Source organism: Salmo salar, chromosome 14 (genome assembly GCF_965601325.2).
Source record: "Salmo salar chromosome 14, fSalSal1, whole genome shotgun sequence".
NCBI classification, from domain to species: domain Eukaryota; kingdom Metazoa; phylum Chordata; class Actinopteri; order Salmoniformes; family Salmonidae; genus Salmo; species Salmo salar.
The window spans coordinates 17,710,472-17,850,103 of NC_138304.1; the positions used below are offsets into that span (position 1 = coordinate 17,710,472).

Sequence of the window (139,632 nt, forward strand, 5' to 3'; positions counted from 1 at the left end):
GAAATGGCCTGATCATTCTGAAATGGCCTGATCATTCTGAAATGGCCTGATCATTCTGAAATGACTAGTTGACCACTACTGCTGCAGATTACATTTGTAAACACACTGAGAGATAAATACAGTGACTGTTATTTAGTGGCTGTTAGGAGAATTTAGCCACTGACCACAGCCCTGTTTAGGATGTCAGTGGGTGACAGGAGATGGGTTCGTGGGTAATTCTGTAGTGGAATTGGTGTATCTGTGTTTTGATTCAAACATGGTGTGTTTAATCAGGACCATCAACGATACAGAGTTTGTTTTTGAAAATGTTTTTTTTTTTTTAACTCTACTTCACATTCAAACATAAATCTATCATTCCGAAGAACCTAAAAAAGTCAGAACCATTAGATTCTTAACACATTAAGTATTATTCATATTCTATGTACTTTTCTCAATTTTAGCAATTTTAGCTTGGTAAATTGTATGTTTCTCAGACAGACTGGGTAGGAATCAATGGGGTTTGATACGGTTGTGTGTCCGAGGTTGCTGAATCCTGGACGGGCAGTCATGCAGGGTATAATTGACCTAAAAAGCTTTCTTTCCAGTCCAGAGTCCAGAATCCAACCCCTACTCTGTAAGGCCTTTAGCACCGAAATGGTGTATTAGTTTGACATCCTCAGTTTGACAACATGTTGAGTCGACAAAGTGTCATTTTGGGCATAACAGCTACGGGCAATGGATCTGTGCAATAAATATATTAATAGGAGACTATATAATTAATTGGAGATTAATCATCTACAAGCAAGCTAGTTATTTTTCTATTGCTTATTTAGTAAGTAAAAAAAACATGTAGGCAACAATATTTTGACATTATGTTCTTTAAATTATTTTGTTCATTGAAGGTCATGATGACTGTACGATGACACACTGATGGACAAACACAACATTGGGAGCAATGTTTAGAGCACAGAGATGTTGGTTTTGCACACAGAATCAGATATCATTAGGGGGTTCGCTGCTGTACTCTTATCTGTTATACCTGATACCTATTAGATGTAAGCTATTACTAGTACTGTACTGTTTCACCAGAAGGGGGCAGCACACACACACACAAGGAAAAACAAGTTTGTAACATGACAATCCAACCCAGAGTTGCCGGTTGTGGTTGCTTTTAGGCATTGATGTAGGGTCAGCTTACCTTCCCCAAATTTGAACCTTAATCGTTAGGGAAGGAAAAGCGATACTGACTTCACATCAGCAGCTACAGGGAATGTCATCGAGTTGGCCCTGAAACAGGTTGTCCATTACAGTGAATGAATGTGCTAATCCAGGTTTTGATACTGCCATTGGTACAATTCCCAAATATCCGTTTTAGAATAACATTTTGACACATTTTACATATTGAAAGAATTTTGCAAATAATATGTTTCATTTTGCAAAGTAGTCTAACAAAGTTGAAAGATGTTTTGATAAAGAGATCTAACAACAAAGTTAAAGAATTATAGAAATAGGCTACTATACATAAAATGCCGTGTTATTTTACTACAGACTAGTCCTTCAGACAATCAGAATCTAATTCGATTTTATAAAAAGGAACCTTTATGCAGTGGTGTGTATTCATGGGTGCCAAGGGAAGCCAGGCTTCCCCAAATATTTGAACAATAAAAAAAATATATATAAATCATTTATCTTTCGTCTCTGTGTTTTATCATTTTCGGTCAATTCGAAAGTGGCTGAATCTCAACGGACAAATCATCAGAGCGTGGGAAACAGCGCCCCTCTGTCTCAGTATGTGTTGCCCATATATCTGATTCAGTCAGGAACAAAAGGGTATGACATGTTACCGTCGTAGCATTTGATTGATTGATGCCAACCAGAATTTGTCCTCCATTGATAACACTTTTATTAAAGAATTAACCAATCAGCGCTAAGCTGAGCTCAACCGTGTATTGTCCTGGCGAATCACATCCTAAGCAAAACGTCATCATTATCAGAAAATGTTGTCTGTTTCTAGTCTGCTTGTGTTGATGTCTTTCAGTAGTTAGCTTGCTAAATCGGCCCTTTCCTAAACCATGGTTGTAGATGGGAATTTGGACTTGTGGTTTTGACTTAATTCTCTGTACAGACCAATGATCATAACGGCAATTCCGATCTAACCATAAATGCATATATTGTGCCACTGGCCTGAGAAGATTGAAGTTTAATGTGTAGCCTAGATGTAGCCTAGTAGGCTCATGTTAACTATGCTGAACAAAAATCTAAACGCAACATGCAACAATTTGACATTTTTTACTGAGTTACAGTTCAAATAAGGAAATCCGTCAATTTAAATAAATTAATGAGGCACTAATCACATGATTGGGCAAGGGTGCATCCATGGGTGGGCCTGAGAGCATCCCTACGGTGACACATGGTGGTGGCAGCATAATGCTGTGGGAATGTTTTTCAGCAGCAGGGACTGGGAGAAGCACTTGGTAGCCAGGCGGCTTATGGTTGGAGGCAGCTTATGCTAGAGAAATAACATTACATTCTCTGGCAACAGCTCTGGTGGACATTCCTGCAGTCAGCATGCCAATTGCACGCTCCCTCAAAACTTGAAACATCTGTGGTATTGTGTTGTGTGGCAAAACTGCACAATTTAGAGTGGCCTTTTATTGTTCCCAGTACAAGGTGCACCTGTGTAATGATCATGCTGTTTAATCAGCTTCTTGATATGACACCTGTCTGGTGGATGGATTATCTGGGCAAAGGAGAAATGCTCACTAACAGGGATGTGATCAAATGTGTGCCCAAAATCCATACGTACAAAAAATAAGCTTTTTGTGCGTATGGATTATTTAAAAAATATATAATAATTTCAGTTCATGAAACATGGGACCAACACTTTACATGTTGCGTTTATATTTTTATTCAGTATAGCTAGTTAACATAGCTGGTTCATTGTTGCCCATGAGACGAAGTTAGTCTAGCAAGCATTTTAGCTAGGTAGCCTATAAAAACAAAAACTAAAAGCGTGCTGTATGACAGAGCCATAGACCGCTTTGCAACATGAAAGAGAGGTGGATGGCATTGGCATTTAACTAGTCTACAATTAGGGTGAGTATTATTTAATTTTTTTACTTGCACATGCAAGCACACATGCCCACAAAGACAGAAATCAGCACCATGGACAGCCACATGATATTTAGCAACATTGGACTAAATTGGACTAAATTGTTGTGTCATAAGCGTCGTAATGATCGGACAAAACTGCAGCGGGAATGTGAATCATCTTCTTGAATTTATTAAAGACATGAACACTGACCAAAAGAACAACGAAAAACAGTCCTGTAAGGTACTAATGACTATACATGGAACAACCACCCACAAAACACAAGACAAAAACCCCTACTTAAATATGGCCTCTAATCAGAGGCAACGAGAAACAGCTGTCTCCAATTAGAGACCAATCCCAAACAATACCACATAGAAATAGAAATACTAGAAAATCAAACATAGAAATACATAACATAAAACTAACCCAAAAAACCCAACAACACAAAACAAACACACCCCTGCCACGTCCTGACCAACTGCAATAACAAAATGACCCCTTTACTGGTCAGGACGTGACATGTTAGTATGTTTAAGTTTGCTTTCAGTGTGTTAAAACCCCTGTAAATCTAAGCCGTTGGGGGGTATCAAAAAAAAAAGAAAAAAAAAAAGGATTTGATAAAATATAGAATTTGGCTTTTACAACTAAAGCCCAGAGAAACACATTGAATAAAACATTCATAAATGGCAGAAAATACATAATAAGTGTCTGTCCTATATCTAGGAGATATAAGAAAGCTCATATTGTCACGTCCTGACCAGCAGATGGAGCTGTTGTTGTAGTTTTGGGGTCAGGATGTGGCAGTCTTGTGTGTGTGATTGTTCTGTGTTGGTCTTGTGACTCCTGATCAGGAACAGCTGGGGATCGTTGTTCCTGATTGGGAGTCATATATGTAGGAGTAGGTTTGTCACTTGGTTTTGTGGGTAGTTGTTTTTGCACTGCGTGTTGTGTGCCTGCAAAACTGTTCCTGTCTTATATTTTGTTTGTATTGTTAAGTGGATGCTCTACTCCTTTATTTTTATTAAAGATGAGTATTCACATACCTGCTGCGTATTGGTCCACATTTTCTGATGACGATTTCGCATTATCGTCAGAAGACGAAGACGAAAACAAATGTGACAGAATCACCCACCACCAAAGGACCAAGCAGCAGAAGAGGAGGAGGCCACAGGAGAGAAAAAGGGAACAATGGACATGGGAGGACGTCCTGGACGGCAAGGGAGCCTACACCTGGGAAGAGATCCTGGCCGGAAGGGATCGCCTCCCATGGGAACAGGTGGAGGCACTCAGGAGAGTGGAGGCAGCTGGACAGAGGAACCATCGGGAAAGTTACGCTGGAACACGGTTGGCTAGGAAACCCGAGAGGCAGCCCCAAGATTTTTTTTGGGGGGGGCACACGGGTAGCTTGGCCAGGCCAGGGAAGAGCCGTAAGCCAGCTACCCGTGACTACAGGGAGGTGCGTACGAGGTGGAGGGCGCCATGTTACGCTGAGGTGCGCACCATCTCGCCTATACGGACGCACAGCCCAGTGCGCCCAGTACCAGCACCCCGCAGGTGCCAGGGCAAGGGGAGCATCGAGCCGGAAGGGGTGATGCCAACCCTGCACTCAAGACCGCCAGTGCGCCCTTTCGGTCCGGTGTTTCCCGCTAGACACACTAGCATGGAGGTGCGTGTCTCCAGGCTGGTACGTCCAATACCTGCCCCACGCATCAGGAGTCAACAGTCGTCATCAGAGCTGCCCGCCAGTCAACAGTCACCAGAGCTGCCCGCCAGTCAACAGTCACCGGAGTTGCCCGCCAGTCAACAGTCGTCAGAGCTGCCCGCCAGTCAACAGTCGTCAGAGCTGCCCGCCAGTCAACAGTCGTCGGAGCTGCCCGCCAGTCAACAGTCGTCGGAGCTGCCCGCCAGTCAACAGTCGTCGGAGCTGCCCGCCAGTCAACAGTCGTCGGAGCTGCCCGCCAGTCAACAGTCGTCGGAGCTGCCCGCCAGTCAACAGTCGTCGGAGCTGCCCGCCAGTCAACAGTCGTCGGAGCTGCCCGCCAGTCAACAGTCGTCGGAGCTGTCGTCGGAGCTGCCCGCCAGTCAACAGTCGTCGGAGCTGCCCGCCAGTCAACAGTCGTCGGACTGCCGGAGTGGCCGGACTGCCCTGAACTGCCGGAGTGGCCGGACTGCCCTGAACTGCCGGAGTGGCCGGACTGCCCTGAACTGCCGGAGTGGCCGGACTGCCCTGAACTGCCGGAGTGGCCGGACTGCCCTGAACTGCCGGAGTGGCCGGACTGCCCTGAACTGCCGGAGTGGCCGGACTGCCCTGAACTGCCGGAGTGGCCGGACTGCCCTGAACTGCCGGAGTGGCCGGACTGCCCTGAACTGCCGGAGTGGCCGGACTGCCCTGAACTGCCGGAGTGGCCGGACTGCCCTGAACTGCCGGAGTGGCCGGACTGCCCTGTTCTGCCGGAGTGGCCGGACTGCCCTGTTCTGCCGGAGTGGCCGGACTGCCCTGTTCTGCCGGAGTGGCCGGACTGCCCTGTTCTGCCGGAGTGGCCGGACTGCCCTGTTCTGCCGGAGTGGCCGGACTGCCCTGTTCTGCCAGAGTGGCCGGACTGCCCTGTTCTGCCAGAGGTGGCCAGACTGCCCGGTTCTGCCAGAGGTGCCCGCCTGCCCTGATCTGCCAGGGTGCCCGGCCTGTCAGGATCAGCCCGAGGGGTCCTCCTGCCCTTCGGTCCAGCCCGAGGGGTCCTCCTGCCCTTCGGTCCAGCCCGAGGGGTCCTCCTGCCCTCCGGTCCAGCCCGAGTGGCCCGCATGCCTTCCGGCCCAGCCCGAGTGGCCCGCATGCCTTCCGGCCCAGCACGAGTGGCCCGCATGCCTTCCGGCCCAGCCCGAGTGGCCCGCATGCCTTCCGGCCCAGCCCGAGTGGCCCGCATGCCTTCCGGCCCAGCCCGAGTGGCCCGCATGCCTTCCGGCCCAGCCCGAGTGGCCCGCATGCCTTCCGGCCCAGCCCGAGTGGCCCGCATGCCTTCCGGCCCAGCCCGAGTGGCCCGCATGCCTTCCGGCCCAGCCCGAGTGGCCCGCATGCCTTCCGGCCCAGCCCGAGTGGCCCGCATGCCTTCCGGCCCAGCCCGAGTGGCCCGCATGCCTTCCGGCCCAGCCCGAGGGGCCCTCCTGCTCTCCGGCCCGGCCCGAGGGGCCCTCCTGTCCCCCGGCCCGGCCCGAGGGGCCCTCCTGTCCCCCGGCCCGGCCCGAGGGGCCCTCCTGTCCTCCGGCCCGGCTCGAGGGGTCCGTCTGCCTGGCGCAGCTATCGGCTCCACCGAAGTGGGCGACGCCGAGGGTGGAGCAGGGTCCACGTCCTGCACCGGAGCCACCTCCAGGATAGGTGGGTTGGGGAGGGAGGGTGTAGCACAGTGCCGTCGTTGACGGCAGCCACCCTCCCTTCCCTCCCTTATTGTTTAGGGGTTATTGTTTATGGGTTTTGTTGGGGATTTTGTTTGTTGGTGTTTTTTCGTTGTTAGGTGCATTCTGGGGTCTGCACCTTGAGGGGGGGGGTACTGTCACGTCCTGACCAGCAGATGGAGCTGTTGTTGTAGTTTTGGGGTCAGGACGTGGCAGTCTTGTGTGTGTGATTGTTCTGTGTTGGTCTTGTGACTCCTGATCAGGAACAGCTGGGGATTGTTGTTCCTGATTGGGAGTCATATATGTAGGAGTAGGTTTGTCACTTGGTTTTGTGGGTAGTTGTTTTTGCACTGCGTGTTGTGTGCCTGCAAAACTGTTCCTGTCTTATATTTTGTTTGTATTGTTAAGTGGATGCTCTACTCCTTTATTTTTATTAAAGATGAGTATTCACATACCTGCTGCGCCTTGGTCCATTTCCACAGAAGACAGCCGTTACACATATATATATATATATATATATAATTCCCTATATATATATATATTTTTGTTGTCACGGCCTTATTGTAAATCACGGTGGTGTATGAAGTAACACAATAAAATAATCTCCATCAAAATCCGAGCCCCACAAGTGTTTCGTCTGAAGGTAACCGATACAAACAAATTGAAGTATGAAGGTAGTTTTGTGGCAACAAAAAAAAAGGGGCTAAATGTGTGTCAATTTTATAATTTTTTTCCTGAACTTTCTTATATATCCTAGATAAGGATAGACACTTCAAAACCATATTCCTTATTATTTATTTTTTTACTGTCTTTTTGCCATTTATAAATGTGTTATTAAATGCGTTTCTATGGGCCAAGTTCAATATTTTTGGGGGATACCTATAGGGGTCCTAAATTCAAAATGAAATAGCTATAGATCCATGGTTTGACCATCTTAAAACAATTCCATATGTTAGTTTAGTACCCCACAAATACAATTATCTGTAAGGTCCTTCAGTTGAGTAGTGAATTTCAAGCAGGGATTCAACTACAAAAACCACAGAGATTTTCCAAAATAAGGAGATGGGTAAACTATACATGACCTATACATTACATTGTAGTAAGACACTTGATTCAACTAATCAAGGGCTTGATGATGTGTTAGAATTCGTATAGAACAATAGCCTGAATGCCCTATGAGTCCCAAGGATCAGGATTGAAGATCAATAGTTCACAACCTATATGAGGCATATCATAGCTCACATTGTTCAACTCTAGTCTATGTGTTTCCCTTCCTCCCTTGCATATACAGTTGAAGTTGGAAGTTTACATACACTTAGGTTGGAGTCATTAAAACTTGTTTTCAACCACTCCGCAAATTTCTTGTTAACAAACTATAGTTTTGGCAAGTCGGTTAGGACATCTACTTTGTGCATGACACAAGTCATTTTTCCAACAATTGTTTACAGACAGATAATTTCACTTATAATTCACTGTATCACAATTCCAGTGGGTCAGAAGTTTACATACACTAAGTTGACTGTGCCTTTAAACAGCTGAAAATGATGTCATGGCTTTAGAAGCTTCTGATAGGCTAATTGACATCATTTGAGTAAATTGGAGGTGTACCTGTGGATGTATTTCAAGGCCTACCTTCAAACTCAGTGCCTCTTTGCTTGACATCATGGGAAAATTAAAAGAAATCAGCCAAGACCTCAGAAAAACATTGTGGACATCCACAAGTCTGGTTCATCCTTGGGAGCAATTTCCAAATGCCTGAAGGTACCACGTTCATCTGTACAAACAATAGTACACAAGTATAAACACCATGGGACCACGCAGCCGTCATACCGCTCAGGAAGGAGATGCATTCTGTCTCCTAGAGATGAACGTACTTTGGTGCGAAAAGTGCAAATCAATCCAAGAACAACAGCAAATAACCTTGTGAAGATGCTGGAGGAAACAGGTACAAAAGTATCTATATCCACAGTAAAGCAAGTCTTATATCGACATAACCTGACAGGCCGCTCAGCAAGGAAGAAGCCACTGCTCCAAAACCGCCATAAAAAAGCCAGACTACAGTTTGCAACTGCACATGGGAACAAAGATCATACTTTTTGGAGAAATGTCCTCTGGTCTGATGAAACAAAAATAGAAATGTTTGGCCATATTGGCCATCGTTATGTTTGCAGGATAAAGGGGGAGGCTTGCAAGCCGAAGAACAGCATCCCAACCGTAAAGCACGGGGGTGGCAGCATCATGTTGTGGGGTTGCTTTGCTGCAGGAGGGACTGGTGCACTTCACAAAATAGATGGCATCATGAGGGAGAAAAATTATGTGGATATATTGAAGCAACATCTCAAGTCATCAGTCAGGAAGTAAAAGCTTGGACGCAAATGGGTCTTCCAAATTGACAATGACCCCAAGCATGCTTCCAAAGTTGTGGCAAAATGGGTTAAGGACAACAAAGTCAAGTTATTGGAGTGGCCATCACAAAGCCCTGACCTCAATCCTATAAAATATTTGTGGGCAGAACTGAAAAAGCGTGTGCGAGCAAGGAGGCCTACAAACCTGACTCAGTTACACCAGCTCTGTCATGTGGAATGGGCCAAAATGCACCCAACTTATTGTGAGAAGCTTGTGGAAGGCTACCCGAAACATTTGACCCAAGTTCAACAATTTAAAGGCAATGCTACCAAATACTAATTGAGTGTATGTAAACTTCTGACCCACTGGGAATGTGATGAAAGAAATAAAAGCAGAAATAAATCATTCTCTCTACTATTATTCTGACATTTCACATTCTTAAAATAAAGTGGTGATCCTAACTGACCTAAAATAGGGAATTTTTACTAGGATTAAATGTCAGGAATTGTGAAACTGAGTTCATCTGAGTGCATCTGGCTGAGGTGTATGTAAACTTCTGACTTCAACTGTAACTGATCAAGGTTGTTGATTAGCTAGGAAGTCCACAGGTCTTCCAGGTCTAAATCTGAATAGCAGAATTCAAGACAAGATCTATATGAGATTGTGGATCACCATTACATGAGTCGTTCACTCTTCTTATCCAGACCTTTGCCTGCTTTACAGTACTACTGTATTTCAGAGGAAGAATAGCTGAGATAAATTTCTAGTTGGCAGATAAAGCTTCATATCTGTCAAACAACATTACTGTCAAGGTCAATTATCCTCCACACAGCATTACTGTCAAGGCCAATTATTCACAGCTATCATCTGTTGTCTGTGTCAAGGTGCAGCTGTGTGTGTGTGTGTGGGGGGGGGGGGGGGGGGGGCTGCGTGCATGTGTGCGTGCGTGCGTGTGTGTGATCACATAACAAAGACAACATAGTATCAAAGTATTTCCATAATCATCCCAACTGTACCAACCCTAATCCCACCTCCTTTTCTATCCAGTCCTATTGTTTGCTAGTTCAAGGTGAACACATCCAAGACCTATGATAACCCTACTACACCCATAAGTCTATCTGTGAATCATAGATACTGGAGTAGCACCGATTGTGGACATCAGCTCTTGTCCCCTTAATTTCACTTACTTATTACAATATGCTGAAAGTACGGTGCCCTGTGAAAGTAACTGCAATGTTATTATAACCAAACAAATAATTTTTCTTCTGGTTTCACTGAAACAACAATATGTTTGTTTAATTACTTACTTGCTGTTTAATTTATTTGAATTACATAATTACTGTTTATTGAATTACTTATACTTACAGTACTTACTTACTGAAGTTCAAAAAAGTAGTCTATCATGTTGTTATCATGTAATCTTTGAACAAATATTGGGTATGTAACAGCTACAGATTTACTGTAAACTCGAACTTCAATATGATTGGATAAAGTATCCACGTCGAAACTGTTTCAAGTCATCCTTGTCTAGTAAAACAAAATACAGGATAATACCACTGAAATAATCCCCTCAAGGGTAATGTGTGCGTTATCTTCAGGAGCACAAGACAGCACAAGACTGCAAGAACGTTGTCAGTATTAATTGCCCTCCTCTTTCTCTTCCTTTTTGCATTCCTTTCACTTTTTAAAGTATCTCCATTTTACAACAGTCCCCTGGACTGCTTGCTAATCGCTGTGACTGTTGGTCGGGGAGTAGGGTGCAGTGAGTTATCTCTCTCTATCCAACCAACAGTCTGAACCGAAGCTCCATGGCAGCTTGACAAGGGACACATCAGATCTGACTTGCAAAGTGTTAGCATATCTTTATTGAACCTCACCAGTAATCATCAAGCTAATAAATGTCTGGCCATTCAGAAATTGTACCTAGTAGTGTAATAAAAAATTTGCCTTGAGTTTTTTTGTTCCATTGATCAGGTGGCAACTAGCTCTCACAGTCTCATGTCAGAATTAGACATTCATCTTTCTTTCTCAAACGTCACGTGTCAAAGTTGTTGCAAACTAATTTTTAAGGTTAGGGTTAAGTTCAGGCATTAACTCTGACATCTTAAGGTTAGGCATTAACTCCAAATGGTGAATGTAAGGGTTAAGGTTTGGGATAGCTTAAAACACTGTACTTGAACTTGCAACCTTAGGAATCAGCGTCCAAAAAAAGGGGCTAAATGTGTTGAAAAAACATAAATATTTCCTTACCTTTCTTATATATTCTATGGGTTATAGTAGTAAGGGCCAAATTCAATATTGAGGGGTTCTAAAATTCAAAATGAAATAGCTAAATGATCCATGGTATGACCATCTTAAAACCCATATGTTAGCTTAGTACCCCACAAGTACAATTATCTGTAAGGTCTCTCAGTCGAGTAGGGAATTTCAAGCACAGATTGAACCCCAAAAACCAGGGATGTTTTCCAAAAGAAGGAGAATGGTAAAAAAAAAGACACTGAATATCTTTTTGAGCATGGTGAAGTCATTAATTACGCTTTGGACGGTGTATCACTACACCCAGTCACTACATACAGTACCAGTCAAAAGTTTAGACACACCTACTCATTCCATGGTTTTTCTCAACTTTTACACAATTTTCTACATTGTAGAATAATAAGTTAAGACATCAAAAGTATGAAATAACACATATGCCAAGAGTGTGCAAAGCTGTCATTAAGGAAAAGGGTGGCTACTTTGAAAAATATCAAATATCAAATATATTTTGATTTGTTTAACACTTTTTTGGTTACAACATGATTCCATATGTGTTATTTCATTGTTTTGATGTCTTCACTATTATTCTACAATGTAGAAAATAGTCAAATGAAGAAAAACCCTTGAATGAGTAGGTGTGTCCAAACTTTGACTGGTACTGTAGATGCAGGCCTCCCTCCTAACTCAGTTATAGAGTTCAATGGTTGTCATAGAAGAAAACTGAGGATGGATCAACAACATTGTAGTTACTCCACAATACTAACCTAATTGACAGAGTGAAAAGAAGGAAGTCTTTAAAGAATAAAAATATTGAAAAACTCTTGCCAACTCACCGCGCCTGAACTGGCTCTGATAATCACCATTCCACTCCCTTCCTCACCTATATAAGCAGCTTGTTTTACCTTACTGTTTGGTAAAACAAGTCCTTATTCCTTTTCCTTTGTTGTACGTGACCTGACTAAAAACCACAACATTCTAGAACAACCTCCTATCATAACTTGTATCTCAAACGTACCTACTGGCATGAAACCTACCCTGAGATGGTCCACCCTAGGCCTTTTCTTTTGTCGGCCAAACCCATAAACCTGTGCTGAAACCACACATGTATACACTGGTTTGGCCAATGCCGAACCTTCTCAAGGATTTGATTATCTACAGTTGAAGTCAAAAGTTTACATACACCTTAGCCAAATACATTTAAACTCAGTTTTTCACAATTCCTGACATTTAATCCTAGTAAAAATTCCATGTCTTAGGCCAGTTAGGATCACCACTTTATTTTAAGAATGTGAAATGTCAGAATAATAGTAGAGAGAATGATTTATTTCAGCTTTTATTTCCTTCATCACATTCCCAGTGGGTCAGAAGTTTACATACACTCAATTGGTATTTGGTAGCATTGCCTTTAAATTGTTGAATTTGGGTCAAACGTTCCAGGTAGCCTTCCACAAGCTTCCCACAGTAAGTTGGGTGAATTTTGTCCCATTCCACATGATAGAGCTGGTGTAACTGAGTCAGGTTTGTAGGCTTCCTTGCTCGCACACACTTTTTCAGTTCTGCCCACACATTTTCTATATGATTGAGGTCAGGGCTTTGTGATGGCCACTCCAACACCTTGACTTTGTTGTCCTTAAGCCATTTTGCCACAACTTCGGAAGCATACTTGGGGTCATTGTACATTTGGAAGACCCATTTGCAACCAAGCTTTAACTTCCTAACTGATGTCTTGAGATGTTGCTTCAATATATCCACATAATTTTCCTCCCTCATGATGCCATCTATTTTGTGAAGTGCACCAGTCCCTCCTGCAGCAAAGCACCCCCACAACATGAGCTGCCACCCCCGTGCTTCACGGTTGGAATGGTGTTCTTCGGCTTGCAAGCCTCCCCCTTTTTCCTGCAAACATAACGATGGTCATTATGGCCAAACAGTTCTATTTTTGTTTCATCAGACCAGAGGACATTTCTCCAAAAAGTATAATCTTTGTCCCCATGTGCAGTTGCAAACCATAGTCTGGCTTTTTTATGGTGGTTTTGGAGCAGTGGCTTCTTCCTTGCTGAGCGGCCTTTCAGGTTATGTCAATATAGGACTTGTTTTACTGTGGATATAGATACTTTTGTACCTGTTTCCTCCAGCATCTTCACAAGGTCCTTTGCTGTTGTTCTGGGATTGATTTGCACTTTTCACACCAAAGTACCGTCATCTCTAGAAGACAGAATGCATCTCCTTCCTGAGCGGTATGACGGCTGCCTGGTCCCATGGTGTTTATACTTGCGTACTATTGTTTACACAGATTAACGTGGTGCCTTCAGGCGTTTGGAAATTGCTCCCAAGGATGAACCAGATTAACCATATTTTTTCTGAGGTCTTGGCTGATTTATTTTGATTTTCCTATGATGTCAAGCAAAGAGACACTGAGTTTGAAGGTAGGCCTTGAAGTACATCCACAGGTACACCTCCAATTGATTCAAACAATGTCTATTAGCCTATCAGAAGCTTCTAAAGCCATGACATCCTTTTCGGGAATTTTCCAAGCTGTTTAAAGGCAGTCAACTTAGTGAATGTAAACTTTTGACTCACTGGAATTGTGATACAGTGAAATAATCTGTCTGTAAAGAATTGTTGGAAAAATGACTTGTCATGCACAAAGTAGACGTCCTAACCGACTTGCCAAAACTATAATTTGTTTACAAGAAATTTGTGGAGTGGTTGAAAACAACTTTTAATGACTCCAACCTAAGTGTATGTAAACTTCCGACTTCAACTGTATATTAATGTTCAGACTTATACTAAGCTTTCCCGCTAGATGCCATGTCAAAATGGAGCCCTTCTAACGGCTGTCTGAAGAGAGAGTAGACCAAGGTGCAGCGGAGTTAGTGTTCATCATAGACGTTTAATTGACGAAAGAACACTATACAAAAAAACCAAGAAAACCGACAGCCAAACAGTACTGACAGGTAACACACTGAACAGAAACAATTACCCACAAAACCAAAAGGAAAAACATGCTCCTTATGTGTGACTCCCAATCAGCAACAACGAACTTCAGCTGTGCCTGATTGGGAGCCACACACGGCCCAAAACAAAGAAATACAAAACATAGAAAAAGGAACATAGAACGCCCACCCAATGTAACACCCTGGCCTAACCAAAATAAAGAACAAAAACCCCTCTCTATGGCCAGGGCGTTACAGCCCTACTGTAGATGTGTCAAAGCAATAGGAGGCCAACAGATGGGTTTACTTTCACCAGTCCCGTTATACCATGTCAGTGTTAGCCATTGTCAAGATAAGAAATACAGTGCCTTCAGAAAGTATTCACTCCCCTTGACTTTTTCCACATTTTATTGTTACAGCCTGAATTTAAAATTGATTAAATTGAGATTTTGTGTTACTGATCTATATGCAATACTCCATAACGTCAAAGTGTAATTGTGATTTTAGAAGTGTTTACAAATTAATAAAACATGAAAAACTTAAATGTCTTGAGTTAATAAGTATTCAACCCCTTTTTATGTCAAGTCTAAATAAGTTCAGGAGTAAAAATGTGCTTCACAAGTTGCATGGACTCACTCTGTAATAGTGTTTACCATGATTTTTAAATGACTACCCCTTCCCTGTAACCCACATACAATTATCTGTAAGGTCCCTCAGTCGAGCAGTGAATCTCAAGCAGAGTCAACCACAAAGTCCAGGGAGGTTTTCCGATGGTTCGCAAAGGGCACCTATTGGTAGATGGTTAAAAAAAAAGAAGCAGACATTGAATATCCCTTTGAGCATAGTGAAATTATTAATTACACTTTGAATGGTGTATCAATACACCCAGTCACTACAAAGATACAGGCCTACTTTCTAACTCAGTTGCCGGAGAGGAGGAAACCGCTCATGGATTTCACCATGAGGCCAATAGTGACTTTAAAACAGTTTAATGGCTGTGATAGGAGAACTGAGGATGGACCAACAACATTAACATAGATCCAAAATACTAACCTAAATTACAGTGAAAAGAAGGAAGTCTGTACAGAATAAAACTATTCAAAAGCATGCATCCTGTTTGAAATAAGGCACTAAAGTAAAACTGTAAAAAATGTGGCAAAGAAATTAACTTTTTTGTTTTGAATACAAAGCATTATGTTTGGGGCAAATCCAACACAACACATCACTGAGTAGCCTACTTTACCAATCTTTATATTTTCAAGCATTGTGGTGGCTGCATCATGTCATCGGCAAGGACTAGGTAGGTTTTTTTGCGCAAAAATAAAAAACAGAATAGAGCTAAGAACAGGCAAAATCCTAGACGAAAACCTGGTTCATTCTGCTTTCCAATAAAAAGCATGAGCTGGCGCACACCCAGAGAAAATTATTTAGTGTAGAGGTGCTTTCCACAGACATTTGAAGACAAATGTACATTTCAGCAGGACAATAACCTAAAACTCAAGGCCAAATGTACACTGGAGTTGCTTACCAAGATGATAGTGGTGCAGGGGTCAGCTGTTTGTTCACATGTACCCACCCGCAATTGCTAATAACCCATCCGCAACCACCCAACTAGGCCTATGTGATAAAGTGAAAATCTGAGGCCTGCACCCTAACGCGCTAATATAGAAAATGTGCTGTAGGCTACAGTCAAATACTGCAGAACAGTTTTTGAAAGGGGGTACAGGACTTTTTGTTGCTTGATTTAGATATATGTTTCTCTTACTAATTTCCAACATTTTGGTAGGTTATTTGTTAGTCAACTTGTCTATAATTAGATACATGCAGCTTCTCTTCTGTCATTATATGTTGCCCCAGAAGACTAAAACAAACCTTGGTCACCAGAATGTCATAAATTGATAAAATGAATGCTTTAATCTAGTTGACATCTGTAATTTTCTCTGTCATCTTATGTAAGGAAATAGAAAGCTGTCAAAACAACCCAATATGTACCTGATAAGATTTCAGTTTGGCTTGGATGCATATTTTATATGGTTGAAATACTATCAGCTTTTATGATGCTGATAAAGATAACACCTCTCACAGATGGTATCTAACTGAGCATTAGCATTTTAAGAAAGAAGCCATATTTCTCCACTCCTGTTCCCTAGTCAAAATGTTGCCTACATTTGGTGTATAATTTTACTGCAAGAAGTGTTTAATTCTGCAGGAATTAATATTAAGACTATGTGAGGGGTTACAGACATACAGTCAGCGTCCAGATTTCAGTTTCCATTTAATCCATCTGAACAGTAGGCTAGAGTTCCCTTGAACTTCTCTATTTGAAGTCCCCATCTTGTGACTGTCGAATTTTCATAGAGCCTCACAATCATCACACACAACACTGCTATCATCCTCTTTTACCACTTCACCAAATCTTTCCCTAACATTACTTTTCTGGCCCTCCCATCTCTATTTTCAACTCTCCATTCACAGCTTTTCTCTTACTGAATGAAACTCTGACATTGTCATTTTTGTCTCCAAGGATTGAGATAAAATGTATTTGGCGATTGACAATTGGCGAATGGGTTATTTGGCTCGCACACAGTTAGACCCTAAAGTTTAGGCTTATGCAATAATGCCAGTTAGCCTAAAAGAATGAAAGAAAAACATCAATGTCACCTGTAGATATAAATTGCACAAGAATTATACATTTAAGGGATTTTTAAGGTATTGTTTTCTCTTTATTCAACCCACTCGCCACCCAATTGCAATTCATCCACACAATATTTAATTACCCTAAATCCATCCGCACCGCTGGTGGGTTATAAATCAACTTGCGCATCACCACATGACGACATTGAATGTTCCTGAGTTGCCTAGTTACAGTTAATATTCAAATCGGCTTGAAAATCTATGGCAAGACTTGATAATGGCTGTCTAGCATTGATCAACAACCAACTTGACAGAGCTTGATGAGTTTAAAAATAATAATGAGAAAATATTGTACAATCCAGGTGTGCAAAGTTATCTTGTTGGGGCGAGTGACTCTTTGAACTTACATTGGCTAGCCCCAAGCCCCAAGTTTTTTTCTTGTGCTTTATTTTTTTAATTGAACGCCCACAGAGTTGACTATAAACTTGATTGTTTACCCGACCGTGGGACAGACAATGTTTGTTCCCACACTCACGACTCTAACTCTCTATTGGTTACATGGACTCTTGGCCTCCCATCCTATTCTAACAACCTCTCGCCAGCTTTGTATTCATGTTACCTGATGAAATTTCTGTACAATATGATCTTGTTACCTTCTGATTCACATTCAAATGTCATAAAAAATCAACAATGCAGAGCTCTCCCTGTCCTCTGCCGTGCCCTGATTGTATTACTGCTGATGATATCTGTAAATGTCTATGTACATTCTGGCCCATCTACTGTTGCTAGCCCCAATTCTGACTTGTGCTCTAATATCTGCTTCACTGATTTCTGCTTTCGTAAAAGCCTAGGTTTTCTGCACGTTAATAAATCAAAATGTTGTTTGTCACACGTGTAGACCTTACAGTGAAATGCTTACTTTGAAGCCCTTAACCAACAATGCAGTTTTAAGAAAAACAAGTGTTAAAGTATTTACTAAAATAAACTGAAATATATAAAAAAAATTTTTTAGAAATAACACAATTAAAGAGCAACAATAAAATAACAGTAGGGGGTACCGGTACAAAGTCAATGTGCGGGGGGCACAGGTAAGTGTGGGGGGGGGGGGGGGGCAAATAGTCCAGGTAGCCATTTGATAAGCTGTTCAGGAGTCTCATGGCTTGGGGGTAGAAGCTGTTAAGAAACCTTTTGGACCTAGACTTTGCGCTCCGGTACCACTTGCCGTGCGGTAGCAGAGAGAACAGTCCTTCCTCTGACATTGCCTGGTATAGAGGTCCTGGATGGTAGGAAGCTTGACAGCAAAGATGTACTGGGCCGTATGCACTACCCGCTGTAGTGCCTTGTGGTCGGAGGCTGAGCAGTTGCCATACAAGATGTTGATGCAACCAGTCAGGATGCTCTCAATGGTGCAACTGTAGAACTTTTTGAGGATCTGTGGACCCATGCCAAATAATTTCGGTCTCCTGAGGGGGAATAGGCGTTGGTGTGCCAGCATCGGTTTGTGATGGTAAATAGACAGCTACGAGAAATATAGATGAAAACTGTCTTGGTAAATATTGTGGTCTACAGCTTGTCATGAGATACTCTACCTCAGGCGAGCAAAACCTTGAGACTCCTTAATATTAGATTTCGTGCACCAGCTGTTATTTACAAATAGACACAGACCACCACCCCTTGTCTTAACGGAGGCAGCTGTTCTATCTTGCCGATGGACCGAAAACCCAGCCAGCTGTATGTTATCCATGTCGTCATTCAGCCACGACTCGGTAAAACATAAGATATTACAGTTTTTAATGTCCCGTTGGTGTGATAGTCTTGATCGGAGTTCATCCATTTTTTTATCCAGTGATTGCACGTTGGCTAATAGGACTGATGGTAGCAGCCTTCTCCTCTGGCGCCATCTCTGCTAACACTAGTAGCTTATTACATAAAATTGATCAATTGGAAGTGTGGGTTCACAGCTCCAATCCAGATGTGTTGGTCATTACTGAGATGTCGTTAAGAAAGAGTGTTTTGAACACTGATATTAACCTTTCTGGTTATAACCTTTTTCGGCAAGACAGATCTTCCGAAGGTGGTGGAGTGGCAATCTTTACCAAGGAACACCTTCAGTGCTCGGTTGTCTCCACCAAGTCTGTCCCCAAACAAAGTTTGATTTACTGGTTTTAAGCATTAAACTTTCAAATAGCTCTTTGTTGACTGTTGCTAGGTGTTATCATCCACCATCAGCAGCCTGTACCCTACCTGCCCTAAACTCTCTCCTGACCCCTTACACTAAGTCTGAATTTGTCCTGCTAGGTGGCCTGAACGGTGACATGCTTAAACCCCCTGACCAAGTCCTAAAGCAATGAGACTTCCTAAATCTTTCTCAGATTATTAACAATCCCACAAGGTATGACTCCAAACACCCAGAAATGGCTACTCTTCTTGATGTTATCCTCACAAATAATCCTGATAAGTATCAGTCTGGTGTTTTCTGTAATGACCTTAGTGATCACTATTTTACAGCCTGTGTTCGTAATGGCTGCTCAGTGAAACGACCTGTCCTGATTTGTCATAGACGCTTGCTAAAAAACTTTAATGAGCAAGCCTTCCTTCATGACCTGGCCTCTGTAAATTGGTATAGAATCAGCTTGATCCTCTCTGTCGAAGACGCTTGGACCTTCTTTTTTTATATTTTCAGTGGTATTGTTAACAAACACGCTCCCAAACACGCCCCTAAACACGCCCCCATAAAGAAAATTAGAATTTAAACCAGGTTCAGCACCTGGTTCGATCGTGATCTTGCAGAGTTACACCTCAAGAATTCTATTTGGCGAAAGGCTCGGCACACGCATACTCAGGCTGACTGGCTCTAGTTCAGGCAAATGAGAAACAAGTGCACTCAGGCTATCTGGAAGGCCAAAGTTAGTTACTTTAAGGAGCAGTTCTCTCTCTGTGGGTCTAACCCCAAGAAGATCTGAAAAACGGTTAAAGACCTGGAGAATAAACCCTCCTCCTCACAGCTGCCCATGTCCCTTAATGTTGATGATGTGGTTGTTGACATGGATTACCACAGATAACACTGCTACTCCTACTGCTCTCTCTTCGTCTGCCCATGTGTTCTCGCATACCCCTAGAGCATCGAGCCAGCGGGGTGGTGGCATGGAATCCTCATCTCTCCCAAGTGGACATTCTCTCTTTCTCCCCTGACCCATCTGTCTATCTCCTCATTTGAATTCCATGCTGTCACAGTTACCAGCCCTTTCAAGCTTAACATCCTTATCATTTATCGCCCTCCAGGTTCCCTTGGAGAGTTCATCAATGAGCTTGACGCCTTGATAAGTTCCTTTCCTGAGGATGGCTCACCTCTCACAGTTCTGGGTGACTTTAACCTCCCCACGTCTACCTTTGACTCATTCCTCTCTGCCTCCTTCTTTCCACTCCTCTCCTCTTTTGACCTCACCCTCTCACCTTCCCCCCCTACTCACAAGGCAGGCAATACGCTTGACCTCATCTTTACTAGATGCTGTTCTTCCACTAATCTCATTGCAACTCCCCTCCAAATCTCCGACCACTACCTTGTATCCTTTTCCCTCTTGCTCTCATCCAACACTTCTCACTTTTCCCCTACTCGGATGGTATTGCGCCGTCCCAACCTTCGCTCTCTCTCTCCCGCTACTCTCTCCTCTTCCATCCTATCATCTCTTCCCTCTGCTCAAACCTTCTCCAACCTATCTCCTGATTCTGCCTCCTCAACCCTCCTCTCCTCCCTTTCTGCATCCTTTGATTTTCTCTGTCCCCTATCCTCCAGGCCGGCTCGGTCCTCCCCTCCTGCTCCGTGGCTCGACGACTCACTACGAGCTCACAGAACAGGGCTCCGGGCAGCCGAGCGGAAATGGAGGAAAACTCGCCTCCCTGCGGACCTGGCATCCTTTCACTCCCTCCTCTCTACATTCTCCTCTTCTGTCTCTGCTGCTAAAGCCACTTTCTACCACTCTAAATTCCAAGCATCTGCCTCTAACCCTAGGAAGCTCTTTGCTACCTTCTCCTCCCTCCTGAATCCTCCTCCCCCTCCCCCCCCTCCTCCCTCTCTGCGGATGACTTCGTCAACCATTTTGAAAAGAAGGTTGACGATATCCGATCCTCGTTTGCTAAGTCAAACGACACTGCTCACACTGCTCCTGCTCACACTGCCCTACCCTGTGCTTTGACCTCTTTCTCCCCTCTCTCTCCAGATGAAATCTCGCGTCTTGTGACGGCCGGCCGCCCAACAACCTGCCCACTTGACCCTATCCCCTCCACTCTTCTCCAGACCATTTCCGGAGACCTTCTCCCCTTCCTCACCTCGCTCATCAACTCATCCTTGACCGCTGGCTACGTCCCTTCCGTCTTCAAGAGAGCGAGAGTTGCACCCCTTCTGAAAAAACCTACACTCGATCCCTCCGATGTCAACAACTACAGACCAGTATCCCTTCTTTCTTTTCTCTCCAAAACTCTTGAACGTGCCGTCCTTGGCCAGCTCTCCTGCTATCTCTCTCAGAATGACCTTCTTGATCCTAATCAGTCAGGTTTCAAGACTGGGCATTCAACTGAGACTGCTCTTCTCTGTGTCACGGAGGCTCTCCGCACTGCTAAAGCTAACTCTCTCTCCTCTGCTCTCATCCTTCTAGACCTATCTGCTGCCTTTGATACTGTGAACCATCAGATCCTCCTCTCCACCTTCTCCGAGTTGGGCATCTCCGGCGCGGCCCACACTTGGATTGCGTCCTACCTGACAGGTCGCTCCTACCAGGTGGCGTGGCGAGAATCTGTCTCCGCACCATGCGCTCTCACCACTGGTGTCCCCCAGGGCTCTGTTCTAGGCCCTCTCCTATTCTCGCTATACACCAAGTCACTTGGCTCTGACATATCCTCACATGGTCTCTCCTATCATTGCTATGCAGACGACACACAATTAATCTTCTCCTTTCCCCCTTCTGATAACCAGGCGGCGAATCGCATCTCTGCATGTCTGTCAGACATATCAGTGTGGATGACGGATCACCACCTCAAGCTGAACCTCGGCAAGACAGAGCTGCTCTTCCTCCCGGGGAAGGACTGCCCGTTCCATGATCTCGCCATCACGGTTGACAACTCCCTTGTGTCCTCCTCCCAGAGTGCTAAGAACCTTGGCGTGATCCTGGACAACACCCTGTCGTTCTCCACTAACATCAAGGCGGTGACCCGATCCTGTAGGTTCATGCTCTACAACATTCGCAGAGTACGACCCTGCCTCACACAGGAAGCGGCGCAGGTCCTAATCCAGGCACTTGTCATCTCCCGTCTGGATTACTGCAACTCGCTGTTGGCTGGGCTCCCTGCCTGTGCCATTAAACCCCTACAACTCATCCAGAACGCCGCAGCCCGTCTGGTGTTCAACCTTCCCAAGTTCTCTCACGTCACCCCGCTCCTCCGCTCTCTCCACTGGCTTCCAGTTGAAGCTCGCATCCACTACAAGACCATGGTGATTGCCTACGGAGCTGTGAAGGGAATGGCACCTCCATACCTTCAGGCTCTGATCAGGCCCTACACCCAAACAAGGGCACTGCGTTCATCCACCTCTGGCCTGCTGGCCCCCCTACCTCTGAGGAAGCACAGTTCCCGCTCAGCCCAGTCAAAACTGTTCGCTGCTCTGACACCCCAATGGTGGAACAAGCTCCCTCACGACGCCAGGACAGCGGAGTCAATCACCACCTTTCGGAGACACCTGAAACCCCACCTCTTTAAGGAATACCTAGGATAGGATAAAGTAATCCTTCTAACCCCCCCCCCCCTTAAAAGATTTAGATGCACTATTGTAAAGTGGTTGTTCCACTGGATATCATAAGGTGAATGCACCAATTTGTAAGTCGCTCTGGATAAGAGCGTCTGCTAAATGACTTAAATGTAATGTAAATGTAATGTTGTTACTGACAAGGAGCACATGGCTGAGCTCTTTAATCACCACTTCTTTAAGTCAGGATTCCTATTTGACTCAGCCATGCCTTCTTGCCCGTCCAACGTTTCCTCCTCTCTTACCCCTAACGCGACTAGCCCCAATGCTCCTCCCTCTTTTTCCCCTGCCCGCAACAAAGTTTCCCCCTGCAGGCTATCACTGAGTCCGAGGTGCTAAAGGAGCTCCTTAAACACTGCTTGGAAGGCAGCCACGGTGCGTCCTTTATTATAGGCCTGATCCTAACTATTATAGGCCAATTTTATTTTAGCCCTGTTTATCAAAAATGTTGAAAAACTTAACAATAATCAACTGACTGGCTTTCTGGTTGTCTATAGTATTCTCTCTGGTATGCAATCTGGTTTCCGCTCAGGTTATGGATGTGTCACTGCAACCTTAAAGGTCCTAAATTATGTCACCATTGCCCTTGATTCTAAGCAATGTTGTGCTGCTATTTGTTTTTACTTAGCCAAAGCTTTTGTTAAAGTAGACCATTCCATTCTTGTGAGCCGGCTAAGGAGTATTGGTGTCTCTGAACGGTCTTTGGACTGGTTTGCTAACTACTTCTCTCAAAGAGTGCAGTGAATAAAGTCAGAACAGCTGCTGTCTCAGCTACTGCCTGTCACCAAGAGAGCACCCCAAGGCTCGATCCCAAGCCCCACGCTCTTCTCAACTTACATCAACAACATAGCTCAGGCAGTTATGAAGCTCTCTCATCCATTTATATGCAGATGATACAGTTTAATACTCAGCTGGCCCCTCCCTGGATTTTGTGTTAAACGCTCTACAACAAAGTGTTCTTAGTGTCCAACAGCCTTTCGCTGGCCTTAACCTTGTTCTGAACACCTCCAAAACAAAGGTCATGTGGTTTGGTAAGAAGAATGCCCCTCTCCCCACAGGTGTGATTACTACCTCTGAGGGTTTAGAGCTTGAGGTAGTCACCTCATACAAGTACTTGGGAGTATGGCTAGATGGTACACTGTCCTTCTCTCAGCACATATTAAAGACCCACTGGTTGATGCTTATTTATGAAAACCTCTTAGGCCTCACTCCCCCCTATCGGAGATACCTACTGCAGCCCTCCTCCTCCACATACAACACCCGTTCTGCCAGTCACATTCTGTTAAAGGTCATCAAAGCACGAACATTCCCTGGGTCGCTCCTCTTTTCAGTTCGCTGCAGCTACCGACTGGAATGAGCTGCAAAAAACATTCAAACTGGACAGTTTTATCTCCATCTCTTCATTCAAAGACTCCAATCATGAACACTCTTACTAACAGTTGTGGCTGTTTCGCGTGATATATTCTTGTCTCTACCTTCTTGCTGTTCCTGTTGTCTGTGCCCAATAATGTTTGTTTCATGTTTTGTGCTGCTACCATGTTGTGCTGCTGCCATGTTGTGTTGCTACAATGTTGTTGTCATGTTGCGTTGCTACCATGCTGTGTTGTCTTGTGTTGCTGCCATGCTATGTTGTTGTGTTAGGTCTCTCTTTATGTAGTGTTGCGGTGTCTCTCTTGTCGTGATGTGTGTTTTGTCCTATGTTCGCATTTTATTTTTAATCCCAGCCCCCGTCCCCGCAGAAGGCCTTTTGCCTTTTGGTAGGCCATCATTGTAAATAAGAATTTGTTCTTAACTTACTTGCCTAGTTAAATAACGCTCTTAGAGACTCACATCTGTAATCGCTGCCAAAGGTGATTCTAACGATTTAGGAGATTGAATGCTTATCTATTCAAGATACACTATTAGTGTTTTATTTTTCATTCATCTTTAAAAAAATATATACTTTTTCTTCCACTTTGAGTATTTTGTGTTGATCCATTTTAATCCCAAATTGTAACACAACAAAATGTGGAAAAAGTAAAGGGGTGTACCGGTAAATACTTTTTGAAGGCACTGTAGTTGCCTGACAGAGTAGCGTATAAATACATTCTGTCACAAATTGTGACACCAACCTAATACAAGCATTAACAGGATTCACAACCACCAACATAACCATTCTCAAAAATGGTAGACTCAGTCGGGGTCTCAACTTACTGTTGAGAGTAAGAATAGTAAAATACACAACATTTTGCTTAGGGTCTCCCAAAAGGCTAGGGCTGGCTCTGACTGCATATGTGGGTACACAGACCTGCAAGCCACTGCGAGTTCAGATTTGTTGTGGCCCCCACCCCCATCAAAGTTGCCCATCCCTGCAGTAGGTGATAGCTCAAATTAAGGAATGATTGACTGCCCTGACTGTTAACTGAATGATATGAGAGCCATCAGCCACAGGTTGCCACAACCATGGTACGGGAGTAACCTTTTATCCAGGAGTGACCCGTGTGGAGGTGGATGGATTTAGGTTACTACAGTCTAAACTCAAAGGGCAGGCTGTCAGGAAAGTGGTGATGCAATGCCACCACATCAATGGTCAGGAGGGGCTTTTGGTTGATGACTGACATTTGCAGTAAATCTGAAGCTACGTAAAGTAGGGAGTTAGTTAAGAAAGAGAAAGAAAGAAAGAGAGAAAGAAAGAAAGAAAGAAAGAAAGAAAAAAAGAAAGAAAGAAAGTTTGGTGTGGTTTTGTGTAAACACAAGTGCAGAATTTTGTAGAATATTTCATGGATTCATCTGATAAACTGATTTGAGTGTCTGTTTTTTAGTACGTCTATTAGGGAATGTTTTAAAAGTTTCGCATTGTAAAGTTTACAATAAAAATGTAGCAAAACACTTTTCCATCTGACCGGATAGACTACAAGGAATATAATACAAACAATGAACAATACTTTAACCTTGAAACTATCAGTTGGCATGACGCCAGGTATAAGGACAAAACCTGTGTCAGCAAGTCCTTTCAATCTGTCAAAGACGAAATACATGTCATCTCTTTTGTGAACGGATAACTTAATGTTGAAACAAACACACACACACACACACACCATCACAGGTATTTCAGTGTTCCATCAGGTGGACAAGTCCCATCCTGTTCACATCTTCCCTGGTTCATTCCAACTTTTCCTCTTTAATCAACCTCATGATTTCATCTTGAACTGTCAGTTGTCTGCTGTGTGTGCATAGGGGCTGCATTTGGTGAGATGGGAAGAAAATAAGCATAGTCCTAGTCAGGCAGACATGGATGAACATAAATGAATATCTTAGTTACTTATTTTCATCAGAGCATCATCATGTGGTTTGGAGAATATAGGGGAAATAAATCTTTCTAACAATGTATGAGGAAAGATGCAACAAACCTCTTACAATTTCAAGATTTTACTTAAATCCTGGAAATCCACACACTATTTTTCCACCAAAAATTTGTCACTCTGTGGTCAAATTGTCACACTTTTGAATATGAATTAATCTTGAGAAAGAAACCCTATTTTAAGAGCAGTGTCACTCAGTGCCAGCACTACATAGTCTTTACTGATGAAATGACACCTATTGTTCAACCACAAAGCTCCTGACATGACAGGGTTCCTATTGTTCAAGCACGTGTGTCTGACTCACACTTACTGCATGGACATAGTCACTTGTCCAAAACAACCATGTAGTAGAGAGGCTCTTTCCAAAAAGCTTACATCATCCAAACCTAACATGCTGCTGAAACATTGGATGCTCTTTCACTTCTCTCTAATTATATACTTGGTTCCACATATCTGACTAATCTCCTAAGCTGGAGATACAAGAACAGCTGTTATCTATAAAAGGCTGGAAATGGACTGGTCACCACCTGAGGGTAATAATAATGTACTGCATGTAAATGTTCTGTACTGAGGGTTAATGAGGTATGGGGAAACAGTTATTGTTCAAGATAATTACCTCTTGAGTGCGAAAATATGAATTCTTTTGATATATATGTTCTAAGAGTAGCTGAAAAATAATACTTTGCCTCCTCCACCTAGTTACTGATCTCTACGGGTCAAAACAAGCGCGCGCACACACACACACACACACACACACACACACACACACACACACACACACACACACACACACATACACACACACACACACACACACACACACACACACACACACACACACACACACACACACACACACACACACACACAAACAAACACAGTGCGAGAGAGACACAAACAAAAAGCATCAAAGACCTTGAAAGCTATTTGCCCACCCAGCGGTGCTATCAGGTACAGTCTGATGTCCTTCAGGTGGAGTTGTCCATGGACTACAGTCAAGGCCATTGTACAACTCACACACACACCTCCATGGATTTCCTAGAGACATCTAGTGTAATAGGTAACACTGGCAAACATGTAACAGGAGGGCGGTGTCTTGGCTGCACTTGCCAATCAGTCATCTCCACTGCTCTTTTGCTTCATGTCCCTCCCCATGGCTTGTGTGGAGCACCATATAAATAACCTGAATCAGAGCTTAGGATGCCACGAGCACAGTTTCCAGAACCTCCACTGTCATCTAGCTGAGTTCTCTCTGCTAGGGAGTTAACACTAAACCTGACCATTAGCCCTCTCTAGCACCAGGCACCTTTTGGTCTATTCTCCACACAGGTATTTGCCACTAGCATCTTAAGCAACCATGATCATCACCGTCTCTTTGATTTGGGTTGTGGTGATCAGCCTTTGCTGCTGTCTGTGGCTTGCTCTGGGGATCCGTAAGAGGTAAGCAGAGACCCACGCATTTTATAGTAAAATGTCTTTACGTGCAAAATGTTAAATGGTATTCAATGTTTGACGGTGAACACTCTAATGAAGAACACAGCATAACATTGTGGAATGGAATACGCGGCAGGTAATGTGAAGGCTTGGGTGTGGTATTCCTGTTTAAATTGTGCAACAACAAAAGATTTACTGCTGACCCTTTTATTGTTTTCTTCCGTTGATGTAATGTGGTTATATTTGTGTCGCCTGTATTGCTTTTAAAATATAAATGGGTTCCATGTTGCAAAAGGTTATTCATTTTTATGGAGACTTGAGTGATGTCTACTTGCCAAAAAAGCCAGTGGTAATTTCATGTTTTTGACATGCAGTACTTTATTTTATTGTACAAACCTGATAGTTATGAATAAGTGGTAGTGTTATTCTGAGTTTGATGCAGTGGCATTGGGTTTTGTTCTGCTGGATGGGACTCTAGTTTGAGTACATCAAATCAAATCGAATATATTTATATAGCCCTTCTTACATCAGCTGATATCTCAAAGTGCTGTACAGAAACCCAGCCTAAAACCCCAAACAGCAAGCAATGCAGGTGTAGAAGCATGGTGGCTAGGAAAAACTCCCTAGAAAGGCCAAAACCTAGGAAGAAACCTAGAGAGGAACCAGGCTATGAGGGGTGGCCAGTCCTCTTCTGGCTGTGCAGGGTGGAGATTATAACAGAACATGGCCAAGATGTTCAAATGTTCATAAATGACTAGCATGGTCAAATAATAATAGTTACATGTGAAGGCTTGTAAAAGTGTAAAAGTACATATTTTTTGCACATCACTAGAGCTATTCTGACATTACTTTGTTGTTGTTTTCTTTGAGTTTAGAAGACAACATTTAAATTGGGTTCAGATACAAGTATGGATTCATTGGACATCTTTAAGTGTCCTTTGGATGTTGCTTAACTCACGTATTTTATACATCTCATGTCTAAACATCACCTTTGTGTTTCCTATGTTCAAATATTTCCGATGGCTTGCTTGGGCATTGCTTTATCATTGTTATGATGCTAAATGATTGTTGTTGCTCTTCAAGAAAACCAGGTGAACCACCAGTGGAAAATGGTTTGATCCCATACCTCGGCTGTGCCGTCCAGTTTGGAGCCAACCCCCTGGAGTTTCTCCGGAGCCGACAGAATAAATATGGGCACATCTTCACTTGCAAGATCGCTGGCAAGTACTTTCATTTCCTGTGCGACCCTTTCTCCTACCACGCCGTCATCCGCCAAGGGAGGCATCTGGACTGGAAGAAGTTTCACTTCTCTACCTCGGTCAAGGTAAAGACATGCCAATGCTATGAACTGTTGTTCAACTAAACATTTGCTGATGATGAGTTAATCTTTCCATATCTGTCAATACAGGCTTTCAAGAGTATTAAATGAAACCTCTCTTTGTCTCCACCCAGGCTTTCGGCCATGACAGCATGGACCCCAGACACGGTTACACCACAGAGAACCTCCACCAGACCTTCATGAAGACCTTGCAGGGTGAAGCCCTCCCTTCGCTCATCGAGACCATGATGGAGAACCTGCAGTCGGTCATGCTGCAGTCAGACACCCTCAGCCCGAGCAAGGATCGCTGGGACGTGGATGGCATTTTCGCCTTCTGCTACAAGGTCATGTTTGAGTCGAGCTACCTGACACTCTTCGGCAAGGATCTAGGTAACGACAAGAATGCTGCGCGCCAGCAGGCCCAGAAGGCTTTGGTCCTCAACACCCTGGAGAACTTCAAGGAGTTCGACAAGATCTTCCCGGCGCTGGTGGCTGGGTTGCCCATCCATGTGTTCAAGAGTGCCCACTCTGCAAGGGAGAACCTGGCTAAGACCATGCTGGCTGAGAACTTGAGCAAACGCGAGAATGTATCGGACCTGATCTCACTGCGCATGCTGCTGAATGACACCCTGTCAACCTTCAATGACCTGAGCAAGGCCCGTACCCACGTGGCTCTGCTGTGGGCCTCGCAGGCCAACACGCTCCCCACTGCCTTCTGGAGCCTGCTCCACATGATTAGGTATGTACAGATGTCGGATCTTAATTTGAGCCAGTTTGCTACAGCAGGAAAAGTGTCCTGCAGCAACAGGACATTTTAATTATTATGTGGATTATAATTCATGGACATTTTTATAGGGGTTGATACATTTTTCGTTAGGGCAAAACAAGTCTGAAATGTCAATCCTTTTTAAAACTCAAATACAATACAAGTTTGCATTTCCTGCATTGCAAGAAATTCTCAGCAACAAAATAGTGATCAAATTAAGATCCTACATCTGTACAGCAGGGCTTAGTCTCATTCCCATCCTTAGTGTATCCACCATAGACTTGTGTCACAAGTCTGGGTAAGTTTGGCCAAGCGAGACTGTTGATCAGCTTAGCTTTCTTGTTCAAACATAGATGCTATGCTCATTAGGGTGGAGATAAGGGCTGAGTAATGTATTTTGTAACAGTCCTGTACAGTAAATTGGCATTCTCATCTACTGACTGCGACTTAGTGCTAGCTCACAGTAACTCCTGCGATAACAGAGGTGCCAAGAACCACTCATTGGAGAAACATAGCATTCCCTTTATGTCATAGAGCTGCAGAGAACAACCTTGTCCAAAGTGCATGTTGGGAATATTGTGATGCATGATCTGTATAGTCTGAACTTGATGGTTTGACTTACCCTTCATCTTGTCTTGCCTCTTCAGGAGTCCAGAGGCTATGAAAGCAGCCAATGAGGAGGTGAAGAATATTCTGGAGAGTTCAGGTCAGCGTGTCGACCCTAGCAAACCACAACTCACTCTCTCCCGGGAGGACCTGGACAACATGCCTGTAATAGGTAAGGGTAAGCTGCAATATGCCAAAACTGATTTAGTAGATATTTTTACAAAATCATGTTTGACACCAAAGTCAAGCTGTCCAGTGAATATGGTATTATAAAGAACCATGTCTTCTTGCCCTGCAGACAGCATCATCAAGGAGGCCATGCGTCTGTCGAGCGCATCAATGAACATCCGAGTGGCCAAAGAGGACTTCCTGCTTCACCTTGATAACCAGGAGTCGTATCGCATCCGCAAAGATGACGTCATCGCCCTCTACCCCCAGATGCTCCACTTTGACCCCAAGATATATGAGGATCCCTTGGTGAGTGATGCTCAGTGTCTTTCCTTTAAAGATGAAAGGCCATATAACTAGGGTTAGAAGTTTGTCAGTCTTTCCTCTAACTCCCCTCTCTCTGTCAATCCACAGACCTACAAATACGACAGATATCTTGATGATAACGGCCAGGAGAAGACAACGTTCTACAGGGAGGGACGCAAACTGCGGTACTACTACATGCCTTTCGGCTCGGGGGTGACCAAGTGCCCCGGGCGCTTCTTCGCTGTGCATGAGATCAAGCAGTTCCTGGCGCTGGTTCTGTCCTACTTCAACATGGAGCTCCTAGACTCAGCCGTTAAAGTGCCTCCTCTCGACCAATCACGTGCAGGTCTGGGGATCCTGCAGCCCACCTATGACGTTGACTTTCGATACAAACTGAAAACTCAGTAAGACGGACTCCACTGATCTACTTTCTTAATAATGTAAATTGTACATATTGTATATTTAAGAATTGAAGCCACAATGATGTACATAGGCTGCAATGTGTTGTTATAATGTCTTTTTGAAGTTGATAGGCAAAACAAAAGCCACAGAGTGGTTTGTGATCACCTCAGAATGGTAGCACTGGCGAAAAGCCCATTTTAGGAGGAGTCCCGTTTCGAAAGTGACATTGATGATACTCCATATAAGTGTTATCAGTAATATTTACTGCATCTTCCAGTTAATCATCATAACTGTATCATTATTGTCGACCTCTATCTTTGAACTGTGAAATCATTCAACATTTGAGTGGTAATTCTGTTTGTGACCCTAACTATCAGTAGTTAGTTGGTAAATGCCACTATTTACTGTGATGTTGAATGACTCTAACTACACCGACTGAGTAGAGTAATGTACATTGTAGTTCCATTGAAAGATTCCCTCTGCTAGGATGAAATACATTTTGGTAATCTGTATTCATGTTTACTTTGATATACTGTACAAAACAAGTATTAAAATGCATGCAATGTTTACTTTGATATACTTTATAAAACTAGTATAAAATCAATACATTTCTATAATGGTATATTGTGTCATTCATTTGTTCATTAGTTTGATCACTACTCACACAAACATACACAAAGACAAGCCACACTGTCACGCCCTGGCCATAGAGAGGTTTTTGTTCTCTATTTTGGTTAGGCCAGGGTGTGACTAGGGTGGGCATTCTATGTTCCGTTTTCTATGTTTTGTGTATTTCTTTGTTTTGGCCGGGTATGGCTCTCAATCAGGGACAGCTGTCTATCGTTGTCTCTGATTGGGAGCCATACTTAGGTAGCCTTTTCCCACTGGGTTTTTGTGGATAGTTGTTTTCTGTCTTGTGTTTTTCACCTGACAGAGCTGTGCGTTTTGGTCCACTTTGTTTTTGATTCAGTGTTCAGATAAAATAAATACCATCATGAACACGTACCACGCTGCACCTTGGTCCTCTCCTTGCAACAGTCGTTACACACACTCTCATGGTATTAGGTAATTCAATAAACCTCAGATAAGGTATCTCTCTCTCTTCTACATTGGAAGGTAATGTCGTACATCAGATTCTGGTGTCCCATCTCAGGTCCATAAGGGCTTTGTGGTTAGTACTATTTGGGTTTTTGTAACAGTATTTTTATTGGAGTTTCACAATTTTCACCCATATTAAGAGATACAACAACAAAGACAAGGTAAAAAAACAGCACTCACTTACACATATCCGTATGTATGCACGCACGTACACACACACACACACCCTTTCCCTCTCCCCGCTCAGCGCTTCTCTCACCCCATCCCCCTCATTGCGTCTCTCAATACATACATTTTAAACAAACATAAACAGAGATAAAAAAAATAAATAAAAAATAAATAAAATAATAAACAAATAAAATAAAATAAAATAAAAAAAAGCTCAGTTTAAACCAAGAAGTTGAGTTCCCCACATGGAACGTACAGTGTAATTCTGAAATACATAGACCACCATTCTAAGAGAAACCTTGCAGCATAATAGCTGATACTTCAGGTTCTAAGTAATTTAGGTGAGGTTCCCATACTTTGTAGAACTGATCTGTCTTAGAATGCAATGTACATGTCAGATATTCCAGCGGCACCCATTCAAACAGTATCTTATGCCAATCTTTAATAGAGGGAACCTTATCACTAATCCACTGTAAAAGTATGTTTTTCCTCGCTGCGAAGGTGAGGATGTTGTAAAGCCTCCTCTTACCCACAGAAGTTACATGCCTACTAGGGAGACCTAACAGTAGAGAGACTGGGTCCAATTCTAGATCGACCCCTAGGATCTTTTCAATTTCTTGCAGAACACCAGACCAGTATCTTTGTATTTTGGTACATGACCATAAACAATGTGTTAGGGTGCCTGTATCAGTTTTACATTTAAGACACTGAGGAGAAGAGGAAGAGGGGCTAAAAGCATGTCTGCGATTTGGGGATATATGCAATCTGTGTATTATTCTTAATTGAATTGCTCTAGTACGATTACATATAGATATTGTTTTTGCATATTTCCAAATGTCCTCCCACATCTCTTCGTCAATAGTAACAGACAGTTCTTTCTCCCACACTTGTTTCACCCTTTGTGTATCGACAGCGGAAAAGGACCTTAAAGCATCATAAAACAGACTTACAGACATTTTCCTTTGTGGGAAAAAAAGCATTCTTTCAATGACAGACACATCAGGGTTGCCAATTAAGGTGGTGCTCTTCAGAATATAATGTCTTACTTATAGGAAACTGAAAAAGTCCTGCTTTGGGAGTTGATATTTCTCGACCATCTGCTCAAATGACAATAAAATCTTATCCGCAAATAAGTAATTTTGTCTGTGTATGCCCTTATTAAGCCAAACGTTAAAGCCAGCATCCAGCAATCCTGGGGCGAAATCTGGGTTGTTAAGAATTGGGGTAAGAGCAGAGGTTAGTTTGGACCTTCCCAGGAAACGTTGAACTGACCTCCATACTTTGAGTGTGTTAAGTGTAATGGGGTTGTTACAATGATCTTTTACAGACTTGAAACTTGTGAAAAACAAAAGATCCTGTAAAGGGTATTTTGAAAGAGAAGTCTCAATGTCTAACCAAATAGAGGAGTCATCGTTTGTGATCCAGTCTGAGATATAACATAGGTGGGCACACCACTGATAGAACCTGATATTGGGCAGATCCAAGCCACCCATAGAACTTGGCAGCTGCAATATTGCCATCTTAAGTCTTGGCTTGCGTTTACTCCATATAAAGGAACTTAGCCATACATTTACATCCTTTAATACCTTATTGGAGAGTAATACTGGGATCATTTGGATTGGGTAGAGTAGCCTAGGTAAAATGTTCATTTTCAAGAGGGATATTCTACCCAACCATGAAATCGGAAGAGAGTTCCAGCGCTCCAGATCCTGTCTTATTGTGTCGAACAAGAGAACAAAATTGGCTTTGTACATTTGCTGGAATTTAGGAGTTACAGATATACCCAGATACGTAAAACCTGAGGGAAACCATTTAAAAGGGAAGGGGGGAGAAGTATTAGGTACAGAGTGAAGGTTACCAAGTGGCATAGCCTCTGATTTAGTTAGGTTAATCTTGTAGCCCGAGAATTCGCTGAATAACTCAATAATATTAATAAGAGATGTGATTGAAGTCTCGGGATTGGAAATGAATATCAGGACATCATCAGCATACAAACTTATTTTATGGTGAACATCACCAATGAGCAGCCCCTGTATAGCAGGCGTTACCCTGATGGCCTCGGCCAGTGGTTCCATAACAAGTGCAAATAGGAGGGGGGACAAAGGACAGCCCTGTCTGGTACCTCTGTGTATAGGGAAGCTATTTGACCGTAGTCCATTAGTAAGGACAGCAGCCTGAGGATCATCATATAAAACTTTCACCCATTTTATAAAGTTGTCCCCCAGACCAAATTTATTTAGAGCAAAGAATAGGTAAGACCACTCCACACGATCAATGCTTTCTCAGCATCTAGGGAGAGCACAAGACCATCCATAGCACTTCGTTGGTAGACTTCAATTACATTAAGAAGCCGTCTGACATTGTTACATGACCTACGTCCCTTAATGAAGCCAGTTTGGTCTCCTTTCACAATTAGTGGCAGTGAGTCCTCTAATCTTGTGGCTAGAATTTTAGAAAGCAATTTTCTATCCACATTCAGAAGGGAAATTGGTCTGTACGAGGAACAAGACTCCGGACATTTTCCCTTTTTGAGAATAAGTGATATGTTGGCTTCTCGCAGCGTTTGGGGGAGCTGGTCATTTGAAAATGAGTGGTTAAACATATCACGCAATGGCTCAAGGATCAGGCCATGGAACTCTTTATAGAACTCACTACAAAACCCGTCCGGTCCTGGGGCCTTACCATTTTGCAGATTCTTAATTGCGGACATTATCTCTTCCTCAGTAATAGGAGCATTAAGGAGAGACCTCTGTTCTTTGGAGATAGTAGGGAGCTCAATCTTAGAAAATAAGTTCTCCATTAACTTGGGTGCGTCATTTGGCAGTTCTGAGGCATAAAGATTTGCATAAAATTTCTTAAATGAGTAATTCATCAATTTATTTTCATGTAAATGATTGCCATCAGAATCAGTAATAGCCGCAATTGACTGTGAGTCAGCTCTCTTTTTAGCTAGGTACGCCAAGTACTTTCCTGGCTTATCGCCGTGTTCATATAGCTTTTGCTTGACAAATCTCATTTTCTTTTCAGCGTCCTGTGTTAGGAGGGAGTCCAACGTTGATCTAATGACTGATATTTCCTTTAATAGGGCAGGAGTGGGAGTTTCAATGTAGTCCTTCTCTTTAGTTCCTAATTCACCCTCAAGTGTTTTTTGCTTTTCACGCTTTTTCCGCCTCTTAGTGGCTGCGTATGACATAATCAGACCCCTGGCGTACGCTTTACAGGTTTCCCAAAGGAGTGAGGGGTTATCTGTTGATTGAGAGTTAATAGAGAAAAATGCTTTAAACTCTGTAATAACATATGATGTGAATGTATGGTCTTTAAGAATGGTTGTATTCAACCTACAATGTCTTGACTGATTGAATGCCCCATTGAGTTTTATGTCCAGGATCACCTCCGCATGATCAGATATGACTATGCTTCCTATCCTAGCAGATAAAACCGACTGCAGTGACGTCCTGGGCATAAAAAAGTAATCTATTCTAGTCTGACATCCATGAGGTGCAGAGAAAAAAGTGAACTCTCTGTTGGAGGGATGAAAAGCTCTCCAAACATCAGCATACCCCAGATCATCACAAATAGCTGTAAGTGACTTAGCTTGAAGAGAGAGTGAGGCTATACCACTGGAAAGCTTATCAATAAGGGGGTTCAACAAACAATTAAAATCTCCTCCAACCACTGCAGTGTCTGAGTTTCATTCTGAAAAGTCCAGAAATACCTTAGTGAGGAAGTCGGGGGGGTGGGCAGGGGGGGAAGTAAATATTCATTATGGAAATGCTCTGCCCTTGTAAAGTACCATTAATTATAACAAAGCGACCCAATTTATCTTTCACACACTTCAAGACCTTAAGTGGTAGGTTCTTTTTCACAAGAATTGCTACACCTCTACTTCTGGATGTAAATGATGAGAAAAACACTTGACCAAACCCCCCTTGTTGTAATTTCAGATGCTCCTTATCATTCAAATGAGTTTCTTGTAACAGGGCAATATCAATATTTTCTTTTTTCAAAAAGGACAGTACCTTCTTCCTTTTAATGGGGTTATGGCTCCCTATAATGTTCCATGTACATACACGTAGTCTGTTACCTGCCATTGCGCTTTGACCATTCAATATCCAGACTGAATCCTACTGTACAAATGGGGTGGTACCTTTTTCCATGTGTTGAACTCTCCTCTATCTCACTGAGCGTAAACAAACGATATGAACCCTGAACTCGAACTATACTAAACCCAAAAATGAAACATGAAAAGATCCAAAAGGGGGTTTTCCCACTAGCTAACATGCAGGGGATTTCAACTTTCCAATGTAGACTCTTAAGTCCGCATTGCCACTCAATAGCCTCATCCTTTATATATGTGGAAATTAAAATCAATAGAAGATTGAGGCTATTCCACCTAAAACCAAGCCTGGGCACCAATATAGGTTCACACATATCTCAGTCTGAGCTACGGCGGCAGTTACTTTAGCAAGAAAAATAATAACGATACGAATATTACTGAACAGGAGCACATGAGAACTTACACCACTGTTTCATGATCAGATTCAAAATAAAATAAGACGTTATCCAATGCTGCAGAGGTGCAGCTTAAGGTTATTTACCCAAGAGAGTCAATAAACGCAGCAGCCTCTTCAGATGTGTAGAGTTTTTTAGGCGATCCGTTGACCATAATCTTCAATGTGGCCGGGTACAGCAGTGCGTAGTCGATCTTCATTCTCTTGAGTCGAGCCTTCACCTCATCAAACGCCTTGCGCCTTCGTACAACCGCTGTGGAATAATCATTGAAGAATGAGACCTTTGGACCTTTACGTTGACTACCGTCAGAACCGATGTTTCTAGCCGCATCCATGACGCGCTGCTTGTCGGTAAAGTTGTGGAACTTTATAACCACTGGTCGTGGGCGCTGATTGGGACCGGGTATCGGTGCTTGAGAGCGATGTGCTCTGTCTAGCTTAACCCGACCAGCCTTAGTGTCCATTTGTAGGTAGTCAGGGATCCATTCCTCAAAAAACTTTACTGAACGTGTCCCTTCAGAATTTTCCGGGAGTCCCACAACACGTATATTGCATCTGCGTCCTCGATTATCCAAGTCGTCAATGTGCTCCGCCATTTCGCGCACCTGTTTCTCAAGTGCTTTTATCTTAGTGTCCATGGATGTAGTTGAAGTTTCCACAGTAGCAATTCTTCCTTCCGCCTCATCAACACGTTTGACAACCCTCTGTAGTTCAGCTGAATGGCCTGCTATTGCTTCCAGGACCGTTCCTATCTTAACATCGATCACTTTAGTAATGTTATCCGTCATCCTTTGAATCACCAGGTCCATTGTGCCTGGATCTGTAATGTTGTTAGATTCGCTAACGTTAGCTAGCTCCTCCTGCACATCTACACGGATGGCGGTTTTGGTCGACTTCTTAGTAGCTCTGTTGGGCATGTTGTCGGAGATTTTTGAGAAATAATCGCCAAGACTCATTGTAGGGTAACTTATTTAGCCAATTCTGCCACTTTTTCAAGCTAGGAGATTAATGTAAGAATATAAATTTACGAATACCGCGTGAGCTCGCTGAAACACCGTGTTCTCTCTACGGCGTCATTTTGTTCCCCACTATTTGGGTTTTAATTAGAAGATGTCAAGACTATGACACGGTTCAGTAAGTAGACCTATAGAACAAATATCCTGCGGTAACTTGTCCAGTCATCATTAGATCATAAAACATTGATCGTTACATAGATACAGTCAGGTCCATAATTATTGGCACCCTTGATTAAGATGAGCAAAAAATACTGTATGAAATTAGCTATATTGTATGTAAGAAACGGGAAAATCAATTATTTTATACAATTGCTCAGAGGAAGAAGTAATAAAATAATGTAAAGTAATAAAATAATGTATCTTTCGTCTCTGTATGTTTCATAATTTTCCTTCATTTCGCAAGAGGCTGAATGTATCTCACCAGAGAAAGTATCCGAATCAGCAAAACAGCGCCCCTCTGTCTCTGTATGTGTAGGCCATCTATCTAATGTTGTCTGGTCAAAAAGAGCATGACATTGTTGCCGCCCATAGTATTTAATACAGTGAGAATTTGGCCTCCCTTGATAAAAAAAGTATAAAATAATAGCCAATCAGTGTTGAGCTAAACTGAGTGAGCTCAACTGTGAATGGTCCTGGCGCACCAACAAAAAGTGTCGTTCTTTGTCTGCTTTAATGGACTGCCCTCTTCAATTGGTGTGCATGGCCAAAGAGCTCTATTTTCATGTTATCTGACCATAGTACCGCCTGGAGTTTGATAAACGCCATTGGCACTTGGGTTGGAACAGATGCTATGGTCAGATAACATGAAAATAGAGATCTTTGGCCACACAAACCAGTGGTGGATTTGTCGTTGAAAACAGAAGCATATGCATAAAAGTACGTCATACCTACGGTAAGATATGGTGGTGGATGTTTGATGTTATGGGGCTATTTAACTTGCACTTGTCATGGGGCCCTTGTTAAGGTCAATGGCATCAGTAACTTTACCAAGTACCAGGACATTTTAGACAAAAACCTGGTTGCCTCTGCCAGGAAACTGACACTTGGCCGCATGTGGATCTTCCAGGAAGACAATAACCCCAAGCACTAATCAAAATCCACAAAGAAATTGTTATTTGACCACAAAATCAACATTTTGGGGTGAATCTCAGTCTCTGGACTTGAAGCCCCTTGAAAACCTGTGGTTTGAATTGAAGAGGGCAGTCCATAAGAGCAGACAAAGGATATCAAGGATCTGGGAGGATTTTGTTTGGAGAAATGATCTAAGATCCCTCCCAATGTGTTCTCCAGTCTCATAAAACATTTTAGAAAAAGGCAGTGTCGTTATCCTCGCAAGAGGAGGGTGCTAAAGTATTGAAAAGAGGGGTGCCAATAATTTTAACCCCTATCGTTTTTATATTTTTTTTTTATTACTTCTTAAATAAAATATATTTCTTTAAGCAATTGTATTCGTATAAAATAATATAATTTTCCCTTTTTTTGAGAACAAAATAATACCTCAGTCTTGAAATTATTTATTTTATACAGTATTTTTTTCTCATCTTCATCAAGAGTGCCAATAATGATGGACCTGACTGTATGTGTGCCAGCTGGGCAAGACATCAACCCCAGGACGATAAGAGAACCAGTAGGCACAGTGTCACTGGCACATCGTAACCCCAGCTGCTGCCGTCAGCACAGCTGTCTCACCAACAGGCCAACGGGTGCATTTGTGCACTACCGTCTGTGAATGTAGTTATTGGATGAGCATTTCATGCCTTGGCACAGCTTGGCTGAGCTGCCTTAATGACTGCGACACAATGAATAACTTTCATCCTATTTTATCTGTTTGTTGTTTTATATCTGTGCTTGATTTAAACCCAAGATGATGTTCTCGCTGTAGTGTTCTAACCGAAGAACCCATCTAGCTTCCTTTCTTTGGAATTTGATCTGGTTAGCTATAACCTACACCCAAAAGCGCATCCTTGACACTAATGACACTTCAGAAGTGAACATGTACGCTTAGATTGACACGTGTCCAGGTTGAATCTCGTTTAAACTAACTTGTGATTAAATTGTACTGCAGTGTTTGCTGTTGAAATATTACTGTTGAATTGCTTGTTTGCTCTTCAGAGAGCAAACATTTCCTTATCTTCAGCTGATGCAGGAGCTGTTAGTAAAGGCCATCAAATTAAACAGTTGAGTTTACCACAGTTCAGACCCAAATCTGCCACTGTGGGCTACCATCAATCATATACCAATACCATGGTACTGTATAACGGAACTATGTTTAAAAATACAAAAGACAGGATAACATATTTATTAATGATAACTTTAAAGATTGAGTCTTTCTTCACAACTTTAGGCTATTGGAGGTGTTATACAAATCATTTCATGTTAGAGACTCCTGGAAATACACTGCAGTCTTAGTTCTTACAAATGTCACCATAATGCCAGAAACTTTCATAACTCTGGTTCAACGTTCCGTAGCCTGGCACCAGATCTGTAGCTATGTGCTTTAGCCTGACATGACATGTACAAAATGACCGTTTGGGACTTAGTTTGGCTTAAAGCACATACAGATCTGAGATTAAGTGAAGATTTCCCACCAGTCCAGCCTAAAGTAAACCTAAGAAGAGAGCCATTCAAAACAATTGAAAGTGTGACCTTTGAGCAGAGATGCAATCATTGATTTGTGTCACAAGCGGGGGTTGGGAGAGTGTCTGTGTGAGGTCATTTAACTGGAACTGGGGTTACTCTGGGGCAAGATGAAGAATGCTATGAATGAAATCTGTACAGCTGGTCATTCATTTGGTCCCTTTGTTGTTGGGTGACTAAAGTTCAAACAGAGTTTAATGGAATTTCCCAATCCACAGGGCTAATGCGTATGCCCCTCTGAGGGGTAGGAAGAAGTGATTAAGGGTAACCAAGGACCATCCCCTAAATCAACTATTAACTCACGTTTTCACAAACAATGACACGTCTAAATAAAAATACTTTCGTCACATTGTATATTATAAATATGTTTGTTAATGAAATTGGCTCCTCTCACCAGGAATGCACTCTAAATGTATATCACTAAAATGTGATTTGATTTGAATTTAGGCTACCTGATAAATCGGCAATAATGAATTTACGTTAGCCCCCGTCATACCCAGTGTTCTAGAATGTAAGCATTCGGTTAGCCAACATAAAAAATGAAATAGTTCACGAAAGTTACGCACTGGGCCTTCACTAGTCCTGAATTAACGGACCAATATAGTCATCTGAAGCACGGGCAAAGAAAACTTTTTCAAAATAATTCTCAGTACCCCCACATCTTCCCACGGCTATGGAGTGGACACATTGTTTGCAGTGTTCACAAACTAGGCCTACGTTACACTTGTGAGAAAGAAGTTTTGATTTATTACATAACATTTATGTATTTTTGTTTGGAGTGCTCCATCTGTGCATGAGTCTAGTTTCTCTTGCTGCGTTTACACAGGCAACCCAATTCTGATATATTTTGCCCAATTATTGGCAAAAGATCTGATATAATTGGTCATAAGTATATGTATATACATGGCCTGTGCTCCTCATTTGGGAGTCCAAGCCTAGGGAGGTTACTAGGAGTTGTGAGAAAAGTATTGAAAGTGTTCAATTTATGAACTGTGATGTTATTTCTGATATACACAAATGTATCAAAGTAAAGACGTATATGTAAATTTCCTTTTACATTGTAGAACCAGTTTATTGGTTTACAATTTGGTAATGGTATGGTCATGTATGAGGCCAAGTAGGCCTATGGCATATTCACCATTGGATCACTAAGGCTGCGTTTACACAGGCAGCCCAATTCTGATACTTTTTTCACTAATTGGTATTTTGATCAATCAGATAAATTCTGAAAAACATCTTGTGAAGAAATCTGATTGATCATAAAATACCAATTAGCGGGAAAAAAATATCAGAATTGGGCTGACTGTGTAAACACAAGATCTGCAAACAAAAAAAATAAAAAAAGGTAGCACTTCAATCTGCCTTGACATCTGTTGATTTCCTGCCCTTACAACTGCTATACATGGTCCCCATCTTACTGAGTTGGAGATATTCATATAAGCCGAAAAATGTGTCTTAACCTGCCATGTTTATGAGTCAAATCACATTTGCAGAGAAAGACAACTTATTTTGACAAGGAATGTTTTTAATCAAATTTAAATGACAATGTACCAATAGTATTTCTGCAAAGTTTGCAGAAATACACTCCATAAACACCATACAGGCCTACTACTTAAAGTTATTTAAAACAAACAATTGTCTCAAGCCTGTCAACAACAGAGTCGTAAAAACAAGTCAGAAAAAAAGTGCTCAACCAGAGTCACTTCTGCTACAATCCAAATATGTATTCACATAAAACAAATGTATCTCCTGAACGACAACATTCATAAGACAGCCACTCATGAATCAATTGAGTGTACAGTAGGATATGTGCTCTTTTACAGGGTCAATCAAACAATAGATAATTAAATAACTGAATAAGAGAAAGAGAAAGCCATGATAAAGAATCTCCTTGCACACAATTAAAATGATAACAAACCCATTTTGAAATCAAACAATTACATTGATTGAAACGAGATCATGTCTAGAAATCCAATTGTTACAAAGAGGATTTTTACAGTGTCTCAGGGGTGGATTCGATTTTTTTGTTGTATTATTAAATGTCATTTAACGTGCATTTATAACAGAGACAATTGTGCACATTTCTCCAGCGGTTGAGGGGGTTAACCTCCTGTCTCCTGGGGTCAACTGGAAGGTCAGAAGGTCAAAGGTGAAAAGTCAGTGATCAACGCGGGCTCAGTGAATTGCAGTAGCCTTAGAGCTGAACATACTCAGGCTAAAGGGACTAGAAGGAGAGAGAGAGAGAAATCATACAGTTGAAGTCGGAAGTTTACATACACCTTAGCCAAATACATTTAAACTCAGTTTTTCACAATTCCTGACATTTAATCTGAGTAAATATTCCCTGTGTTAGGTCAGTTAGGATCACCACTTTATCTTAAGAATGTGAAATGTCAGAATAATAGTAGAGAGAATGATTTATTTCTGCTTTTATTTCTTTCATCACATTCCCAGTGGGTCAGAAGTTTACATACACTCAATTAGTATTTGGTAGCATTGCCTTTAAATTGTTTAATAACATGGGTCAAATGTGTCGGGTAGCCTTCCACAAGCTTCCCACAATAAGTTGGGTGCATTTTGGCCCATTCCTCCGGACAGAGCTGGTGTAACTGAGTCAGGTTTGTAGGCCTCCTTGCTCACACATGCTTTTTCAGTTCTGCCCACAAATCTTTTATAGGATTGAGGTCAGGGCTTTGTGATGGCCACTCCAATACCTTGACTTTGTTGTCCTTAAGCCATTTTGACACAACTTTGGAAGTATGCTTGGGGTCATTGTCCATTTGGAAGACCCATTTGCGACCAAGCTTTAACTTCCTGACTGATGTCTTGAGATGTTGCTTCAATATATTCACATAATTTTCCTCCCTCATGATGCCATCTATTTTGTGAAGTGCACCAGCCCCTCCTGCAGCAAAGCACCCCGACAACATGATGCTGCCACCCCCGTGCTTCACGGTTGGGATGGTGTTCTTCGGTTTGCAAGCCTCCCCCTTTTTCCTTCAAACATAACGATGGACATTATGGCCAAATAGTTATATTTTTGTTTCATCTGACCAGAGGACATTTCTCCAAAAAGTACGATCTTTGTCCCCATGTGTAGTCATAAACTGTAGTCTGGCTTTTTTATGGCGGTTTTGGAGCAGTGGCTTCTTCCTTGCTGAGCGGCCTTTCAGGTTATGTCGATATAGAACTCCTTTTACTGTGGATATAGATACTTTTGTAACTGTTTCCTCTAGCATCTTCACAAGGTCCTTTTCTGTTGTTCTGGGATTGATTTGCACTTTTCGCACCAAAATACATTAATCTCTAGGAGACAGAACGCGTCTCCTTCCTGAGCAGTATGACGGCTGCATGGTCCCATGGTGTTTATACTTACGTACTATTGTTTGTGCAAATGAACGTGGTACCTTCAGGCGTTTGGAAATTGCTCCCAAGGATGAACCAGACTTGTGGAGGTCTACAATCTTTTTTCTGAGGTCTTGGCAGATTTGTTTTGATTTTCCCATGATGTCAAGCAAAGAGGCACTGAGTTTGAAGGTAGGACTTGAAATACATACACAGGTACACCTCCAATTGACTCAAATGATGTCAATTAGCCTATCAGCAGTTTCTAAAGCCATGACCTCATTTTCTGGAATTTTCCAAGCTGATTAAAGGCACAGTCAATTTAGTGTATGTAAACTTCTGACCCACTGGAATTGTGATACAGTGAATTATAAGTGAAATAATCTGTCTGTAAACAATTGTTGGAAAAATGACTTGCGTCATGCACAAAGTAGATGTCTTAACCGACTTGCCAAAACTATAGTCTGTTAAGAAGAAATTTGTGGAGTGGCTGAAAAACAAGTTTTAATGACCTAAGTGTATGTAAACTTCCGACTTCAACTGTACATACCTGAACATATGAAGATGGCACAAAAACACACATCACATCACACACAGAAACTCACCTCTTAAGGTTACTAGCTGAGGATGAGGAGCTTTGCCCCAGCCTCTTGGGAGAAGAGGAGGAGGAGAAGGGGACAGGGACCTGAGATAACTTGGAACACTTGGGAGGGGTGATAGAGGTCTGACTGGTCTTTGTCAAATTCAACCTGGAGAAGGATGGTACAACAAACAGTAAGGTTTTATAACCATTTAAAAATACATTCAAAGTATAGCTCTAAAGATGAACGCAGGGTTATGTCTGTCGATGTACTATGCAAACAATGTCAACGAAGTACTGATGGATGTTTTAACACATTCACTTTCGCACACCGCACGCACATACCGTGAAGTGGTGGCAGACCTGGATGAGCGACGGCCTTTCAAATCCCTGAGTTTATCTCCTTGGGTCAGACACTCCCTGTAGTTATTCTGCAGATGACAGAGGGAGGGCGACAAACCAAGACATGCAGTCGCAATCATTTCACATCCTAGCAAAATACCAGCCCTCAAGAGACTTAGACAGGGTCAGAACATTTCAGATTATAATGCAATGAATAAAACTGACCTGAATCATTATTGTACCTGACAGATAGTCCTATATGTAACACCACGTGTCATACACAAGGCCCGCGGGCCAAATCTGGCCCGTGATACATTTCTATCATTTCTATATACACTGCTCAAAAAAATAAAGGGAACACTTAAACAACACAATGTAACTCCAAGTCAATCACACTTCTGTGAAATCAAACTGTCCACTTAGGAAGCAACACTGATTGACAATAAATGTCACATGCTGTTGTGCAAATGGAATAGACAACAGGTGGAAATTATAGGCAATTAGCAAGACACCCCCAATAAAGGAGTGGTTCTGCAGATGAGGACCACAAACCACTTCTCAGTTCCTATGCTTCCTGGCTGATGTTTTGGTCACTTTTGAATGCTGGCGGTGCTTTCACTCTAGTGGTAGCGAGACGGAGTCTACAACCCACACAAGTGGCTCAGGTAGTGCAGCTCATCCAGGATGGCACATCAATGTGAGCTGTGGCAAGAAGGTTTGCTGTGTCTGTCAGCGTAGTGTCCAGAGCATGAAGGCGCTACCAGGAGACAGGCCAGTACATCAGGAGACGTGGAGGAGGCCGTAGGAGGGCAACAACCCAGCAGTAGGACCGCTACCTCCGCCTTTGTGCAAGGAGGAGCAGGAGAAGCACTGCCAGAGCCCTGCAAAATGACCTCCAGCAGGCCACAAATGTGCATGTGTCTGCTCAAATGGTCAGAAACAGACTCCATGAGGGTGGTATGAGGGCCCGACGTCCACAGGTGGGGGTTGGGCTTACAGCCCAACACCGTGCAGGACGTTTGGCATTTGCCAGAGAACACCAAGATTGTCAAATTCGCCACTGGCGCCCTGTGCTCTTTACAGATGAAAGCAGGTTCACACTGAGCACGTGACAGACGTGACAGAGTCTGGAGACGCCGTGGAGAACGTTCCGCTGCCTGCAACATCCTCCAGCATGACCGGTTTGGCAGTGGGTCAGTCATGGTGTGGGGTGGCATTTCTTTGGGGGGCCGCATAGCCCTCCATGTGCTCGCCAGAGGTAGCCTGACTGCCATTAGGTACCGAGATGAGTTCCTCAGACCCCTTGTGAGACCATATGCTGGTGCGGTTGGCCCTGGGTTCCTCCTAATGCAAGACAATGCTAGACCTCATGTGGCTGGAGTGTGTCAGCAGTTCCTGCAAGAGGAAGGCATTGATGCTATGGACTGGCCCACCTGTTCCCCAGACCTGAATCCAATTGAGCACATCTGGGACATCATGTCTCGCTCCATCCACCAATGCCACGTTGCACCACAGACTGTCCAGGAGTTGGCAGATGCTTTAGTCCAGGTCTGGGAGGAGATCCCTCAGGAGACCATCCGCCACCTCATCAGGAGCATGCCCAGGCGTTGTAGGGAGGTCATACAGGCACGTGGAGGCCACACACACTACTGAGCCTCATTTTGACTTGTTTTAAGGACATTACATCAAAGTTGGATCAGCCTGTAGTGTGGTTTTCCACTTTAATTTTCAGTGTGACTCCAAATCCAGACCTCCATGGGTTGATAAATTGGATTTCCATTGATTCTTTTTGTGTGATTTTGTTGTCAGCACATTCAACTATGTAAAGAAAAAAGTATTTAATAAGATTATTTCTTTCATTCAGATCTAGGATGTGTTGTTTAAGTGTTCCCTTTATTTTTTTACATTTACATTTACATTTAAGTCATTTAGCAGACGCTCTTATCCAGAGCGACTTACAAATTGGTGCATTCACCTTATGATATCCAGTGGAACAACCACTTTACAATAGTGCATCTAAATATTTTAAGGGGGGGGGGGGGGGGGTTAGAAGGATTACTTTATCCTATCCTAGGTATTCCTTAAAGAGGTGGGGTTTCAGGTGTCTCCGGAAGGTGGTGATTGACTCCGCTGTCCTGGCGTCGTGAGGGAGCTTGTTCCACCATTGGGGTGCCAGAGCAGCGAACAGTTTTGACTGGGCTGAGCGGGAACTGTGCTTCCTCAGAGGTAGGGGGGCCAGCAGGCCAGAGGTGGATGAACGCACTGCCCTTGTTTGGGTGTAGGGCCTGATCAGAGCCTGAAGGTATGGAGGTGCCGTTCCCTTCACAGCTCCGTAGGCAATCACCATGGTCTTGTCTTTTTTGAGCAGTATATGTTGCGGTCTGGCAAATATGTTGCAGCTTGACAATGACTAACCAAAAAACAAAACACCATGCAAAGGAGAAACATGCAGGCCTATTTGAGAAGCAGCCTAGGCTAGCTACTCAACCGCAAGACATTTTGAGTGCACCAGCAATGCTGCATTCTACCCCACCAGTGATCCATGCAGTGCAAGAAATGAAAAAAACGTTAAGCTTAAATGTTACAACAACCAAGCTATGTTTTTGTTATTTTGAGTTATGAAATACTTTTTGATTAAGGTCACAGGATATAGACAAATGCACAAGCGTAGCAGCAAAGACTGGACAAATATCTCTTCTTTTGTTTCAATATGTTAAAATGCGATATGCAGAATCCTACGTAGATAAGTGGACATTATAAAAGGGACATCATTTTTGTAATAGTACAATGGCCAGTTTGGGTAGCAAGTAGGACTATGCAAAAAAAATGTTTTAACAAATATAATAGGCTATGTCTGGCCCGCAAATTCGTTGAGCTTTTTCAATATGGCCCGTGCACTGGTTGAGTTTGGCAGCCCTGTGTTGCACAATACATTTCTATCTGAAAGTTCTGTGACATTACACCCTCCAGAACAAGACCCAGGACACCCCGTTCAAATTGTAAAATCACATTTAAAAAAATAAAAAAAACATACAAACTAACTCTGACCAAACAGGATTTATCTCAGTTAGGCAATCTATCTATAATATTCGGCGCCTATTTAATGTTCTTTATTCTGCCCACTCAGCTCTACAGCCAGAGGTTGTCATCTCTTATGCTGAAAAGGCTTTCGACCGGGTTGACTGGGAATATCTATTTGCAGTACTAGAGAGATTTGGGTTTGGCCCGTCATTCCTTTCCTGGATTAAGATTTTGTACTCGTCCCCCGTGGCTTCTGTTTGCACCAACAATGTTACCTCCAGCTACTTCCCTCTCCACAGAGGGCCAAGCAGGGTTGCTGTTTATCCGTATAGGGTAGGGTTGCTTATAGGGCAGGGTTGCTTATGTCTGTATAAGCCTCTGCTATCGTCCTGCGGGTGGAGGAGAGGATTAAGGGAATACTAAGGGGCAACATAGCTCACAAGGTGTCCTTATATGCAGACAATCTTCTTTTATACATCTCTAACCCTGTGGAGTCTATGCCCTCTCTCTTAGACATGCTTAGACAGGTTTTGGGACATTCTCTGGTTATCAGCTAAACCTAACAAAAAGTGTGCTCCTTCGTCTCTGTTCGCAGAAGGAATTGGGATGCCAATTTCCCATTTAAGGTGGAGCATCAGGTCTTTATTTATTTGGGGATAAAGGTCACACGCTCATTTAAGGCTCTGTTTAAACATAACTTGAAAACACTCCTGGAGCGCACTGAGCAGGATTTCATAAGGTGGTTGTCTCTTCCCATTTCATTAGCAGGTCGCATCAATTCTGTTAAGATGCCTGTACCGCCTACGCTTTTGTACATATTCCAAATGATTCCCATTTTTCTGCCAAAGTCGTTGTTCAAACAACTGGACAGCTACATTTCCAACTTCATTTGGAATAAGTCAAATCCACGAATGAGAAAGGTATATCTAGACAGACCTAAGCCCGCAGGCTTTTTTACACTACAACTGGTCAGCAAATATATCTAAATGTGTTTATTGGGTTTCTACATTTGAAAACTTGGGCCATCATAGAGTTACAGTCAAGCATTCCAACTTCTCCGGTCTCGCTCCTGTACTCCCCAATGCCCATGAACCTTGGCACCCATGTTTTGAACCCCATTGTTAAGAACTCCCTTAAAATCTGGTCCCAATTCCAAAGTCACTTTAGCCTTTAACAAGCAGGTGGCTTCTCTCCATTAACATCTAATCATCTCTTCCCAGCGTCACAGATTGACACGGCATTCTAGTTCTGGCATTGGAACGGTCTGGTGTTTTTTTGTGACCTATTTGTTGATAACACATTCGTCTCATTCGATACTCTGAGGGTTGACCATAATATTCCCAAAAAACACTTATTTTAGATGCCTGCAAACTCGCAGCTTTGCCAAAAAACATTTCCCTTTATTTCCACTTGAGCCCACTAAGTGTCCAGTCGAGAGGTGCTTAGATCTTACCCCTTATCTGAAGGGCACAATCTCCAGACTATACGACATAATACAGAATATTAATCCGCCTTCCTTTGCAAATACAAAATCTGCATGGGAGCAAGACATAGGTGGCGATCTACCTGACACTTAAAGTATTGAATGTATCCACACATCATCATTTTGCATAAGGCATGGGCTTTTGCACCGTCTCCATTACTCAAATGACAGATTGGGAAAAATACACCCAAATGTTGACCAAGTGTTTGAGATGCCACCAGAGTCCAGCGACTGTGGGACATATGTTTTGGTCATGCCAATCTTTGAGTGGCTTCTGGGACCCCATTTGAGAGGCATTCTCACATATGTGTAATACAACTGTTAGCACTAACCCGGTCCCTGCCATTTTTGGGGTACTTCCCCTAGACCAGAATGCTATCACGCATCAGGCAAATGCGATAGCTGCCCTCCTTTATGCAGTGGGTTAAGGAGGTGATGTCATCTCTGCTCTGGATAAGGTTAGGTACACTGTGCATGGGTCCCAACAATAGTTTGACTTAACCTAGTCCCCATTAACACAATACGTGGAAAGTATTTTACTTAGTGTAACTTGCATAGTTTGGTAAGCGGTCATGTCTGTTCTAGTGGCCATTTGTGCTGATAAGAATTTTTATAGAACTTTTTCCCCCATTGTTTTTGTTTCTATTATTGTTTGTTTCTGTTTTTCTGTCCTATTTAACTTGCTTTGGTGGGTGGGTGGTTTGGAGGGTGTGGAGGGTGTGGAGGGAGGGAGGGAGGGAGGGAGGGAGGGAGGGAGGGAGGGAGGGAGGGAGGGAGGGAGGGAGGGAGGGAGTGAATGAGGGGTTGGGGTTGTACTGTTTTTGTTGTTATAACTGTCTAGGTCTATAAATAAAGTAAAACATACAAACAGGGATGGGGGGTAACGGATTAGATTAGATGTAATTCGTTACATGTAACAGATTACAAAAAAACTAACTAATATGTTACATTACCAGCAAAAATATAGTAATCAGATTACAGATACTGTTGAAAAACTAGATGATTACTTCTAGGATTACTTTTAAATTCAGAAAGGATGTTGTCATCATTTTTTTGGGACACCTTTTTGTTTTCTCAATGACATTCAAATCAGCATTGAAAAAAGGCTCAAGTTTATGTTCTGCCTGAGCGAGTCTGACCACAAGTCAGAGACCACTATGATGACACACCATGCGTTTGATGGATCTCGGGAAAAGAGCAGGAATAGGCTTTTGAAGGCTATAGTCCAAGCTATGTCTTCCAATGGAGTGACTGCTGTCAGCAATCAAAGATTATCCAACTTGAATAAATGCTTGGAGGTAAGGACGACTGCAGTGCTGTAGCCTACGGGCGATTCGGATATCACTTATTATCTAAACTGAACAAAAATATAAACACAACATGCAAAAGTCTCAAAGCTTTTACTGAGTTACAGTTCATATAAGGAAATCAGTCAACTGAAATAAATTAATTTACGCCCTAATATTTGGATTTCACATCTGTTGGTCACAAATACCTTAAAAAAAAATGGTAGGGGTGTGAATCAGAAAACCAGTCAGTATCTGGTGTCACCACCATTTCCCGGATGTTGGCAGGACCTGGAACACGCTGTGGTACACGTCGATCCAGAGCATCCAAAACATGCTCAATGGCAATGTTCCTCTAAGCTGCACACATACGTGGGCGCTCAGCTCCCCTCAGCCCTCGCAAAGAAGCACTAGATTGAATTTCACTCAATTTTCCAGAGTTTTCCCCTTTAGTTAACACTATCAACGTTTCGCTTTACTGTGGCAATATTAGCCACATTCAATGTAACATACCGTAACAAAACAAACAATGAAGACATAGTATGCTAAATTTACTATGCTAGAGATTGTCTTGTAGGTAGAGCGCATTGGAGTAGGATTCTATTGCATTGACAGGCATGAATCCGGCCTGTACTCTACACAAACCGGTGCACCATAACCAATCAGAGCTGCAGTAGGCCTATATGTAAATAGCCATTGCCATATATAGATCATTCACTTTGAACTGGACTACGTTTAGGCTACAGTGTGAGTGGTCGTGACTTGCAGTGGCGGTTCTAGCTTGTATGGCTCCCTGGGCGAACCCCCCCCCCCCCCCAAAAAAAGTGATCATTTTGGATAAAACTATACTAAATATAATCACGTCACCAAATAACTGATTAAACACACTATTTTTCAAAGAAGGTCTACAGTAGCCTCAGAAGCACTCTGTCGGGTAGCACCATGGTGTAGCCGGAGGACAGCTAGCTTCCATCCTCCTCTGACTTCAATACAAAACCTAGGAGGCTCATGGTTCTCAAGCCCTTCCATAGGCTTACACAGTAATTATTACAACTTCCGGAAGACGTCCTCCAGCCTATCAGAGCTCTTGCAGCATGAACTGACATGTTGTCCACCCTATCAAATGATCAGAGAATGAATATAGTACTGAAAGCATAAACTACAGCTAGCTAGCACTGCAGTGTATAATATATGGTGAGTAGTTGACATAGAGAGAGAAAGACAATAGTTGAACAGTTTTGAACAAATTCATTTCTTCTAAAATGATGGAGAAGCAAGAGAGAAAGATTTTTTTCTCCACTTTCACTTACTTAGCTAGCAAATGCAGCTAGTTTAGCCTACTGAAACACCCTGCTCAAACGGAGGGATAATATGTTAACTAGGTAGCTATGACTGTCCAAAACAACACTGGAACTCTTCCTAGTCAAGGTAAGCTTTTGCTATTACAAATGTATTGCCACCGGGGCCCGCCAGTGAAATGCATGATTGTAGCAGGTTTACTAACGCGTTAGTTCTATCAGCTATGACGTTACTTTAGCTAATATGGTGACAACGATGTAGGCTGTGTGTAGCAGTTTGGCTTGGAAAGGTATATTCGCCTGGTCACATATAGCTGATGTGTTTGTTGTGCATTGAAGTCCACAAACGAAGGGAAGAGAAGGAATACAACATCGCTGTTATGAGAGTGAACTCTGTTTACGCATGATCAGGGTTGTGTATTCATTCTGCCGATTATGTTGAAAAACGTTTCTTAAATGGAAGCAAATGGAACAAAACGGGGATAAACATACCTGAATTTGTCCAAAAGAAACTTCTCTCGACCTGTGTGCACCTTCAGTTGAAGTTGGAAGTTTACATACACTTACAGTGGGGGGAAAAAGTATTTGATCCCCTGCTGATTTTGTATGTTCGCCCACTGATAAAGAAAGGATCAGTCTATAATTTTAATGGTAGGTTTATTTGAACAGTGAGAGACAGAATAACAACAAAAATATCCAGAAAAACACATGTCAGAAATGTTATAAATTGATTTGCATTTTAATGAGGGAAATAAGTATTTGACCCCCTCTCAATCAGAAAGATTTCTGGCTGCCAGGTGTCTTTTATACAGGTAACGAGCTGAGATTAGGAGCACACTCTTAAAGGGAGTGCTCCTAACCGCAGCTTGTAACCTGTAAAAAAGACACATGTCCACAGAAGCAATCAATCAATCAGATTCCAAACTCTCCACCATGGCCAAGACCAAAGAGCTCTCCAAGGATGTCAGGGACAAGATTGTAGACCTACACAAGGCTGGAATGGGCTACAAGACCATCGCCAAGCAGCTTGGTGAGAAGGTGACAACATTTGGTGCGATTATTCGCAAATGGAAGAAACACAAAAGAACTGTCAATATCCCTCGGCCTGGGGCTCCATGCAAGATCTCACCTCGTGGGGTTGCAATGATCATGAGAACGGTGAGGAATCAGCCCAGAACTACACGGGAGGATCTTGTCAATGATCTCAAGGCAGCTGGGACCATTGTCACCAAGAAAACAATTGGTAACACACTACGTCGTGAAGGACTGAAATCCTGCAGCGCCCGCAAGGTCCCCCTGCTCAAGAATACATATACATGCCCGTCTGAAGTTTGCCAATGAACATCTGAATGATTCAGAGGACAACTGGTGAAAGTGTTGTGGTCAGATGAGACCAAAATGGAGCTCTTTGGCATCAACTCAACTCGCCGTGTTTGGAGGAGGAGGAATGCTGCATATGACCCCAAGAACACCATCTTCACCGTCAAACATGGAGGTGGAAACATTATGCTTTGGGGGTGTTTTTCTGCTAAGGGGACAGGACAACTTCACTGCATCATTTGACGGGGCCATGTACTGTCAAATCTTGGGTGAGAACCTCCTTCCCTCAGCCAGGGCATTGAAAATGGGTCGTGGATGGTTATTCCAGCATGACAATGACCCAAAACGCACGGCCAAGGCAACAAAGGAGTAGCTCAAGAAGAAGCACATTAAGGTCCTGGAGTGGCCTAGCCAGTCTCCAGACCTTAATCCCATAGAAAATCTGTGGAGGGAGCTGAAGGTTCGAGTTGCCAAACGTCAGCCTCGAAACCTTAATGACTTGGAGAAGATCTGCAAAGAGGAGTGGGACAAAATCCCTCCTGAGATGTGTGCAAACCTGGTGGCCAACTACAAGAAATGTCTGACCTCTGATTGCCAACAAGGGTTTTGCCACCAAGTACTAAGTCATGTTTTGCAGAGGGGTCAAATACTTATTTCCCTCATTAAAATGTAAATCATTTTATAACATTATTGACATGTGTTTTTCTGGATTTTTTGTTGTTGTTATTCTGTCTCTCACTGTTCAAATAAACCTACCATTAAAATTATAGACTGATCATTTCTTTGTCAGTGGGAAAACGTACAAAATCAGCAGGGGATCAAATACTTTTTCCCCCCACTGTAGGTTGGAGTAATTAAAACTCGTTTTTCAACCACTCCACAAATTTCTTGTTAACAAACTATAGTTTTGGCAAGTCAGTTAGGACATCTACTTTGTGCATGACACAAGTCATTTTTCCAACAATTGTTTACAGACAGATTATTTAACTTGTAATTCACTGTATCACAATTCCAGTGGGTCAGAAGTTAACATACACTAAATTGACTGTGCCTTTTAAACAGCTTGGAAAATTCCAGAAAATGTCATTGCTTTAGAAGCTTCTGATAGGCTAAATTACATCATTTGAGTCAATTGGAGTTGTACCTGTGGATGTATTTCAAGTCCTACCTTCAAATTCTGTGCCTCTTTGCTTGACATCATGGGGAAATCAAAAGAAATCAGCCAAGACCTCAGAAAAAAGATTGTAGACCTCCACAAGTCTGGTTCATCCTTGGGAGCAATTTACAAACGCCTGAAGGTACCACGTTCATCTGTACAAACAATAGTACGCAAGTATAAACACCATGGGACCACGCAGCCGTCATACCACTCAAGAAGGAGATGCGTTCTGTCTCCTAGAGATGAACGTACTTTGGTGTGAATAGTGCAAATCAATCCTAGAACAACAGCAAAGGACCTTGTGAAGATGCTGGAGGAAACAGGTGCAAAGTATCTATATCCACAGTAAAACGAGTCCTATTTCAGCAAGGAAGAAGTCACTGCTCCAAAACCGCCATAAAAAAGCCAGACTACAGTTTGCAACTGCACATGGGGACAAAGATCGTAGTTTTTGGAGAAATGTCCTCTGGTCTGATGAAACAAAAATAGAACTGTCTGGCCATAATGACCATCGTTATGTTTAGAGGAAAAGGGGGGGCTTTCAAGCCGAAAAACACCATCCAACCGTGAAGCACGGGGGTGGCAGCATCATGGTGTGGGGGTGTTTTGCTCTTCACAAAATAGATGGCATCATGAGGGAGGAAAGTTGTGGATATATTGATGCAACATCTCAAGACATCAGTCAGGAAGTAAAAGCTTGGATGCAAAGGGTCTTCCAAATGGACAATGACCCCAAGCATGCTTCTGAAGTTGTGGCAAAACGGCTTAAGGACAACAAAGTCAAGGTATTGGAGTGGCCATCACAAAGCCCTGACCTCAATCCTATAGAACATTTGTGGGCAGAACTGAAAAAGCGTGTGCGAGCAAGGAGGCCTACAAACCTGACTCAGTTACACCAGCTCTGTCAGGAGGAATGGGCCAAAAATTTTTGTGGGAAGCTTGTGGAAGGCTAACTGAAGCATTTGACCCAAGTTCAACAATTGAAAGGCAATGCTACCAAATACTAATTGAGTGTATGTAAACTTCTGACCCACTGGGAATGTGATGAAAGAAATAAAATCTGAAATAAATCACTCTACTATTATTCTGATATTTCACATTCTTAAAATAAAGTGGTGATCCTAACTGACCTAAGACAGTGAATTTTTACTAGGGCTAAATGTCAGGAATTGTGAAACTGAGTTTAAATGTATTTGGCTAAGGTGTATGTAAACTTCCGACTTCAACTGTACATTGTAAACTTTCATTCATAGGCTTGGTTGTAGCAACCTCATGATGGGTATAGGGAAAATTTGAGTATCATGTAGTAGCCTAAACCTATTGCTGTTACATTGAACTGGGTGAATGGAATATGAAGTCATCTGTCACATCCTGATCTGTTTCACCTGACTTTGTGATTGTTTCCACCTCCCTCCAGGTGTGGCACATCTTCCCCATTATCCCCTGTGTATTTATACCTGTGTTCTCTGTTGGTCTGTTGCAAGTTCGTCTTGTTTGTTCCAGTCAACCAGCGTTTTGTCTCACCTGCTTTTTCTAGTCTCTCTTTTCTTGCCCTCCCGGTTTTGACCCTTGCCTGTCCTGACTCTCTGAGCCCGCATGCCTGACCACTCTGCCTGACCCTGAGCCTGCCTGCCGACCTGTACCGCTGCCCCCCTATGGATTACCGACCTCTGCCTTACCCAGACCCTGAGCCTGCCTGCCATCCGGTACTGTTGCCCGACCTCTGGTTTTCTGACCCCTGCCTGCCTTGACCTGTCTATTGCCTGCTCCTGTTGGAATATTAAACTATTGTTTATTCGACATAGTCTGCATCTCGGTCTCCCCGTCATACCTGATATCATCCAATATGTTGTAATTTAAATAAGGTCATGGTCGTAAAAAAAACCAAAAAAAACATCCTCCCTCATCTTAACATCACTGAACAAACAGATCCTTGCGACATGGCGCAGTGCATTATGCTGAAACATCAAGTGCATTATGATGAACATTAAATTATCTGGCAACAGCTCTGTTGGACATTCCTGCAGTCTGAATGACAATTGTACGCTCCCTCAAAACTTGAGACATTGTGTTGTGACAAAACTGTACAATTTCGAGTGGCCTTTTATTGTCCCGTGCACATGTGTAATGATCATGCTGTTTAATCAGATTCTTGATATGCCACACCTGCCAGGTCAATGGATTACCTTGGTAAAGGATAAATTCTCACTAACAGGGATGTAAACAAATTTGTACACAACATTTTTGAGAAATAAGCTGTTTGTGCATATGCAAAATGTCTGGGATCTTTTATTTCAGCTCATGAAACATGGGACCAACACTTTACATGTTGTGTTTGTATTTCTGTTCAGTGTACGTAGGGCATTGATGTGAATCACACTGCTGCTCTCTCATTTAGCTATTTGTGCTTTACGGATTGTGAATGTGGATGGCAGTTCACAAATGTATATGTGTATTTTAACCCAATAATAGTTGAAAAGAAGAATTTTAAGCTGATTATTAATCATTGTTTTTGTGACCAGGGGTGTATTCAGCAAGAAATCTGTTTACCGTTTAAGAACCAAACAGAGCAAAATAAGAGTTTCTATCAGAAAATTCAGGTAGGTCCCTTCCCGTTTTGTAACAGAATCGGCGTAATTAATATGACCCAGTGGACAGCCAGTATAAAATGTGCACTTGCAACAGCTGCATAGTGCAGATCCCAGTTTATGGAATAAAAGTTTGAGGGAGTTCCTCCCTTCTAAACTCCCCTGTGGTATTGTGCTCTGTACTGTCAAAAACAAGTTTAATTTAATAAGACCACGAGTGGGTATTTTATTGCTCAATCAAATGCTGATAAAAAATAAAAATAAAAAATACATAGGCCTGACGGACAAATGCTCAAACTCGCACACTTTTGATAGACTCAAACAGCTGCAAATTATCAAGATATCAGTGTCACCAACAAAAACGTAAACAATAGGCCTCTATAGCATATGGCATACATTTTTCACAAGCAAAAAGAAAGCAATGGGTTAGAAGAAGCCTACATGTCAAACCCAACATCCATTTATTACCAGCTATGTAAACTCTGATTTATCCTGCAATGGATGCTGTTCAATTGGTAATATTGAGTTATGTCTTCTTCTAATGCCTCTTAAGCAGGTTGATGTTTATTGGGATGAGTCTTGTCCTTGAGGCAGAACTGAGACATTTCCACTAGATGGGCCAGCTGCAGAACACAGATTGTCTATATTGTAAAAATGTATGAAAACCAAAAATACAATTTGGTCTTAAATTAAGGTTAGGGTTAGGCACTAGGGGTTAGCAGTGTGGTTAATGTTAGGGTTAAGGTTTAAAATCAGATTGTATAACTTTGTGGCTACTGTATGCCACCTAGTGACCACTCTGCAGAGTTGCCTCCAGGACAAGATGCATAACGGAAATGCTCTTAAAGAGAAAGTAATCAGATCACGTTACTGAGTTTGGGTAATCCCAAATTTACATTACTGATTACAATTTTGGACAGGTAACTAACGGATTACATTTACAAAGTAACCTACCCAACCCTGCATACAAAGAACTACTGCCAAAGTCACTCACCTCATCCAGGCTGAAGGACTTATAAAGAATGGTGTTGATTGACAGGTCGTCCATGCTGGAGACGAGGCAAGTCACTTCCTGGTCCAGCTTTGGCCGCTGGCGACGCTGCTGCTGCTTCTGTTTGGTGCGGTGCATGTCACCCTGCACCCACATACTGTGCTGCTTACTAAAGAGAGAGATAAGGAGTCAGGAGGAGAAAAATATTCTACTGTACTAAACTTCCACAGATATAAGAGGCAGATTTTATGCTAAAATTGATTAAATTAATTGTTTTCCTCCTCAATCTACACACAATACCCCATAACGACAAAGCGGAAATTGGTTTTTAGAAATACCTTATTTACATAAGTATTCAGAACCTTTGCTATGAGACTCGAGCTCAGGTGCATCCTGTTTCATTGATCATCCTTGAGATGTTTCTACAACCTGATTGGAGTCCACCTGTGGTAAATTCAATTGATTGGACATGATTTGGAAAGGCACGCGCCTGTCTATATAAGGTCCCACAGTTGACAGTGCATGTCAAGCCATGAGGTTGAAGGAATTGTCCGTAGAGCTCCGAGACAGGATTGTGTCGAGGCACATATCTGGGGAAGGGTACCAAGAAATGTCTACAGCATTGAAGGTCCCCATCAGCATTGAAGGTCTCCATCATTCTTAAATAGAAGTTTGGAACCACCAAGACTCTTGCTAGAGCTGGCCGCCTGGCCAAACTGAGCAATCATGGGAAAAGGGCCTTGGTCAGGGAGGTGACCAAGAACCTGATGGTCACTCTGACAGAGTTCCTCTGTGGAGATGGGAGAACCCTCCAGAAGGACAACCGTCTCTGCAGCACTCCACCAATCAGGCATTTATGGTAGAGTGGCCAGACGGAAGCCACTCCTCAGTAAAAGGCACATGACAGCCCGCTTGAGTTTGGCAAAAGGGACCTAAAGGACTCTCAGACCATGAGAAACAAGATTCTCTGGTCTGTTGAAACCAAGATTAAACTCTTTGGCCTGAATGCCAAGTGTCACATCTGGAGGAAACCTGGCACAATCCCTACGGTGAAGTATGGTGGTGGCAGCATTATGCTGTGGGAATGTTTTTCGGCGGCAGGGACTGGGAGACTAGTCAGGATCGAGTGAAAGATGAACGTAGCAAAGCACAGAGATCCTTGATGAAAACTTTCTCCAGAGTGCTCAGGACCTCAGACTGTGGCGAAGGATCACGTTCCAACAGGACAACGACCCTAAGCACACAGCCAAGACTACGCAGGAGTGGCTACGGGACAAGTCTCTGAATGTCCTGGAGTGGCCTAGACTTGAACCCGATCAAACATCTCTGGAGACCTGAAAATAGCTGTGCAGCGACGCTCCCCATCCAACCTGACAGAGCTTGAGAGGATCTGGAGAAGAATGGGAGAAACTCCCCAAATACAGTTGTGCAAGCTTGTAGCGTCATACCCAAGAAGACTCAAGGCTGTAATTGCTGCTAAAGGTGCTTCAACAAAGTACTGAGTAACGGGTCTGAATACTTTTGTAAATGTGATATGTCCATTTTTGCTTTGTCATTATGGGGTATTGTGTGTAGATTGATGAGAGGAAGAAAAAAAAAAGTTATCCATTTTAGAATAAGGCTGTAAAATAACAAAATTTGGAAAAAGTCAAGGGATCTGAATGCACTGTATCTTTCACTGGGTCTTAGTGTGAAATATTGGGGTTTATTCCTTACTCCTCTAGAAAGTCCTGCTGAGGTCCGATGATGGATCCAGGCCTGCAGATCCTGATCCAGGCGATGGCGTCAGCCGCTGTGAAACGATAGTGCTTCATCAGGTAACAACCTATCAGAGTCCCTGTACGACCCAGACCCGCTGTGAATGGACAGAGGGGAAGAGTGAGAGTGAAGAGAAAAGACAGTTCTTTATGAGTGTCACACCTGTCTTTGTGCTTGTTTCCACCACCATCCAGGTGTCGGCCATCTTCCCCATTATCCTCAGTGTACGTATACCTGTGTTCTCTGTTTGTCTGTTGCCAGTTTGTTTTGTTTTGTCAAGCCTACCAGCATTTGTCCCGTGCTCCTGCCTGTCTCTAGGTCCTGTTTTCTAGCATTCACGGTTTTGACCATTCTTCCTGCCCTGACCATGCCTGTCGTTCTGTACCTTGTCACACCACCCTGGATTACTGACCTCTGTCTGCCCTGACCCTGAGCCTGCCTGCCGTTCTGTACCTTTTGGACTCTGCTCTGGACTACTGACCTCTGCCTGCCCTTGACCTGTCGTCTGCCTGCCCCCCTGTTTCTGTAATAAACCTTTGTTACTTCGAAACAGTCTGCATCTGGATCTTCTCCTGAGCCTTGACATAGAGAGTAATGGTGAGAGAGAAGGAGTAAGCCTACTGTTGATAAATCAGCCTATTGCTGCCCTCTAGTGATGAGTCTCTGTATCACTGCATGCTAGAGTCCAACACTGAATAATGATCTTATTTGCTACTGAACAGACAGCAGAGTTAAGTATGACGTACATGATGGCTTTATGAAGTCCTTAATACACACACACAGCCTCTCACCCTTGCAGTGGACAGCCACAGCACCCTCAGTGCTCTCACACACGTGGAGGAAGCGTCGTGTGATGAGGTCACTGGGCGTGGTTCCATCCACGAAGAACAGGTCGTGGTGCTCGAAGCCGCCGTCAGTGAACCGCCGTCCGTCGTAGATCTTCCTGTTGAGCCGCACCACGGCGGTTACATGATGCTCCTGGAAATACGGGAAGTAGGCCTCTGGAGCATGGAGAGGGTATCCTGGGAGGAGGAGGAGGGAGGGAGGGGGGGGGGACAGGGTTGGGGTCAGTGCCATTATAGTGGAGGTTGATGAAGGACAGTCATTTGGGTTGGCAGGTAACCTAGTGGTTAGAGCGTTGGACTAGTAACTGAAAGGTTGCAAGATCGAATCCCCGAGCTGACAAGGTAGAAAATCTGTCGTTCTGCCCCTGAACAAAGCAGTTAACCCACTGTTCCTAGGCCGTCATTGAAAATAAGACTTTGTTCTTAACTGACTTGCCTAGTTAAATAAAGGCAAAATAAATGTAGGTACTATCAACTGCCATTCCATTTCCTGTGACATGACAAGCGCTGTAATTGTCTCTTAAAACCATAAACCATGAAAAACATGTATAGACACTGAGGAAAACTCACCATTCTCTATCTTGCTTCTTGGGTGAGGTCCACTAAAGGCCAACATCTTCCCAGGAATAATCCAGTTCATGTCTCCATTCTCCACCCGCTCGTAATGCTCATACTCTTCCACATCAAATGTCTCAAAGTTGAAGAATCCATATTGCAGGGCCTACGGATGTAAAAACAAAAAGCACACAGGGTGGTATTAAATCAAACCTGACATTAATTGTTGTTCACAAGAAGATCAGTACTTAGGAGCCACTTACATACACTGTACAGTCATTACTATAGACATATCCTTGGAGTCACAAGGACCTGTGTCAAACTGGGGCCAGGAGAAATTGACGCTCTTCCTCATCTTCTCTTTTTCAATTATTGATTATGCACTCCATTGCACAACCCTTCTGGTCTTCACATCTCACTGGCACTTGATTGGTTGGTTAACCAATCCATTAACTGGATATAGAGTCCACACACCAGGTTGCGTGTGAAGAATTGAGTCCCAGACTAAAAGGCTAGGGTGAGCACCGCACACCAGCACATTTATTCAGGCGAGCAACATTTTGAAATGCTCAGATAGAAATGTTTCGCAGAGAACTAAGATGAGTCCATATTCTACATAGTTCAGAATCATGTCCATTCTAGATACTATATTTCTATCTGAACGGAACATTCTGTAGTGAACCCATGATGTAACCCTTCCTCCATGTTGATACATGCTAACCATGTTTCTCTCCCTGTGAGCATAATTGGACTAAAAGATTAACACTGCGAACAAGACAGAGAGAGAGGGAGGGAGGGAGGGAGACGGGGAAATTGAGAAAGAAAATGGATTCTTGAGGCCATTTAACCTGTCTATGGGTCCTTTCAAACTCATAAAAAGGCTGGGTAATATGTTATAAGATTTTTAAATGCTATACCATTGTAAATGCCATAACTGTTTATACATGATGGAATACTCATTTATTAAGAGTATGTACTACTTATAAATAGTTTATTAATGCTTATTACTGACAGTTCTAACTAATATCAAGCATTGGAAGACACCAAATACCCATGACAAGAGGGACAGAGTAATAATAAATCCTTATTTATAGTAAATACCAACCCAAGGCTCAACTGAAAATAAACAATGCATTTTTACCTTGCGTATTCCTTGTAAACAGTCTAGGATGGTCAAATTGTATGTGCAGTCTCCGAGAGCAGCGTCCCTAAAAGAGAAGAACAAATGGTGAGTTAATTTCACATTTAGAGACTACTGTTGGCTATGCATCACAGTGTGTTGAAATGGCCTAACATTCTTGATGGAAAAGCTGTCACGTCCTGACCAGTAAAAGGGGTCATTTGCCATAGTAGAATGGTCAGGGCGTGGCAGGGGGGTTGTTTTGTGTGTTTTGGGGTTTGTTTGTTTCTAGGGGAATTCGTTCTAGTTTCCTAGTTCTATGTTTCGTTTTCCATGTTTGGCCGAGTATGGTTTCCAATCAGAGGCAGGTGTCTTTCATTGTCTCTGATTGGAAGCCATACTTAGGCAGCCTGTTTTCCGTATAGTCTGAGTACCTTACGGAACTGTCAGCTGTCGTTTGGTTGTTTTGTTGAAGTGTCATCATTTAATAAAGTAAGAATGAGCACTACACGCTGCGCCTTGGTCTGTTCACTACAACGCTTGTGACAAAAGCACTATTTGCAACCATCCTGTTGAACATGAAATGGTTGTCACTTCAACAGCTAACCTCATAAGCTTTTCCAACGATATTTACTCAACATACACCCAAACGGTGACAGTGTAATTTGGTATGGTGTTGTGTCATCCTGTGATGTCAGGATGATGGGGTTACAATGTGGCATTGAGTCATCAGGAATCTAGAAAGTTCTGCAGGAATTTTGCATCATTCATCCACATTCTCACCTCAACTCATTTCTAACTGTATGTGCGTGCGTGCGCAACTGCAAGTATTTATGTGTGTGCCAGAGTCATTTCTGTCAGTGGCACAGCCCGGCTAAACTGTGATTTGCGGCATATCGGAGTCTAATGCGAGCACATTGATACCAGTTATAGAAAAGAAACAACAAATATTCTCCTTTTTTCAGCAGTACACTATTTCAACATTATCATTGACAAATGTTAGGCATAAAGGCATTCGGCATGAAGTTTGGCAGTATTTGTATATGAACCATACATGCAGGGTGTTATGTACACAGCATCAGCCTACCGACCTCTACATTTAAGATTGGGCGATAGAGTAACTGAATAGTTAACTGGAGAGGTGTTTTGTTTATTTACCTGAAAGGCAGATATGCGGTATTGTTTCCTGAGATGAGGGTCCTGTAGGCCTCCTCTGGGCTTCTCTTCAAATAGATCACCTGAAACAGACGCGTGCATGTGCATTAGAGACAATAAGAGGCTACGAGAATTACATAAAAGACAAGAAGATGAACACTCACAGAATAGGCACCAATAAGTACTGCAGCATTGGCCCTCTTCCTCTGGTCATAGCTGGTGTAGTGAATCACCCTCTTTCTGGAATGAGTGAAGGACTGAAAGAAACCAGACTGTCAACATTTCAAATCATGAGGTGTTTGTTAAACGGCTTCTATGTTTGGTTTTATAGGAAAGATTGTGTTGAAAATTACATTGCAATGACACAGTAACAGGAGCAACTTAATGGAAAGGGTTATCAAAAGGGGAAAGAAAGTAAAGTGCACATTGAGGAAACCCCCTTGTAGTAATGGTAATGTATCTGTGTCTTACCTTGAGCTTCTTGTTCAGTTTACAGCAGTACCTGTACAGCATGCCCAGATTCAGGGGTCCAAAGTCAGCATAGAAGCTGAGACACAAGCCCAAGAGAGCAAATGTAAATAATGTATCTAAAGTAATAGCATAACTATTACTCTTCAGTGGAGGAAGGTAATATTATGTAGGCCTGAATACTGTAAATTAACAATTACAGAATAAGGTACATGCGATACACTTTTTTTTATTCGAAATCAGGTTATAAAATCCAATTTTACACATGGTAACCGGTTGCCATTAGGCCTAGGCCTACTGATTATTGGTTAGCCTAAATCCAGAGTCAACACGTGTTTTATCTATGTGAGCTACAGTGTCCTGAGTGACTCCCAAGTGGCACAGCGGTCTAAGGCACTGCATCTCAGTGCTTAGAAGCGTCACTACAGACCCTGGTTCGATTCCGGACTGTATCACAACCGGCCGTGATTGGGAGTCCCAAAGGGCGGCGCACAATTAGCCCAGCGTGGCTAGGGTTTGGCCAGGGTAAGAATTTGTTCTTAACTGACTTCCCTAGTTAAATGAAGGTAAAATAAAACATTCTAATAATAAACAGTTGGCTCTGAAATTTTTGATACACTTGATAAAGGTGAGCAAAGATTACTGTATAAAATAAATAATTTAAATGCTGATCTATATTGTACGCTCACATTTTTGGGGTACCAAAAAATGTCTGCAGCACTGAAGGTCCCCAAGAACAGTGGCCTCCATCATTCTTAAATGGATGAAGTTAGGAACCACAAAGACTTGTCCTAGAGCTGGCTGCCTGGCCAAACTCAGCAATCGGGGGAGAAGGGCCTTGATCAGGGAGGTGACCAAGAACCCGATGGTCACTCTGACAGAGCTCCAGAGTTTCTTTGTGGAGATGGCAGAACCTTCCAGAAGGACAAAAATCTCTGCTGCATTCCACCAATCAGGTCTTTATGGTAGAGTGGCCAGACGGAAGCCACTGCTCAGTAAAAGGCACATGACAGCACGCTTGGAGTTTGCCAAAAGGCACTAAAGGACTCGGACCATGGGAAACAAGATTGGCCTGAATGCCAAGCGTCATGTCTGGAGGAAACCTGGCATCATCCCTATGGTGAAGCATGGTGCTGGCAGCATTATGCTGTGGGGATGATTTTCAGCGGCAGAGACTGGGAGATTAGTCAGGATTGAGGGAAGATGAACGGAGCAAAGTACAGAGAGATCCTTGATGAAAACTTGCTCCAGAGCGCTCTGGACCTCAGACTGGGGCAAAGGTTCACCTTCCAACAGGACCATGACCCTATGCACACAGCCAAGACAACGGAAGAGTGGCTTCAGGACAAGTCTCAATGTCCTTGAGTGGCCCAGCCAGAGCCCGGACTTGTACCCAATCAAACATCTCTGGAGAGAGCTGAAAATAGCGGTGCAGCGACGCTCCCCATCCAACCTGACAGAGCTTGAGAGGATCTGCAGAGAAGAATGGTAGAAATTCCCAAAATGCAGGTGTGCCAAGCTTGTTGCGTCATACCCAAGAAGACTCGAGGTTGTAATCACTGACAAAGGTGCTTCAACAAAGTACTGAGTAAAGGGTCTGAATACAAGTTTTTGTAATACTAGTTTTTCCATTTTTAATACATTTGCTAGCATTTCAAAAAAACTGTTTTTGCTTTGTCGTTATGGGGTATTGTGTGTAGATTGATGAGGAAAATGTTTTATTTAATCAATTTTAGAATAAGGCTGTAACGTAACAAAATGTGGAAAAAGTGAAGGGGTCTGAATACTTTCTGAATGCACTGTAAACCCTGCATAGGATTGGTACGGCTGCTTTGGTCAGATTACATGAAAATAGTGCTGATTGGCCACACACACACAACTTGTTAAGGTCAACTACATCATGAAATGTATCCAGTATTTCTCGGTCTCTGGACATGAAACCCATTGAAAACCTGTGGTTTGAATTGAAGAGGGTAGTCCATACAACAGGCCTACTTACTTCTCATAGAGAAATTCATCATCTGTGCTGAAGTAGTGAGTGTTTGCTGTAGTTTTCGGTTTGGTTCTAAGGGTTGCAAAATACAACCTGTCTGTAAGAGAATGAAGACAATGTAAAACAAAGGCAAAGAGACAACAACAACAACAACAACAACAATAAGAAGAATATTTAATTTCCCATGCTCAATGACCCACATTAGTGGTTCTAAACTCTTTCCATTTAGCCTTCTTTGTTTCTTCCAAAACATCAAACAACATTAATTAACACCCAAAATCTAAAGTTATCATCATTCAAATGTGAGTCCATGTAGGCCTATGTTTTGGCTGGTGCAATCAAATTTCCGTTCTAGGAGAGTAATAAAGTACTAAAGTCAGTAGAAACTGAACAAACAACGCTCATAGAAACTAACTACACGAATGAAAAGCATTTATTCCACATTCAAATGAGTTAAACAGCTGTTAAATCACGTTCTAAACGTTTGTGGGCGAAAGCAATCTAAGGATGTGCCTGACCAACACGTCCATGAACTCTCGCGCAATAAGTGGATGTTATTCAAGCCAAGTTGCGCAACTACTTTTATTTTTGTTACCTTTGATGAACTCGGACGCTCCAAGTAGTACATAATCATCTGCCATTTCATTCGTCGTTGTTAAAATCTCAAAATGATATAGGGTCCTTCAACAGATTAATTGGAGATGGAGGGCGCAAATTGTTGGTGCAAAATAAGTTATTTATACGCGCCCCATTTTGAACTAAACTACAGCACACAATACGAAATATTCCTCTTGATTATCTTATATTGACGAACTAATGAAGAGTCAATAAAACGTATGTTTCTTCTCGACACACCCGAAAACTATGTCGCAGGCAAAAGGGATGTAGAGAAGAACAAATGTGACCATATCCAACTTGGGACAACTCTCCTCACTTGTCAGCACGGCTTCAAGTTCTTCCCTAGAATTTAGATTGGATTATGTTCTATATTACAATTTAGTTTGTTCTTCAACAAAAAAGTTTCAATTGAAGTTGGCTGAAAAATCCAGTTCGTCCGAGACGCATCTAAAGTAACTATATGCCTAACCTCAACACAGGGCACGTCGCTATGGTTTAGTTGAGTCCGACCAATCAGCATTTAATAGGAGGCGGCTCTGACCTAAGAAGTAAATCCCCTGTTAAGTGTCTGGGCTGCGCAGTGATGGTTACTCATCTAGCCTAGTACAATTAGTGTCACGTCTTTTACGCACAAGGATTCAAGAATGTTCTTTGTGGATTTGTGTGTCATATTTCAGTTGTTTCCACTTGAAGTCTTATAATAGTCATCTTACAATCTTTTTTTCAGTCAGTTTTAGTTTTGATATGTCTGAATTAAAAGTACATAGACCTAACTGTAAGTCTGTAAAACAGTCACTTTTACAGTGTGGTTAACATTGAAGTGATGTAAGGTGCAAGCCACCAACACAAATGGCACACTCATCTTGGTGTGTGTGCTTGGCATTCCCTGTGGCATGTGATGCAGTCCTTTAACCAACTATATCTTCCCACCTGACTACCATTAGGCCTTGCTACCTCTCCAAGGCAGGACGTGCCACTGAAGTGTTTAAAACCCCCAACACTAATTGTACTGGGGCCAAGCTTCCTGCCGTCCAGGACCTCTATACCAGGCGGTGTCAGAGGAAGGCCCTAAAAATTGTCAAAGACTCTAGCCACCCTAGTCATAGACTGTTCTCTCTGCTACCGCACGGCAAGCGATACCGGAGCGCCAAGTCTAGGTCCAAGAGGCTTGTAAACAGCTTCTACCCCTAAGCCATAAGACTCCTGAACATCTAGTCAAATGGCTACCCAGATTATTTGCAGTCCCCCCCCCCCCCCCCCCCCCCCCCTCACACCACTGCTACTCTCTGTTGTCATCTATGCATAGTCACTTTAAATAACTCTACCTACATGTACATACAGTACTACCTCAATTAACCGGTGCCCCCGCACATTGACTCTGTATCGTTACCCCCCCCCCCCCCCCCCATATATTGTTTCGCTATTGTTATTTCACTGTTGCTCTTAAATTACTTGTGACTTTTATCTCTTATTCTTATCTGTATTTTTTTTTTAAACTGCATTGTTGGTTAGGGCTCGTAAGTAAGCATTTCACTGTAAGGTCTACACCTGTTGTATTCGGCGCATGTGACTAATACAATTTGATTTGAATAGCTGATAGGCAGTGGAGAGGCCAGGTGCGTCACTGCGCATAAAATAACAGTCAAGACATGAGAAACACAGCTCAAAAAGCTTTGCTATTGATCTTGTTTCGTCCATACAAATGTAATTTACTGTAGAACTGATTCCCCTCTTCACATTTCTCAAAATATTTCATTAATATGAATCAATTCTTTTTGAAAGATTATTATTCACTAACTGAATGATGTTCTTCACCATTGTAGTAGGTCAGGTCTCGGTGAATCGAATCATGCCCATCAAAATAGTCATTTGTGAATCGCAAACAGTAAAAGGAAAAATGTAGCTGTAACCTTCCTTTCGAATTGTGTCGTTGCAAAACATTTCGTAGATACACTACTTTAAGTTGACTTGCACATTGAATTTATGGGAAATATCAATTCAATAGATGCTAGTAGTCAGCCTGAAGTAAACACTTCTAAAAGGTAAGATGTAATTAAATGTTGACTGCAAAGTAGGCCTACCTGGCAGAATGATATCATGATGATTTGTATCAAATTTGTATTGCATACTCTGCCATCACATGTGCAGTACAGAAACACCGCTAGCCTAACACAAATGTACTGTGTCTAAAACTGCACAGGGTGTTTGCCTTTCACACCAGGGAGCCGGTTGCACTTCCTTGTCCTGCCGTTTACTACACTGGTGTCAGAAGTGGGAATTCCAGAAGGCTAAAATCTCTTGGTGAGGCCGCTAGGTGTTGTACACAGATTGTTTAGTATTATTACATTTTATTTTATTTCTTATTATGATTCTTTTTTTTCCACTGGCTCACCTCACTTAATTTTTTTGTATCCGTTATACAGTTAATTACATTTGTATGACCTTGGGGACAATACAATTACTCTACCTAGACTAGCTTACAACAACACAATGCAATGAATATTGCATTATTGTTTTCAAGTGAGTACAATTGAGTACAATTCTATTCTAGACGTAAACTGTAGTGAAAATATCATTTAAATAATGGTACAAAAGCCCTGTTATTTGAATGTCTCATTCCATTTGGATCAGTTGTGGGTCTACTCTCGACAGATTGTAAGGTCTAGAAAAGGTACAGTACAGAACAGTCTGGCTGTATTTGTACTTCTGATACTAATGCGCTGTCTGTTGCCAATCCTTATTCTCCCAAGTCATCCTAGGCCTATGCTCTCATCAGGCCCAGTTATTCAGGACAGTTTAAGCTTACTACGAGCTCAACGCAGACGCAAGATCTGGAATGTTGCAATGTCATTATTCGTCACAAAAGGGATCACACCTTGAGATCTCCTTGTAATAAGCTCCGGCATTCAACATAATTTTTTTACTTCCTGAAAATTGAGACAAGCTTATCATTCCTTCCGCAGCCATGGAGGCATTGTCGTCGCTTGGTTCCTTGATCTGATCTGTAGCGGTGGAGATCGGTGCCGTTTAAGATGAGGGAGGATGATATATTTTTTTTAATAAGCATGGCCCTATTTCTATTACAGCATATTAGATGACTGTCATTCATATTCCGATCACCCAGCTCAATGTAAACATCGATAGTGTAGCGACCCGCACAGACAGCTGTGCGTTATGAGTTATGATGTTCGTTTGTTGTATTGTACTTACCAGTACCCAGTGTTAGCAGGTTGCCTGGCATGTCGGACCCTGCGATCTGCCAACCACTGGAATGCCTGCAATGTTCCGGTGCCGGCCATCCTTGTGGTTGGTGGAGCGACGGGGGGTTGGAAGGGGGTGGACCACCGCAAGTTTAAGACCATGCTTAGCCATTGTTCTCCCTCTTTTATGGCTGGTCTTAACAAGAGATGGGTCACCATTGTTTGATACTGGTTTCCTTGGTTTATTTGGTGTAGGCTACGGCCAAACAGTAGCCTGTGTTGAGTTTGGTTAATAAACCGGGAATTCGTAAACGCAATCCTCTGTCTAGACATTTGTCCATTTCTGATCTAGCCAGGTCATTACATTGGTGTCAGAAGTAAAAACGTAGATAAAAGTTAGCCGGCAAGCTAGCTGACTACCGTGGCTAGCAAACGTTACGTGGAGAACAGGGGTTGAAAATGTTTGAAGGGAATCCGAAAGTGGAGGAGGAGGCAGGAGACGATTATGGCTAAGGAGGTGCTTGTGCATGGACATCGGAGGATCTGGCCGAGGGGATCGCCAGGGCATCGGAGCACAGAAGCCACTTGAGGGTGACCGTTAGGATGGCGGCTGAAGCGGGCATGGATGCTTCTGCGACTGTGCTTCGCACGGATTCTGGGCAGCGGACCGAAGGGGTGAGGTCGACGCTGCGTGACGAGGAGGCTGGAGCTCAGGATGTAAACAAACATGGCGGCGCCCAGTCCCCGATTGCATCCGTATCTGTGAAGACCCCGAAGTACACCATTAAGGCAGATTGGGAAGCTTTTCATGCTCAGTTTGAACTGTTAGCTCATTTTGGGGGGTGGTCGAATGAAGATCGGGCACTGCAGCTGGCTTTGTGCCCCACGGATGATGCTCTGTCTTGTTTGATATTGATTAGCCCCGAGGACAGACGTGATTTTGGGGGTTTTGTTGGAGTACTGAGGAGGTGCTTCTGACAGTGTGTACAGCCTGGGCTGCTGCGCTCCGAGTAATAGACGCAGGCAGCCTGGAGAGCCACTACGAGTGCTAGCTAATGACATTAGGAGTGTCTCTCAGCGGGCATATGCTCACATACCCCCCTCTGTGCAGAGCGAGCTAGCACAGGTGGATGGCAACACACGCCCTGGTCCCATGGTCTGCTGAGGGTGTGGCCAGCCAGGCCATCTGTGCCGGAATTGCCCCATGTCCCCCAGAGCTCAGGGAAACTGCTCGGGGTCCGCATAGACGGAGCGGTGCAGACCCCTGGCTCGCTTTCCCAACAACCACCATCGCCAGGAGGAGCCCACTGGCACAGACGGGGGAGCAAGGCTCGTCTTGGACAGTGGAGTAAGACGAGTGCAGCTGGATCCTGTTGTTGTGGTTGGCCGGACTTTTGTCGTGTCCCTGTCACTGTGGAGTGGGTGCCCTGCTCTGCCCTAGAGGACACTGGGTCCACAGTAACCCTTGTGAGGCCGGATATTGTGCCAGTCTGAGCCCACAACTCTGCAGCTCGGCACAGTTACAGGTGAGCTGGCACCCATGAAAGAGAAGGGAATAATGACTCTGACAGTAGGGGGCAGGTCTGTGCGTCATCCTGTGTGGGTGGCGGCTGTGCAAGACCCTTGTATCCTGGGGTTGGACTTTCTTAGGAGCACAGGCTGCCAGTTAGGCCTAAATGGGGGCGCACTGAGCTTCCAGGGAGGGCCGGCAGTCACCATGGCCCCCCCTAATGTCACATTCACAAAACCAAATAACCCCTTACTCCAACAGTTAAAGCAGCAGAGACTCATGCCAGCCCCTGTGTCACCTACGACTGTGTGTGTGTTACAGTTCCCCAGCTACCTCCATGACACATCCCTCCGTGAGCCCGGTCCATGTCCCTCCAGCCCAGCTACCCCAGATGGGAGAGGAGAGGACACTGTCTGCAGTGAGGGAGATATGGGGGAGGAACTGTGTTGGTCTTGACACCGAGCAGCAGGAACGGTTGTGGCAGTTGCTGTTTGAGTTCAGAGACGGCTTTGCTCTGAGTGAGGAAGAGGTGGGTCAGACTCATCTGGTGCAGCATGAGATCGACACAGGTGATGCTCTGCCCATCAAGATGTGTCCCCACTGTATCCCGCTGGCATGCCAGGATGCAGCAGACAAGGTTGTGTTGGCGATGCAGTGGGCAGACTTCATCGAGCCCTCAGACAGCCCCTGGGCGGCACCAGTTGTCATGGTTCCTAAGGGGGGCAAGCTGAGGTTCTGTGCAGACTACAGGCGGCTGAATGAGGTAACCAGGAAGGACTCATCCCCCATACCACGCATCGATGAGTCGCTGGACCTGGTTAGGGGGTCCTCCAGGGTTCTCCTCAATAGACTTCCACAGTGGCTACTGGCAGGTGCCCCTCTCCCCAGAGGCTAGAGCCAAAACTACATTCTCCACTAACAGAGAACACTGGCAGTTCAAGGTCCTGTGCTTCGGCCTGTGCAACGCTCTAGCTACTTTTGAGCGTTTGATGGACAGGGTGCTGGATGGAATACCCCGACAGGAGTGTCTGGTATACATCGACGACATCCTGGCCCATGGCAGCTCATTCCAGTCAGCCCTGGGTGTGCTACAGCGTGTGCTGGAGAGGGTGGCTGCTGCAGGCCTGAAGCTCCACCCCGAGAAGTGCCATTTCATGAGGAGAGAGCTGTCCTTCTTGGGCCACCAAGTGGGGAAGGAGGGTATCAGCACCATGGAGGACAAAGTGGGGGCTGTCCGAGACTGGCACACCCCCACCGACCAGCAACAGCTGAAGAGCTTCCTGACCAAAACTGATATGGGACTGAATACACAAGCACCATAAACTGGGAAAATGTTTTAGGTTACAAAAGCAAGTATAAGAGTATTTGCCAGGGAATATTTTTTAATTATAAATCTGATTATTTCACATGGAGATGTGGGAAACTAAAAAGGCTAACTAGCTTGGTATGTTTTTTTTTGCCAGGCTAAAGCCAGCTAGCGAAGCTGACAGCTAGCACTTACTAGCAAAGGAAGGTGACTTCCTTGTTTTCACAAACTGAAAAGACAAAAATTAAATTAAAATAAAAAATTAAAAACTTTGCTATCGTCCCCTTGTGAATGGGAGTGGGACAGACGAAGATATTGTAATGAAACAGCTGGCAGGGAGCAGGTCTCGAACCCTCGACCTTCAAGCCCGAAGTCCGGCGCGCTATCGACTGTGCCGCAAAAGCATGCTCCAGCGGCAGAGTCGATTTCCGCGCTTATAAACCCAGGGTCGTTACACTATCATGTTGCCAAACCACGATGAAGCACTCAAAGTCGGCAATCGGTATGCAGTTATACATTGCTTTTGGGTTGTGTGTGGTGCATTGACACAGAAACCTGTTGGTGGAAAATTTGTTACATATATTTTAAATAATTATAAATATAGCCAGTGGCAACCCTTCATTCAGGACAGGTGTATTTGAGCCCCACATGTTATTTTGGCATTAATACGTGTCACATATCAGTTTGAAAACAATGTAAAAAAATAAATCATTGAGTTGATAAAGCCGCATACGAACATGGTCTCTTTTTTGATTTCTTGAGGAAGGCAGCTCCAAAATGCTGTTTTTTCAGCCTAGCTCAGTGCTTTCTGTGTTGATAATGTTTTCCAGTTGCGCTATGATTAGCTCAGTGCTTTCTGTGGTGCTGGGGCAGCCAGCGGAAAATACAAAGCATAGGTGTTGATAATGTTTTCCAGTTGCGCCATGATTAGCTCAGTGTTCTGTCACTCATGGGGACACTACGTCACCGCCAAGTCTAAGGGTAGACCTCGAAAATTCAAGCCTCTTGGGTGCTGCCATAGAGTTACATTAGAAGTGCTCATCCAAGAAGGCTCAAGGTATGTGGCCACAGATAAGATTATGTCAAATCACGTTATATCTACAGTATCTTTAATTGGACGGATCATGTCAACATCAGACTTTCAAAATCTTAGCTAGCGGTCATCATGAATCAAGTCAACAAGCTACTGGCAAATCCTTTTTAATCCTTGTCATATGAAGATAAATAATGAAGAGAAATTATAGACAAAATGTATCGATGCTCATCAGCCATTGGACATAAACATTACACAACAAGTTGGAAATCGCAAATTCAACAATATGTGGTTTGGAAGGAATCAGTGACAGTGGCTAACTGCAAGCACTGCAAATAAATCACTAGCCTGCTATTCAGTGGAGTGGCTGTATGGTCCCAAATCTGGGATTAAGTGTCTCTTTTCCAAGTTTAAAATTATAAACATTCAACATTGGCCATGCTGTCAATGAAGCATGATTTGTGCTGCGCTCAAAACAACTGTTAACTCTGAACTGCGAAACCTTGACTTCAGTGAGTTCAAGACAACTTGGAATTCTGGGAAAAAAATTGTACCGACTGGGAAATACGTTTTGAACGGTCATCCAACTTGGAATTGTAAATCAGTAACTCTGGCCTCTTTCTAGAGCTACAACCTGAAGATCAATGACATCATCATGATTCAACCTTGTTTTTTTCCGAGTTCCCAGTTGTCTTGAAAGCACCATAAATCCAGAGAATGCCAGACTTTGATGACAACATTTGCCCACGAAGGACCGCCGCGCCACCTTCCTGTTCAAGTGAGCACAGCACAACAAGGTGAGCCCAAAAATGTCTTGTATGCTGCTGCATAAGTTATGTAATATGCCAGGGAGATATTATTACTTTCTTAGCTACAGTATACATAAGTGTATGTTGTGTAGTAAGCTGTTAGTAGCCCATGTGCCTCACCCTAATAATTTGGTCTATTTACTCCTCTTAATTTTGCCTACTGTTCTGACTTGGTGGTGCACATGTAGCCTATAACCTGTTTTAGAGAAATGTAATCATCAAATTTTGTAAGAGCTTTCATTGTCTGCTTATATGCCCCCTTTATTTATCCTACGGTTCTGACTTGGTGTACAGGGAGAACACTGTAAGAACGGCCCATTGTCTGAATTCTGTCGCTGTACATTTCAAAAGTGCTAAACAAATAATTATATTGACTACATCCATCCTAGTTCACTCATTAATATCTTAATCTAAATTACGGATTGCCTCTTATCCACTTGTCGTCCCCTTATGCCATAGTTTGTGCATCTCAATTGTCATTAGAAACCACATTTGTTTAAGCAAGTCATCCATATCAGCTATGTTTTTTTTAAAGGCAGTAAATGAGGCTGAATGAACTGTTTCGCTGCCAGACAAGGCTCTGATGATAGCCAGGTGTAGCAGTGGTAAGATGTTGAGACTGCTGTTGGGACAGCTTTATGTAGGCCCTAACAGTTTGTGGGCACCGTTTGTCACCGTTACAGTGCAATTAATGTATTGTTTAGTGTTGTGTTGTGTAGTGGCTTTGTGGGCATGCATCCCACTTTATTTTTATTTTTTTGCCCCACCAAGATGCACATGCTAAAAATCGCCATTGAATATAGCATCAAAATGTTCATAATCTGATTTCCCCCTAGCTGATCATTGTCTGCATCCATCTCTGATCGTAGTGTAATGAGATGAAACCGGCAGGGAGAATGAGCTCCTCAGTGGTCAGCGAACACTTAACCTTCTGGCCCATAGCCCTGCATTGCATCAACTGTGCCACAAAACCATGCTGAAGTGGTCAAGTCGATATTCACGGGTATAAACACAGGTTTGCTACAGGCATTGTTATTTGTATTAATCCCTAATGTAGCTAGAACTAGCGGTGTCTCAAAGCAGCCTCATAAAAGTTCAGTCATACAGTCACGCTTGCTATTCAGAATTGAAATATCTAGCCAACATTTTAAGTTGAATAACATTGCTTGTGAACTTTAGAGCTGTAACAATTTGACGCTTTGGTTTAAGGCAAGTACAAACGCATGCTAGTAGTAGCCTAGTCATCGCTCCTGCTCGAGTCATTCGGGGTGATGCGAAACAACTTCATCTCACTGGCTTCTTCTCTGGTGATCTAGCTCTCATTGGCTATTGCTGATAACCGTTCTCAAAACGTGTTGTTGCACATCTCACACTAGACGAGCATTGCAGATTTTGTACCGAGAAAATCCAACATGTTTGAAAATATCGGTACTTCTGGGACTGCTCAAAGACACAATCAGTAAAAGAAAATCGGTCTAGCTAACTAGCAGATTTTTCCTACATCAATCATCAACATCAATGATCATCTGATAGCCCACCGTCTTTTCCTGATGTCAATCATGTGTTTAGGAGGCACTAACTAACTGCCTTGCTTACAATTTGTGATGATGACAGAGGGTGTTGTTGCAGAAATAGGCATATGCAACAACATCAAAAATAGTTTATTTTTTCAAGCAGGGTGCCTCTTTTCTTTTATTTTGAGCACCTGACCCATGAAAGGTATGTTCTGTGCATGGCCCTGATCCAAGATGAGTGTAATTTATACAGCGAGACTGAGATGATTTCCCCTACAGTCTTAGTATGCTGAGGTCTAAATCTAAAAGTAGACTTGTGCAACATTCTCTGGAGTGTACTGGTTACCCTAAACTTCCCCTATATCATGCCTGACATGTAGACGGTTCAATCTATTCTTATCTCCGAACCATCTGCCCTAATTAACCAATTAGGTGAGAGCTTAGACAGGGTCATGGAAACATGGCCTAGCACACACAGTCATGGATACTAATCCCATGGCCGGTGGGAACTAGTTGAGATGAGACACTACTCAGTAGGTAAAGCTGGGACCTTCAGGTATTGCACACCTCACTATCAGGAATTGGTTGCCTGGTTACATCCCTGGACACCTCAGCACACTGACTGAGGCTTTATAACTTTCCTTCCCTTTTATTCCATCCTTTCCTTCACTAACACTGATCTGAAAGCACTGATCACTTGAGAGCAATATGGTGGATACCTATCCGGTTATTGTATGTATCAGTGGTCATATAGGAGTGGGTAGTTGCCCCCAACCACCAGCGCAGAGTCAGATGTTAGAATTGCAGGTATGCAAAGTAATCTGATCCTAGACCTGTGTGTAAGGGCAACTTCTGCCTCAAGCAGTCATAAGGGAAGGACAGCACTGAGATCTGGATCTGTTTTAATCTCTTGAAAGGGATGAGCATACTGTTCTGCTACTGTTAAGAGAAAAGGAGTGAGGTCATAATTCTCATGTATTCAGGAAAGCAGGATTACTGTGACGTTAAGTAGTAAACAAAAAAATCATTCCAGAAACTGTGTCTGTACTGTGTAACAGCTGATAAAGCTATTCAAGATTTAACTAGAGTAAAAACTAAGGTGTGTGACCGCATGCAACTTGGGATTTCACCTTCATCCAATATCGGCCCGTCCCCAATATCAAGGGTTAAAAGCAAGTGGAGTATGTTTTGTAAGCCAAAGCATTCATCCTTTGCTCATTTCCTTCCTCATTGGTGAAATCACAAGGCCACTGTCCAGCTAGATAAACTGGATATGGTATAGCCTGCTGTTCCACAAAGAGTCACATGGTTTGATGTCAGCTTAAGGCAGAACTGATGTGGTTCCATCATAGGGAACTAATGACTGAAAGTGAAAACTAGGAAGAGAGGAAAAGAATAAGCAGAATATCATGGGAATGTCTTTCTCTGTCCATAGCATTTCTGTTCAACCATGTTATATGGTGAGATGTTCTGATGAACAGAGTGCACAATGTACCGAATATGGTGACAGGTTTATAATGGAATGACCCACTGTATCTGGAGAATAGAGCCATTGAATCATGTGTTTAGACTGGACACATGCACATCCATGGCTGGCCAGAGGCATCTGTAAACTGAGCTCATCAGTCCTGACTAATCAATACAAATCTAACCTTTTTCAGTGTGGCTGAATTCCTATGGACTTTGCATCAAGGTGCTTTGTGTGGCTATACTGCTCTCTAGTGGCAAACTCAGATCGGTATGTCCACGCTGAATTATGCAGAGTTTATTTGGATGGCTCCTAAATCGTGTAAATCTCGATATAGTTTGTAAATATTCTGATAGGCCTGTTGCTAAAAGACCCAAAGTGTGTGCTGCATGAGTATCTGACGAGAGTCGGCCAATTAGAATTAGGCCTATACATAATTGACTCATTCGTTTATTCACGTGTCATCATGCACAGTTATGTGCAAGCCAAGCCTGGACACAAATGTTCACACTCGGCATTTGAAAATATTGCTGACTTGTGGAGAAAAATGTAGATGGACGTTTTTGCAAATAGCTATTTGAGAAAAGGCTGGTAAAATTGCAAGCGCAGCAACAGTCTCAAGGGCATTGGATGAGGATGAGAGGGATTTTGGAGCATCTGTCTGCATGGTGACGTCACTGACCCTGCTCGTAATCCTCTCGCGCTGAAAGGATGCTAAATTGCTATCGTCTGGAACGACATATAATAGTACAATTCTCACCGAAGAAGAATGTCGAACGAGGATGTAGGCTATTAGATTAGATTTGAAAATATTTTTTTCCGGCATCGAATCAAAATCCCTCGAATTCTGGAGACGAACTCAGACGTGATAAGAAGTGTTACGCGACTGGGGATCATTCCTGAGGAAAGAATGCGCCATGGACCAGAATAGCCTGTATGCAGTTAAAACCTGTGTCGTTTTATTTATGTGGGTTGTATTTCAATAAGATGATGTTATTTCTCTTTATTTCTCGCACGGTTGGTATTTGGCAGCATTTTTATATTATTTTATTTACCCTTATCATTGTTGCCCTTCAACCAGACACGGGCTAAACGTGTCATCCTTTAGGTTATTTCTGTATTTTGTATTTTTCTTCTTTGCGTTTTTCAGTGAATTAGGGCGTTGCAGAATTGTCAAATGTTTGCATTCAATGTCGGATTAGTGGTGTTGCGGGCTATGGTGTTTGTTGTTTGGCCTAGATTATCTCCCCTCCATCTCTGAATGAATGTCTGAGGAATAACGGCCTTGGTATTTTTATAGGATTATTCTAGTCATACTACTATGGTAAATAACATGTTTGCTTATGCTGCATGACAGGCGCGTAAGGACATCAAATGTGCCACCTCTTTTCACCTTAAGGCGTTTTCATTGTGGTAGCCTACAACCTCCAAATTCAGAGCAATGCATACCCTTTCCTACAAGGACTAAAATGCACGGCCGTCCCTAACCAACTTGATTCTCTTATAATGGCTGCCGTGGATTATCTCGTAGGCGTATTGGTGATCTCCTTATGAATAGCCGAGGTTGAGTCAACGAAATTTCATGGCCCAAACATTATCCAAATTCGAGACGCAGGTTTTAGGGATAGACAATTGAGTTATTGTTGACCGCCTCAATTGGCTGCAATACCTTATATGGAAATGAGGCTACGCTATATGGTATGCACCCCCATCTGAAGGGACAAGGACCGGTTCTCTCTTTTGGTGAGATTATGGATAGGATTGCCTAAAATGGAGACCGGTGACGCCTTTTTCTCTCCATCCATGATTTAGACTCCGGCTCTCCGTGTTCACAGCGGACCTTGATTTAAAGTCATTCAATTAAGGCACGCGGTGAATGCCAAGAGCCGAGCCCTCTGCCTACAGCACTAAATGGACGCGGACGCGCCATTCTTTTGCGCGAAGCTGTTTTTTATTTTTATTTATTCAACTAGGTAAGCCAGTTAAGAACAAATTCTTATTTTCAATGACGGCCTACCCCGGCCGAACCTGGGCCAATTGTGCGCCGCCCTATGGGACTCCCAGTCACGGCCGGTTGTGATACAGCCTGGAATCGAACCAGGGTCTGTAGTGACGCCTCTAGCACTGAGATGCAGTGCCTTAGAACGCTGCGCCACTCGGGGGCTTATTATTAAAAGCATTGCATCTGTAGCCTAATCAATAACGCTTAAATTAGTAATTCTACCACCAAATATAATTTCCTATACGGATTTCACTTCGTTATCGTTGCAGGGAGACACATGTTTGCCATTTCAAGCCAGCATTATGTGGTGTGGTGTGGTGCGGCACAGAGGCGCTGTCCACGACACATGGTGCTGAATTTGACCAGAGGCCGATGGGGCCAGTGTCATCATGCTGCTAGTCTGCCTTTGGCTGCCTAGAGCGGATGTTGACGTCAAAACAAAGCAAACTCAACTCTTATGTAATTGAAAGGCAAGAGTAATCCATCTCAAATGCTGTCCTTCGTTGTGCATGGTGTGTTAGGCCCACTGTTTTTTGAAAATCACTGTTTTTTAACTTCATGCCTAATAAAGATTTATTGAGAAAAAAAGTTGTGTTTAGGTATTTATGATCTCTCAAACTCTCGCGCACACACTAGCACACACACTCAAGCACACACGCATGCACGCACACACTCAAGCACTAAATAGTTATATAACAGAACTAGTTTCACACTACAGAGGTGGAGCTGACTTTGCAGCATATTCACACAATCAAAAATCATCACGCATGCAGCGAAGCTCATTTCCTGAGTTTAATTCCAGTAATTCAACTTTCATTCATTTTCATGACCAAGAGGATTTAACTTTGTGGGGACTTGTCACTCTTTAATATAGGGTTAACTTAGCATGTAAACAACCCTCTTTTGGGGTGAGTACTAGCTGTCCTATTCACAACAGTATTTTGAATCCTTACAAGAAAAACTAAACATTTACACAGAAATTATGATTTTTGTGAGAATTACAGAGTAAAATCCCTGTCCGCAAAGAGTATATAGTTGTATTTTATTTGAGATATTCATCTTACTAGCAGCCAGAGGAGTCCAGGGAGATCCCGATTGTGGCGATGCTTTACATTGCCTGAAAAGCATAGCCACGCACATTTACGTTGAAAAAATACGAAACTTCCCTTGTCTGTCACAAATGTTGAATACAATTATGTTTGAACTTACTCTGCCAATTGCCCATGGGGTAGGTCTCTCAGCTGGTCAACATTTGAGACAACATATTCACAGGAAAGAATAAATAAACCGACTTCAAAACGCGGGTCTCTGTGTGTGACAATCAAAATCTGTTTGCTTATGACGGAAGTACATGCACGAGATGAATGCATACTAACTGCAGGCGTTTACATGGTTTTGCGCATGTGCCAATTAATATACATTTCAAAGGCAGTACTGGACCTCTAAAAAGTTGGGTAAATAATACTTTCCTCTGGATATAAAAAAAAAAAATGCAAAAAATGTTGATCAGATGAAGGACTAAACGCAGACAATTAAACATTTTCTGCTGTGTTTTGTTTCAGATTGTATACCAAGAATTGGTATCACAGTCTGATTTATTAGGCAATATGAGGGGTAGCTGTACCAGAGACTTTCATATAGGCCTACAGTCAATTAACTAATTAGACTAGACTCAGCTGCTATCGCATTGGTGCCTTTGGGAGAGCCACCCCTTAATTAAGTAGACCAGAACTGTGAACATTTGTTCTATAGTAAACGGCCCACCAATTTTGGCGGTGCCTGTGGGCACTGCTTGGTGACGTTATGCTCTAGGCATATCTGATATTGACACATGAGGGCGCTGTTGTCAAAAGAAACTCACGTTCCGCGTTTTGAGAGAGCGGGAATAGTGTACTGTAAGCATAGCCTACTCTGTACGAAGAAGTCTAGACCTTATAGGTAGTTGTTCATTTGCCCTGGAAGTGCAGGATTGCTGGTTCAAATCCTATTGTGACTCTTTCCCTCAATCCCTACACTACATGTGTCCTTATTATTGCATGGCCATCTAGTGACTACGTCACGATGTCTTATTCTGTTGGTTGCATACCAAGGAACAGTCTGAGCTCTGTTCATAACGCCTTGGTGCCAGACCTACTTGGGGCAATCAAGCTCCGACTCATAGTCCGTTGATAAATATAGCACTGCTCTGGGCGACACTGATGTTCACAACAAATATATGATGTCCGACCATCTGGCAAGGGTTTATACCTCACAGCAAAATCAGTGGTTTGTTTAGACTATAAATTGTGGGAAAGGCACAGTGGCAATTTGCACATGCTCTTAATTTATTCCAAATGTAGGGAGCGGTGAGAGTTTGGAGGAAACAATCCACCTGTGGTGTATTCATTACGTCTCACAAATTAAACCGTTGACCGTTTAAGAACCAAACGGAAGCAATCAGAACAAACGGACCGAAACGGGGACGGCCCTACCTGAATTTAGCCAATATAATTTCTCGTTTTCGTTGCAAAACGTTTTACGTTTGTAGTAGACGGTTTCTGTTGCAAAAAAAATAAATATGTTTGGAGTAAATGGTTTCTGTTGCAAAACGTTTCACAACAAACGAAACGTTTTGCAACAGAATGGTGCGTTCTATGAGCGGTGACGACACAAGGACGTCACTTTCTACCCAATGATGGCGACTGAACGATTTTACAGCACAAGAGGCTAGACCCGTGTTCCCACAAAAACAATATTGTCAAAGTAACAACTAAAGGCGAAATAACAGTGTATTATAGTGACAACATAGTTAAGATAAAGGAGGAGAGGAGCATCATCTGGCAGTTATGTTTCGGGATTGTCCCGCCAACGTTCTCCGACCATAATGTGAGACGGAGAAAAAGGGGATCTTGGAGCGAAGTAGCACAGTCATAATCTGGATGACAAACATCGCTCAGTGGTGATTCTGTCACATCATCCATGCTGCCTTTATTTAAAAAAGCTAGCTGCATGATATCCATTCATCACAAAGAAAGTCAGCTTGACAGCTAGTATTTCATCGTCGAAACCCCGGGAGGGGAACCGCTGAGGAAGGATGAAATTCACGGAGCACCTTTCGGCGCACATCACTCCTGAATGGAGAAAACAATACATCCAGTATGAGGTAAATAGCTAGCTAGCTAACGTTAGCGGTCTTGCTTTTTGGCTCGCACAGCTAGCTAATTTATGCTAGCTACAGTAGGTGCCAAAAAGGGGGTTTTCTTAACGGAACTTGGTTTTTTTAATAGCCAACCCAACTAGTAATATCGGGTTAGCTTGCTCAATTTATCTCGCTAACCACCTCGCCAGTATCGAAAATAGTTTAGTTTGAATCCTTGCCGACTAAACTCAACTCCACGATTTACGAAAAACGACTGATTTCAGCACCCAATGAAGTAGCCTGCAATTACACAGAACAATGTCGTTTGTAATTGCAGGCTATTTGGGTGCTGAAATCAGCAGTTTTTGGATAAAAACTTCATTTAATGAGACGTCGGAGCTCCAGTCCGCCCACACTAAATTAGTCGCCGCTCAACTCCATTGTAAATCGTGGAGTTGAGTTTCATCGGTTAGGATTAGAGACTTCAGGCGTTCAGGTTTCTGCACAGACGCTGTGGATGCTTCAGTCTAGACTAGAGCGACCAGTTAAATTGTGTGTGAGAGCATTTTTAAACCCTCTAAATGGTTAAGAAATAGAGTGAGAAATAGATGTCATTGTCGCAATAGTTGGTGAGTGGGCAACATGTACTATAATCTTAAAGCTGCAATATGTAACTTTCTTGGGCAACCGACGAAATTCACAGAAATGTGAATTATAAATGTCATTCTTATTGAAAGCAAATCTAAGAAGCGGTAGATGTGCGCTATTTCTATGCTTCCCTTCTTAAATTTCGTTTTAGGGTCTTTTACTTTCGGTTTTGTACACCAGCTTCAAACAGCGGAAATTACAATTGAAAATATATTTCACAGGGTTTAGATCAGGGATCATCAACTAGATTCAGCCGTGGGCCAATTTGTTATTCAGCGGATGGTAGGGGGGCCAGAACATAATCATTATTTTTTGTTTTTGACTAAAACATAATTCTTTCAAACCTTGATTACATTTGGTAACATTGTCCTGCATAGGGTGCAGTCTTTCGGATGGGATGTTAAAACGTGGTGTCCTGACTCTCTGTGGTCATTCAAAATCCCATGGCACTTATTGTAAGAGTAGGGGGTGTTCACACCTGTGTCATGGATAAATTCCCAACCTGGTCACATTCTGTCAAGGCCACCTAATCATCCCCCTCATTCCTAATTGGTATATATCACTCCTCACCTCTCCAGCTGATAGCTGATGTGTGGTGGGAGTTCTGGAATAAAAATGGTCGCCGTGCATCACTGAGGTGGGTGCTACACTTTGATGGTGGATGAGCTGAGTACGTAAAGCGCTTTGAGGACCGTCAGTTAGTAGAAAAGTGCTATATAAATCCTATCTATTATTTGTATACGATTACAAATGTCTCTATTATGCGTGGGAATACTTGGGAACAGTTTTCAAAAAATTTAAATAGCTGATTTCCTGGTGTTTTTACAGTTTATGTCCAACAATAAAAAAGAATCTTGGAAGGCCGAATCAAAATGTATTTGTCACACTGAACACATGTTTAGCAGATGTTATTGCGGGTGTAGCGAACTCACGGCTTCGGGAACCCTGGTTTAGATTGCTTGTTTTGTCACAAACTGAAATTAGGCGAACTATTAGAATTTTAACAACCAGGGAATGGCAGATCGATTTCTGCATATTGCACCTTTTAAATTGACATGTTGAATTACTTTGCCATATTAAATGATTGTATATGTTGCCCTAACTTCCCTAATGTGGACAGTTTGTGTTACTACCTTACACAAGCTTGCGTTTTCACCCCATAAAATTGAGTGGAATTACACATCCTTTTTTTTAACCTCCGATTGGTGTCAAAGTTAGTCATCACAATGACATAAGCAATCAATCTTAAAACAGATCAATGTCTTTGGTTTTGTACCATTGATTTTGTCACACGCTGGGATGCACAGGACTTAGATTGAGGAATTAACCTCTGAAATGTAACTATATGTAATTGAAAATGTAATCTACGTAATCCCCCAAGTAATTATTTATCATGAGTGCAATAAACAATAACTAGTAATGCTGCATACTCCAAGAAAGGTTAAAATCTCACCTTTCTGGTAAAAACTGATATAAATTGCAGAGGTGTAGTCACTTTTGAGGATAGAAGCTCAAGTACACAGTACAAATATTTGATGTATTTCCTATTCAACAAAACGGTATGAATAAGGCTTAAAATTAATTATATTTTTTTCAAAAGAATTATAATCAATTTATAAAACGACTAACTATAAGATTTCGTAAAGTATTCAGACCCCTTGACTTTTCCCACATTTTGTTACTTACGTTACAGTCTTATTCTGGCTGAACCCTACATCACAGCTACTAACAAACTCAGTGCCTCTGTTCAATGGGGATGATTGAAAAGACCTGCAATCTATGGAACCAGTGTGGAATGCAGCAACATACTGTAGCTCTGCAATGAGCACCTGCATTTGGAGGTGACGACGGCTGCAGTCCTCAGTCAGACTGAGCCACAGCTGCTTCCAGTTCTAATCTACGCATTGCTGCTTCTTGCACGGATTTTTATTAAAACATCTCTGTAAAGGGTCAGCTTGCCCTCCCCCAGGACTTCAGTCTGCTGGACAGTGTGTGAACAAAATGGATCTTTGTTATGAAATAAGCATACCAAATAGATTTGTGGAATATTGATCTACGCAGGTGTGCAGGCCGGCATTCTTAAAAATGTATGAAATATGGAGTAGTTATGTGTCCACCACACCCAGCCCCCCCCTTTTCTTCTCCCTCAGAAAATAGCACTCTCGACCATCTGCAGTACATATAATTTAATCATCTAACCTCAGTGCTGCGGAGGTTTCCTTCGTGGGATTAGCCTACCGATTAGAGATTGGCAGGGCTGGAACAGACACGGAATGATGGCTCTTTGGCTCTTGCGGGGGTCAGTTCTTTACACAATGATGACACAATTTGTCTTTCCACACTCCCGGCTGTTGGCTAGAGTTGCACAACACATAGAGACGAATTATCACTTGTGTAGTGGTTTTGAGAATTCTGAGAATCTGCCTATTTATGAGAACCTGTTTGTTAGATTCTGCCTAGCTGTGTGTGTGTGTGCGGTTTGTTTGAGTGTGATCTCTCTCACACACACACACACGTATGCATGTGTGTGAGTGCATGCATGTGCAGCTCTGAGATATAGGTGTTGTATTTGTTCACTGATCTCTCTCTCTCTCAGGGCAAGAGGGAAGCTGGCCTCTGCACTCACCATTCTGTATGAGCAGAGCACTGTACTGCCTCTGAATTAGATTCAGCAGGGAAACGGGCTGAAGCTTAAAGCCGATTTATGCCTGAAATGTGGTTGGTGGCTCTGTATGAAGAGTGTGACACAATTGCGGAGCCCCCGGTAGCACGCAGAGTCCAAATGGAGCTCTGTACCGCATCGGCTTGCGCCGCCCCAAATTTTGTAACAATCCGGAGTGTTACATATAGCTCCGCATTGACATGATTGGTTGATAGTAGGTGAGGGCGGGAGGTCCTGTATAAACACAAACTCACTTCCTTGACAACTTCCTTGACAACAGCTCTGCGCTGCTCGGCGAAGCGCAAGAAGTATGAACGCCCTGACTTCTGCAGAGGCCACGTCACCGTAAATGCTGCATGGCCAATGCAGACGTCGGAATGACCCTGTGTGACTGTGTGCGCATTCATGTGTTTGCGTGCCATATTTATGTCTGTCTGTATTCATGTGTATGTGACTGTGGTTATGGTTGTCATTGAGAATAACAACCAGTGCCAGTCTTAGTGCTGTCTGTGTGACCTCTGTTGTTGTCTACACTGCTGTGTCTTTCGCTCTTGTGGAACGCTGGTGTCAGCCGATTTTTCTGGCTGCTGGCTGTCACCTGACGCGAGTTACACCGAACCATTAAAGTCACAGTTTATGATTATCGCTGTTGTCTTTGCAGAAAGCAAGGGTGGGTCGTATTCGTTAGGGCAAAACGGTTTGCAACGGAAAACAAAAACAAGTTTGTTATTGGACACGTTCAAGTAGTGCCTTCCTTTTTCAGTCATTTCTTTTCTTCTGTTCGATGAATATGACCCTGATTACGGTTTACAAGCTCACATTGGAGATGCAGTGGCTAACTCACCAGTAGTTAATAGTTTATAGACAACCTACGCCTTCATCTTGGCTTGTGCGTCATAGAGTAGATATAATCCTATTATAAGCGTGACACCCAAATATATATATATCAGTTTTCTTTTAGCTTAGTAGCCTATTAGGGAGACGAATGCAGTGAAATTGGAGACAGAGTGAGTGGTCAGTTGTAGTCAGAAGTCACTCAACTTGACTCTGTTCATTCTAACCAGGCTCAGTCTCCTAGACTCCTCCTGGTGTAGCCAAATACACACACACACCTCCACCGTCCACACTGCTTTGATTTTGGCTGGCCTTGTGTTGTTGTTTGGCCTGTATTACGGTCCATGCTGTGTGAGTACAGCCATATGCGAAGATACCACGGACCTGTGAAAGGCCAACAGGACTACAGCGTCAGAGAAGGGAGGATGGAGGGAGGTTGGGTTAAAGGGATAATCGCCTGCCTGTAGTGTTCTGCTTTCTTTAGGAAATGTACACTTTAGCACCCGCTGATACACTTACTGCACAGACACAGGCTCAAGCAAGGGGCAGTTGCCCTCTCTGTCACGTACACACCCACACCCACACACCGTGGGTAGTGTGGGAAAGCGTGGGCTTTCGCTACACTAGTAGCCCGGCGCCCTGTCTTGTAAGGCTATATGCTGAGCATCGCATGACAGTTGGCGAGCTTTGTAAGCAGACCACGTCATGCCATCGCTGCCTCTGTTGCTGTTATCGTCCCTACCATCTGTGCCACAAACAATTTGCTGCTCAGTCAAAACACCGTCCCTCACTGTCACCATTTTAAAAACCGAACAAGCCTAGGGAAACACTGGACTGCTAGTTAGAAAGTAGTGCAAAAAAAAAAAAAGGTACAAAACGTCATGTGAAAAAGAGGAAGACACTTTCTCACGGTTAAGCCTAGGAGCGAAATGTTCCCGTGGTTTTACTTACTAGCAATGATTTTACCACAAGGGTCTTCTTCAGGCCTTCCCGTGTGGTCAAACTGACTGTTTCTAATAAAACTACTGGAGCGTTCAACAGTGGACTGTTCCATTTTATATTAGCCCTCGCTCTCACAGGGACAGTCCTGTGACCGCCTTCGTGGGGTGCAGAGCAGGGACCAGGTTCACGGCGGGGTCATATCACTGTCATCAACTGGCTCAGCTACAGGGCAGAGTAAGAAAGACGCTGGTCGCGTTCCAGCCCGCCGCACTGTGCGAAATGATCAGATCTCACAATGCCTTGAAGTGTTTTACATCTTCGGAACCACATTAATATGATAAAGGCTAGCAGTCTTATTATATGTACGGTCCGACTGTGTGGAGATGGGCTGGAACACAACCGACCCCTCACAGAAGACCACAGTTAAGATGGAGGAATACACAGATGGGCCCCCTTAGTCTGTTGGTTCTCACGCTGTCTCGCTATTGACTGTTTCTGAGATTCTATCTGATCTAGCCAAGTTCTAAGGGAATAGGCATGAACTAGTGCAAGTCATTTTATCCTCCATCTAGGTAGGGTAGCCCCCCCAGGTAGGGTAGACTCTAAGTACAGTATTTCTAATAGTGTCTAATAGCAGCGAAAACTGACCCCAGGCTATTTGCCTAGGAGTAACATTTATCTGGACACTTTAAAAGGCATCTCTTGGACTGAGGAACTGAGGATGCCTGTTATTGTAGCCTGATGGTGAAGCTGTTGTTCCAAGGAGTCACATGACGAGAGAAGAAAACAAGCATGTGAGAATGGATCTGCCTACATCATTGTTGTTGGGAACAGTGGGGGTTGGCAGTGTTGGCACACACACACACACACACACACACACACACACACACACACACACACACACACACACACACACACACAAGTTGGATAAGGTGACAGTGTGGAACCCTGATAAAGAACCAGCAAACACTGAATGATTGGGAATGATTGATTTGCGATTCCCACTGTAAGATAATACACACACACACACACACACACACACAGAAACTCCAAACACTCCCACACAACACAAGTATGCCAATGAACCCAGAGCGCAATGGCTGATCCCAGGTCATGCACAGACAGCACCACATGCTCATCATCCACCATGGGCAGAAATAAAACAGGACTATGAAACTCCTGTTTGCACTTGTCCACGTCGGTAGAACAACCAATAGGTTGTCTTCCAGTGAACTAGACTTCTTTCCCAATCATTTGTCCATTCGTTCTCTTCATTCATTGCTCTTGTTTGTACATCTACTGAATCCACTCATTCAGCAGAGCATGAGTGACCTTGACCATGCGGCTCTATTGGCACCGAGGACTTGTATTGTCGTCTGTCTCACTGGCTTCTCCACAATAACGAGTGGCTTCTTGTTCTCTGCACTGCGGGACACACACAGAGATGTAGAAAGACTGCAGTAGCTATCTGCTGCTGACTCTGTCTATTCTGAACCCATTGTCTGGACTCTGGCTAGGGGGCTAGGGCTTCGAAAAAGCACCTTCTGTTCTGTGTGATTGGCTCCGTGATGCACCAGAATAACCTTGACTGTTTCCTTTGTCATCCTGATGCCAAGGAAAGCTGGGACAGAACACTTCCCCTTCTTCACCTTTCTTCTCTATTGTTAGATTTGCATGACCCGTTTTTATCACGCAGCTCGGCTGCTTCCGCTGGCTGGCTGGTTGGTTGGTTGGCTGGCTGGCTGGCTGGTTGGTTGGTTGGTTGGTTGGCTGGCTGGTTGGTTGTACTGTCTCTGGTCTCTCTCTCTGGCCTCTGTCTGTCTACCTCAGTGCCTGCCTGCCTGCTTACTTGCTCCTGGGCAGAAATTGCCTGGCTGTTTTAGCTAGTCAGCAGTGGAGTAATCTGGTTGCCCATGTTAAGGAGCGGCAGCGTCGTGAGTCATACACTACAGCACATCACAGGGCTCTACGCTGAGCTTTTTTACCAGGAGGACGTGTGCGCCTAAGTAACAAAAAGAAATGTAGGCGGACACAAAGACATTGAGGAGAATGAAAAATATGAGGTAATAATCCTTCATATTTCTAGGCACGCTGGTGCTCCTAAATAAAAAAAATCTGGGACGCACAGCAAAACATTTAGGCGCATATGCGAGTAAAATAGTCACACTGTATCATGTGCTGTTATAACACATTGTGCTGCAGGCTTACATGTGTGCACCTAAAGTGCATCATTTAAAGTGTTTACATGTTGAAACATAAGTCATGTCGCCTGAAACAAAATGTCTGCAGTGCATTAGGCCTTTTTGTGTGTCATCCAATTAGTTAGGTTAGTGATTATTATTCTTATTATTTTATTTACCCCTTTCTTGTTTTTCTATTTCTGCTCTGCAGGCTTTCAAGGATATGCTGTATTCTGCCCAGGACCAGGCCCCCTCTATCGAAGGTAAAATAAGCTCTGTGTGTGTGTGTGTGTGTGTGTGTGCGCGTGCGAACGTGCATATTGCACACTATTAGGGCCCAACCCTCCCCCCCAACACACCACTATTAGGTAACCAATGGCCTTTCAGTATCAAACTGCTGCAGACATCAATGCAAGAACAAGTCAATCACCTGCATTAGATAGACCAGGAGAGAAAAGCGCTGGGCAAAGTGGAAAATGGAGAGAAGGAAAGACGGAGCGGAGGAAGAGTGTTGAGCCAGGGAGAGGAAGAAAAGTGCACAATAAGCAAACCTCATCCCTCAAATACCCCTCTTTCTTTAAATGAAGCTTCTGTCCATCAGTCTTTGGTCTAACAGCAAGGAGAATGACAGAATGCTTTGCTCCAGACCTTTTCTATCGTCGCTGGCGTCATCATAGCTGTCCTCAGTTTCTTGGACGGCTAATCCATTTCTACAGCGTGATTCTCAGTGCAACGCAGCATGGTCGTTAAGAGTTCCCTGTGGTGTCTGCGTGGTATTGTGAGCTTGAAGACTTAATCCAGCTTGTTACGTTTGACCAGGCCACAGAGGCTACTTTGTTCCACTCGCCCGTCAACACCTTTTGTAGGAGCCTGAGGTCTGTAACACAGTCAAAGCTTGGAGGGAACTGCGGTACACACATGTAGGTGGAGGATTGTATAGTGTAGCTGATTAGGGTGAAAAGAGTTGGTATCTATCAACCCTGAGATGTGCCTGAAGTTAGAGGCGTTAGGCGAGTCAAAGCTTGAGGAGGCATGTAGGCTGAGTATTATACAGTGTAGCTTCTTTCAAGGGATAGAAATGGTTTTCTATCAAACGTGTGCATGTCTGTGTGTTAGACCTGGGTTCAAATACTATTTGAAATTATTTCAAATACTTTAGCCACCCACCGTGGGATTAAAATTGATTTAGTTGTATTATTATTTTTTTTTAATCAATGATCTACACAAAATACTCTAAGTGGAATAAAAAATGAATAACTCCTATAGGTTTAAGCTAACACACACGCGCATATATATATATATATATATATATATATATATATATATATATATTAAGATGGTCATACCATGGATCATTTAGCTATTTGATTTAGAATTTTAGGACCCCTGTAGGTATATTTAAGCAATAGGGCCCGAGGAGGTGTGGTACATGGCCAATATACCACTGTTAAGGGCTGTTCTTATGTACGACGCAACACGGAGTGCCTGGACACAGCCCTTATCCGTGGTATATTGGCCATATACCGCAACCCCCCAGGAGCCTTATTGCTATTATAAACTGGTTACCAATGTGTTGTCATACCTGTGGTATACAGTCTGATATACCATGGCTTTCAGCCAATCAGAATTCAGGGCTCAAACCACCCAGTTTATAATAAAAAGTATATATTATTATTTATTTTTTATATTGATTTTGGCCTTTACTGCTATAGCCCATAGAAACGCATTCAATAACACATTCATAAAATGGCAAAACAGAGTAAAAAAAATGAATCCTAAGGAATAAGGTTGACGTGTCCGTCCTATATCTAGGCGATAGAAGCAAACTCAGGATTTATTTGTTACACCCGTATTTAGTCACTTTGGTTATGGCACTTTTGCACCCTATTCACGTTGTGTGATTTTTAAGGCCCGGCACTGGGTTAGCTTCGTGCCAACTCCCCTAAAGCTTGTGTGCGTCAGAGCTAAATGTCTGTGAGAGTCTTACCTGTCCATGTTGTTGACTTATTCCTTTGTAGCTCAAACGGTTCAGTCTGGACAGTCGGTTTTGTGAGAAGACATCTTGGAAATTAGGACCTGGCCGTCAATGTTCAGATGACTGCCGTTAAAGCCTGTGGATGTCGTAGAGCACAACAAACAACACTGTCGTAAGAGTGTCCTTTCACACGCCCCATGTTATGGAATTGGCGCAAGCTTTATAAAACCGTCAGAAAGAGGATTGAGCTGTTGCCACTGATGGGTTCTGACGTCTAAACTTGAAATATTGTTATATCCTATGGAAAAGGAGAAGGGCCACAGTCTGGTTGTTACACCAGAAGTTATTGGTTATGTATATGGTGGAGTCAATTAAGGTTGGATATGAGCCAGGGGCTTGGAATGTTACTGTGTGAGGGAAAGGCAATCACATGCTTGCGGTCACTGATAGGGTGGAGAGCTGTGGATTAGTGAGGAATGGGGGCTGAGGTCAGGAGAAAGAAGGAACAGTTTATTAGCCACATCACTTAGCTTCCTGCCTAGCAATAAATATGTGATGTTTAGAGGGGAGGAGGAGACTTCACCTAAATTGTGCTGGTGGGAACATGTCTTTGTCTGTTCAGCTGTCTGAGCCAGTGGGTGACTACACTTGGTTTGAGCTTTTATAGTTGTCCGTCAGGTTCTAAATAACAGGGTAAAAACGAACACCACTGAAAGAAACTGTACGTCTCTAGCATAAACACACATTCAGTATTCAAAGTGACGTCACATCAAATTACTCTAGGGGTGTTTTAACAGGTAAGCCTCTTAAGAACTTTGCGCACGGGGAGGTGTACAATATTTCACCATTATTCTTTTTAAAGCTCTTCAAGCTCTGTCAAATTAGTTGTTGATAATTGCTAGACAGCCATTTTCAAGTCTTGTCATAGATTGTCAAGTTGATTTAAGTCAAAACTGTAACTAGGCCCCTCAGGAACATTCAATGTCGTCTTGGAAAGCCACTCAAGTGTATATTTGGCCTGGTGTTTTAGGTTATTGTCCTGCTGTTTCCCAGTGTCTGTTGGAAAGCATACTGAAATCAGGTTGTCCTGTAGGATTGGCTCTACTCAGTTTCTTTTTATCCTGAAAAACGATGACAAGCATACCTATAACATGATGCAGCCATCACCATGCTTGAAAATATGAAGTATTTGGAATGTGATGTGTTGTGTTGGATTTGCCGCAAACGTAACACTTTGTATTCAGGACAAAGCTGCAGTTTTACTTTAGTGCCTTATTGCAAACAGGATGCATGTTTTGGAATATTTTAGGTTAGTACTATTGTGGAGTAACTACAATGTTGTTGATCCATCCTCAGTTTTCTCCCATCACAGCTATTATTTTTTTATTTTACCTTTATTTAACTAGGCAAGTCAGTAAGAACAAATTCTTATTTTCAATGACTGCCTTGTTCAGGGGCAGAACGACAGTTTTTTTTACCTTGTCAGCTCGGGGATTCTATCTTGCAACCTTTCGGTTACTAGTCCAATGCTCTAACCACTAGGCTACCTGCCGCCCCAGGTAAACGCTGTAACTGATTTAAAATCACCATTGGCCTCATGGTGAAATCCCTGAGCGGTTTCCTTCCTCTCCAGCAACTGAGTTAGGAAGACGTCTGTATCTTTGTAGTGACTGGGTGTATTGATACACCATCCAAAGCCTAATTAATAACTTCACCATGCTCAAAGGGATGTTTAAAAAGGTAGGTGGGTGCCATTAGGTAGGTGCCCTTTTGCACGGAATTGGAAAACCTCCTTGGTCTTTGTGGTTGGATATGTGCTTACAATTCACTACTCGACTGAGGGACCTAACAATTATCTGTATGTGTGGGGTCTAGAGATGGGTTAGTCATTAAAAAAAAAACACTAATATTGCACACAGAGTCCATCCAACCTATTATGTGACTTGTTAAGCATTTTTACTCCTGAACTTTGTTATGGCAAGCCTAAAGGGGTTGAATACTTATTGACTCAAGACATTTCAGCTTTTAATGTTTGATTAATTTGTGAACGTTTCTTAAAAACATAATTCCACTTTGACATCATGGGGTATTGTGTAGATCAGTGACACCATCTCATTTCAGGCTGTAACACAACAACATGTGGAAAAGGTCAAGGGGGTTGAATATGTTCTGAAGACACTGGATATCCCTGGGTTTCTTCGGCGCAAAAACAAACACAGATTCCTGTGTTCATCTGCGCTCATAGTTCAACATCACTGCCACTGATAGGATTGGAGCGAGTCGATCTCTGGGTCTGTAGGTGCTGTTGCTATGGCTGGACAGTGGACACGTGGCCTGAAGTGTTGCCCAAGTTGAAACTCGATTCATCAGTGCTGTCGGCAAAAAAGTATTGGGACACTGTTAAGCTCCCAGTGTGTTTACTGTAATAGCAATGTAGTAACCAACTGGTGTTATATAACCAAGAAGACACCGCAGTCCGCACACCGTGAAACTCTCAACCAAGTGTTTTTGATTTTTGTTAATACCCTTAGCTCTTTGTTCAGTAGGCCTACCCTTTCCAAACTCTCAACTGCAGACCGCAGTCGTCTTTGTTTTCATCGCTATGATACGCCGTAGATGCGTTCACTACATGAATTAGGCCGAAAGGCACCGTTTTTATTTTCTTCCAATCAACACATGATAATAGAACTGTGATTGTTGTGATCGCTGCAGCTGTTCGTCAGTGTGTTGTGTGAGTGTGTCAGAGAGAACGGGAGCGAGGATGCGACCTACCCACGTGTGGTAAATGACAGTTATGAATGGCTGTTGCTTATGAATATGTGTGTGGGTGTGTGTTGATTATCTCGGCTGCTGTTTTCGTGCCATTACGCGTGTGTGTGTGTGCCAGAACTGGGTGTAAATAGCTGTTATTTGCCATGGCAGACTAACGATAATCACAGGCCCATTTTAGGCTAAATTGAATGTAATTGAAAAGTTAATGATGGTCCTTGGAAACAGCTGAGGTTTGCAGACTTGTGAGGTTGGTTTCGCCCGTTAATTTTCACACACAGACATCATGATGTCACTTCACCAGCACGCTCACAAGTCTGACTTCACTGCCACCACCATCTTACCCACCGTGTCAAAATAGTTTTAAGGGTCTTTCTTCAACCAAATAGGCCAACAATGTGTGCCTACTAGTCAGCCTCTCCTGTGATTTGGCAGTGTGTCACCCAGCTGTGTGTAGATTGGTTGGTGTATATCTCCAATCTTGTCAGCCCTCCTCGGGGCCCAGACGGCCTCAGTGACCCAGTTCTGTAGAGCTATATAGAGTTACCCAAACCAGTTAAACAGGGGCTGGCTACCAGTACTACAGTGACTGTTACCACGCCCTGGGGCAGTTGATAAACTCCCGGGTTGATTAACGTTAACTTCTTACACTGGGGGGGGTCAACACAATATTAGGAAGGTGTTCTTAATGTTTTGTACACTTTGTGTACATTGAACATGATAAACAACATCACACCAGAAAAGGGTTTTATTGGGTGATATATAGCAGAGGCAGCCCATAGCCTATTGAGGGATTCATAGCAATTCAATAATATTAAGATCCCATTGGTATTCAAGCAACATCTTCTGCACCTTTGTACAGTTGCGAGATATATATATATATATATATATCTCTCACAAAAGTGAGTACAAACCCTCATATTTTTGTAAATATTTGAGTATATCTTTTCATGTGACAACACTGAAGAAATGACACTTTGCTACAATGTAAAGTAGTAAGTGTACAGCTTGTATAACAGTGTAAATTTGCTGTCCCCTTAAAATAACACAACACACAGCCATTAATGTCTAAACCGCTGGCAACAAAAGTGAGTACACCCCTAAGTGAAAATATCCAAATTGGGCCCAAAGTGTCAATATTTTGTGTGGCCACCATCACCATCATTTTCCAGCACTGCCTCTTGGGCATGGAGTTCACCAGATCTTCACAGGTTGCCACTGGAGTCCTCTTCCACTCCTCCATGACGACATCACGGAGCTGGTGGATGTTAGAGACCTTGCACTCCTCCACCTTCCGTTTGAGCATGCCCCACAGATGCTCAATAGGGTTTAGGTCTGGAGACATGCTTGGCCAGTCCATCACCTTTACCCTCAGCTTCTTTAGCAAGGCAGTGGTCGTCTTGGAGGGGTGTTTGGGGTCGTTATCATGTTGGAATACTGCCCTGCGGCCCAGTCTCCGAAGGGAGGGGATCATGCTCTGCTTCAGTATGTCACAGTACATGTTGGCTTTCATGGTTCCCTCAATGAACTGTAGCTCCCCAGAGCCGGCAGCACTCATGCAGCGCCAGACCATGACACTCCCACCACCATGCTTGACTGTAGGCAAGACACACTTGTTTTTGTACTCCTCACCTGGTTGCCGCCACACACGCTTGACACCATCTGAACCAAATAAGTTTATTGGTCTCATCAGACCACAGGACATGGTTCCAGTAATCCATGTCCTTAGTCTGCTTGTCTTCAGCAAACTGTTTGCGGGCTTTCTTGTGCATCATCTTTAGAAGAGGCTTCCTTCTGGGACGACAGCCATGCAGACCAATTTGATGCAGTGTGCGGCGTATGGTCTGAGCACTGACAGGCTGACCCCCCACCCCTTCAACCTCTGCAGCAATGCTGGCAGCACTCATACGTCTATTTCCCAAAGACAACCTCTGGATATGACGCTGAGCACGTGCACTCAACTTCTTTGGTCGACCATGGCGAGGCCTGTTCTGAGTGGAACCTGTCCTGTTAAACCGCTGTATGGTCTTGGCCACCGTGCTGCAGCTCAGTTTCAGGGTCTTGGCAATCTTCTTATAGCCCAGGCCATCTTTATGTGGAGCAACAATTCTTTTTTTCAGATCCTCAGAGAGTTCTTTGCCATGAGGTGCCATTTTGAACTTCCAGTGACCAGTCAGTATGAGGGAGTGTGAGAGCGATGACACTAAATTTAACACACCTGCTCCCCATTCACACCTGAGACCTTGTAACACTAACGAGTCACATGACACCGGGGAGGGAAAATGGCTAATTGGGCCCAATTTGGACATTTTCACTTAGGGGTGTACTCACTTTTGTTGCCAGCGGTTTAGACATTAATGGCTGTGTGTTGTGTTATTTTGAGGGGACAGCAAATTTGCACTGTTATACAAGCTGTACACTCACTACTTTACATTGTAGCAAAGTGTCATTTCTTCAGTGTTGTCACATGAAAAGATATACTCAAATATTTACAAAAATGTGAGGGGTGTACTCACTTTTGTGAGATACTATATATATGGCCTAAGACAATGGAAAAACAAGAAAAGGGACATTGAGGAAGAACTGTCAATTTAGTCCATGATTCAGCCACAGTCAGGATCCCTGTCTGAGATAAAATAGCATATCTTTTAATAAAATGAGCTCTATTTAATCTGCAGAGTCACAACAACCCCTCTTGGATAGTCCCCACTCAGATTTGGTCATCATGTGTCACTGTATATTGAAACTGGAGTCATAACACATACATTTATGTGAAGAAAGAAATTAAAATCATGTCATTACCCATCTACGTAAAATGTATTTCTCCCTCAAAACTTTGAACTTGTTTTTGTCATCCGCTAGATTTAGCGAACTGAGACGTCACCGAAGCTTATTAGAGGACAGTAGGGGGAAAGCACTGTGAAGATCCTTTATAAAAACATTTAATTTACATTTCTCTACGACCTTTTGACTGAAGACACGTGCAAAACAGAGAGAGCCTGAAAGGCCAGTAAAAGGGATATTTGGAGACTTTCCCGCCAACAGCACTAGCACAGACTAACATCCTGTTCAGCATACAGTTCTACAGGGAGTGTTCTGAGTTGTCTCTTTTAGCTATTATATCCATTCACTCATCCATCAGTCTCCCCATCCTCTCTTCCTCCAGTGGATTCAGACTAACGATGACCTCTCTCATAGCAGTTTTTGTTGTTGTTGCAGACCAGTGCAGGGGATTTTTCTGCATAGAAAATCCTTGGACGGGCTGCCTACATGTTTTTTTTCGGGCTGCCTAAGTCCAAACGGAGTTTAAAAAATAAATAAAAAACACTTTCAGTGTAAACTTAAATGACTGAAACCAGATGAAGTATGTAGAAAAGATATGGACCTATATACTTTTTTTTTCTTACATAATCTTTGAAGACTAACAACAAAATAAAAGCTAGACAGTCAGGGACAATTGAAAATTCCCCAAACTATGAATTGAGGAGTATTGAATTTGTTATTATGTTTGAGCATTAGAACACTGCATTAGCCATGGCAAAATGCATGAAATTGGCAACCTTTTTTCTCAGCTCCATGGTAACGTGTAGAATTGCAGGAAATTTGCTTTAAAACTGCAAAAACAAATCACTACACCGCCAAGATGGGGGCCTCAAATGTTCTTGCCCAGGCACCGGACAGAATTCAGCTGCTCTGACTGGCTGACCACACCCTTTGTCTAAGCCCCATTTTGATCCAGAAAAAAACCCTTCCAGTGATTAATCTTCTGCTGCAAATGTCTGAATGCATGTGTCCTTGCGTATGTAATGTATTCATGATAGACTCGTTCTACAGAAAGTGGAAGGATGAGCGTTTTGTTATGAATCAGCGTTTCTCATCTAAGGCAAAAAGCGACTAGGGTGATGAATCCTTTCCTCTCAGATCATCCCAGCCTATCACATTTCTAGTTCATTTCAGCATCTTTGGTCCTACAAAATACATGGGATTTTGTACCATAGTTTCAAAACCGATTTCAGGAAACCAAGTCATCGAGGATGTAATTTTCCTTAACTCCAGTGGGGGGGGCCACAGTATGTGCCAGTTTCTAATCTATCCAAGCACAAATGCACCTGATTAAAAACGTACATGGAACCCTACATGAGCACGTAAGAGGAAGGTAGACTCCTTGAAATATCCCTGACAGCCACCCAGTGTTTTCCAGACCACAGTCTGGTTGTTCTGACTCACAGATAGTGCTCAGACACTGAGTCAGAGGCACCTGTCTGGACGGACTACCCATAGCTCTACTGTAAGTGAACATAATACTGTAACACTGGGAATTACTCTGAACCATCCCGCTGCCCTCTCTCCAACGGCTCCTCCTGCTGGCCTTCTGAGGTATTACAGGAGTGAGGCAGCACTGTATCGAGGCGGCACTGTATCGAGGCACATACTAAACTGTCTTTAAATGACTTTAGACCCCCCCCTCTCAGTTAAACCGGCGGCCCAGGGAACCCCATCATACATTAGCAAAAAATACAAAAATGTCTTATCAGGTGAATGAAAAATGGCAAGGAGAAGTGTGGGTGGACCATTTCAGTTTGTCCGTGATGTGTACGCCGAGGAACTTAACTTTCCACCCTCTCCACTACTGTCCCGTTAATGTGGATAGGGGGCTGCTCCCTCTGCTGTTTCCTGAAGTCCACGATTATCTTTGTTTTGTTGACATTGAGTGTGAGGTTATTTTCCTGACACCACACTTTAAGGTAACAGGGTTGACCTTTAAAATGAGGTATAGATTTTGAATCACAAGTAAATAATAATCTTCAGAAATGACTTTGTCAAAGCAACAAAATAACGAGGTCTTCACAGTGATGGTGAAAACTTGGAGAAATGGTGGTTAAAATCTTCCTAGAAGTCAGAGGTTGCACGGAGGGCATGTCAAAATGCAGAATGTTGGCAATTTAGTAAATCTTTCTTCATATAAAAGAAAATCTGATTTATTGAATTCTCCATGTGGTCTATATTAAAGGGCACTTCATGGAATATAACAGGCTTTTAAAATTCAATATTGCTGCACAATTTATACTTAAAATATCAAAGGGATGCAAAAGACACTCATTTCGTTGAACCACCCAATTTGCTCAATATTAGGAGTTGAGAAATAAAGTTGACGTTATTAGAAAGAAGATATTCTCCTGTAGGTATGTCATACAATACCCCCAGACCCCCGGTTGAATACCCCTCCCTGCTTTAGACCAGTGTTCCTAAAAAGCTGAAATGTGTGCAGGCTTCAGTCTCAAGTGTAACACCGTTTTAAACACCTGATTCAACTAATCCACAATATGAAATCGGGTGTTTTAGTGCTAAGCTGGGACAAAAACCTGCACACACTGCAGGGCCTCCGGGAGGACCAGGAGTAAAGAACACGTCGTACATGTCCGTCCATTTTCTTCCCGTAGAAATTGGAACCGTTTCAGTCTCTCGCAGCAGTCTAGTGTTCTAACCACTGCTGTGTTCTCTGCATGAAAATATTAGCCTTCTATGAAACATTAGCTCTCTTCCTTCAAAACATTGCAAAGCCGCTTTTCACCTCTATCAAAACATTCTCACCCTCTACTGTGTGTGAACTCTCCGACATGGCTAGCTGTTCTACGTTCGAAAAGACCTCTGCAGCTCTCAGCGTTATGAACGTACTAGAACTGCTGTCTGTTGTCATAACACTGTCCACGTCATCTCCACCATGTCATGCCACCTGAATGTGCTGAATAAGCTAACTTCGAGAGGTTAAGTAATGACAGTGTAATGTATGTACAGAAAACTTGCTCTCTACGGAGCCTCACAATACCGTACCATCTCTTAGGACAGCCTCTGTCAATGCAGACTTAGGTAGGCAAGACACTAATATCATCAAAATCAATATATCATATGTTTTTGGGCAAGTTCATTAGTTCTGGCCTGATTAAGTAGAATCCTGAAGAATAATGTAAAAGCTACAGTTTATATTACTAAAACATAAGTTGAAAATTGCTGCTTCTTGTTGTCATGGATTTGTAATTATAGCAGTGTCAAAACACTGTTTTTAAATATAATATAATAATCAATATGCTGCAATAAGTTGTGATATGTTGAAGACAAAAATTACACACACGTCACACTTGTGTTCAGATTACTGTATTTAGCAAAATTAGTACCATTTTAAAAACTGCTCAGGCGCCAATATTTACCAATCGGTCACTCTAGACTGAAATTGATTAGCTTGTTCTACTGTAATCAATAGAGCGTGCAAATGAATCACTCGCATCGATATTGTATTGAAATCAATGGAACTGGGACAGGTATAGTTTGCGCTCCTTTTAAAAGAAAAACCACAACAAACCTGGGTATACAACATGTAACTGTCGATAGATGAGAACCTGTAGTAGGCTTTTATCAACTCATCTCCTTGTAGGAAAATGTTTATGGTAGATATGAAATAGGAAACGCAAAAACTTTTTGACTGGATCATTTCAACGAATCGTCTCTCCACACGTAGTTCTAAATAGTGACGGGTTGCTTTCGTTTCAGTGATGACTGTCAAATCCGTGTATTAGTTTGTGGCCAGCGACTTTTATACAGAGAACGCCCCGAATTGTCTGTGCTATTTCAAGTTTGAAAATGACAATGTCGTTAAGTCCGGCGACGGACAGACGCGTATGACAAAATCAACGGCACCTAACCAAATATGTGAATCTGATTGAAGCAATCCATTTAGTGTTGGCGTGATGACTATACACTCTTTATAATAACATCTCCAATCCGACGTAAAACGGATGTTTCATTCCACTAAACTTTGTGGTGAAAATGCAAGCTTGTGTAATGTAGTAATATGTTTTGTCCACCATATGGAAATGAGTGTAATTTAATATAATTAATTCAGTATTTCCATATTTTTTACCTTTTATTTAACTAGGCAAGTCAGTTAAGAACAAATTCTTATTTTCAATGACCTAGGAACAGTGGGTTAAACGGCCTTGTTCAGGAGCAGAACGACAGATTTTTACCTTGTCAGCTCGGGGATTCAATCTTGCAACCTTTCGGTTACAAGTCCAATGCTCTAACCACTAGGCTACCCTGCCGCCCCAATATATGAGGATAGTAAATGTAGCATACTCACACATTTACAATAATGACATCCATTTCTTTCTACTTTAACCATGGAGAGAGTTTAGAAATGCTCCTAAGCACAATTTTAACAAGGCGCTCTAGATTAGAGCGTCCATAGGGTCTGTGCAGCAGGATGAACGTTTGACGTCCCTACTTAAGACTCCAGTCGTTTCACATGTTTTGATGTATTCCCTTCTAAACAAGCTTTCTTCTAAGTTGACTAGATAGTTAAATATGGGCTGCTAGTGTTTAAATGCATCAAATATGTGAAATGACTGGGTTGAGGCTATCTTTGGCGAAAGGACCACTGCTCAATATCACACGTGGGAAAAATAGCAAGGTCTCAAAGACATTTGCAAACATCAGCTTGTCTGGAAAAGAGAGAAGATGAATATCACCTCGTTTTTCCTTGTGCTTCAAATCTTCTCCTGTCTTTCCAGTCACAGACGAGGACACAGTCAAGAGGTACTACGCCAAGTTTGAGGAGAAGTTCTTTCAGACGTGCGAGAAGGAGCTGGCCAAAATCAACACATTCTACTCTGGTAACTGTGCATGTTGCTCGATGTCATGCACCTGATATAACCAAACCACAGTTTGTTTCTCTACTTAGCTAGCCTATTTCTATGATTGTACCAAAAAAAGACCAACAGCACATTCACATTGCATTACTAGCAAACAGTCACATTCTCCTCCACAGGTCTAGGCCACTAATGACCCATCTGGTCAGAAGACAAACATGAATCCCTTAGGGACTGAGTCTTCCTGCCAAAGACCAATAGTTAGGCAACAGAGACCGAATCAGACTGCCTCTCTCTTACACAATCTCCCGGTCTCTCTTACTCAATCTCCCTCTCTCTCCCCTTCTTCCCATGACCCTGCCTCTCCCTCTCTTCTCCCCCCCCCCCCCCCTCTCTCTCTCTCTCCCAGAAAAGCTAGCCGAGGCCCAGCGCCGTTTCGCCACGCTGCAGAATGAGCTGCAGTCTTCACTGGATGCCCAGCGGGAGAGCAGCATGCAGGGCCTCCGTCGCCGCCGCAAGGCCGTCTTCCACCTGTCCCAGCAGGAGCGCTGCAAACACCGCAACATCAAAGACCTGCAACTGGCCTTCTCAGAGTTTTACCTCAGCCTCATCCTGCTGCAGAACTACCAGGTTAGTAGACACTACCCCTTAGACACTACCCCTTAGACACCGCCCCCTAGACACCGCCCCCTAGACACTGCCCCCTAGACACTGCCCCTTAGACACTGCCCCTTAGACACTGCCCCTTAGACACTGCCCCTTAGACACTGCCCCTTAGACACTGCCCCTTAGACACTGCCCCTTAGACACTGCCCCCTAGACACTACCCCCTAGACACTGCCCCTTAGACACTGCCTCATCTTGCTGCACAACTACAAAGTTAGACCCTTGGGCGGTATCCAGATTTTTATATTGTAAAACCGGGCTTCACTCATCCAGGGATTTAAGGTATTACCGGCATAGCGCACAAGGGGGTGCTAAAAACACAAGAAAAGCCCATTGGGCCTCTATTACCAGAATACTAACAAAAGTAGCACAAACTAATAGTGAAAACACATAGACGCTGTTAGCTAAATGCTAACGTGCGAAAACGAACAAACTAATTTCAAAGACAGGCAAATCCAGCTCATAAAGCTATGCAAGCATAGCTAGTAGCTACCAAATGTAATTTTCGGTGAGTGTGGACATTTACAAGCGAACGTGAACGAGAGAAATTGTGCAAATGAGCCAAGTTGTGATGCATGCTTTTCTGAAGGTAGAGCAGCATGTGTACATGGAGCAGAGGGGAGAAGAACGGAGGAGACAAAAAAAAACGCTAGTAGGAAGCACAGGGAAAAAATGGCAGCTGTACAGAACTCATCCAGAGCTCTTTGACTTCTGGCAGAAAGCCATTATGAGATATCTGATGGCAAACATTTAGTAGTGAATTGAATTGTAACTTCATCACCTCATGTGCGCTGCACAACAGAGACTCGTCGATAGATAGACTGCTATGGACTCACCAGCTCTCGCTTTCTCCCGTTGTGCTATTTACAAACAAACACGTGACTGGCATAACTGTTCTGGGGAACTACAGTAAGCTTCATATTGTAAGATCATGTGAAACAGGTGAAATGAAGAACACAATCCGTTTTATCTCTCGAATGTATTGCACATGTTGACTGCAGGTGTTAAAAAGGTAGCTACAAATATTACAACATATTGAAAAACGTCAAAGAAATAGTTTTGACGGTATCGAAAAACATTCCCGTGGCCTTTTTTCCAAATACCCCGGTATACGGTATACCAACCAACCTAATAGACACTACCCCTAGATATTACCCCCTATACACTATTTCAGGATTCTACCTCAGCCTCATCCTGCTGCAGAACTACCAAGTTAGGTACCAGCTCCTAATCACCAAACCCTAGACACTACCGCTAACCCTAACCTTGTCCTGTGTCACCTTCTGATCCATTGCAACAAGTTTTCGTCCTAAAAATTCTCCGGGAGACTCCTATTATAACCCTTCAACTGTTTCTCCTCTCCCCAGAATCTGAACTTCACAGGTTTCCGTAAGATCTTGAAGAAGCATGATAAGATCCTGGAGACGTCGCGGGGGGCCGACTGGCGCGTGGCCCACGTGGAGGTGGCCCCCTTCTACACCTGCAAGAAGATCACCCAGCTCATCTCTGAGACTGAGGTACTGGACTGGACAGCCATTTTGTTTCCCCCTCTTATCAATGAAAAGCATTGGCTAGTAGCAATGTACTATAATCATTTCAGTTTTATTCGCTTATCATCTTGTCTTTTAGCTGTGACACAATCTCTTCCTTTCTCGCTCGGTCTCCACCGCTCCCTCAGGCCCTGGTAACACAAGAGTTGGAGGGAGGAGACAGACAGAGAGCCATGAAGAGACTACGAGTGCCCCCACTGGGTGCTGCACAGCCTGCTCCGGCGTGGACCACCTTTAGGGTCGGCTTGTACTGTGGCGTCTTCCTCGTCCTCATGGTCACCGTCGTCATCACAGGTACGACCGTCATCCCTCCCTCCCTCCCTCCCTCCCTCCCTCCCTCCCTCCCTCCCTCCCTCCCTCCCTCCCTCCCTCCCTCCCTCCCCATTTCTACGGGCCTAAGTGCGCTAGTTCAGGATTTGACAGCTCAGTTGTTGACAGAAAGCTAACGTTAATGTGTTATTAATGGGTTAAAGGTTATTAAAGAGTTATTAATGGGTTATTGTTATTAATATGTTATTAATGGGTTATTAACCATCCTGCCCTCTAGCTGCGGTTGTGATAGAGAATGCCAACGTGTGGCCACTGGTGAGGATCTACCGCGGCGGCTTCCTGCTGATCGAGTTCCTCTTCCTGCTGGGCATCAACACGTACGGCTGGCGCCAGGCGGGGGTCAACCATGTGCTCATCTTCGAGCTCAACCCCCGCAACAACCTCTCCCACCAGCACCTCTTTGAGGTAAGAGTTTGGTCCCGCGTGGCTCAGTTGGGAGAGCATGGCGCTTGCAACGTCAGGATTTTTGGGTTCGATTCCCGGGGCCACTCGTAAGTAAAATGTATGCGCGCATAACTAAGTCACTTTGGATAAAAGCGTCTTCTGAATGGCTCGTATATAGTAGTTTGGTCCCAGAAGTTTGTTGTTGGATACTGGTTGAGTTTTAGTCATATCGTTCTGATTATTACTTCTACCTATGTGGCTTTTTATGGTCACATTTAGTGTAGTGTTACTGAATCTAGCTTTTCGCGTTAGTATCAAGTCATTTGCTTGAATTCTCTCCCTCTCTCTCTTAAATTTAAACTAGCTTTATTGGCATGAAAGGAGCAAATCAACTGTTGCAATAGCAATAAGCAGTAGAACGGAATGACACTGTAATAGATAGCATTTTCAATCAAATTCCAACACCAGTTAACCTCCCTCCTCTCCTCCACATAGATTGCTGGTTTCCTGGGGGTGCTGTGGTGTATGAGCATCCTGTCCTGTCTGTTCTCCAAGTCCATCCTGGTGCCCATGCAGGCCAACCCGCTGGTCCTCTACGGCTTCTTCTTCCTCTTCCTCATCAACCCCTTCAAGACCCTCTACTACAAGTCACGCTTCTGGCTCCTCAAACTGCTGGTGAGACGCTCAGAATGAATGTAGAAGTGCACTGTCAAATGTTATATGGGCTCTGAACATGTCTGAACATGTGCCTGTCATCATGATGGGGGAAGGGCAACATTTTATGTTGCCAAATGCTCTGTCTTTGTTGTCCTATGCATCCTTAGTCAGTAATATATATCTCTTTCCCTCTCACGATCTCTCTCTTCCCTCTCTCCATTCCCCACCTCTCTACCTTTCTCCCTAATCCTCCCTGTCCTCCAGTTCCGTGTGGTGACAGCCCCGTTCCACAGGGTAGAGTTTGCAGACTTCTGGCTGGCCGACCAGCTGAACTCTCTAGGGGTGGTTCTGATGGACCTGGAGTACCTCATCTGTTTCTACAGCTTTGAGCTCGACTGGAAGCAACAAGACGGGCTACTGCACGACAGTAAGCAACGGACACACACACACACAATAACACACTCCAAGCTCTATGGAAAATAAGTTTGTTAGTTTGACTTTCAATCAGTCAGCTGAACAATCAGGGCTTTTCTAATTTCTGGTGGCTACTTTCATTTCTCTCTTCCTCTCCTTTATCCCCGTCTCCTCTCTCTTTCTCACTCTCACTCATCACAACACGCAGCCTTATCCAAACATACAAATCTCAGTCAAAACAAGCCCACACTAAACATACCCTCAAGACTTTTGTCCAAACAAACATAACCTGGTCCACAGACAGCTCACTCCAAACACTATCCAGTCCAAATAAACATACACACCACCAACTAGCCTTGTTCAAGCGCATTTTATCCCGTTGATGTTATTCTTTGCATGGGTGTTAAGTGTTGGAGTCAACTCCAGCTAAAACTCATGAGGATATTGAATTCCTCTAAATAAATTCTATGTCCGATCCAACAGACAGGAATTGAAATGGAACGTATTAGGCAGATTGTATTGGTCGACTGATCATGTGCTTTGTGATAGGTGCTGGTGTTTGTCACTCCTACTCGTATAACGTGTGCTGAATTTGATTGTCTAATTCCTAATCGATGTGTATTCTGATAGGCGGAGGCGTGTGTCACTCGTACTCGTACGGCGTGCGGGCAGTGATCCAGTGTCTGCCGGCCTGGTTCCGCTTTGTGCAGTGCCTGCGGCGTTACCGCGACTCCAAGCGGGCCTTCCCACACCTGGTCAACGCAGGGAAATACTCCACCACCTTCTTTGTGGTCACCTTCGCTGCCCTCTACAGCACCCACAAAGGTATGGAGAGAACGTTTATAGCCATCTATAGGGATCTAAATGACATATCGTAAGTACAGAACTGTTTTGGGCCACTACGACGGTTGACATGCATATACCAGTGATTCTCATAAGAGGAGAGAGGATCCACAAACAATGGAACAACAAACGAGGAGAGATTGGTACAGTAATGGTATTTGCAATCTAACGTTTGTAGTTTATTCGTATGCACTACGTTGATTGATTGACCAAACGCTTGAATCGTTGATTGAGCGGTTGCTTTGTTGATTGATCAGTGATTTGAGTGATTGAATATGACCCTTGACCCCTATGCCTCTCCCCTCCTAGCTGTGCGTCATGAGGACACCCAGATCTTCTTCTACCTGCTGATTGGCTGTTCATTAGTCAGTTCCTGTTACACCCTGGTGTGGGATCTGAAGATGGACTGGGGCCTGTTTGACCGCAATGCAGGAGATAACACCATACTCAGAGAGGAGATCGTCTACCCCCAGAAAGTTAGTGTACACCTCTTGGTCATAACGACCATAATGACGAATATAAGATGGGTAGCGGTAATCGTCTATGTACAGAAATACACACACACACTGTTCGGGAAAAACATATGCCTCAAAGAGGAACAGAGAGGATGTAGGGCTGGTCGATATGTAACTCATTTGAATGTATGTTTCTGCGCAATATTCCAAATGCCTGTATCGCAAGAATCAAGTTTTTTAGTTTTCATGAGCGTTTATGTCCGATTGTTCTCATGTTGTCTTTTTGGTCTCGTCTCCTTCGTTCCTTCTCTGCTGTGTGTGCACCTTTCCATTTACACCAGCGATCGGAGTATAATGACAAGATGCTCATGTCTCCGCCCTAACAATGGGAGTGGGAGGCGGGAGGCGCGAAGGCAGTCAACAAGCTTAGGTCCGAAATAAGCCCATAGAAAAGCATTTGGCTTATTTGTGAAACCTCTCACTTTTGCCTCTTCCTCTGTTTACACACACACACACACACACACACACACACACAGACATCAAGCCCCTCCCCCTGCCACTCCCACAAAATGAGAGATCACTTCTTCCTCTCTGACAAGCAGTTTTAACTTGCTATTTGCATTTGAGGTTTGGTCCAACAGAATGGGTCATATGGACACAAACACATTGAGACATTATTTTACTGTAACAGAGGACAAGTTCACTTTTCTAACGATACCCTCAACTGCTCAAAGTTCACACAGAGCTAACAGTACTAAAACAGGAGTATCAATGAACGTTGATTCTGGAAAATTAATTCTCAGTGTCGCGCACGGCATCGCAGTACCGCTAGCAGCATTTTAGCCACAGACTGTTATACTAGTTGTCTAATTAAGCAATAAGGCATGAGGAGGTGTGGTATGTGGCCAATATACCATGGCTCAGGGCTGTTCTTAGGCACGATGCATCGCAGAGTGCCTGGATACAGCCCTTAGCCGTGGTATATTGGCCATATACCACAAACCCCAGAGGTGCCTTTTTGCTATTATAAACTGGTTACCAATGTAATTAGAGCAGTAAAAATACATGTTTTGTCATACCTGTGGTATACGGTCTGATATACCACGGCTGTCAGCCAGTCAGCATTTAGGGCTCGAACCACCCAGTTTATTATCTGTGTTTTATAAATGCGCAATAAACATAAAACACAATTTATATAAGGAATTGGCAACTCGTTCTCATTCTGAGAAAGAATGTAGGCCACTTGATTTCAACATCTGAACAAAGTGGACAGGCTAGCCTGCTGTTCAAACAGTTGGAGAAGGACAGAAGGGTGTGTTCATAACAATTAAACTGTTCTGCCTTGTTAACTAGCAAATAGATCCAAGTTGGCTAATCTTGAAATATAAAGATTAGCTGGCTACTCACTAGCTCGTGGGCTTGTGCTAGAGAGATTATGAGACCTGTTTTATAATGCCTGCTACAAGAGGTTAGTCATTATTAGTGAATGTGCTTTATACATGGTTCTGGTTAAATTTGTAACAAAATATTTTCCTCGACAAACCTGAAAGCCAGATCAGTGATTATTGCAACAACAAAAAAACAGGTTAAACTATTTTGATCATTTAATTATTTAATTAGTTGGTTTAATGGTTGTGGAAGGCCTAGGTGTATTTTCACAAGCCCTGAATTCATTAGATTACTGTTGACTGTTTGAAATGCAGTGGGTTTGACCTTTAATTGTACAACAAAGCTTATTTAGAAACGTATTTCGTAAATAGTCCAGAAGTTAGGAAATAAATGGAGATGTGATTTTTAGGCCATATCGCCCAGCCGTAAGAGGATGTCTGCTAATGTAGTAAATCATCGTTAAAATATGTTCAGGCCTACTATTCTTCTGTAATGTCAGAAGATGTGTATGTGATGATAATACAGGCGTGTGTTTGTTCAGGCCTACTACTACTGTGCCATACTGGAGGATGTGCTGCTGCGCTTTGCCTGGACAATACCCCTCTCCCTGAGTGGGATACCCTCAGCTGCAGACATTGTGGCTACCATCCTCGCCCCTCTGGAGGTCTTCAGGTGAGATTACATTATTTTATTCTCTCTCCTATATTTTCTTTGCATTCTCTTCCTTTCTCATTGAATTAACATTTCAGTCTATGCCTACTATTGTGGTAACTAGGTAGAGCCCTTCTGAAGGTTTCAACCGGCGACCATTTAACCACTAAATACCTCCCTCAACAACATTTCACTCGATTCTCCTCCTCCCCCCCCCCCCCCTCTCCACTGCAGACGTTTTGTGTGGAACTTCTTCCGTCTGGAGAACGAGCACCTGAATAACTGTGGTGAGTTCCGAGCCGTGAGGGACATCTCGGTGGCTCCGCTGAACGCTGACGACCAAACGCTGCTGGAGCAGATGATGGACCAGGAGGACGGAGTCCGGAACCGCCTGGGCAAGAAGAACTGGAAACGCTCCTACAGCATGTCCCTGAGACGGCCACGCCTCGCTTCCCAGTACGGTTAACAGCTGCACACACACACACAAAGCTACAGTATGGTAATAACGTATGGCTGTGTTCCCCTCTACTAAACTCTCTCTCTCTCTCCTCAGGACCAAGACCCGGGACACCAAAGTTCTCATGGAGGACACAGACGATGATACCTGACATCAGGCCAGACCCATTGCATCCATAGCATGGGTTCAGAACCTCTTTAAAGGACCACGTCCCTCGTAGGGGCATACCCCCTCCCCCCTCCTCCCCCATCAATCAGTCCATCGATCATTTGATGACCCGCCCCCTCATCAGTCCATCACAGAGCTGCCTATCTGCATCAACACACAGCGTGCAAAGACACGAATAAAGGCGTATACAGAGGATAACAACTGGAGACAAATATCTCACACACACACACACACACACACACACCTTGGAACAGCTACTTTTAAGCCACTTTGTTTTGTTACGTTCATGGACCATTTAGTGCTGAGTCGACGTCACCCGTCATTTTTTATATTTCATGGGGCATAGACGAAACACCAAGACTGTGTAAATGTGGATGTAAATATCAGGAAGAACAAACGGGGAACGGACTGTTGATTTCAAGATGGCTGAGAGCGTTGGACTCTGAACAGTGATCAGACACTCCTCTGCAATCAGTCTGGTCCAAGACTTTCTTATGCCCTTTTTTTTGATGAACATGATGAAGATTACTGTATTGATGTGGCTGTCCTTTCCATGTGTGATAAGTTCTTCCACGAATACCATGGTTTTTATTTTATTTTTAATTAAATTGTTATTTATGTGAGGGGAGAGATGCCTAAAACATTTGGTAGTGAAATGGGGGAGGTTCTGATTTGAGATGGCTGCTAAAGTGTCTGCCTAATGTTGCCCATAAGAACTGTTCCAAAGACTTGTTAGTAAGGGGGAGAGGAGTTTGTTCTAATGGTTCAGTATGGGTCGGTCTGAATATAAGGCTGATCAGAGACCAGTGCTTCAGGGCATCTCAATCCTCTAAAATGACATTGTATGTTCAAAAAACCCTCAGGAGGCTCTGATTGGACAATTCTCTCAAAACAAGCCCACCCCTTCCCGGTCTTCAGAACCTTTATAGGGAGGGGCCCTCCCATCATTGTGGAACATCCCCCCCCCATGTCTATTTCTATGGGCACAAGGACATTCCATGACAAAAACTGTTCACTCCCCCTCTTGATGGCGGAGAGGATTTTTCAGGTTTAAATCTTATTTCCTGTAATTCTACACATTCTGCCATGGGGTGAAGATGTTTTTGGCCATTTTAAAGCTAATTTCCTGCAGTTCTACATATTTTGCGTGTTCATGTGATATCTGAGTGACTCAAACATTACAACAAAATCAATGGGCTAAAAGACCTAGCTAAAAAAAACGTTAGCTGACATGGACTAGTTGATAAATAGCTCTAAAGGTCTGCAATGACTGACATAACAAGAGGAAAACTGATGAATCACGACCCAATTTCAAAATTGCACCTTGCGCATTCAAGAGTAATTTGAAAGCTAGACAATCGTCGTCGTCTTCGTCCCGCCGCCGACCCCTTTAGTTTGGGAACCACTGGTCTAAGCTACAAAATTTTAGATAGACTTTATAGCGTAAATGGAAATGTAAGAACGTTCTTAAATGAAATCATATCATTTAACAGTCCTGTTTGTAAGCTTTCAAATGATATCACACTTTTTTCCCAGTGATGTGGACGTCTCATGGAAGGTTGGGGTATGCAAAATGGGTCAGCTTTGAGCACCTCCATCTCCTGAATGCTTTGACATTCAGGTCCAAAAAGTCACTTTTCCGACCACTTCCACCATGGGCAAACATGAATGAAAGGTTTTGTTCCAATCAAAAGGGGTGCAGTCAGAAAGTGATTGGAATCACATGGAACGACCCCTATACCAATATGGTTCAAATGTAGCATTGTTTACTTTCATGCCAAATCTTGGATGTCTTCTTTTTATTTACTAGTGTGAGCTAACACAGTCTCTCTCAGTAAGCCGTGGTAGGTGTGAGAATGACAGAATTTACGACTATTGCTCTTAGAGCTAGCCAAATATCTGAAACATTCCATTGAGAGCTGGGCTGTGCTTCCAAAGCGTAACGCTTCAATAAAAGCCCATTTATTCTTGATCCGAAAATGTGGTCGGAGGCTCCGTATGGAGGGTGTGATGCAATTGCGGACCATCCGGAGACACGCAGAGGCCAAATTGAGCTCCGTACAGCGTCACCGTGCACCTCGCAAATTTTGTAACAATGCGGATGGCTCCGTATAGCTCCATACACACAAACTCACTTCCTTGACAACTTCCTTCACAACAGCTCTGCGCTGCTCCGCGAAGCGCAAGAATAATGAACGCCCAGACTTCTGCAGAGGCCGCGTCACCGTAGGATGCTGCACGGCCAACGCAGACGTCAGATTGATCCTTGCAGCACCTTTTCCGTATAACGCACAGCAGATAGAAATGAAATCTATAGAAAAGATATTTCACTATTAGGGCCCTTACTTTTTCTTGGCCGTGTGACATTCGTTTTTTCTAGAGAAAATCACATCCTAAGGGTGCCACCAGCCACCTGTGATACCTACGTCTGTTCTAGACATCCTAGTTCTATATGCAATGTTGTGCTGCTTTGCGTCCACTAAGCACCACGGCCCAGGTCTGTTCTGAAAGCCCAGCTCTCTTCCATCAGTAGGGTCAGTTTCCCCTGACTCTGTTATACTTGGGGCCCAGCGTTTTTCCTGCTCAGGTGTCAGTTTGGAAAACTCCTGGTCCTTGCCATCCCATTAGATCGCAGGGCTGAACACCCAATGCCAGTTAGGAGTGAGGTGTCATGTGTATCTGGGGATGTGCAGGGGTTGGCCTCTTCACCTGCCCTTAATATTAGTAGTTGTTGAATCTGCTGTAGAACAGCATATTTCTCTGTAGCAGAAATCGAAGTCATTCCATCCAGACAGTTTTTTATTTTTACGTTTTATTCCTAGCCTTGGATGTGTTCTTAGCTCGGACACTTCTCACTTTGGGGGGAGAATTGTTGAATGTATCATTCTGTTAGTAACTCCAGCCAAGAAATGCAATGTGTATGCTCTCACATAAAGACTCCAAAGAGAAGGGTCTGCATTGGCTCACCTACGGAGACTTGAATATTAGAATGCATCTAATGCGTTTCACAGTTCTAATGAAGGCAAAAGCTTTAAGCGTTCTGCTCTTACTGAGTAAGAACCATTTCCCAGAATCCCTCCCTTCCTAAAAGCCACCTGAGGGTTTTAACCCCCACTCTGTATAACCAGGTAGATTTACTAACACTGTAAAGATATAAGCAATCGTATAGGGCGGACTCCTAACTTGATATGCCCAGATAACTTATCTCCCATTGATATCAATGCACGATGTTCAAAGGTTTGAGTTAACCCAAGTATATCTCAGGTTAGGATTTGGCCCCTACTTCTCAAGCTGCGTTTCGTAGTTCATAGGTCAACTGTAATGGTGATTGTGGAAAGCCTGATGGAGCTTAAATGTGGTGTGGGGGAACTAGTCTTAAATAACGTGGTGAAGGAGAGAACCAAGAGAAGACAACATGGTGATCTATTAGTGTCTCAGTTCCAAGTAACACCTTATTGCTGATATAGTGCACTAGAAGTAGCATGCAATATTTGAACTGTATAGGGAATAGGGTGTCATTTGAGATATGCCCCGTCTTTTTACGGTTGAGCTTTCCTGTCGGCCTTGCCCAGCTCAGATGGGATTCTCCACAGAGGCCCATAGACTTGAATGGAGCTGGTGAACAATAACGGCCATGCGTAATCCCTGTTAATAAGTCTTAATAAGTGTTGAGCAATGTTTGTACCCGAGGGAGGAGGGGACCCCAGTGTCTCAGGGCAAACTGTTGATTTTCATTGGGCCTCAGTGCTTTGTAGATCAATGAGTCAATATTTAACTAGATTCCACCTCATCCGATTTGTCCAATTTCTGACCAAAATAAATGATTTGCCATAAATGTGTACCTACTTGCGCACTTTAGCTGCTATATAAGAACCATTATCGACACCGCATAAGCGAGCGATTCATTTGTTTTTTTTTTCCATGACGAAAACGCGAAAGATGGGGCACAACTAGTAACGAGTCAACACCCTGTGTGACCTTGGGTCCCCCGCCCGTTAAGATGGTGATGCCCATCTGTTGTTACATTTTCAGATATTGTGGTCTCTACAGGTCTGAAGACTGCACCTCTCTAGGTCAACCAATGGACCTAGTGGGGGAATAAGCAAATATTTATCATTTTGTTACATTCCTAAAGTAACGTCCACACCCTTGAGAGAGTGATATGGAGGGCCCACACACAGAGATATTGTAAATATACACACACTCTGAAGTGCTTACACACACCCTGCTTACAAGCATACCCTGTACACACACTCACCTTGCTTGGAGTATGACCCAGCTGATCAATGAATGCTAAGATTGGAGTTGCGTTGGACCCATTTCCCTGTCGCTTCTCATTGGATCACTGAATCTCTCAGAGCTGTCACTCAAATGGATCCTCCCATGGAAGAAGAGTGGAATCTACTGTAGCAAAAGCCTGGACCAAAACAAAGCGCTTTAGAATGTTTTGTGAAACGTAAACCATGTTTCCCTTATGCCTAGAACGTTATAAAGACTTTAATAAAGACCCTGTATGGATTTTATGAAACGGACGACACTTACATGTCCCATGTGTCCCGCGAGCGTTGTTTTATGTTCCAGTTTTTGGACATGCTCGCCCTATGTACTGTCATCGTACCCTGTACTTCTGGTCACTAACTACAACTTTAAAGGAGTACTCGTCATGAGTACTCGTTGGCATTCTCTGCTAACTTAGGCGCCTGGATCGCCTCCCTGACCCTGTTATTCTGTTTTTGAGTTAAAAAAAAATATCAAACAAAAAATGACTGGACTCGTAGCTCTTTATTTCTATCCTTCTGTACTTGTTTATGTCCTCTTTATTCATTCTCTTCCGTAATTTCTTTGTCCAGCAGGTGCTGCTGTTTCTATGACCTCGCGAGGGCATTTATAATGTTTGAATGTAGATTGTTGTGAATATTTTCCTATACATTTTGGTTTCTTTTGCATAGGGAGGTGTCAAAGAAATGTCTTCTTATAGCTACTCAAAGTAGTAGTTTCATGTCCATGCTTGGCAGGCTGAAACCTCCCATGCTTCTCCTATAAATGGAAAATGTATTGTATAGGCCAAGGTCAGCCACAGATTTGACACCAGAAAACATGCCCATGCCTATTTGGGATGTCCGCTACAGCCCTCTTGTGTGGAATGCCAAAGGATACAATTATATGACAGATTGTAGAGACAAAGTAACATTTTATGGACACTTTTGTAACGGTACACTCTGCTTTTTCATTCTCTGGAAGTATTTAATTCAGTTTGGGGAGTGATCCATGACCAAATAGATACACTATATATACACAAAAGTATGTGGACACCCCTTCAAATTTGTGGATTCGGCTATTTCAGCCACACCCGTTGCCGATCGGTGTATAAAATCGAGCACACAGCCATGCAATCTCCATAGACAAACATTGGCAGTAGAATGACCTTACTGAAGACCTCAGTGAATTTCAACGTGGCACCATCATAGGACGCCATCTTTCCAACAAGTCAGCTCGTCAAGAGCTGCAAGTGCTGTTATTGTGAAGTGGAAACGTCTAGGAGCAACAACGGCTCAGCTGCAAAGTGGTAGGCCACACAGGCTCACAGAACAGGACCGCCGAGTGCTGATTCGCGTAGCACGTAAAAATCGTCTGTCTTCGGTTGCAACACTCATTACCGAGTTCTAAACTGCCTCAAAGCAACATCAGCACAATAACTTTGTCAAGAGCTTCATGAAATGGGTTTCCATGGCCAAGCAGCCACACACAAGCCTAAGATCACCATGCGCAATGCCAAGCATTGGCTGGAGTGGTGTAAAGCTCGCCGCCATTGGACTCTGGAGCAGTGGAAATGCATTCTCTGGAGTGAGGAATCACGCTTCACCATCTGGGTTTGGCAGATGCCAGGAGAACGCTACCTGCCCCAATGCCAACTGAAGTTTGGTGGAGGAGGAATAATGGTCTGGGGCTGTTTTTCATGGTTCGGGGTAGGCCCCTTAGTTCCAGTGAAGGGAAATCTTAATGTTACAGCACAATGACATTCTAGACGATTCTGTGCTTCCAACTTTGTGGCAACAGTTTGGTCAAGGCCCTTTCCTGTTTCAGCATGACAATGCCCCCCGTGCACAAAGCGGGGTTCATACAGAAATAAGTTTGTTGATATCGGTGTGGAAGAACTTGACTGGCTTGCACAGAGCCCTGACTCAACCCCATTGAACACCTTTGGGATGAATTGGAATGCTGACTGCGAGCCAGGCCTAATCGCCCAACATCAGTGCCCGACCTCACTAATGCTCGTGGCTGAATGGAAGCAAGTCCCCGCAGCAATGTTCCAACATCTAGTGGAAAGCCTTCCCAGAAGAGTGGAGGCTGTTATAGCAGCAAAGGGGGGACCAACTCCATATTAATACCCATGATTTTGGAATGAGATGGTCGACGAGCAGTTGTCCACATACTTTTGTATTGTGTATTATAAACTGGGTGGTTCGAGTCCTGAATGCTGATCAGATGTATACCACGAGTATGACTAAACATTTTATTTTATGTTGGTAACCAGTTCATAAGACTGGGTTTGTGGTATATGGCCAATATACGACGGCTAAGGGCTGTATCCAGGCACTCTGTGTTGCATCGTGACTTAGAACAGCCCTTAACAGTGGTATAAATGGCAATATACCACACCCCCTCGGGCCTTATTGTTTAATTAGCCCGAGTTATTAAGTGTTTGAATTGTAGCATAACAGAACAATTTATTTATACGAATAACAGCTCGTTGGCCTATTCCACGTTTTCCACTGTCTTGCCTTGCTGCAACGTATCATGGCAGTAGACTTTAGGTCGAGAAGTACTTGAAAACAAAGGTTTACCCCTCACCACCAATAGGCTGTACAGTTGCCTTGATTTCATCATGTTTGTTGACACGGGCTTCGATTATTTGCTTAGTTGCACAGCGGTGAGTAGGGCCTAGGTGAGCCGCATGCGGGTTGAAGAGCAGAAATGATTTCAGTTGCATTCTGATTGCATGAACGGAAGTTTCTCCATTCTCCTCGACGTAAATAGAGTAGCCTGCTTTTGTGTGTGGTGGGCGGGAAATGTCATACAGTTCCGACATGTCTGTAAAAGAGAATTATTACGAAGGAGACCTAAATAGCTTACCCGACGACTCCAATGTTGTCCAGCGTTATTTATTACAACTGAGACAGAGGGCACAGAAAGACATCATCGACCCGCAGGACAGGTTGAATTGGTCGGACAGTTTTCTAATAAAGTTTCTGAGAGCGAGAGACTTTGATGTTGAGCTGTCACTGAAGGTTGGTATCCGCGGTGGGTTAACTATTGTAAAATCTAACTATTTAGGACATGTTTTCAATGTATTTAGCAGTTGTTTAGAACTTGGAATCAAAACTGTCAGTGAAGGAGAGTTGGGTCGATGCCCCCAAGAACAATGTCCCAATTGCTTACACAAAAAAAACAGTTTGGTAAACATGAGGTATGTGGACGATGGTCACACATAGTTTGCCTATGAAGGGAAATGAGTGACAGCATTTAACACTTTTTAAGTTAACGTTATTTGATTCAATGTTTTTAGAAAAGAGGCGCTTTTCCCAAGTACTGGGGTAACTGACCCCCCTGTTGTAGAAACATCTCAAGGATGATAAATGGAAACAGGATGGACCTGAGCTCAATTTTGAGGGTCTGAATAGTTATGTAAATAAGGGATCTGTTTTAATTTTATATATATTTGCAAACATTTCTAAAAAACCTTATGGTGTATTGTGTGTAGATTGCTGAGGATTTTTTATGTTTATTTCTAAATGACAAAAGTATTATATTAACTTACCTCCGAATCGTTGCTAGCGACTTAAAAAAAAAATGTAGATGAGACGGATAATTTTTTTTTAAATTCTTTATTTTGATTTCAATCTCAAAAAAAGTAAAAGGTGTAGATCGTTCTCTATCCTCCCGTTTCAGAATGTCATTTTCATTGTCATGCTTGGTTCAATAGCTTGACATGATTTGACAGGCTGACCGCTGGCTGTTTTTCTGTTTGCAATCTAAAATATGTTTTCTTTCCCATCTTTCTTTCTCTCGCTTCCTCTCTCCCTCCATCCTTATAGCTACTAATTAATTACCAGCGTTGGAGGAGAGAGTGCCCAGAGATCAATGCCAACCTGCACCCGTCCTCTGTCCTGGGACTCCTCCAGAATAACTACCATGGAGTGCTGAGGGACCGGGACCTCAGCGGCAGCAGAGTGCTCATCTATAGGATAGGTTAGTTCTCATCTATATGGTCTGATATGGTGTGGTCTCGGTGTCAGGCAAGGCAAATGGCACAACTGCATAAAACCACCTAAAATGGTATTTAGTACTTGTAGTATTTTATTAGGATCTCCATTAGCTACTGCTAAAGCAGCAGCCACTCATCCTGGGTTCCACACAAATCATAACATAATAAATAACATTAGACAAATTACAGCTGAAGGACATAACTACATGCATTTAAAATAAGAATACACACGTTCATACATTTGCCTTAGCATTCCATGCATCATGTACTCATAACGGCAATACTGCAGCCATTCATTTTTTCATGTATTGCAATCCTACTGTTACAATTGCTTTGTTTAAGCAGGTCCAGATATCCTAATCTCACAGCATCCTTGAATCCTGATATCCTAATCTCACAGCATCCTTGAATCCTGATATCCTAATCTCACAGCACCAGTTCTGTAGAGAGCATTTCACAACATCAGGAACAATCTGTGTCATTGGTTCATAATCATGTGACTCATAGATGCTACTGAACACAAATGTAACACACGAAAACGCAATAATCATGTGGAGTTTCACCAAAGTCGTTAACTCCTCATCTCCCCTGCCACATATCATTTCGTATGGAGTTGCTGTAACGGGCGTCGTAAGGATTGGACCAAGGTGCAGCGGGAACGTGTATACTCATCTTCTTTATTAAATCAAAAGAAGGAAAAACAAACATATCACGTATACAAAACAAAGAACGACACTAAACAGTCCTGTCAGGTGCACAGACACAAAAGAGGAAACGACTACCCACAAATCCCATTACAAAAACACCCCTATACATAGGACCTTCAATCAGAGGCAACGAGGAACAGCTGCCTCCAATTGAAGGTCAATCCAATGAACTAAACATAGAAATAGATAGACTAGACTGAACATAGAAATACACTAACATAGAACATAGCCCAACAAAAAAAAACGGAACACATAAAACAAACACCCCTCTTACATAAGTACATAGCCCAACAAACCCCGAACCACATAAAACAAACACCCCCTGCCACGTCCTGACCAAACTACAATAACAAATAACCCCTTTACTGGTCAGGACGTGACAGTTGTACGTAAGTTCACCCCTTCTGTGTTCCCCTGATGTGAATGCAGCAACCTTCAATTGTATGGAGTTTCGGTCTGCACTTCACCAAATTCCCCTGACGTGAATAAAGCTACCTTAATTCACTAAATTCCCCTGACATGAATAAAGATACCTTGTCATCTACAGTTACCGCCCACAATGTGTATCCTGGGGTTACGTAATCTCTTGAATCGTATGGAATTGCGCCGAAGTTTCCCTCCTGCTATGTCCCCCTAACGTCAACGCAGCAACCTTGAAATGTACTTTGAACATTATTCATTTTGATACATCGGCCCATGGCACAGGGCTATGTGAGGTGGCATACCTACTGTATTTGGTTTAATATAGTATACTCTATAGTAGGTGTATTCAAATCTTACCCTACGAGATCCAGAGCACTGCTAGTTTTCTGTTCTACCTGATCATTAATTGCACCCATCTGGTGTCTCAGGTCTAAATCAGTCCCTGAATAGAAGGGAAGAATTTATAAAAAGCAGTTGAACTGGCTTCGATGTCAACATTAGAATTGATGTACTCTACAGCAGGGCTCTCCAACCCTGTTCCTGGAGAGCTACCCTCCTGTAGGTTATGCTCCAACCCCAGTTGTAACTAACCTTATTCAGTTTATCAACCAGCTAATTGTTAGAATCAAGTGTGCTAGATTAGGGTTGGAGTGAAAACTTACAGGACGGTAGCTCTCCAGGGACAGGGTTGGAGGACCCTGTTCTACTGGGTCATTTGAGAAGTTGTCATTTTTAGATGTCATTTGCAATGTGTTGGCTTGTCTCCTCAGGTCAGTGGAACCCTAAAGACTTCACAGCTTACGAGGTGTTCCGTGTCAGTCTGATCACATCTGAGCTGATCGTCCAGGAGACAGAGACCCAGAGGAATGGACTGAAGGCCATCTTCGACATGCAGGGATGGTGCTTCGCTCATGCCCTACAGATCAACTCCTCCCTGGCAAAGATGATGTCCTCTGTGCTCACGGTAGGTTATAAGTTGAACTTGGTTGTGTTCATTAGGACACCCAATGAAAAATGTTTTTAAAAGTTTTGCAACTGAAAACAAAAATAGTTTCCTATTGAACCATTGCAGGTAGTCCCTCCCTGTTTCAGTCTGTTATCTTTAGTTTGGTGCCTAATGAACAGAACCCAGTATTACTGTTTTTAAAGGGCCCCTCCACTGCTTTCAGAAATAATCTTAGAATGATCAATACTTTTGAAGGTTAGGGTTAGGTCTTGATCCAGAGTTGTCTGTATTGCAGATATCTCATGTTACTCTTACAGAATATAGCTACATACTCAATAGCTATACTGTGAATACGCCTGTAATAATAATAATACTGTAATAAGCCTCTGTGTAAATGTGATCTTGTCAGGACTCGTTTCCTCTGAAGGTGCGAGGGATCCATCTGATCAATGAGCCCATATTCTTCAGACCCGTCTTCGCCATGATCCGTCCATTCCTGACTGATAAGATCAAACAGCGGGTCAGTCACCATTCTTATGTTCTTGCACTATGACTTTTGCTTCACCTGGATACAACTTTCATACATTGTCAACAGGAGTGATGGAGATGATGATAGTGACCTCAAGATGTTGTTTAGAGCAGGTGCTTATAACCCATTATGATAATGAGGATAATGCTGCCTCTGATGATAATAATGACAACAATTACAATGTTGATCATGACAACTGTGATACTAATTCATGTCAATTCCCTTCTCTTACTCCTAGATCCACATGCACGGCAGTAACTTCAAAGAGACTCTGAGTGGCTTCTTCTCCAAAGACATCCTCCCACAGGAGTACGGGGGCAGTGGCCCCTCCATGGAGGAGGTGTGTCAGGAGTGGACCTCCCACATCCTGCAGTCTGAGGAACGCCTCACCCAGCTCTCCACCTGCCCTGCAGGAGATGAGGTCACCCCAGACCCAGAGACAGAACCTGATCCTGACAGCCTACAGCTCCTGACTCCAAATGGACTACACATCCCAGAGTGCATCTCAATGACCAACCAACAACGACACAACTCGTAGCATCCTTCTGAAGTGGATGAGGTGCACAACTTCAGCCCTCGAGGTCCAAGATTATATGCAAGTTTACTACCAGTTTCCTGGTTAAGTTTGTCAGTTGATGATGGTAGGACCAAGTGCTCAAAAGAGTTGAGTACATTGTGTTTGGAATTAGACCTAGACTACTTTTCTCTATCTCCTGTTTTATGGGTTTTAAAGTATATTAGCAGTATACAGCCAACTGTCTGTTACCATAATGTGTTATAACTAAGACCAAGCTTAAAGATGTATGTTTTAGCTATTTGTTCAATTTTGTGAATGTCTACTGTATTAGAGACTTGTATTTTTATACTATAATTGGTGTTTTAATTATGAAGATTAAAGGTCAATTCCACCACTTTTCAACCTCATTTACATTATCTTCAGCACAATACCAGTGTCTACATGTGAAAACGGCACATTTCTACATTTTGTAGAAAGAAAATATAAAGTTCTAGCCGATTACATCTGAGATCCGCAGTGACGTGGGGAGCATGAAAATACCCTCCCTCTGGCTAGAAATACTTTACAAGTTTTGAAATACACTTTTTACTCTACCCTGTGATGTCACAAGCTAGGTTTCCATCCAATTTGCAAGAGATGTTCATGCAAATATTATAAAATCTGTATTAAACAAATATGCACATTTTCCCACCAAAGGTTTGTTTCCATCAAAACAGATTTGTTGCAGAGAAAAGGCTGTCCGTGATGACGTAGTGCACATAAAAAACACACTTTTGCGCTGAAGATCTCATGTATCAGATTTTTTTTTTTAAAAGTCAATGTATTTGCATTGCATTTTCCACTCTATGCATGGTTTTGTTTTGTCACACAATCTTGTGATGAATGCCAAACTTGTCCAATCTGGTTTAAGCGCATGCTCTCTAGTTTGCTAATGAAGTGGATGGGTGTCAGGGGAACTCAAGTACTATTTGAGAAGGTCCAGTCACACAAATTTCCTAGGTGGCAAAGGTCTGGATGGATGTCATTTATCAGCAGAGTTTAAAAAAAAAACACCTCCCAACCCATTCGACCCCAAACTGTTCACACCCGTCTTGTTGGCGGAGAGAAATGTTTCTATTTTAAAGCAAATTTCTTGCACTTGTACACATTTCTTCCATGTCTTGTGTGTGTGTATATGATACCACTACAAGGGGTCGAAGTCCGACAGAGGAAACAAAATATACTGTATATATACACAGTACCAGTCAACACACTCATTACAGGGTTTTTCTTTATTTTTACTATTTTCTACATTGTAGAATAATAGTGAATACATCAAAACTATGAAATACACATATGGAATTACTGAGTACCAAAAAAGTATTACACAATTCAAAATACATTTTATATTTGAGATTCTTCAAAGTAGCCACCCTTTGCCTTGATGACAGCTTTGCACACTCTTGGCATTCTCTCAACCAGCTTCATGATTTAAATTAACAGCTGTGCCTTGTTAAAATGTAATTTGTGGAATTTATTTCCTTCTTAATGCGTTTGTGCCAATCAGTTGTGTTGTGACAAGGTATGGGTGGAATACAGAAGACAGCCCTATTTGGTAAAATACCAAGTCTATAATATGGTGGCAAGAACAGCTCAAATGAGAAAAGAGAAACGACAGTCCAGCATTACTTTAAGACATGAAGGTCAGTCAATCTGGAACATTTCAAGTGCAGTCGCAAAAACCATCAAGCGCTATGATAAAACTGGCCTCTCATGAGGACCACCACAGGAAAGGAAGACCCAGAGTTACCTCTGCTGCAGAGGATAAGTTCATTAGAGTTAACTACCTCAGATTGCAGCCCAAATAAATGTTTCACAGAGTTCAAGTAGGAGGAGACTGCGTGAATCAGGCCTTCGTGGTCAAATTGCTGCAAAGAAACCACTACTAAAGGACACAAATAAGAAGAGACTTGCTTGGGCCAAGAATCACGAGCAATGGACCTTAAACCGTTGGAAATCTGTCCTTTGGTCTGATGAATCCAAATTGGAGATTTTTGGTTCCAATCGCCGTGTCTTTGTGAGATGCAGAGTAGGTGAACGGATGATCTCTGCATGTGTGGTTCCCACCCTGAAGCATGGAGGAGGAGGTGTGATGGTGTGGGGGTGCTTTGCTGGTGACACGGTTAGTGATTTATTTTTAATTCAAGGCACTTAACCAGCATGGCTACCACAGCATTCTGCAGAGATATGCCATCCCATCTGGTTTGCGCTTAGTGGAACAATTATTTGTTTTTCAACAGGACAATGACCCAAAACCCACCTTCATGCTGTGTAAAGGCTATTTGACCAAGAAGGAGAGTGATGGTAATGCATCAGATGACCTGGCCTCCACAATCACCCGACCTCAACCCAATTGAGATGGTTTGGGATGAGTTGGAATGCAGAGTGAAGGAAAAGCAGCCAACCAGTGCTCAGCATATGTGGGAACTCTTTCAAGACGGTTGGAAAAGCATCCCTCATTAAGCTTGTTGAGAGAATGCAATGAGTGTGCAAAGCTGTCGAGGCAAAGGGTGGCTACTTTGAAGAATCTCTGTTTAACAGTTTTTTGGTTACTACATGATTCCATATGTGTTATTTCATTGTTTTGATGTCTTCACTATTATTCTACAATGTAGAAAATAGTACAAATAAAGAAAAACCCTTGGATGAGTAGGTGTTCTAAAACTTTTGACCGGTAGTTTACATGCATACATACAATCATACCGGTATTGATGCACGGACCGGTTTGGGTTTTTACTTTACCTTCTATAACGGTTTTTGAATGTTTGGTTTGTTAAATGTGATACGCTGTGTGTAACATACATTTTTTATAGTTTACTTTGCTACTGGAGTCATCTATCTCCGCTCTCAGACATAGCCCCACCCCGCCCCGTCACTCAAGGAGCACATTTGTTGTTCCTCGACCATGAGACACTTGCCTTCAGTCTACATGCTCAATGCAGCACATGCAACATGCTTCTTAATATAAATCCACTAGCGTTCTATAATTACACCATTACTTTGTGTTTCTTACATCTGCAAACAGCTAGTTTGTCTTTTCTTAGCAAGTTGACCCTAACTCTTGTTAGCTGCTAATGCTAATCGCAAATTAGCTGGCTAATGAGTAGGTGTGTCCAAACTGTTGACTGGTCCTGTGTGAGTATATATATATATATATTTATTGGCCTATGGTCGGTATTAACTCCGTTCTGGGTCCGGATCACGGTCCGCCAGTGGAGTATGGGGTTAGGTTATATGATGAGATGGATAAGAAAGAGCAAGATTATTCTTATTTACTCATTTGCAGCTAAGGACTGATCATCATGTCACTATTATACAAATTAAGACCCTCAATATTTATTGGAAAGGAGCATCAAGCTCATCACCATGCATTTACCATCCTGTGAAAGTCATAATTTATTTAATCTGTAGCTTAATAAAATGCTTTATTAAAGTCGTAGTGGGAGGACCATACAACATAGCATCGCGTGACAGCACATTTACCTCAACATGATGGTTATTCTATCAACAATTGCGCAATAAATCGTTTCCATCACAATTTATTTTACTGACACAAAAAGATCCCACCACATTTCTTGTTTCCATTATAGCCGTTGTGATTAGGAATCCTGCAGGACATATATTCTGCAGGATTCCTGCAGAATTCTTTGTAAGGGAAGTCCTGCAGGATATCCCACAGGATTTTCGGGGCAACTTTCCTGTAAGACAATTCCTGTATGTAGGAATTATGCAGGTAGCCCTTCACAAAAACAATCCAGCAGGAATCCTGCAGAATATACAGTGCATTCGGAAAGTATTCAGACCCCTTGACTTTTTCTACATTGTTACTTTACAGCCTCATTCTAAAATTGATTTTTTTTAAATGCCCCCTCAATCTACACACAATACCCCATAATGACAAAGCAAAAACAGGTTCATAGTATTTTTAGCAAATGTATAAAAATAAAAAAATGAAATATCACATTTACATAAGTATTCACACCCTTTACTCAGTACTTTGTTGAAGCACCTTTGGCAGGGATTACAGCATCAAGTCTTCTTGGGTATGACGCTACAAGCTTGGCACACCTGTACTTGGGGAGTTTCTCCCATTCTTCTCTGCAGATCCTCTCAAGCTCTGTCAGGTTGGATGGGGGGTGTTGTTGCACAGTGATTTTCAGGTCTCTCCAGAGATGTTCGATCGGGTTCAAGTCCGGACTCTGACTGGATCACTCAAGGACATTCAGAGACTTGTCCCGAAGCCACTTCTGCGTTGTCTTGGCTGTGTGCTTAGGGTCATTGTGTTGTTGGAAGGTGAACCTTCCCCTCAGTCTGAGGTTCTGAGCGCACTGGAGCAGGTTTTCCTCAAGGAACTTTGTACTTTGCTCCGTTCATCTTTCCCTCAATCCTGACTAGTCTCCCAGTCCCTGCTTCTGAAAAACATCCCCACAGCATGATGCTGCCACCACCGTGCTTCACTGTAGAGATGGTGCCAGGTTTCCTCCAGATGTGACACTTGGCATCAGGCCAAAGAGTTCAATCTTGTTTCATCAGACCAGAGAATCTTGTTTCTCCTGTTCTGAGTACTTTAGGTGCCTTTTGGCAAACTCCAAGCGGGCTGTCATGTGCCTTTTACTGAGGAGAGGCTTCCGTCACGCCACTCTACCATAAAGCCCTGATTGGTGGGGGCCTCCCGAGTAGCGCAGCGGTCTAAGGCACTGCATCGCATGCAGTGCTAGAGGCGTTACTACAGACCCAGGTTAATTTCCCGGGCTGTGCCACAATCGTCCGTGGCATGGAGTCCCATAGGACAGCGCACAATTGGCCCAGCGTCGTCCGGGTTAGGGGAGGGTTTGGCCGGTGGAGCTTTACTTGGCTCATCACGCTCTAACGACTCCTTGTGACGGGCCGGGTGCCTGCGGGCTGACCCCGGTCGCCAGTTGAACAGTGTTTCCTCTGACACAGTGGTGCAGCTGGCTTCCGGGTTATGCTGGCGGGTGTTAAGAAGTATTTTGACCATAATGACACTTTTGAAATGCAGTATATTTGTCCAACATGCCAGTATTTCTTTGGCAGTGAAGTGCCAGATCTTTGCACATCATGTGCTTGCCTCCCTGGGGATGTGCCATCTCTTGTCAAGAGTAGGTCAGTGTTTATGGAATTGTCAGTCAAAAAACAACTAGAGGAAAGGTTATCAGATCCCAAATTCTGCAATGCATTAGAATATAAGTATTCTTGGTCCAAAAGCAGCCCAGATAGTATAGATTACATTTTTGGTGGTGCACTATACAAGTCAAAATACGCCCTTAATGGCACTGATTTAATGAACTTTTCACTCTCATGGAATGTGGAAGGCATTCCAATATTCAAGTCCTCTCCCTTTCACATCTGGCCCCTAAAAGTCATAGTTAATTAACTTCCCCCAAACCTAAGAGCAAAGCACATCATTCTTGTGGGGCTGTGGTTTGGGCTATCACAAATGAGAAGTAGTAGAAAAGGGTAATGAGTTCACTAGAGTGTATCTGCCAGCGGTGGAAAAAGTACCCAATTGTCATACTTGAGTAAAAGTAGAGATACCTTAATAGAAAATGACTCAAGTAAAAGTCATCCAGTAAAATACTGCTTTAGTAAAAGTCTAAATCTACTTAAGTATCAAAAGTAAATGTAATTGCTAAAATCTACTTAAGTATCAAAAGAAAAAGTACAAATCATTTAAAATTCCTTATATTAAGCAAACCAGACGGCACCATTTTCTAATTATTTAAATTTACGGATAGCCAACACTCAGACATAATTTACAAACAAGCATGTGTTTAGTGAGTCGGCCAGATCAGCGGCAGTAGGGATGTTCTCTTAATAAGTGCGTGAATTGGACTGTATGTAACTAGTACTTTTGGGTGTCAGGGAAAATGTATGGAGTAAAAATAATTGTATTTAGGAATGTAGTGAAGTAAAAGTAAAAGTTGTCAAAATTAGAAATAGTAAATTAAAGTACAGATACAAAAGTAAATACTTAAGTAGTACTTTAAAGTATTTTTTCTTAACCTCTTAGATGTAATGGCAAAATGTAGATTTCCGCCTAAAAAGACACCCAAAGTAACTGATATTCATTAATTACATGATTCTGACATGGCAAAACTTATATTTGTAAAGAGGACACCTGGGAGATTATGAGGAAATCATCCAAAGATAGGAGTTACATAGTTCAAAACACACAAGATCAAGCACACACAAAATAACAATTTCTTTGTTTTTTTTTATTTTGAAAGTAATCTTTCATTGACAAGCTATAAGTGAATTATTGATGCCCAGAGCTGGAAACACATTAGATGGCTTCCACAACATGTTAACAATATCAGAAAGACCTAACAACTGCTAACCTAATGATTCATTTCATACCACCTTAATTTCATACTGTTCTTGGGGACCTTCAATGCTGCAGAATTGTTTTGGTACCCTTCCCCAGATCTGTGTCTCGACACAATCCTGTCTCAGAACTCTACGGACAATTCCTTCGACCTCACGGCTTGGTTTTTGCTCTGACATGCACTGTGCAAACATCTCAAGGATGATTCATGGGAACAGGATGCACCCGAGTTCAATTTCGAGTCTCATAGCAAAGGGTTTGAATACTAATGTAAATAAGTGTTTACATTTTTTTATACATTTGCAAAAATAGCTAAAAACCTGTTTCGCTTTGTCATTATGTGGTATTGTAGATTGATGAGGAACATTTTTTACTTAATCAATTTGGCATGCGACTCTAACATGCAGGAGGGGTGAAGTCAGGCGCAGGAGACTAAGGTACGTGGGGAAAAACACGTTTTAATAAACACAGTCCAAGAGTGCCGTAAATACAAGGCAGGGTAAAAATCAAGCAACAGGCAAGAACCCTAAACGGAGTCGGGACGCAGCCCAACCAACCCGTGTGCCTCAAACCGAACAGCAGAGTAAAAACTCAAATTCCCACCCTACAATACAATGACACAAATAATCCCGCACACTCCCAAACCAAAACCGACAGACTAAATACCCCCACTAATAACTAACTCAAAACAGGTGCTAACCTAAACAGACATTACCAAATGAAAATGAAAAGGAGATCGGTGGCAGCTAGTAGGCCGGCGACGACGACCGCCGAGCGCCGCCGGAACGGGGAGAGGCGCCACCTTCTGTAGACGTTGTGACACAATTTTAGAAAAAGGCTGTAACATAACAAAATCTGGAAAAAGTCAAGGGGTCTGAATACTTTCCAGATGCTCTGTATATAAATACATTATTACATTGACTGAACTGTGGGCCTACTGAAAGCATTACCAATTGTGTTGATATCTATCAAATAAAAATAACATTCATTATATTTATTGCATGTGGACATTGTCATTTATTACATTTCTCATCTGCTGAGTTGAAATGTCTGACATTGCACTATATTTCAAAAGTATATTTTCTCTTTTATCACAACATACTGTATCTCAAATCCTCTAGTTAACTTGAAATTGCCACATACTGCAGGAATGTACTTGGTCCTGCAGGTATTTCCATATCCTGTACAATTATCAAAATCCTAAAGGTTTCAGTCCTGCATGAATTCTGCAGGAATCTACTTGGTCCTGCAGGAATTGCCATATCCTTCAGGAATATCAAAATCCTGCAGGTTTTTGTCCTGCAGGATTCCTGTAGCAATTTACTTGGTCCTGCAGGTATTGCCATATCCTGCAGGAATATCAAAATCCTGCAGGGTTCGGTCCTGCAGTAGTCCTGCAGGAATTGTCATGTTTGTGCAGGATTTTCAACATTTCTGCTGGACAAGCCATACTCTTACAGGAGTCCTGCTGGAGCATTAGGGACAAATCCTGCAGGACGCCTGCACAATTCCTTCACAAAGGTTGAATTCTTGCAGAGAAACATTTCTTAGGACCTTTTTTCTTATATTTTTAACCACAGATCAGGGAAACATGCTTTTTTCACATATAGTGCCTTCAGAAAGTATTCATACCCCTTTACTTATTCCACCATTTGTTGTGTTACAGCCGGAATTCAAAATTGATTAACTATATGTTTTTTTCTCACTCATCTACACACAATACCCCATAATGACAAAGTGAAAACATATTTTCATAAATTTGAGCAAATTTATTGAAAATGAAATACAGAAATATCTCATATACATAAGTCTTCAACCCCTGAGTCAATCGCTACTTTCTAAAATAAGCTATGGCAGTGATTAACAGCTGTGAGTTTTTCTGGGTAAGTCTCTCAGAGTTTTCCACACTTGGATTGTGCAACACTTGCCCATTTTTTTATTTTTTTATTCTTCAAGTTCTATCAAATTGGTTGTTGATAATGGTTATGTCTTGCCATAGATTTTCAAGTAAATGTAAGTCAAAACCTGACACTCGGCCACTCAGGAACATTCACTGTCTTCTTGGTAAGCAAATCCAGTATATAGTTGGCCTTGTGTTTTAGGTTATTGTCCTGCTGAAAGGTGAATTCATCTCCCAGTGTCTGGTGGAAGCAGAATGAACCAGGTTTTCCTCTAGCATTTTGCCTGTGCTTAGCTCCATTACATTTATTTTTTATCCTGAAAAACTCCCCAGGATACCCATAACATGATGCAGCCACCACTGTGCTTGAAAATATGGAGAGTGGTACTCAGTAATGTGTTGTATTGGATTTGCCCCAAACATAACACTTTGTATTCAGGACAAAAAGTTAATTGCTTTGACACATTTTTAGCATTATTACTTTAGTGCCTTGTTGCAGACAGGATGCATGTTTTGGAATATTTTATATTCTGTACAGGCTTCCTTATTTTCACTCTGCCAATTAAGTTAGTATTGTGGATTAACTACAATGTTGTTGATCCATCCTCAGTTTTCTTCTAGCACAGCCATTAAACTCTGTAACTATTTTAACGTCATCATTGGCCTCATGGGGAAATCCCTGAGTGGTATCCTTCCTCTCCGGCAACTGAGTTAGGAAGGACGCCTTTATCTTTGTAGTGACTGGGTGTATTGATACACCATCCAAAGTGTAATGAATTACTTCACCATGCTCAAAGGGATATTCAATGTCTACCAATAGGTGTCCTTCTTTGCAAGGCATTGGAAAACCTCCCTGGTCTTTGTGGTTGAATATGTGTTTGAAATCCACTGCTTGACTGAGGGACCTTACAGATAATTTTATGTGAGGGGTACAGAGATGCAACTTATCATGTGACTTGTTAAGCACATTTTTACTACTGAAATAATTTAGGCTTGCCATAACAAAGGGATTGAATACTTATTGACTCAAGACATTTCAGCTTTTCATTTTGGTAAACATTTCCAAAAACCTAATTCTACTTTGACATTATGGGGTATTGTGTGTAGGCCAGTGACAACAAATATTGTACTTTTAACCCATTTAAAATGTTGTCTGTAACACAACAATGTGGAAAAAGTCAAGGGGTTTCTGAAGGCATTGTACAGTATGTAGACACTGAGTTGGTGCTGGAGATAATAAGAGGATGAAAAGTGGCAGAATTTCCTGAATATCCTTTGTCCAGTGTTAAAAACTCAGAGCACATTGATTAAATTCTTTGCTGTTTCGTCTCATTTTCATACAGGGTTATGAAAGAGAGTCGAAACTTGTTGAAACTTGTCCCCAGAAACTTTCACATTGTAGCATCTCTATCTCAAATGAGAAAATAAGTGCAAAATAGAACTGTGTATGTTGTTACAGAAGCACTAGTCCATTCCCTGTCTTTATGTGAAATGGTCCAAAGGTCGAAAAGCTGGTGTGGTGGACAGTGTGAAGGGTGTTGAGCTTGGTTGCGTTCTCTCACAACAGTGTTTTGAGCCCGGCTGGACTCTTTCACAGTCTGTTGTGTTGACTTTGCCTGGGTACTCTCTTCTTCTTAACCTTCGGCCCTTTTCTAACTGGTCAGTAAACACTGGATGGTCGACATGTACGTTTTGGCCTCACCTGCAGAGCATAAGTCCTATGTCAATGTTTGAGGAGATTCTATCACTTTTGGAACATGGATTCATTTAATAATTTGTTTTATTTGAGTTCGTTTGTTTGGAGTTTGGGAGCAAGATGAGAGCAAAATTATTTTTTATGAAGTGCCTCTTGTGTTTTTCTATTGACATTTTAGTTGAGGCTTGTTTGGAACACACTGCTTGCTACACCTCTATAACCAATAACATTGCATTGAGGAAATGCGAACATACCAGTAATTCCAAGGAACTTTGTGTCATTCTGTGGTTCCTGATACAGTCATCTGGGAAGACAACGTGGGTGTCGATTAAAGCAGCCCTCCGCACCTCTTTGATTCAGAGAGGTTGGGTTAAATGCGGAAGACATTTAACTGAATGCATTCAGTTGTACAACTGACTAAATATCCCCCTTTCCTTCCTTCCTCATATGGAAAGTTTTATTGTACCTACTATTATTAGTACTGTAATTAGACAACTTATCCACTAATTTATTTGAACGTTTTCTAAACCCCTGTAATTTGACTGTATCAAGTGAATATTTTATTTTAAGAAACTACAAAATAATATTATTACCCTCATTTGTAATTTTTCTTGTTCTTACCGATGATATTTTAACTTTCAGGTTTTCTGAATTTCAGTCTATGCCTTATGCTCCAATAAATAGAAATCCATAGAAGTAGAGCAAAAAGCATTAGGAGTCTATCAACCATATATTGAACTGGTTATGGAGTCTATCAACCATATATTGAACTAGTTATGGAGTCTATCAACCATATATTGAACTAGTTACGGAGTCTATCAACCATATATTTAACTAGTTATGGAGTCTATCAACCATATATTTAACTAGTTATGGAGTCTATCAACCATATATTGAACTAGTTATGGAGTCTATCAACCATATATTGAACTAGTTATGGAGTCTATCAACCATGTATTTAACTAGTTATGGAGTCTATCAACCATATATTGAACTAGTTATGGAGTCTATCAACCATATATTGAACTAGTTATGGAGTCTATCAACCATATATTGAACTAGTTATGGAGTCTATCAACCATATATTGAACTAGTTATGGAGTCTATCAACCATATATTGAACTAGTTATGGAGTCTATCAACCATATATTTAACTAGTTATGGAGTCTATCAACCATATATTTAACTAGTTATGGAGTCTATCAACCATATATTGAACTAGTTATGGAGTCTATCAACCATATATTTAACTAGTTATGGAGTCTATCAACCATATATTTAACTAGTTATGGAGTCTATCAACCATATATTTAACTAGTTATGGAGTCTATCAACCATATATTTAACTAGTTATGGAGTCTATCAACCATATATTTAACTAGTTATGGAGTCTATCAACCATATATTTAACTAGTTATTGAGTCTATCAACCATATATTTAACTAGTTATGGAGTCTATCAACCATATATTTAACTAGTTATGGAGTCTATCAACCATATATTTAACTAGTTATGGAGTCTATCAACCATATATTTAACTAGTTATGGAGTCTATCAACCATATATTTAACTAGTTATGGAGTCTATCAACCATATATTTAACTAGTTATGGAGTCTATCAACCATATATTTAACTAGTTATGGAGTCTATCAACCATATATTGAACTAGTTATGGAGTCTATCAACCATATATTTAACTAGTTATGGAGTCTATCAACCATATATTGAACTAGTTATGGAGTCTATCAACCATATATTTAACTAGTTATGGAGTCTATCAACCATATATTTAACTAGTTATGGAGTCTATCAACCATATATTTAACTAGTTATGGAGTCTATCAACCATATATTTAACTACATATGGAGTCTATCAACCATATATTTAACTAGTTATGGAGTCTATCAACCATATATTTAACTAGTTATGGAGTCTATCAACCATATATTGAACTAGTTATGGAGTCTATCAACCATATATTGAACTAGTTATGGAGTCTATCAACCATATATTTAACTAGTTATGGAGTCTATCAACCATATATTTAACTAGTTATGGAGTCTATCAACCATATATTGAGCTAGTTATGGAGTCTATCAACCATATATTGAACTAGTTATGGAGTCTATCAACCATATATTGAACTAGTTATGGAGTCTATCAACCATATATTTAACCAGTTATGGAGTCTATCAACCATATATTGAGCTAGTTATGGAGTCTATCAACCATATATTGAACTAGTTATGGAGTCTATCAACCATATATTTAACTAGTTATGGAGTCTATCAACCATATATTTAACTAGTTATGGAGTCTATCAACCATATATTGAACTAGTTATGGAGTCTATCAACCATATATTTAACTAGTTATGGAGTCTATCAACCATATATTGAACTAGTTATGGAGTCTATCAACCATATATTGAACTAGTTATGGAGTCTATCAACCATATATTGAACTAGTTATGGAGTCTATCAACCATATATTTAACTAGTTATGGAGTCTATCAACCATATATTTAACTAGTTATGGAGTCTATCAACCATATATTGAACTAGTTATGGAGTCTATCAACCATATATTGAACTAGTTATGGAGTCTATCAACCATATATTTAACTAGTTATGGAGTCTATCAACCATATATTGAACTAGTTATGGAGTCTATCAACCATATATTTAACTAGTTATGGAGTCTATCAACCATATATTTAACTAGTTATGGAGTCTATCAACCATATATTTAACTAGTTATGGAGTCTATCAACCATATATTTAACTAGTTATGGAGTCTATCAACCATATATTTAACTAGTTATGGAGTCTATCAACCATATATTTAACTAGTTATGGAGTCTATCAACCATATATTTAACTAGTTATGGAGTCTATCAACCATATATTTAACTAGTTATGGAGTCTATCAACCATATATTGAACTAGTTATGGAGTGTAACCCTTTTCTCTCCAATGGAATTACTCTTCCTTCCAAGGTGGAAGAATGTGGATATGGAATAACTTTTACAGTGGAATAGACTAGTGTCCACAGACATGTGGGTGTGTGACTGTTCAATTATGTTTTCCATGAAATTTCATAAAATGACTCTGCTAAAAAGCATAAAGCACAAAAGTTACAGATTTATTTTACTGGTAACTTAACCGGTCAAGTGTTGCCATCTAGTGGGGAAAATAGGAGTCCAAACGTGCATGAGTTAGTATTTTTATAAATCCCATTGTCCCTCATCCATATCCTGCATTCATTCTTTACTGTGCTGTAAAATACTTATGACTATCAATTATCATTGTCAAATGGTCTACTATTAGACATGAGCCCATGAGTTGTACAGACCTCCATAAACGTACTATCAAGATATCATCTTCATTGAATGTAATATTTTACAGACAGAAATATTTATTTCAATGACTATTTCAAACCTCTGAGGGATAAAGATGAATATGTCTTGTTATTGACACGGAGGCCCAGACAGACAGCCATTCGGACAGGAAGAGACAGACAGGTTCACATATGTTTACATACGTATAAGGACACGTTACCTAGTAGTCAGTAGGGTCCTGTCAATGGAAATAGTATGTTTCACCTGATGTACACCTTCATATATGCACAATGTACACCACCTCTATGTCAGTACCAGCATATAGGCTAGTGCATATGGGAACACTCCATGTGCTCTGTGTATCATTGAGTGACTCAGTGTGAGTTGAACTGCCATCATGAAGTCATACAATATTGGCAGCACAGATGACATGATGGGATTTTAGACATTTACTTAGGTATCACAAAGTTGATAATCCCATTTCACAATACCTGGAGTTACCTCTTTGATGGTTCTGGGATATCTTTATTAATAAACCGGTTTAAAGATGTTTATTTGTTCAGATAAAAAAATAAAGCATTAAGATTAGCCCTTTGGTTCTGTAAATTCAAATTAAATAAAGCATTGATAGAATGATGAGCATTGTGTGCCAGTAATACTAGTAAAGACAATGTTGGGCACTGATTCCAGTCCATACAGTCAATTGGACATTGAACTTGAATGCTTCTAATGCTTAGAATGTAAATCTGTCATGTGCATTTTCAGTCTGATCAGCAACTAACTGTAAACCATTGATAGATCTCCTCCACATGTTGATACTATATACTAATTTACAGCTCAAAACCCTTAGGACACATACAATTCGATTTTTTATTTATTTAAAGAATACTTATTTATAATGACGGCCTACCACAGCCAAACCCTAACCCGGACGATGCTGGGCCAATTGTGTGCCGCCCTTTGGGATTCCCAATCATGGCCGGTTGTGATACTGCCTGGAATCAAACTAGGGTCTGTAGTGACGCCTATAGCACTGAGATGCAGTGCCTTAGACCCCTGTGCCACTTGGGAGCAATAGACATAGACTTGGCCTATTTGTACAGTATTTAGCCAGAGGTGTTGGAAATGGGACTACAAAACACAGGCAGGGAGGGCCAAAGAGGCCCCCGCTATAGTCCACTACCCCCCCCCCCCCCCCCCAACATTCCATCCAGGTGATTGGATCATCCCTCTCTCACTTTCATCAACACCCTGCCCACACCCCGACAAAATACAAAAGTGGGTGAGGTGATCAGGTCATACCAAAGCCTTTTGTCCTTCCTGTTGTCTCTCAGTCATTCATACAGTATGTGAGAAACCCACACCGACTACCATATCAGACCCCCATCCAGACCCCTCCCCCACACCGTACCTGACCCCCTCCCCTGTACTCCGCACCCCGACCCCACTCCACCCAGGCCACTGCCTGGGGCAGCGTTATCTGTGAATCTGGGGACTATTTGGATAAGCAGGCAAGCAAACGGAATCTCACTACTGGGTCTACTGTTGGGATAGTTTGTTAGGGGTCTTTATGAAAACTGACATGGAGGTGACAAAATACATTACATTCAACTAGCTTCATTTACACCAGGGCTTGGTTTTCATTGAGAACAGAACCTAAATCCTGACACACACAACTGACTGAATATTTACTCACTGGTTACACTTGGGGATCCCATCTTCTGCAATAGTTGAGAAATAAATTATAATTTGAAGATTGAAAAGATGAGTGATAAGACTGCAACTCTTTCTTTCCCCTCCTTGCCTCTTTTGACCTCACCCTTCCCGAGACCCCTCCCACTTACAAGGCAGGCAATACGCTTGACCTCATCTTTACTAGAGGCTGTTCTCCTACTAATCTCACTGCAACCTCCCTCCAGGTCTCTGTTCTCCTACTAATCTCACTGCAACCTCCCTCCAGGTCTCTGTTCTCCTACTAATCTCACTGCAACCTCCCTCCAGGTCTCTGTTCTCCTACTAATCTCACTGCAACCTCCCTCCAGGTCTCTGTTCTCCTACTAATCTCACTGCAACCTCCCTCCAGGTCTCTGTTCTCCTACTAATCTCACTGCAACCTCCCTCCAGGTCTCTGTTCTCCTACTAATCTCACTGCAACCTCCCTCCAGGTCTCTGTTCTCCTACTAATCTCACTGCAACCTCCCTCCAGGTCTCTGTTCTCCTACTAATCTCACTGCAACCCCTCTCCAGGTCTCTGTTCTCCTACTAATCTCACTGCAACCTCCCTCCAGGTCTCTGTTCTCCTACTAATCTCACTGCAACCTCCCTCCAGGTCTCTGTTCTCCTACTAATCTCACTGCAACCTCCCTCCAGGTCTCTGTTCTCCTACTAATCTCACTGCAACCTCCCTCCAGGTCTCTGTTCTCCTACTAATCTCACTGCAACCTCCCTCCAGGTCTCTGTTCTCCTACTAATCTCACTGCAACCTCCCTCCAGGTCTCTGTTCTCCTACTAATCTCACTGCAACCTCCCTCCAGGTCTCTGTTCTCCTACTAATCTCACTGCAACCCCTCTCCAGGTCTCTGTTCTCCTACTAATCTCACTGCAACCCCCTCCAGGTCTCTGTTCTCCTACTAATCTCACTGCAACCCCCCTCCAGGTCTCAGTTCTCCTACTAATCTTACTGCAACCCCCCTCCAGGTCTCTGTTCTCCTACTAATCTCACTGCAACGCCCCTCCAGGTCTCTGATCACTACTTTGTCCCCCCTCCCCCGGTCTCTTCCCCTGTATCCACTTCTAAAGCCGCTTTCTATCACTCTAAATTTCAAGCTTTTGCCCCAACAGTCCACCTTCTCCTCCTCTTTAATCCTCCACCCCCTCCCTCTCCTTGGACGACTTTGTCAGCCACTTTGAAAAGAAGGTTGGAAGGTTGACGACATCTGCTCCTCATTCACACTGTCTATTGAGTCCATCTGGTCCCACTCACACTGAACTACCCTACGCCTTGACCTCTTTCTCTCCTCTCTCTCCAGATGAAATCCTGCAACTAGTTAGGTCTGGCTGCCCGACAACCTGTAAGCTCGACCCCCATCCCATCCTCCGTTCTCCAGACCATCTCTGGAGACCTTCTCCGATTCTTCACTACCCTCATCAACTCATCCCTGACCACTGACTGCGTCCCCTCTGACTTCAAAATGGCCCGAGTCGCTCCCCTCCTCAAGAGACCAACATTTGACTCCTCTTTCATCAAAACCTACAGACCAGCATCCCGGCTTTCATTTCTTTCAAAACACTTGATTGTGCTGTCTCTGATCAACTCTCTCACTACCTCTCTCAGAACATTCTTCTTGACCCTAACCAGTCACTCAACCGCGACTGCTCTTCTCTATGTGACTGCACGCTCCAAGACCTCTCCATCACGATTGCCAACTCCACGGTGTCCCCCTCCCTAAGTGTAAAGAACCTTGGCGTGATCCTGGACAACATTCTGTCGTTCTCTGCAAACATCAAAGCAGTAACTCGCTCCTGCAGGTTCATGCTCTACAATATCCGTAGAGTACGACCCTACCTCCCCGCTTGTGCCATCAAACCCCTGCAACTTATACAGAACGCTGCAGCCCGCCCGGTGTTAAACCTTACCAAGTTCTTCCATGTCACCACGCTCCTCAGGACACTCCACTGGCTTACAGTCAAAGCTCACATCCACTACAAGAACATGGTACTTGCTCCGGAGTGGCGAAACAAAAATAGAACTGTTTGGCCATAATGACCATTGTTATGTTTGGAGGAAAAAGGGGGAGGCTTGCAAGCCGAAGAACACCATCCCAACCGTGAAGCAAGGGGGTGGCAGCATAATGTTGTGGGGGTGCTTTGCTGCAGGAGGGACTGGTGCACTTCACAAAATAGATGGCATCGTGAAAATTATGTGTATATATTGAAGCAACATCTCAAGACATCAGTCAGGAAGTTAAAGCTTGGTCTCAAATGGGTCTTCCAAATGGACAATGACTCCAAGCATACTTCCAAAGTTGTGGCAAAACAGCTTAAGGACAACAATGTCAAGGTATTGGAGTGGCCATCACAAACCCTGACCTCAATCCTATAGAAAATTTGTGGACAGAACTGAAAAAGTGTGTGCGAGCAAGGAAGCCTACAAACCTGACTCAGTTACACCAGCTCTGTCTGGAGGAATGGGCCAAAATTCACCCAACTTATTGTGGGAAGCTTGTGGAAGGCTACCCGAAACTTTTGACCCAAGTTAAACAATTTAAAGGCAATGCTACCAAATGCAAATTGAGTGTGTGTAAACTGCTGACCCACTGGGAATGTGATGAAAGAAATAAAAGCTGTAATAAATCATTCTCTCTACTATTATTCTGACATTCTTAAAATAAAGTGGTGATCCTAACTGACGTAAACAGGGAATTTTTACTAGGATTAAATGTCAGGAATATTGAAAAACTGAGTTTAAATGTATTTGGCTAAGGTGTATGTAAACTTCCGACTTCAACTAAAACTAAATGTCCCTAGTTCAATCAAAATTGTGTATACTTATGTGTAGTTTTATACAGGCAAAGTATGTCTAGGATGTTCACATTGCCTGAAATGGACCCATCTGTACTGTATTTGATGATGTGGACAATTGAATAAATGGGGGGGGCACAATGTATGGAACATCAACCTACAGACACACAGTGTACTAGGCCAGCACGTGTAGGCTACATCAGAATTGAATATTTAACTGGACAGTAATGATTTGTATTTAGTATGCTGTCGATGGAATATTTGACATTTATAAAGGGGGTACTCTACTTTGAAAATAATATATATTGGTTTCTGATGAATAAGAGTAGAATCACCACTGCTGACACTGGATTTAAGTGCGCAAGCACTACTGAGCTCATGGAAGCTAGGCTACTCTATGTGATTCATTCTCTGCACGGTCTTTCATCTGTGTGACGCTAACGGTGGTCATTCTCTGCACGGTCTCATCTTTGTGATACTGAGAGTTCTCTATCAAATGCACATAAAACATGCATCAATCACATTCCACAACAAGATTACGTGGTTTTATGGGACATATTTGTTAAAAACTGGTTACAACTGCACAAAGGCTCAGAGATTACATAGGTTATGTAATAACGAGCTAATACAGTACTGTGAAAAACAGATCTCGCGATGGGTGTATCTTCCATCTTGCCACGTTCGAGCGCTGACGTAAAACG

At 42.8% G+C, this 139,632-nt stretch overlaps 4 protein-coding genes across 8 annotated transcripts; 3 read left to right on the forward strand and 1 right to left on the reverse strand.

Moving 5' to 3' along the window:
* The first annotated feature begins 26,950 nt into the window (after positions 1-26,950).
* Positions 26,951-31,389, forward strand: LOC106569008 (cytochrome P450 7A1). 2 transcript variants are annotated; one of them, XM_045693982.2, is made up of 6 exons: positions 26,951-27,207; positions 28,285-28,525; positions 28,654-29,258; positions 29,933-30,069; positions 30,190-30,368; positions 30,474-31,389. In XM_045693982.2, the coding sequence occupies exons 1-6, from the start codon at positions 27,125-27,127 to the stop codon at positions 30,771-30,773; spliced, it is 1,545 nt and encodes a 514-aa protein (XP_045549938.1). In that variant the 5' UTR covers positions 26,951-27,124; the 3' UTR covers positions 30,774-31,389. The 2 variants fall into 2 exon arrangements, with proteins under 2 accessions (XP_045549938.1, XP_013995415.1); XM_014139940.3 differs by having other exon boundaries at positions 29,933-30,063.
* Positions 31,390-41,696: 10,307 nt separating this feature from the next.
* On the reverse strand, positions 41,697-91,461 carry LOC106568875 (dual specificity protein phosphatase CDC14AB). Of its 2 annotated transcripts, none has more exons than XM_045693985.2 (13): positions 91,336-91,461; positions 65,511-65,601; positions 63,515-63,590; positions 63,208-63,300; positions 63,047-63,126; positions 61,910-61,976; positions 60,784-60,934; positions 60,160-60,390; positions 59,327-59,465; positions 57,614-57,779; positions 44,468-44,553; positions 44,148-44,291; positions 41,697-42,421 (listed from the first exon to the last, which is right to left on the reverse strand). In XM_045693985.2, exons 3-13 carry the CDS (start codon positions 63,554-63,556, stop codon positions 42,373-42,375), a joined length of 1,248 nt encoding a protein of 415 aa, XP_045549941.1. In that variant the 5' UTR covers positions 63,557-63,590; positions 65,511-65,601; positions 91,336-91,461; the 3' UTR covers positions 41,697-42,372. The 2 variants fall into 2 exon arrangements, with proteins under 2 accessions (XP_045549941.1, XP_013995119.1); XM_014139644.3 differs by lacking the exon at positions 91,336-91,461 and adding an exon at positions 66,100-67,178.
* On the forward strand, positions 81,617-114,227 carry LOC106568876 (solute carrier family 53 member 1). The gene is made up of 14 exons (XM_045693983.2): positions 81,617-82,106; positions 89,560-89,611; positions 101,658-101,759; positions 102,145-102,365; positions 103,769-103,918; positions 104,080-104,245; positions 104,499-104,686; positions 105,161-105,340; positions 105,587-105,749; positions 106,367-106,561; positions 106,889-107,055; positions 108,965-109,095; positions 109,309-109,530; positions 109,628-114,227. The coding sequence occupies exons 1-14, from the start codon at positions 82,038-82,040 to the stop codon at positions 109,680-109,682; spliced, it is 2,061 nt and encodes a 686-aa protein (XP_045549939.1). The 5' UTR covers positions 81,617-82,037; the 3' UTR covers positions 109,683-114,227.
* A 2,161-nt stretch (positions 114,228-116,388) lies between these two features.
* On the forward strand, positions 116,389-121,481 carry LOC100196332 (tocopherol (alpha) transfer protein (ataxia (Friedreich-like) with vitamin E deficiency)). Of its 3 annotated transcripts, none has more exons than XM_014139498.3 (5): positions 116,389-116,630; positions 117,796-117,949; positions 119,866-120,059; positions 120,451-120,561; positions 120,809-121,481. In XM_014139498.3, the coding sequence occupies exons 1-5, from the start codon at positions 116,586-116,588 to the stop codon at positions 121,106-121,108; spliced, it is 804 nt and encodes a 267-aa protein (XP_013994973.1). In that variant the 5' UTR covers positions 116,389-116,585; the 3' UTR covers positions 121,109-121,481. The 3 variants fall into 3 exon arrangements, with proteins under 3 accessions (XP_013994973.1, NP_001134833.1, XP_013994974.1); NM_001141361.1 differs by lacking the exon at positions 116,389-116,630 and adding an exon at positions 116,760-116,988 and having other exon boundaries at positions 120,809-121,477; XM_014139499.3 differs by lacking the exon at positions 116,389-116,630 and adding an exon at positions 117,203-117,371.
* The last annotated feature ends 18,151 nt before the right edge of the window (positions 121,482-139,632 follow it).

Bases quoted from the DNA above. Each gene is read 5' to 3' on its own strand.
- LOC106569008 (XM_045693982.2), top strand. From the start codon at position 27,125: ATGATCATCACCGTCTCTTTGATTTGGGTTGTGGTGATCAGCCTTTGC. The intron at 28,526-28,653 runs GTAAAGACATGC...GTCTCCACCCAG, and splicing joins ACTTCTCTACCTCGGTCAAG to GCTTTCGGCCATGACAGCAT. The intron at 30,369-30,473 runs GTGAGTGATGCT...GTCAATCCACAG, and splicing joins AGATATATGAGGATCCCTTG to ACCTACAAATACGACAGATA.
- LOC106568875 (XM_014139644.3), bottom strand. From the start codon at position 66,145: ATGGCAGATGATTATGTACTACTTGGAGCGTCCGAGTTCATCAAAG. The intron at 65,602-66,099 runs GTAACAAAAATA...ATTCTCTTACAG, and splicing joins AGCGTCCGAGTTCATCAAAG to ACAGGTTGTATTTTGCAACC. The intron at 59,466-60,159 runs GTGAGAGGCTGT...GTCCATTCACAG, and splicing joins TGTGGCTGTCCACTGCAAGG to CGGGTCTGGGTCGTACAGGG.
- LOC106568876 (XM_045693983.2), top strand. From the start codon at position 82,038: ATGAAATTCACGGAGCACCTTTCGGCGCACATCACTCCTGAATGGAGA. The intron at 102,366-103,768 runs GTTAGTAGACAC...TCCTCTCCCCAG, and splicing joins TCCTGCTGCAGAACTACCAG to AATCTGAACTTCACAGGTTT. The intron at 103,919-104,079 runs GTACTGGACTGG...CCGCTCCCTCAG, and splicing joins AGCTCATCTCTGAGACTGAG to GCCCTGGTAACACAAGAGTT.
- LOC100196332 (NM_001141361.1), top strand. From the start codon at position 116,770: ATGTCATACAGTTCCGACATGTCTGTAAAAGAGAATTATTACGAAGGA. The intron at 116,989-117,795 runs GTTGGTATCCGC...CCATCCTTATAG, and splicing joins ATGTTGAGCTGTCACTGAAG to CTACTAATTAATTACCAGCG. The intron at 117,950-119,865 runs GTTAGTTCTCAT...TTGTCTCCTCAG, and splicing joins AGTGCTCATCTATAGGATAG to GTCAGTGGAACCCTAAAGAC.